At 44.4% G+C, this 123,071-nt stretch overlaps 2 protein-coding genes and 1 long non-coding RNA gene across 16 annotated transcripts; 2 read left to right on the top strand and 1 right to left on the bottom strand.

The window, feature by feature from the left end:
* Positions 1–2,847: 2,847 nt before the first annotated feature.
* Positions 2,848–9,330, top strand: LOC129122619 (uncharacterized). Of its 3 annotated transcripts, none has more exons than XR_013183125.1 (4): positions 2,848–2,922; positions 6,223–6,310; positions 6,685–6,736; positions 8,969–9,330. It is a non-coding gene; the product is annotated as an uncharacterized LOC129122619 (long non-coding RNA). The 3 variants fall into 3 exon arrangements; XR_013183126.1 differs by having other exon boundaries at positions 2,852–2,953; XR_013183127.1 differs by lacking the exon at positions 2,848–2,922 and adding an exon at positions 3,035–3,053.
* On the bottom strand, positions 8,227–75,393 carry PKP4 (plakophilin 4). Of its 7 annotated transcripts, none has more exons than XM_077181838.1 (23): positions 75,286–75,377; positions 49,148–49,300; positions 48,167–48,300; positions 37,522–37,634; positions 32,957–32,991; positions 28,664–28,795; positions 28,318–28,511; positions 26,996–27,551; positions 25,145–25,336; positions 23,475–23,689; positions 20,973–21,101; positions 19,728–19,941; positions 18,620–18,803; positions 18,201–18,318; positions 17,538–17,729; positions 17,223–17,396; positions 16,257–16,407; positions 14,054–14,249; positions 13,195–13,279; positions 12,968–13,085; positions 10,241–10,372; positions 9,772–9,845; positions 8,227–9,291 (listed from the first exon to the last, which is right to left on the bottom strand). In XM_077181838.1, the coding sequence occupies exons 2-23, from the start codon at positions 49,260–49,262 to the stop codon at positions 9,040–9,042; spliced, it is 3,705 nt and encodes a 1,234-aa protein (XP_077037953.1). In that variant the 5' UTR covers positions 49,263–49,300; positions 75,286–75,377; the 3' UTR covers positions 8,227–9,039. The 7 variants fall into 7 exon arrangements, with proteins under 7 accessions (XP_077037953.1, XP_077037954.1, XP_077037956.1 ...); XM_077181839.1 differs by having other exon boundaries at positions 8,227–9,288; XM_077181841.1 differs by having other exon boundaries at positions 28,357–28,511.
* A 107-nt stretch (positions 75,394–75,500) lies between these two features.
* On the top strand, positions 75,501–122,480 carry CCDC148 (coiled-coil domain containing 148). Of its 6 annotated transcripts, none has more exons than XM_077181814.1 (17): positions 75,501–75,665; positions 77,417–77,655; positions 78,703–86,088; positions 86,845–86,926; positions 88,541–88,662; positions 91,589–91,692; positions 92,252–92,334; positions 92,487–92,650; positions 92,909–93,004; positions 93,096–93,277; positions 98,874–99,012; positions 101,022–101,228; positions 114,538–114,678; positions 115,962–116,080; positions 119,207–119,324; positions 120,836–120,976; positions 121,534–122,480. In XM_077181814.1, the coding sequence occupies exons 4-17, from the start codon at positions 86,872–86,874 to the stop codon at positions 121,678–121,680; spliced, it is 1,818 nt and encodes a 605-aa protein (XP_077037929.1). In that variant the 5' UTR covers positions 75,501–75,665; positions 77,417–77,655; positions 78,703–86,088; positions 86,845–86,871; the 3' UTR covers positions 121,681–122,480. The 6 variants fall into 6 exon arrangements, with proteins under 6 accessions (XP_077037929.1, XP_077037928.1, XP_077037930.1 ...); XM_077181813.1 differs by having other exon boundaries at positions 77,417–77,670; XM_077181815.1 differs by lacking the exon at positions 78,703–86,088 and having other exon boundaries at positions 77,417–77,670.
* The last annotated feature ends 591 nt before the right edge of the window (positions 122,481–123,071 follow it).

Raw genomic sequence — 123,071 nt, 5'->3', positions numbered from 1 at the left:
ATAGGGAAAGGATTCTAGAATTACTTAACTAGCAAGCATGAGAAATGCATTTGTATCCATCTGTAACTAATGCCCATTTTCTACCAAATCTGACTCCTAATCTGACTCCTGACCATGTATTTCCTGGTTGCAGGTTTAATTTTAGAAACAAAAATTCTCCCTCAGTCATGTCCAAGGGAGCTTTATAAGATCAGACTTATGCTATAGCTAGACTTGGCTTTTCTTCTCTTCCTAAAATGACATACATACAGTTAATTATACTGCTGTATAAGCAGCAAATTCTTTGCCCAGCCATCTTACAGCTGCAAATACACTGGAGACCTAGACTGAACCTAGTCCTTCTGGCAGCCTAACTGCAAAATTAAAAGTATCTGAAATGGAAGTTTCAACCATTTGTTTCCAAGTATCTACCAGCAAAGAGAACTGAGACTCTAAATACCCTCAGATCACAAGGTGTGAAACTCTTCCTTGTCTTTGAGGCATCTTCAAACTAAAATGACAAAGCATGTTAAAAAAAAACCAAACCAAACAACCACAAACCAAATATCAACAACAAACCAGACCAAACACACAAAAAAAAGCCCTGACATCTTTCAAGATCTCAGAGATATTCTCAACATAATTTCTCTTCATATAAATTCATCCAGAACACAACACAGGTTATCCCAAGTGTTCTCCCACACATTGATAGGCTCTCATCTTTTTAGGAGCCAGTCAAACCACAAACAGGAAAACCACTAAAATTTTGGAATTACATAAAAAAAAAAAAAGGTAACTGAACCTAGACCTGCAGCTTTTGGTTTGGGACCTTCCCTCACATGCAGGATTGGCAATTTCTAGATACATGCATTGTTTTTAGTTTTAATTTAGCAGGGCAAGGAGATCCAGACAGAAGCAGACATTTTAACACTATGAGGCTTCACACAAAGCACAAGGGGAGCTAGACAAGGAGGAGAGAAATACCCAACGTGGGAAGAGATACTGAAACATAGACAGTCTGGAATTGTGTCTGTTACCACTAGGCCCACAAAACAATGTTATCTATAGTGATTAAACATAACCCATGTTCCTTTCCATCTCTGCACTGACTTGAAACTAGCCACTAGGAACAGCCGTCCCACCTGTTCACACACTTCCATGGTGGGGCAAGAGTTAAACACAGATGCATCTGGGATGCTCCACAAAGCTGTTTTGTAATTTGGTTTCCAAAGCAATAGAGAGGTATGGCAAACTTTTAATACAGAGTTCAATTTTGTGATTTTTATAAGTGACCTGTTAGCCATGTAATCCAACAGTTAAGTGACAAAATCCTTACTAATTTCCATTTTTAAAAGACCATGCGTTTTTAAAATAAAACAAGAAAGTAAGGAGGTACACTCCTTTTTATGCTCTCCTCTCAAAAAAAAACCAAAAAAACCCTCCCAAAACAAAACAAAACTAACCAACAACAACAGCAACAAAACAACATAAAAACAAACCCGAGTGAAAACAAAGCTTGGCTGAATACTGGTCAGAATAAACCACTTACTCTGCTACCTCCACCCCTCGGCCAAGCTGGTCCCCACTGCAGTCACACATAAGCTCCACCAGGACTTTCTTGGAGACTTGCAAATCTCCAAGTTGCAGAATACTATCATGCAAGTTCAGAAAGACCAGTACCTGCGCCAGGTCACTGACTGCAGCGGTTTAAAGCCCCTTTCAGGTACAGCTCAACTGTCCCTGCCACACACACAAAAGTCCAGGAATGGACTAGAGACAAGATGAAAAATTTATTTACATCCCCAATTCATGTAGAAGTATGCTAAAAAAACCTCCAAACAAAAATATTTCCAAGCAAACAAAACCGTTCTATGGGGTACAGGGAGACAGACAAGTATGTGCTCCTCAGGCACTAACTGCTCCTAATAAACCGAGGGGAAGTCCCAACTAGTTTAAAGACTTGTAGTGACGGTTCCTCAGGTATCAAAGGCTGAGCCTGCAGTGACTGTGCTAGCAGCGACTATCTCCCAGCTCCAAAGGCTGAGCCTGCAGCATCTCTGCGTGTGCCCCAGAACAGGCACACACACACACACAGCTCACTCACTGGTGTGTTTGAGAGACAGCTCCGCACAGCTCCCGGGATGGCCCAGGAGCTGCTCACACTGTATGCATTTACACGCTCCCCTAACAAACACATGCGCTACTACACTCGCCACTACGTCCTTAAAGTCGCGGTAGTACATCCTCAGAGCCGCCACACAGGCAGAGCGGCGGCTGGAACAGCAGGCTCGAAGGCTTCCTCACAGAGAGATCTATCTCTGTGAGGCGGGGGGGGCGCTTGGTGGAGGGGAAGTAAATTCTTCACCTTACTACAGGAGGTGGGGGATACGGCTGCAACATTAAACACAGACATTAAACATTATATCTCAATAACGCCCGATCACCGCGCGGCGCCAGCCGCACACCCGCCGACCGAGGGCACCCGTGATGGGGCGGTGCGGGACCTGCTGGGAAGAGCGGGCCGCGCACAACAGACCCGCCTCCCCAATTCCCGGTCCTCTCCGCAGAGCAGCTGCATCTGTGTGGGACGGTGCGGCGGCAGAGCCCCCCCACACCGCGCCCGGAGCGGCCCCGGCCCCTACCTGCGGGAGGGCGGCGGCCCGGCGGGACACTCTTCCTCAGCACCATGGCGGAACCGGGAGCGCCGGGAACCAAGCGGGGCAGGCCAGGGCAGGACCACGGAACTGCGCAGGAAACCGCGCACCGACCCGAGCGGCAGCGCCTTCGGCGGTTCGAAGCGCTTGGGGTGGGGCGGGGCGGGGTCCTGTGAGCGGGGAGCGGCGCGAGGGGCGGTACGAAGCCGATAGTGAGGGGCGGCAAGCGCTCCGAAGGGAGGTGTGAGAGGCGGAGCGGTGTGAGGGGTGGAGAGCGGCATGAGGGCAGGTGAGAGGAGCAGGGAGCGGCGTGAGGGCAGGTGAGAGAGGCGGGGAACGGCGTGAGGGACGGCGTGAGGGGTAGGGAGCGGCGTGAGGGGTAGGGAGCGGCGTGAGGGGTGGGGAGCGGCGTGAGGGCAGGTGAGAGGGGCAGGGGACGGCGTGAGGGGCGGTGAGAGAGGCGGGGAGCGGCCTGAGGGCAGGGTGCGGTGTGAGGGGCGGTGTGAGGGGCGGTGTGAGAGGTGGGGAACGGCGTGAGGGCAGGTGAGAGAGGCGGGGAGCGCTGTGAGGGGCGGGACTTTTAAAAACATTGCTAGAGTCAAAGAACTTGATTTAGTGAGGTAAATCTTACCCTCTTCAATCAGTAGTATCTGCTTGAGACAAGCAAAACATTGTCATTCATATGCCGTCTTTTAAAAAATCCATTACCTTAACAAACATTGACGTTTTACACTGCATATTAGAAACACAAAACCAGAAAATAGATACAGCCAATCTGGAATTATTTACTGTATGAACCCCTCAATATTTTCATTTTCGGTATTTAAAATGACAAAAAAAAAAAAAAAAAGAAGGAATTATCTTTTAATGTTTACCATCTATGCTGTAAATTATACTGCGGATGAAGAAATGTTCATCACAAACGTTGTCAGTTTCTTGAAGCTGTCAGTGGCGGTAAGATTTTGTATTTCTATTCCACTATACCGGTACCGCCGGGTCTCCAGAAGGATGAGGCGGGTGCCGGGCAGGTGTGAGGCAGCAGATGCATCCCACGGCGCTCTCACAGCGTTCCGAAGGGATGTGAGTGCCCCGGGGAGGGCGACTGGGGCAGCGGCTCCTGCAGCGGCTCTGCTGTGGCTGCGGCCGCGCTGCTCACCGTGCCCGCCGAGGGAGGGCGGCCCTGCCTCTGCTGCCGCGGGCTGGGCTGGGCTGCAGGCAGCTGCTGCAACCATCGAGCACACTGTCAAAAAGATTTCCCTAGACTGCTGTAAACATGTTCTGCTTTGCTGTGCTAAAGCATTTCGTCACAAAAACTTGCTCTTTTAGGGATTCTGAAAGCAAAACACGAAAAAAGAAAAAAAATTGTTAAGTCTCGTGATTTATTTGGAATTGTCTTATTATTGGATGTCAATGATTAAGAAAAAGGACATAGGGAATGTAAAGATAGGATGTGATTAAGTCAAATCAGAAGAAGGGGGAAATAAAGTAAAAAAAAAAAAGGAAGAGAAAATAGATTAAGAAACCAGTAGGTATTTATAGCACAACAACCACTTTATGAGTGACTACTGTTGGCTTGGATCTTTAAAGCAGAAAAAAATGAAAGGACATCCAGTCTAAACTAGATCTCTCTGATATTTAATTCTGTATGTATGAGGCAGGAAATAGTTTTGAAATGCAGCAATTTCCTCCCTAGAAAAGCAACTTACTTTGCAAATATTAAAGTTGATAGTGCTGCAAATCTCTGCCCATAAGCATTTAGCCTGAAGTGGATGATGGCAATTTTGATTGGGAAAATAAATTCTTTTACGTAAAATGATCTGCAGGAGAGAGAACAAAAGAACCCTACTCTGAAGTACTTGGCCAGGAGTAAGGGGTTTTGATATCCATGTTTCTCTGCCTCAGCAGAGAAATACTGATTTTTTCAGTTTGTTTACCTGTGCCGTTTGTTACTGCACAGATTGGAGAGGTGAAATTTCATTACTTACCACATAAGGCAGTCATGTAGCACAGCTTTGGTGCGCTGCCTAAAGCATTAATAATGATAAGGTTTAGTGCCATTGTACATCTGTTCTAGGAATTCTTGGGACAAGCATGGGAACTTGGTTTAAATAAGAAATTTTAAGTTCATGTTGACTTCTTACCATATTAAATATAATATGCCATTTCTTTTTTTCTTTTTCTTCCACTCTCTTTACTTAATTTCCTTTGTCACTTGGTATATCTTTAAATCAGAGGCTGTTGTGAAGTGAAACCATATTTATATAGTACTTTTTGGTGCACCTTATTCTTGACAGGCAGCCCTTGGCACTACCTCAACAATGCCACTGTGCCAGCTTAGATTTGTAAACCTGATTTTATGTAATGATTTCATTTATTTAGACTTTTTTTCTGTTTTCATTTAGACTTTTTACCTGTAGGAAATTGTTAGACTGGTTTGGCTGGGTAAGAAGAATTAGCAAGAGAATAATCCTTCTGTGGCTGTGGGATAGTGCAGTTGAAATCTCTTGCTTTTCCTGCCATCCTCAGTCCCATTTCCCAATCACACAAATACCAAACTTCAGAGATGTTCATCTGATGCTGGGGATAGGTTTATTTTAATGATAGTAATTTGTGAATGACTGAATTAAAAATGAGTTTATATTGTAATGGTTCTACATATTTTCAGAATGTGTTTTTTTTCATAACACAGGCAGATGTTACAGATACGTGGGGACAGACACAGAATTTTAACTGTGATAAAGAGACAATAGTCATTTAAATTTTCCTGAGTGGTGCTCTCAGCATCTCTCACATTCCTGGAAATTTCTCCTTTATAATCTATGTTCTAGAGGCAGGTTATTAGCCGATTGCAAAGTTTGAAAAGTCACTGGGCAGGAACAAAAATCACTATGCTCCCAAGCAGACCGTCTGTTCTAATCCAACTAACAGCTACTAGCATAATTATACACCAGTGTCTCGGGATGACAACCAGACAGCCCACATCAAAAACAAGCAGTTAGCATACAGACATATGGAATACCTTCCTCATGTGTCATATTTTAAACCGCATCTCTCTGTTGTTAAGATCTACTGCTCGTGACTCTGCAGTATTTCCCCTTCTCTGTCTTATTCCCCGTATTGCTTGTTTTCAAATGTCAGAATTACTAAATTGTGGCTACTGACACAAACTGATACTGGTTTTATATCTGGCAACTGAATGGTGAAATACTACTGCTGCTTTCTTAAAGTCAGTGACAGGTAGGCAATACCTTTTTCAGATGAGTCAATATAGCTTGTTTTAGATGCTCCAGGAGCCCAATGGAGACAACAAATATTCTGAGGCAGGTACATAGTGCTTTTTTGTTTTGTTTTTTGTTTGTCATGCTTTAATTTCTCCCACCCATGGTTTTATGTTCTGTTCAGCACAAAGTTAATAATATTAGAGAGATCATTTGTGTTAAGTGTCTAAAGCAAGGAGAAGTAAAGGCAGACATGTTTTCAGTGGGGTTTGTATTCATATAATTTTTCACTAGTGCATGTAGTATATATTTGATAAAATCTGGAGGATATGTCTGGCTTCACATCTGTAAAGCTTGCCTGATTTTTGTAGGGAACCTGACAAGTTCAGGTCTTGGTTCTGATCTGGATGCTGATCGTTTCTCAGACCACAGGAGAAAAAGAAGTCTCCAGGCTGGAAGGTAAAGGGCAACATCATTAAGCAGAGAAACCTTACTGGCTAATTTTAATCATAGATTTTTTTTTTCTCTTTTCCCCACAGAAGGACTAAAAAGATATACCTTTGTCATCACATGTTTTATCCACCTAAGTGCCCATGTTTAAAAAGTATTACTGGGCAGTGGAATAAGTGAGTGAATTCTAAAGAATTAGGTTGCAACACACAGACAGAGGCCTTTAGAATTTCATCTTAATGGAGATCAGTTTCTTCTCAGAGTGCGATTGCTTTTTGCCAATGAATAGGCAGATAGTTCATTCCACAATCTTTCTGACTTTGAGAGCTAGCTGAAAATTAGCACATTCCATAGCCTGCTACTTGTCTTATTCTTTTACACAGGATTCATATAACCTGGGACAGACCAGGAGGTGATGTTTCATACAACAGAACGGTATGTATGACAGCATTTACTAGAATCTGGGGTGCCCTGAAGCAGTAAGGAGATAGGGTGCCTGATATCATTGGCCTGCTCTAGGACTAGCACTGGTCAGTGAACCAGCTGACCATGACAAGCTGACCCAGCTCTTTGGATGGCTGCAGAAATGCTACTGCTGCAGTCTCCCCAAGGGACCCCTGCTTTGTTTCACACAGCACTATCAATTTCTACTGGCGTGACAATGAGTCTACTATGGCTGCACACTAAATCTTGTGATGTAATTACCAACTCTACTCTGAACTAAAATGCCATTAACCAAGCCAAATAAACATTACATTTTTTTTGATGGGGTAAAAACCTTAATAAGAGCAAAAATTCAGTATTTTTTGAAAATGCATGCATTTTAAATTAGTGAATGTCCTATAAGTTGTATCCATCTCAATACAAAATATTTAGAATCTCTAATAAAGTACCGATGTCTTTGGATAACAGACCTCATGAATATTACATCGATGCTAATTGTGAGCAAATGAAGAACCATTCTGCTGATTTCTGCCTTCCAGGCAGACAGTCACTTACCCCCCCTCCATGGCAGTGTCTGGAGAGGTTTCCAAGTGGGGCAGCCAGCACTGAGTCCCTCCCTCACCTCTACCTGATGGCCACAAATGAATCCCTGCACTCTGTGATGGGAAATGACCAACCTTCCAGCACGTCTCAGTGACAGCTTTCCCCTTGTGCCTGCTGTTGTTGACAGCTACAGGAATCTACTTGTAGCTACAAAGTCATGTTCGCCTTGTTTTTCAAGAAGATTATTCCTGTTTATGTTACCTTTTGTGTTAGTCTTCGATACAGTAACTCAAATGAAGAATGCATGCTTGAGTACTGTCCTCAGCTGAGATGGATTCTCTTCAGTCTGTTAACTGTGATGGAAAAACTCATTAGCCTTTTCCCAGTGCTCTCCCATCCTTCTTCAGAAGACTGGAAACCCTGAAAACCCAAGGAAAATGCAGTGATGTGGAGCAATAATGGTGGTTACAGAGAGGGTAGAGGTAACAGACTGTAGAGCACAGGAGAGTTTGTGGTTTAGTTACTTAAAATAATCAAACATATTTATTGGAAACAAATCCAAGCAGACTGTAGTCAGAATGGAGACCATCATTTCTAGGACAGCAAGGTGACCTCAATTTCCTTCAGAGAGCAAGAGGAGGGGTAGAGGGGTGATGGAAAGAAAGCAGGCTAGAGTTCTGAAGTATCTTGGATTGCCAATACCAAAAGTAAAAACAGAAGTCTGAGGAATCGTGCTCAGGAAGGTGCTGGATTTAGCACTTTGAGCCACCAGCCTGACACATTCAGGACATTTCCACTGGAGAGAGCTGGGAAAATGGCCCAAATGTTTTGATATGTTTAACCTGCTTAAGAACATGCAATTAGACTTAATTTTCATGGTATTTGTTTCTTAATATCACACAGAGAAAATAATAAGAAAAAAATGAACAGGGAACAGCTTTCCATGGATGAGACTTCCATATTTATTGTTATTCCATGTGCATAGAAAATGGCAGTGAAGTTCCTTATGAAATAGGCAGGGAATGGGAGAGATATGGATATACTGGACTAGACTTTGTGCTTCAAAATTACACTATTCATTTTTTAAAATTTGGGCTCTTCTTAGAATTCACAACACTTTCTTGGTTTTGGGGTTTTTTTTTGGTGCATGATGTTTCAAATTCCTTTTCCAATGACACACTGCATTACAAATGGATGGCACTTGAGACCAATGTGGCATTTCCATATTTACACCAACAAAGAAATTTACATGACGCAGTAGCATACAATCCTGACATTCAGTAATAGCAATAAAACAAGGGCAGCCATTGGATTTTTTCTGTACAAACTATCAGAACAAGACTTTTATTCACATTAAAAAAATCGGCTTTAATTTGCTCTGACCTACACACTTTCCAAATTCATCATACTCAATTCTCAAACCTTTCATCACATCGCCCACACCCTCACCAGACTACAGGAGCTACAAGTAATGATACCTAACACCTAAGCAGAGCAAAACCATCCCTGCCAGCTTTTTCTCCTGACAATTCCTCACTCAAAAAAACCCCAAAAAACCAAAACCAACCAAACAAAAAACAACCCCAAAACCAAGCCACCACCCCCTGCCCCCCCCCCAAAAAAAAACCAAAACACCAATCATCCTTTTTCCTTCTTTTCTTTCACTTTCATATTTCTTAGCCAAAACAACACGGGGCCATTCCAGTCCTTCTCAAGCCAGACAAGAAGCACGCTGGGCTCTTCTCTCTGTGCTACACCCAGGAGTCAGGAGAGCCTGGGTACTGTTCTGCTCGGTAAGAAGATCGTCTGGTGGAATAAAAGTCTACATAATTGGTGGTTGATTTCAGTCCATACTGTGTTGTGTAATCTGAAGTAGCAGGAAAGTGAACTCGATCGTCAAAGTAAGGATCCTCGTAGCTGTGTGGGGACTGCAGGTACAACCGATAGGCATCGTAGTTTTTCCTGGTGGTATCTTCTTGGCTGTAGTACAATTGCTGATGCTGCTGGTAAAATGATATCAAAATAAACTTTCAAAAATATAATTAGCTGAGAAAATACTGTACCCAAGTGCAGCTCGACCCATGACAGTAATGTAGGTTCCAAACCTCCATGAAATATACCCAGGGAAATGGAGGAAATGCCCCTGAGTTTGCTTTGTGTCTCCTCCTACATCACTTGAAGGGAGTAATTCCAAAAGTGCACAATTTTAGAGCTCAAGTACAGTAAGTACAGAACCTGGCCACACCCACCAAAACCAGCCCAAACCCAATCATAGTCAGAAAAGAGGTCTCAGATCCCACTGTAAGAAGGTGCTAAAACACGTGACTCATATGGAAGCAGCCAGGCTCCATCAGCCCTGAGGCCCTGCCAGCTCAGGGCACTGAGCCAGGACAGTGGAACGGGGCATGTGGCCAGAGCCCCAGGCTTGGCCCCTCCTGCTGGGCCTGGGCAGCAGCGCTACCTGAACACACCTCTGCGCTCACCTGCAGCCGCCGGTTCTGCTCTCTCGCTGGTGAGGAATAGGAACTGATGTAAATTGGTGAAGCTTTGCTAGAACCTGGGAGAAAAAGGTTAATGCATAACTTCAGTCGGTATTCATTCAGCAGTAAGTCTATTGCACATTAAAATTTATAACATCATCATTATAATATAATGTACATAATAATACAATTTTCTGTTCTAGTATTTTAAATAAAAATAAGAATTCCAACTGCCTCTCACCTCCCAGTATAGAAAGGGATCTGTGTTTACTCTGGTACTGGGCAGTTTTACAGAGGACAGCAGAGCTGGTGACACCCTGCCCTGTGCCACAGCCAGGGAATGCAAAGAATGGAAAGGGAAAGCAGCAGCTGGTAGCAAGCAGCCTGCTAATGCAGTAGTCTGTGTATGACTGTGAACTCTTCCCACAAGGGATAGTTCCCTGTTCCAGAAGATGGTCAGCTGGTCTCTTACCAGTGTAGATGTCTTTATGTGCAATGACATCGCCCTGGCTACTGTAATACTGCATAGAAGGGTGCGTCCTGTCGTACTCGGAGCGAGGCTCTCTGATTCCCAACAAAGCCGGGGACGAGGACGTGCTGCCAACTGACAGGAAAAGAGAGGTTCTCAGCATTGACAACAAAAGCCTTTTGCACAGCCAGCCTTCACCACTGCCTGCTCCAAGTGCTCACTGCCAGGGGATGGGTAAGGACAGAACAGCCGGAGCTATTCCTGGGTGAACACCCTAGAGCTGCCAGCCAGGTACCAGAGACTGCAAGGGGCACTCACTGCTCTGTGGTGCTCGCAGGCAGACGCGGGACTTTTGTGACACTCACAGCCCAGATATGGGACCTTACCATGCTAGGACATCGCCTGTGTGGAGGCAGAAGATGACACTCTGCTAATGGTGATGGTTTATCTAAGTTATACTTAAACACAATACTTAAGGCTACCCTGTCACTTGTCCAACCTACCTGGCCTCACAGGTGAGTCCTGGGCATGGTGTGCTCTGGGAGGCCAATGGCCATGGGGGGATCCCAGCTAGGGACCACTTGTGTTCCTCAATAAGCAGCTGAATCTCAACTGCCGTTGTAAGAAGTTCTGCTAAATCCTCCCTGGTCTACATATCCCTTGGGCTTTGTTGGCTCAGAAAGACTCCAGCAATGGGAGTAAAATAGTTAAAAACAATTTCTATAAATTTTGAATCAAAATATTAGTTCAATGATAATCTTCCTCCACTGATGTGTCCGTTACATCATAGCTCAGAATTCTGTGTTTTTATGGATAATTTAATTACTGGTATTTTCCTGGCACATTCATGGCTAAATATGCCATGTTGTTAAAAATCTGACATGGGTCAACATAATAATGTGTGTTTTAATGATGAAGTGACTGAAACAAGAACAACTGTTTCAGGCCAAGCGTATCTGTTCCAACAGGCATCTGCTGTGCTCAGCAGGATGCTGCACAGCCCCTCTGGGGATGTGGGCCTTTCACCACTTCCACTGACTCCCTTGGGCATGGCTGTGCTCTAGAGCAGAAAAGCAGACACTTCCTATTAGGAGTTTTTACTAAACCCTCTTTGAAATACAACATCCTCTGAATATTAAATTAGAGCTGCTCATCTACTTCCTACTTGTCATTCAAAGAACTGGAGTAACACCGTTGTTCTGCTGCTGTATCCTGGGAGAGAAAACACCGAGATAGAAATTTGACAGTTGGTGTCAGAATATCCTTTTACACTTGGGTAGAATCCAGTCATTCCCTGAGCATAAGCTGTACTGGCTTTCTTGGTGGGTGAGAGGAACTCTGGCATAAACGCCACAACAGGTTTACTTCTTGTAGGAAAACAAATCCCTGGTGGAGTCCTTGTTTTTCAAGTCAACCATGTCATAAAGGAATGTGTGAGGGTTATTACTTTTATGTAAATAAGCAATTAAACAAGAGTGTTGTAGGAACTGGTCACTAATTTTAGTAGTCACAGCAGGTAGGCATTTCTCAGTATTAACAGAGATCTGCTGCAGATAGTTTCTAGAAGAGTAAATTGGGTAAAATAAAATGCCATATGATGACAAAATAGAAGGCTTCAGGTGGTTTTGTATCAGCTGTCTTGAAGATCTAAATCCTAACACTGAACACATTGAAGGAACAAAGGTGACAAATAAACAAGGAAGAGTCAGAAAAGTAAGGGTTTTGGGTTTGGTTGCTCATTCTTATGGAACATGACATAGTTGGGAATGAAAATGAGCTCCTCGCTATGGGTGTGTTGCTGTTTATGCTGCCAGGTCCCCACGTTCCATGAGGCCACTCCACAATCCCCACACAGCACAGGAGAAGTGGCTTTGAACAGGGCAACGGTTGGTAACAGCATCCAGCTCTATGCATTGAGGATTTCACTTTGCAGGAACAATTCAGGGAGTACTCAGAGCATGTGAAGTACTTTGCTTAAACACCAATGTTGCGGTGTGAAGCAATATCCTGTTTCACCTTTCCCAGTCCCTCAGGTGTGCCAAGCTCTCCCTTCCCCTCCCCCTTGCCCCCTTGCTAAGTGCTGTCCATCAATCTTAACATTCCAGCAAGGCCCTCGTCTGGTTGGTGCAGTTCAAAAGATGCTTCTCAGCCCTGGGGTCATTGGCCAGTCTGGGTGTCATTGTCCCCTGAGACTCCCCGCCTCCCACCTGGTTGGTGGCACACCTGCCCCCTCTCCTCCCGAGCTTAAAAAGACACGGGACCATGCGGTTGGCATTCTGTTGGAGCTGGTACAAGATTCAGAGATCTGTGACCAAGGGATAAAACTCTGGATTGAATCCTACGGCAGAATCCGTCTCCTTTTCCTCTTCACCTCACCTAAAGCCTTTCCACCAGAGGTAAACCTGAGTTCCTGCTTGCCTGAACTTGTTCCAAGTGCCAGCTGCTACATCCAGCCAGCCAAAGGTGTCTCTGAGGTGAAACACCACAAACGGCTCAGGTATGGTCTTTGCTGCCTACTTGCCTGTCACCTCTTCCCTTTGTTATGTTGCCTTTGGTCAAGCAGCAAGGGCCGGAGCCCAGGCACGTTCCATCTGGTAATATTGGGATCATATTCCAATACACCAAGGAAACAGCCTGACCTCTGTGTTTTAAATGGGATTAATACCAAACTGAGAGGTGTTTGAATTAAAAACACGGGACAGCAGGTCCCCTTCACCCTCCCTGACTGACCTGACTGCATGACAGGTGACATCTGCTGATTTGCTGTAGATAGAGAAGGATGGGATTTGAACCTCTCTCGTTCCAGTGTTGATACAGGTGTAATAAAGTGACTTTGATTCCATCCATCCTATGGAGTGGCAAAAAGAAAAACACATCAGAATAAGGTGCAAGTTATAAATAAATAGGAGGAGTTTTTGTGGCACCATTTTCCAGTGTAAGCTAATTTTACAATTTACCTTTTTGTAAATGCTCCGGAGGTCTCGGTACTGCCACAGCGTGTTCAGTACCTGGGCTGCCGCCTTGACAACCTTCAGTGAGGACCTGAGGAGGTGAAGAATATGGCAGTGTGAGAAAGCCACAGAATTCCACTTCAAACAAACAGTGTTCCTGAGCTCTGTAACAGCCTGAACCTGCTGCTGTGGGGCAAACCAGACCCTGCATCACCAGCGTGAGCACAGCCAAGCCAGCAGCCTCACCACAGGTGGGGCTCCTGCTGCCCCATCCACCAGCCACAGGGGCCTCCTGCTGCTGACCCACCACACGCTCACAGCTTTCATTTCCACTAGACAACCACAGTGCCAGCAGAGAACTTGTCTCATGGCCTCCCTGGAGCCCTGATAGAGTGGGCAGGACCAGCTCCCCTCAGCCAGCACTTGCTTGGCAATGCTGTTCGAGGGCATTCCCCTGGCTACGTTCTCCTGCCACTGACCAAAGGGCTGCACTAGGTACAATTCATAGTTGCTGGGATACATCCTGACTAAGGTGCCCACAGAGTCTGACTTGGAAAAGCTCCAAATATTTTATTAATCTTGTAGGTGTTGAAGAGGTGACTGGCTAACTCATTGAACCTGAACAGGTCCCGTGACCATGGTAACTGTGAGCAGCTGTACAAGCCTCCAGAAGCCTGGGACAGAGAACACTGCCCAAGACAGTGGTACCAGTGCCTCCTCCCTCCCAGTGAGACTCCAGCTGACAGCTCCTCAGACCCAGACTGCAAAGGCAGATTTTTTTTCACTCAAAAAAAGCATTTCCCTCATTGTTAAGCATTGTAAATGGACACAAAGAGCTCAGGTATGGTCTTTGCTGCCTACTTGCCTGTCACCTCTTCCCTTTGTTATGTTGACCAGCTTCTCTATCCCACCGGTGTCGGCGAGGGCCTTGGCATTCTCCATGTTCTTGCTGGTGACCTCGTGCAGGGCGCAGCAGATGGCGGCCACCGTCTCGTCCGACAGGATGCTGGGCCCGTTGCCTCCTGGCAGCCGATTGACCAGGTCTCGCATCGCGTACTTGCCTGGAAACACACCCACAGAACCAGGTCAAAACCGCAGCTTGGTCCTTCAGGCTGGAAATTGCAGGATTCAGCATAAAACTGCAGCTGAAGGCAGTGAGAAGCAGCACAGCACCAAAATCCGCCAAGAATTCACATTTTACACACAGCCCAGGGAGACCACGTGACAATTTTTGAATTTTTTTTTTTCCTTTTAGCTTAGAAGTGTGGGAAGCTGAATTCTGCACTAAAAGAGGAACAATTTTAAACAAGAATTATTTGGAGAAAGAAGAATTGTTCAAGGAAAAATGTTAGGCTACTTATTATGACTGACAGAGCAATGCATATTGCTGGTCTTCATCTATGGGAGGATTAAAGGAATCCTTACAGTAACTGGAAATTCGTTCTTCTGGATGTTCTGTTCACCTTGTTTGCTACCTGTCAGTGCTCAGCTCTGTCAGGCTCCAGTTGCTGACTGATGCCAGAGATAAGCTGCACACAAGGGACAGTAACTAAGATAAGGTCAAGGTTTCTTCCTGTTTGGGCTGTACTCTTAATTGAATGATTAATTGATTTTATAGTAGACATGTATTTGCACATAACAGTGAATAATGAAGGAGCTTTGCACAAAGTCATTTGCTATCTATTTGCATAATGTGCCTGAAAGGAAAAAAAGAAACAAAGGAATTCTGCAGGCAAAAGGAAACACTGGGAAATTATCCCCACAATGGCATCTGCAGCAATACCCTGCCATTGCAAATGCTTTAGCAAGCTCAGCCACCTGCTGCATGTTCCAACATATACTGTAATTTGCTAGAGTCCTCATCTCTCATTTCCTTCAGTGTGACCCTGTGAGCCCATTGTTCCTTTCCTATACCAGCAGAGAAGCTCCTAAAGATGATTTCTAGCATGGGATAGTGCAGATCTTGCTTCACATCTGGCAATGTTTTATCCAATGGTCTGTTTCAGAGTGTGTCTGAGGCCAGAAATTCTTTCAGAGGTACAGCTTTGACAGGGAGAGGGAGCAGGTGGAGGACCATTCCTGAGCTGAAAAGTTTTGCCAGGAATGGAAGAAACATACTGACAAAAGAATATCACCTGAATCTGACCTGCACAGGGCTGGTGCTATGGAATAGAATTCTCTCTTTACACATTCCTGATTTGCGCTGCCGGAAAACACACTCTAAATATCTCAGATGAGAAGCTTCAGAAACAGATAACAAAGTTCTGTCCACCTGTATTTCTCTTTGTGAGAATAACGATCCTCCTATCTCTATGAACAGTTGTTATAGCCTTGACCCCACATTCTATACACAGAAAATGCTTTTGTAACAAAAATGAGACTTTCTTATATCACACCATTTGTTAACAGGGTTCACTGAACCCACAGCAGCCTGATGCTGAAGCATGCTCAACACTAACAGATTGAGAAAACTCAGGAAAGCTGATTGACATTTTGTTGGGGCTTTTTAATGCTAGATAAAAAAGGCACTGATGAATGCTTAAAGGGTTAAATATTAGAAGTGACAAGATCGTAAGTTTTTTCTAGCAAGCACCTCTGTTGATGACTTAGTTCAGCAAAGACACAGATGATGCTCTATATCTGTGTTTTCCTGGAGAAGATTTCTTCCCTCTCTTCCTGTTCAAGATTGTTAACAAAGCACGGCTGTTGTGGAGCAGAGCTGTTCCAGCCCCCAGGAACACATGGGAGACCTGCACCCCCCAAGCAGGGGAGCACTGAGCTCCAAGGAAGCAGAGCTGTGTTCCCATCCTATTTGGCATTTTTGGCATCGAGGGTTTCCTGTCTGGTTTGGCTGACTCCCATCCATGAAAGATGGCCAGAAGCAAACTAATGTGGCAATATTGCTCTGGAAAGCTGCTGCTGCCAGGAGGACTCACTTATGTGACACAACTGATGTGACACAGAAACATCAAGCTTGCTGTTCCCATTAGTGGAATCTCTCCTTGGCTTTCCCACCCAAGGTCTGACATCCCGGAGCTGCTGCTCCCTTGAGGACGGTCTGTACGTACCAATGAGCTCCTTGTTCCGGACGTCTAAGGCCATGTTCCTTAAGGCAGTGGCCACAGATGACACCACTCTGTCGTTGTCCATCCTCAGCAGCTCCACGAGGATGGGCAGCCCCTTCTCCTTCCTCACGGCAGCGCGGATGTAGGCTGCGAACTGACACAGAAGCTCAGTCACCCACCAACCCTGCACAGCACTGCCACTGGAACTGCCTCGGGCTGGGCTGGGCCTCTCAAGCATGCTTGGTCCTTTCCAATAAAAGATGACACGTTTGATGTGTGCTTTTTCTGTGATTATAAAGAGATGGCTCTTTGCCATTTTTCACTCATTCCTCTTACAAAGAGAGAAAGTATCTGAATAGATGATGATTATTGAAAAGGGAGCAGGGGCGTTGGGTTTTGCTTGTATTTTTTTTTAATACCAATTTTATAATGGTCAAACTGAAAAGGGCTTAGCTGGCTTGCTGCAAGCAAAGGAAGCAATTAATGCTTGCTTTGTTTCTTAATTTCTCCATAACAAATACATGACACAATATAGTGTTCTCATGTGCTGCTTTTGTAGCACATTATATATGCAATGGCCAGAATGTATGGAAATAAATAATGGGTTATGGAAATAAGGTAAATTTACTTGTCCTGGTCTTATTTCAACAGCACCTCCCCACCAGAATTCACAGCTAGAAACCTGAAAATTGTTTTGATCTGATAAGATCAAAACATGAAGCTGGAAGAAGCTTTTTCTGTTTATTTAAAATAAATACCAGCTTCCATATGGCTCTTATTGCCCCTGCTCTTTGCCAAGGCTCTTCACTGTGGAAACATGACTGCAGCACATGAGCACTAATGCACAGACAAGAGAGGAATGCTCAGAGGCACACAAGAAAATGGCACGTCCCCCCCAAACACATTCCAGGGTCTTACAAGAAAAATCAGCTGGACTACAAAGAGGAGGAGGAGCAGGAATTCCCTTACCTTCCAGTTGCCTGCAGAAAGGTTCTGGAGTGATCCTGCAGAGCCCTCCAGAGTGGCTGGGTTGGAGCTCTCTGCCAGCAGCGTCAGGTATGGCTTCACCACCGATGGGTGCCAGAGCATCTCCACTCCTTTAGGAGACTTGGAAAATCCCGGGATAGGGCCAACTCCATCCCACTGAGAAAGGAACGCAGATTTGTAACTGGACAAAAACTCTGTATTTTCATTCCATGTAGGGCTGTTTTTGCCAAGCTATGTTCTTCCCCACCATGAGTCAAACCCCATCTGAGGTATTTGCAGTACGTTGAAAATACAAACCTGATCCTCCTGGGAAGTTTTTTTTTTCTTCTTCTTTTTCTTCCCCCAGCAGCTTGGCTCGGAGTCTTTGCTGGGTGACTCTTTTCCCAACAAGTCATCCAGTTCATTTATTCCCAGCAGCCGTGCCTGAGGTACCTCCAGTTCCAAGCGGTAGGAAAGGTTCCTCAAGGTGCACACACAATTCTCCACTGTCTGAACCAAACCAGAGAGACACCATGTCACCAGTTCTTCCTCACACAGACACCAACCAGACCAAACCAGGTCAGTAGAGGAGAAAAGGCACTGGGAGCACAAGTGCTAAACTCTAATGCTGGGCCTGGGGCTGTTGTTGTGGCTGCTTCTCTGGGAAAATGCAATCTCTCTCAAATCTGACAGTATTTATAAGAGTGGTCTCTGCTATAGTGGCTTATTCTTTAGTATTCTGAAAATGAAAAGCTTGAGAGCTTATTACTGTTTTACTAAGAAACAGATACTGCAACACTGCTGAAAACAAGAAGTGACCCTCTGTTACACAGCTGAGTTTGGCTGTGCCTCAGTAACCTGGGGCTGGGAGTGATGCCAGTTGAGCTGAGGACATCACCGTGCTCAGCTGAGCTAAACAAAGCCCCAAGATCAGACACACAGTTTAGCACTAAAGTATCTGTACATGAGACATGCACACACCTTGCTATCATAATCTGAGGTGTTCACACAGGTGTGGATCACGTAGAGCAGAGAATCAACCAGTCCTTCACAGGACCGCATCTGCTTTCGTGCCTCTTCCCCAGCGGAGCTCAGGTTTCTGAAAGTTGGAATGACAAAGGAACATAGTGTATGCAAGGATATACAGATAATCACTTATTAGGCAGTCTGCAGAAGGTTTTTATGCAGCTGATTAGTAATTGGTTAGCAACTCTTAGTGACTAACTTGGTAATTTTCATATTTTTCTATTAGGAAAAAAAGGACAATTGGAAAAGCTGTCTACATGATAGAACTCTGTAATTTATAGACTAAAACAATTCCTTTGTCTTTACAATACAAGAAAGACCTGCTCGATAACATGATTACTCTTTAAAAGGGAGTATTCTAGAAGAGCAAATACCTCAGGCATCCTGTTGTATTGCGCAGAACAAGGGAAGTCTGAAATTTAATTTTATGATCATCATCAAAGGAGGAGCTGTTCCATCCCGAGTGGGGCACTATCACAGTGTTTGTCAGCGTGGACAGAGCATCTCTAATGATTGTCATCTTCACGGCATCACACGAAGACAAGTTCCAGAGAACCCCTTAGAAGACATTTCCAGAGCAGAAAAGTCAGCAGAGAATTGGCAAACAAACATGAAGCAACACTGACAACTTAAAAGACATTACTTTAAATATGTGATGTGATTCTAGAGCAGGCAGAACATGGACAGCCAGCATCCAGAAAGGAGGAAAGCAAGGTGAACAAAGTGAACAGTGGAGGAGGGCATGGCTTTGGTTTGGTTTTTTGCCAATGATAAGGATGGTCTGCCCTGACATTCCTGCTACCTGGCACCATATACCAGGGATGTCAGGTGCTGAGGAGCAGAACTGAACATACAAGAAGGGATATAAAAATCCTACGGAAACTTTCTTCCTGGAAACAACAGCAACAAGTCTGGAGCATGTCCCATCCATCCATCAGCTGCATGTAACTGCTATCCATCTTTTATCCTCGGGCAGAAATCTCTAGTCCCCTGCCTGGCAAAGTTTCTATACATGACATTCAGACACAGAAGTATGAAACCTGATGTAAATTAACAGCAGAACTGTATATACAAATAACCTACTGAACAGCACTGAATCTTCTTTGTCATCATGAAACACAGCTTAAATAATTTTTCTGAAGGAGTCATCCTTGATTATAATTCAGATTAAATACCATACACATTTACATAGTTTGGATCCATCTTAAGAATTCTGCAAGATCTTATTTAAAACTGTTGTCAAGAAAAGATAAAAAAAAGACAGTAATAAAATGAATGTTCAAAATCAATAAAGAAATACCTGCTGTGTGTGCAGGAGACTCATATGAGGGAAAATCCACCTAAGTGGAGCTTTAGTGCAGCTACCTCAGCATTTACTTCTCCCAATGACTCTACACTCTGTGCTGTTTTAACTGATCAAGATAAGTGTCCAGAAAAATACATTGCCTTACAGCTCTCTGCTAATTTCCCTTCCAAGCTTACCTGTCACCAGCTCTTTGACCTCGGCATCAACTGACTTCCTCAGCAGCCGCAGAAGGGCAGGTATCCCTCCCACGTTCTTCATGGCTATTTTGTTCTCATCAGTGGACTTCCCATAAACGAGGTTCCTCAGCGCACCACAGGCATTCTTCTGAACCTCCAAGACTCTGTGATCCAGGAGATCCACCAGGTGCTTGATACCTCCTAGCCTACAGACCTGGAAAGTGGAATGTCAGGACCATCAGCACCCACTGATCTCACTCACCTCACACTACAGATGTAAAAGGCTTTTGTTTTTATGAGAACAGTACTTCCCATTCTACTTCCAGAAGAAACAGCTGCTGAACCTTATTGACTTGATTGCTACATGGGACTGAATCTCTCCCTCCACCCCACTGCAGTGGCTGAGGGTTGTTTTCAGCCACTTGCTGTGTGCAGAGAATTGTTATTGCATCAGTTTTGTTTCCAGTTTTAAAAGTAATTTCCCATACCCAAAATATGCTTTTAGGGAACACTGGAAATAAGAGCTGATTATCACTGTGATCATCACCAGATCATCAAAACTATCACCTTTTCATCTCCCAGCAACAGTGAATTATGTGGGCTGTCTTCTTACAAAAGTTGAACCAACATTTTATTAACATAAATAAAATTTATACTGAAAATAACATCTAGCACACACACACAGCATGCAAATGAAAAGGCAAAATTCCCTCAAATCAACAGGTCACAGCTGCTTCGCAAAACCAGCAGGTCTTTGAATGCAAAGTTTCAGGAGATTTCAATAATAATCTGAATGTTCACTCAGATGGATTCTGCCCCCACATCACAGTGGCATAAACAGTTTCCTCCATGTTCCTCTAGGGTTGGGCTCCTTTCCTTTGCCTGACAGCTCACTCATTCCCTATGATGCCTTAAAACACCTTGATAAAAACCACTGAAAGCACTCCAGAGCTCCTGCTTGTTCTTGTCTCCAGTCGCCAACAGGTTACACATAGCCAAGCTCTGGCAAACCCACTTTAGAGTTCTGCTGGATGACAACTTTAAGGCAAAAGATTTCCATAGAATTTCCATGCAGCTCTTATGACAGGAAGAATCTGAGTGTGCATAATTACAACCCCCAGGCACTTCAATATTAGCATCCACCTGGTACACACAGGAACACAGGAGGGTCACAAATACTGTGTCATGATGAAAAACAAGGGAAGAGGCAAGAGGCCCTGGAAGAGCAGCGCAAGCAGCACCTACCTCTGTCTTCACCTTGTTATCCCCAAAGCAGAGGTGCTGCAGATAGGCAGCTGCGTTGGCCTGCACCGACGGGAACTGGTGCTGGAGCATGTGAATGACCTCGGGCAGCTCCGGATCTCGCCACGCAAACTCCCTTCAGTGGGCAGCACACAGAGAGGAGGCATTACTCATAAGGGATGGGCATTTACCAGCTACAAGTACTGGAGCATCTCAATGGCTTTCCAGCAATTCGGTTTTGTTCTGGACTAAGAGGGCCAGAAGGAAACCCAGGTATAATGGGAAAGCAGTGGGTCACATCACCCTTTAGTCTTCCAACTGGAAAAGGACACTATATCCAGTGTGCTTCTGTTGGCTTATGGACCACACAAATACAAATAATCACTAAGGTAACACCAACTCAAACATTTCAACCTACAAAAAATCTCACAGAAGTTAAATATATAATGCAGAAGATACCCCCTCAACAGTGCTGCCTAGGGGCATCATTTCTGCACAACATTTTTCTCTCAGTGCTTAATGTTCTCCCTAGGCAGAAGCCAATTATACCTCAACAAAACCTGCACATCCTGAAGTGTTATTGTCAGAATCAGATGCAGGATGTTTGCTTGATTTGAGTTATTCAGGGATTGCAAATTTAAAATCATTAAATAATATCTCCTCCATTAAACCACAATGATTTTGTGCAGACCAATCCTGGAAAAGGCATGAAACATGCCCAGTTTGCAGATTTAGAAACATAGTAATTAATATTTGCCGGGCCATTTGCCTTTTGTAAAAGAGAACTGGAGGGGGATAAAGTAGTATCTTAAGTTTTCTCAGGGTCAAAAATCCAAGTAAACAAAAATCTAAAACAAACCCAAAACCAAACTCCAAAAACAATCAATGAATCAAACAAACAAACAAGCAAACCAACCAACCACCCCACCAAAAAACCAAAAACCAAACCCAAAATAAACAAAAATATAGCAAAGTATGTTCCAAGAACAGTAGCTGGGCAGCTGTTCCAAGACTGATGCTGGCCTGGCCATTCAGGTCTCCCCAGGACTCCCAGTCACACAAAGGGGAAGCTCAGGTCTGTGCCCACTTTGAACTGCTCAACAATTCAGAGCTTTATTTTCCATACTAATGATAGGAAAACCCAAGGGGAAACTGGCTTTCTCATACAACTAGTTGCTTTCCCTCTCATTCCAGAGTGGTGCTTCCTAACAGCCCCCTCTGAGGCTGTGTAACATGCTCCCCTGCCACAGCCAGGTACGCTCATCAGAAACTGGAACAGATTAAATGTGAGGTAAAAGCTATTCCTCTGTAATAACTATTCCTCTGTAACAAGTTAAGAAGGTGTATCAGCAGTGACAACTGAGTCAGAGTTTCTTTAAAGTTCCTTGCTATGAATGGGAAGCATCCCTGCTATAAGTAACTCTTCTTGCCACCATACCAGAGCAGGCAGCCTCCAAGCTTTACTACCTTGAGGTAAGACTATCCTATTAAAATAATTTGGATGAATGCACCATTCAGTTAAATGAAACTAGTTCTGTCTCTTGGTATCTATTAATAAATAAAATATATCAATTTCCACTAATAAATAGAATAACAAAATCCATTAAAGCAGCATTTTCATTGCTGAGCTGACAGGACTGGCCCAGACTAGATAACTGCCCGGTGCTATGAGCCTGCTATAGATGGGAGCAGGGGAATGCAACAGAAAACTTCAGTCTCACCATCTCTGCTTGAGGTTTCCTTGGAGCCCAGCATGTCCCCAGGACAGCCCTGGAGGCACAGCTCAGCCCTGCTCCTCCACGATGAGCTGGTTTCTCAGTGAACCAGCAATCTGGGGAGGGACTGAAACTCCTACTAATTCCAAATCCACACCGAATATGCACATAAGTCCTTCCAAGCTGTGCACAGCCTGGGCTTTGGTACTCCCAGGTTAAATACAAGGTTTTAGTGCACAGTGTCTAGAGTAAATTACAATGACGATACTACACTTGTCAGAGGCTCACACTCTGCACAGACATGTGCAAAATTAAACCAGTAATTATTGCAGAAATATGTGTGTTCACTTTCAAAATGGCACATTTATAAATAGTTTTAACACTTTGTTTTGAAATTTAAGCAAGTTGTTCATAAAAAATTAATTCAAATAAATTAGGTCTGTCCTTTTGAATTTTCAAGCCCCAATTCCCATTCATAGAAAGAGAAAACTCACTGCAGTGTTACAGGTTACTAAAAAATATTTTCAATAATCCAGACAAATCTCATAGAAGTTGTGTTCCCTGTAATAACTTCCCCACAAAAACAAACATGAAAGAAAAATGCAATAATGAAATGTGTAGGGGCTGTTTTTTCTCTCTGCAAGAAGCAGCCCGTGTTCCCTGTTTTGGCAATAAAGTAATTGATTATGACTCAATAAATACTGTGAGCATTTAAATGGGCCGGGGCTGACGGGCCGCGGGCGGGAGGGAGCTGCGCCCCGGCTGGGCCCCGCGCAGCCCTGGCGGGCACTTGCCTGGGGTCCTTGTGGATGCTGTCGATGGAGGGCGAGCGCGTGGTGCCGCCGTCGGGCGCGGGGTGCAGGCGGCCGTAGCCGGGCTCGGGCAGCCGGAACGGCACCGCCCGCAGCGGCTCCGCCAGCACGGCCGCCGAGGGCAGCCCGTAGGTGTTTCTTTGGTATGTGAGGGTGCTACGCTGGCTGGAGGAGCGCTGCAGGTTACCCATGCCTAGGATAAAACAGCGTCAAACCAACCAGGTAACAAAAGGTAACAAGTGCCCGCTGTAGAGAAGGGGCGACACCTACTTAACACTGCAAGCAAAAAAAACATCAGTCTTGAAAATGTGTACTGTGCTCCAGGTTGCAAGTTGATGCCAGATTTCATGGAGCAATTCCTCAGTGTCCCATGCAAATGGAGAGAGAGGTTAGTTACAGAATGAAAGGGTTGGTGGGATCAGACTCGTGCCTCAGCTTCCCTCAACAAGTATTTAAAGCAGGAAATGCATCCCATGCCAACAAGCAGAAATCTAGGTGCAAAGTGTTTTCAAAGTTCATAATATCAATTCACCAACTGTACCAAAAAGGAAAAATAAGTAAGCAAAAATGCGTATTGTTTATATGATAGTCTGCTTTTCCTAACTACACTTTCCCTGTAAAAGGTAACATGTGGATCATTGCAAAGACGAAGATGAGTGCTTTGGGAACAAGAACATGCCTCTTCCAATCTGAACAGAGCTGATGTGGTGGCTCTTGTTCTCCCAAGGAAAGTGGTATTAAGTAGACAAGTAAACAAAGAGTTCCGGTTTCTAGCTATGCTTCTTCATTGGCACATCCTGACAAACTCCATTTATTCCAGGTTGTGGAAGGCAGGAGAATTGGAAAAACTGGTTGCTCCTTCAGCACTATTCTCTGGGTATTGCAGTTATATTAGCAAACATTAAAAAGGCATTTTCAAGTGTGGGAAAATATGGCATATGAATCGGACAGTTCTCTATAAATAATTCTAGAGAGTTACTTAACTAAATCACTCTAATATTTTAAGAGTTTTTGGAAACCACTATACAGATTATTAATCAACCTTAAAGAACAAACTGCATTGCAACATGCATTACATTTCTCTCTACAGAAAATAAATCCTAATACTAATCTAATGCCTATACTCTTCATATTACATGAGTGGCACTTCTATGAGATACTAGAGGAATATTTTGGTTTCAATAGACAATCCTCAGCTGTAGCATTTACCCTTATGCTTTGTTGAGAAGTTGGGTAAAACAGTATTTTTACTGTGAAAGATGCAGTAGGTAATTTTAGTGGCAAGCTCTTGTTTTACTGTATTGATGAATAAAAAAACCCCATGAACCAACTCAATTCTTAAGAGAGAGATGCATAGAGAAGGCAAGAGAGGAAGCAATAAATTCTGTGTGTCGTGAATACACTTATCTAGGATGTAGCTGTGCATGTGCTATCAAACAGAAAACACTCTGACCCCAGGCTGACAGTGATGTACAGCCCCAAGCATTCCCTGCAAATATCACAGGAGCCTTTTAATTCCTGCAGGTTATTTTAAGTCCTTCAAGCCTAGCTTGTGTCTCCATTAATGGACCCCCTCTAGTTCCTCCTCCTGCACTGGCATTCCGTGTCCCCGCTCCCCGTGCCGGCCGGGGCCGGGGCCGTCACCCACCGGAGCCGGCGCGGAACAGGGCGGCCTGGGAGCCGTGGTGCAGCTCGACGGTGCCGTGGTTGGGGCTGCGGTACACGGGGCTGTAGAACGTCCTGCCCTCGTAGATGGGGGTGATGTGCATGTCCGGGGACACCGCCGAGCGCAGCTCCTGCCCCAGCTGGCTGTGCTGGCTCGCGTACGAACTCCTCAGCCCTGCAAGCAAGCACAGGGACATGCCCGTGTGGCCCATCTTCAGCAAAGCAACAGAGCTCTCAGGACTTACTCTTTCTTCCTTTGGCCACGAAAAGGTGTTGTTTAACCTACCAGTTACAAAGACTTATTCATTAAATTTTTTCCATTATTAAATGGCCCATACTGAAAGGCTTGCTGACAAAGCAGCATTTCCTTGACCAAAAGTTTTGTCCATACACTAACAACTTGAAATTTTCCAACTTAATTTTTTGGTATCATTTACAGTCTAAACCACAGAGAATAAAAGCTGAGTCAGCACACACAGTGCACAGATTCAGCAATAACAGGGTAAGTATGGACCTGACAGAAATCCTGTCGTGACAGAGGGCACAGACTAAAGGGGTTGTAATCATGAAACTGAAACAGTCTGCAGCAGTAAGAGAAACATCTGCTTGATAGTGGCAGCAGAAACGTAAGCACATGGAGAAAAATCTTTATAAAGGTTTAAATAGCCCATGATGTGAGTATATATAAACAGCTATGCTGCAGCTGGATTAGTATTTTTCACCTTGCTATATATTTAATATTTCATACAAAATATATTCAACTTTGTTGACTTCAGCATTACCACTGCGGGCACTAAAGCTTTGGCAGTTATCAAAGCAGCAGAATATGTGAAATGAGCTATGCAAGGATGATGAAATGATGGAGATTACAAAACAGCTTCAAAAGTACAATGGAGTAGTGATGTGTAACAAAATGTACCCTTTGTCTGTGTATTCTCCTCCCCTAAAATCCCAGACCTACTCTGCCAGTGTCTGCAAGGAAAGCTTTGGGCCATCACTAAGAAAACACATCTACAGGTGGTGAGAACAGAGGACTTGGGCAGGCAAAGAGGGCAGCAGGGCCTTTCCCATCAACCTCATTCCCAACCCCTTATCAAACTGGCATATTATTAACTCTTGCAAACAGAAGCGAGGGAGAAGACACATTTTATCTTTTACTGAGGAATGAGATCATTTTGGAGTTTCCTGCACTATAATGGTTCAAAAGAAAAAACAGAAATTGACATCTGTTTCAAAGGGCACATGGTCTAATTGGAAAATCACCTTGTCTGTGCTCATTCAGATGAAGGTCAGAACAAAATCAGTAACACACATGTTAACAAGAACTACCTCTCAGGTTAATAGATCCTACCTTTTAGGGCTCTATTTTAAGCTAGTATTAAAATGGTTACCCTATATTTAACTTGAAGTATGAGATAGTCTAGAAATGTCAGTGGAAAAAAACCCTAATATTCAGTGGTAATAAACTATATATTTTAGGAAAGAACTGGAAATAAAATTAGTTCCAGGCTAGTATGCGTTACTTTATGTTTAGCTTGCACACACATTTTAAATGTACTTTATCTCTGAAAATGCTGACATGCCTCTGTAAGACTTAGAATTTCATTTAGCAACTTAAATCATAGGATTTAATTCAATGCATGGCTAGCAATTAATAATCATAAATCCAGTATCTATGAGGAACTTGCGACTGACACAATGTTTGACATCAGTATGTACAAGTGACCTGACGCCAGCACCGCAATTGTGCCCCAGTGCTGCTACCACGTTTCCTCCACAACACCAGGGCCGCATTCTGGGTTTTCTACAGCTGCAGTCTGCGCCCGTTACTCACCTGTGAGGCTATCTGGCCGTGGGGGCACCATCCTCTCATAGATCTCGTACTGCTGTCCATACGGTTCCATGTCATGAATTGTCCTCTGCAGCGTCGTCCCCAAGTGCTGCGGAACTGCTGTCATGCCGGAGCGCTTCGGGGAAGAGGATCCCAGCTGAGTTTGGGATGGAGAGCCCACTCTGGTTTGCACATCAGCAAGGGCGAGAGGAGAGCCGACCCTGCCTGCCGTCGGGTACGGGGCGGTGCCGCCGCCGGGGTTGGCCTGCCGCGAGGTGAGCGAGCCGACGCGGCGCACGGCCGAGGGGGAGGCCGGTCTGTGCGCGCCGTACGGGGAGCCCGCCCGCTGCACGGGCAGGGTGGTGGATGAGTACGCGTGCGAGGGCAGGGGCCTCTGCTCAGCAATGCCGGGAGAGCCGTACCCGCTCCCCAGAGACGTCCGCAGCGACCCCCGCGACGGGGACATGCTCGTGCCAACCATGTAGGACGGAGACTGGGCTCTGGATGGCACCGAACTGACCCGTCTCATCACACGGTTGGCAGCGGTGTTGGCTGAAGGCTGTTGGAAATCAAAAACATTTAGAGTTTCATCATTTAGGTCACAGAGAGGATATTGTTCTCCTGTAAGATGGAGAAGTCAGCAGGAAATGCACACAACGGTATATACAGGCAGCTGGAGTCTAGCTTCTATCCTAAACCTAATTCCTTCAAGTTTCCCCGTAATTTTTTTCTAACCAATGCTTCTTAGTATATAAAACGACAATTTAACATTAAAAACCCACCTGTTTCTCATTCTCGTTTGGCTTGCTATGTTCCTTCCTCACTACTCAACCACTCTGGAAACTCAGGAACAGTAATGCAAAGAGTTCTGGTATAATCCAGAAATATTCTAACAATTACTGTCATACTATCATTCCACTTACTGAAAAAGGAGGGAAAAGCTAGAAACCATAGAATGTACAGGAACACAAGTAGCATCTTCCTTTAAGAACTATGCTTACATATAGGCTAAATTCTAGGAAGGTTTTGCCCCATTTCACAATGAATTTTGAGTGAGTGATACTTTCTTGATATGCTAATAGCAGTGTACTGTGCAGTCAGGAGTGCTACTTCAGCTCCTGTGAATGACCCAGATCACACGTGCTGATCCCAGCCAAGGAGTCTCTGCTGCAAGCCATTTCCGCTTTGTAACCAGTGAAAGCATTAAACAAAAACTGATTTGGTAACATTAACTCCAGCCCATACAAAGGGGCCCAGCTATACAGCTACTGTCTCCAACCCTGCCCGTGCACAGCCAGAGGCGCACAGTGCACCGGTCAGAGTACCTGGACTGACGTCTGCCCCTCGGCGCGCGAGCTCCTCACCGCATCATGGTTGTTGAGGGGTCCACCAAGGGAATGCTGCTGTCTGAGCTCTGCCTTGTTCAAGTTTTGGCTGTTATGGAAACTGCTTATTTCCTGGTAACCACTGTCAGAATAAGAATTCATTTGTGTTGAACTTCTTGAGTTACCTACAGACCCTGTAAATATGAAGCCAGCATAAGAATAAAATCATCTAACAAGTCCACCAAGTATTATACAACTTTATTATTTTTTGCATTCATAACTATATTGTGTTTTTATACTTTCAATACAGAAATATATTCTAATATTTAAAATGCACACAACAGACCCTCACTTTCATGGAGAGATGTCTGCTCTGGCGAGTAGAGAGTCCCTTGCTCTGCTTCTGTCCTAATATCATAGGCATTGGTGTGAACACCCTCTGACACCTGGGGCTTGCTTACACTGGTGGGCGGAGGATCTGAAAGAATAAATTATTTAGATAAATCCAGTGTTTCATATACAAGTTTCCTGCAAACTCAATAATGATCATTTTCTCATACATACTAATGGAGGACTTGCACCACACAGAATCAGTTTACTTGCAGACAGTTATCATCTCCCAAACACAATTAACAGAATGTTAATATAAATACCTGAGAATTTTGTTAGATGTAGCTCTACAACTCTAATTTTTCAAATATATGTTCCAACCTATATTAATGAAAAATTAATTGATTATCTAGTACACTCTGCAGAATAGAAACACTGTGCAACTGTGCTGCAGTGCCCAGTGGATAGCTATCCTTGTTTAAGGGCCTGTAATCAATACCTCCAGATGTAAAAGGCTGAGCTGAATTTCATCCCTGTTTATGTACTATGAACAGTAGTTGCTACAAATTTCTATACATATTTTTTACTTAGTAAACTAATATCTAAATGTATGCCTCTTAAGCTAACTTCAGTTCCAAGAATGCCAGCTGAACTGTACAGACAAATGACAGTGTTGTAAAGAAAGGCAAAGGAGGCACGGCAATGTTCCTATGATGAAAGGAAAAAGTTAAAGAGTCTGAAAAAAAGGACAAAGATGAGGATACTGAATAAACATTATTTTAACAGAAACACGAAGCATTCAGTTACCCTGTTAAGCAGGCAGCAGAGATGCATTACAGAACCACAGAATGGTTTGGGCTGGAAAAGCGCTCTGAGACCATGGAGCCCAGCTGTTCCCCCAGCACAGGGCCACCCCTGCCCCATGGTCCCACAGTGACACATCCACAGAGCTTTTAAATCCCTGCAGGGATGGGGACCTGACCCTGCCCTGGGCAGCTGTGCCAGGGCTGCACAGCCCTTCCATGAGGAATTTCCCCTAATAGCCAAGCTAAACCCCTCTGAGCAAGCAGAGTAGGCAATGGATGTTATGTTTAAAGGTAACACCTGAAATGTAAATTCTTGCTGCAGAAATCCATGAAAGAGCCTGGTGCAAATCCAATGGGAGCGTGTCAAGGAGCACCAGCCCAGCCCCAAGGATTGGTTGGTGGCCTTGGTGGGCTCTGGGCAGCAATGCCTGATGCACAGAAATACTCTGGCTCTTGCCAGTGGCTGCACACAAAATGCTGGTCTCTCACTACCTGCATAATGACCCATAAGGAACATTCATACTAAAAATGTTACTCAGCAATTGCTATTATGAAGAAGGGTTGAATGCTAGTCAGATTTTTAAAAAAATCAATAAATCCTAGAAATCCCAGGCAGTCAGCAGTTATTTACCAGTAGTACATTCTTAGGTCAAAACTAGCTTGTAAAATTTGAGGCTAGTTATTTTACTAGAATAGGAGTATTATGATCAAATTTAATTAAGACTTAATAAGAAGTGTTACTACACTTCCATTACTTTAATCATCAGTATTCCTAGAAATGATCCAGAGAACCAACACTGCCAGAACTGACTTCCCAGCCTGTTACACCAGCTCAACACCAGATGGTAACAGCCACCAGTGGGTGTTCCATGTTCTTCAGAATAAAACATTTGGAGGACTTGGACATTTACATTAGGATTACATCCAACTTCAATACTTTAATCTTTTTGTTTATCTAATACAAGGCCTATTATCTCAGTTACTGGATATTACATGATACTAAATCAATGTCAAACTGACAATCAGTTTGGGGAGAGAGACAGAAAGAATAAGGCCCAATTGTGCTGTTCAGTGCAGATGTTCCCAGGACAGAGGTTTGAGCCCAATCTCGCTCCCGTCACACACTGCCCACCAGGCCAAAGCCTTCATAGGGCTAAAAAATAAAGATTGTTTAGGCTGTTTAACAAAGGCAGAATGCACAATAAAATGAATTGTTGTCTTTCTATCTGACTCCACTACCATAAAACAGGAGGAATGTCCTGAATAAAATAATACCCTTCTTATAAATGGCTGATCTAATATTCTATTTATAAGCATCTGCAAAACAACATCACTTTATATTTCTGTGAAAAATTCTGTATAATTCCACTGATGCAGAAAGCAATTACAGCTACAGTCACATCTTATCATCCACTGATGCTTTTGACATAAACCACTACCTACAGTCACAGAAAAGGTGATTTAAGGCAGTGGTTTAATCCATCTTTATCTTCGGTATTTTCAGATTACAGTTCATAAAGCAAATAGTGACACTTCTACAAAACAAAGATTCATGGTGAATTGGGGAATAAAAACTTATAATCAAACCATAATCACAGCATAAATGTAAACAGGAAACGAAATGTAGATCAGGAACTTCTAAGCAAGAAATAGGGATTTTTTCCAACATGCCCACTTCTGAGCAATTACATCAGGACTGGCTACTTTGAATATAGAGACATGTGAAATACAGATCTAGGTTTGCATTAACACATAGAGCATTGAAACAGAAGTAGAATTCTTGGCCATATCTCAAGTGACTGCTTAGCAGGGAGATGCACATGAGATTTCTAAAAAAAAAATACACAAATGTGAAGGGAGAATTAAAGAACAAAATAAAAACATGAGCTGGATGAAAGGAGGAGAGAAAGAGAGAGAGAAAGAGAGAGAGAAAGAGAGAGAGAAAGAGAGAGAGAAAGAGAGAGAGAAAGAGAGAGAGAAAGAGAGAGAGAAAGAGAGAGACTAATAGAAGGTCAAGGAGAAAAGTGAGTAAGTTACAGGAAAATCAGAAGAGGAAATGAAGCAGTGGAATGGAACTGGCTGAAATAAGTAAGTAAAACAACACCTGAGAGCTCTCAGTAGGAATCTGTACCAGTTGTGAAATATCATTGGGACATTATAGAGCAAGGGGAAACAACATGATTTAAAAAATCGCCAACAAACAAAACCCACAAATCCAACACTCACATTGAAAAAATATGTAAGACTTGTTTCTCAGTTACTTGAAAAAACAAATTTGATTTTTGTTTAAAACCACTGCTGAAAGAATACCTGAAAAGCACCACCATGACTAGCAGAAGTTAAATGGCAGTGCAAGTAGGCTGTTGAGAATATTAGCTTTAAAATAAAGGAAAAAAGCTAACATGAGCCTCACCTCAGCTGCAGCAACAGAAACCATAAAAATTACCATTATGCACAAGTTTAAGGGCTTAATCTCCAAATAGAACAAAAACCAGGAATGGCATATAAAGTAATCCCAATGATGGTAATGATGAATATGCTTGACTGGGCAGCAGCAGCAGGCAGGGTGCCTGTGCAGCAGCCACAGCTCCGAGGACAGGCAGCCCCTGCACGAGTGGGACAGGAGGCTCTGCAGAACGGGGCTCAGGCAACTCTCACCCCACAATGCCAGCTGCCCTGGGATTGCCCTGGGATTGCCCTGGGATTGCCCTGGAACTGCCCTGGGCCATTTTGGCCAGCATGACAAGAGCACACAGTGACCCAGCACAACAAGTGACCGGCAGGAGCCCCTGTCTGTGCCTGTCCTGCAGTGGCTGATGCACACAACCTGTCAGAGCCCTGTGCTCGGGCTGTCAGGGCCAGAAGGGATTATTCCAGCAGACCAGGGAATGCCACCTTGAAGATACAGCCCTACCCTCTCCCCCAGTATAACCAGGAGCAGATGTAGCAGTACAAGAAAAATGCTTATTTTGGAAAGAAAGTTCACACTATCTCAAGATACAAAAGTAGAAAAAGCACCCCCAGAAAAACCTCCACTTATTATGGATTTTCTCAGTTAAGTAAGAACATCTGCAAAAAAAAAAAACCAAACCAAAAAACCAAAACAGTTTTCAAGCTTTAAACATGCAGTATTTTTTCATGCTCCTTACCTGCCAAGGGGAAGACTCACAAGTAAATTTTAGTTAATTGCAAGGAAGACCCAATACATGACAAGCCTTATGTTATTATGTTAGAGTCAGAGCTCACACAGAAATGCAAAGGCACATAAAGATACAAGAAAAGTGGTTGCAACTACCTATAAGCTCAAGCACCTTTTACAGTAACATAGACAACACATGTCCCATATGTGACAAAGAAAACATTAATGTCATACTTTAGAAAAAACACTTGGAAAAGATATGTAGCATTGCTGCTTTATATTCCATTTGTGTCAAGACAAGCTATGAATGCCAAGAAAATAAATCTACTTGGGCATAAAGCAAATTGTACATAAAAGATAATACCTGAGGATCTCCAAGGAAATGACTTCTCAGTAGAGCTGCAGAAAGAAAAAAAATTATCACACAAATGAACCATGTGGTTACTTTTTATTTTAATTAATCATAGAAACCTTTACAAAACCCCCCAGCAGATAAAACTTAAAAAATAGTTCATGTAAATACCATTCTTCAGTGCTTTATACCTGACAACCAAACCATTGGTTATCGAGTTCAATTTTCTATTAGTCTGTGGGAATTATTCACTGTAACTTCCTGTACACCACAGCACCAGGCAGGTGAGAGGACAACCTGTGACCCCAAATCCTGTTTAAGGTGTTTTGCTGTCAGTGGCAGCCCACAGCAGCGTGTGTCACCAGCAGCACTGCGCCACCAGCGCCGCTCTGTTCACACAGCAGCGGGCACTGCTCGTGGCAGGGTCCAGCAAAGGAGCTTTGGGGATCACCACTCCACAGCATCTGGTTTCTACATGGAGAGCAGTTCAAAAATTGTAGGTTTGTTTCTGTTTGTTTTTTCAGTTTCCAGTTTTCCAGAGAGATTTCTGATCCTTTGTACAGAACAAGTCAAAGCACCTGACACACACAGCTACAACTCTGAGAGTGAGGAGGTGACAGATGCACACTGTCCAGGCTAGCAAGATGCCTTCAGAGCCAACTACTGCACAGACCAAGCAGGTGTCTGATATCAGTGTAAAACCAAACCTTCTCCTGCATTTTTCCAGTACTGATTTTTTATCAAACTATCTTCCACTGAGACATGTGCTTTCCTGTGCTCACAGTAGTACTGGTGCAGGCAAATGCAGAATTCATTCACGTGTTACTAACATTAGTCTAAATATTTTTATGAGAAAATGTATTTCCTCACTCTAAATATAAAATATCAAACTTTGAATAATACATCATTTTTGCAGTGATTATAAGCTACTGTTTTCCAAATAAAAAGCTTTTCAAAGGAAAAACAGGCAAGTCCACCAGATTTGATTGTGTCTAAATATCAGCATGAGACTGTGATTTTGGGTAAGATGTAGCAATTTCTAAATTACCTTTTATTTACTTCTTTCTACCACAGCTACCGATTGCAAAAAACTAGCTCAGCCACATGAACAGCATGAGATACTTCTTTTGTAAAATGAAACAACCATTTAGAAGCCTTTTTGGAAACAAAATATTTGTACAAAAGAGTGCTAAAGACACATGCTAGCAACAAACTGAACTAGAGTTACAACGAGACTTCAAGTAAAAGGAGAATTCCAATGCAGACTACAGGCATCTGAAAGTCAACCTCTGGCCCCAGAATTCTCATGCTACCTGAATACCAAGTTTTCCACTCTTGCCCTTTTGCTCTGCTCTTGAGACTTTTTGGAAACTCAATTCCCTACCCTGGGGGAACATGGCTCTGTGTTGCTGGCAATGGTAACACACACTGAAAAAACACATATACTTTATTGTCACACACACAAGTTATAACCCAGAGCACATCCCTGCCCAACATACCTGACTACTTGAATTTCCTCTACAGGCACAGAACGTAGGAATGAAAAAGGCTGCTCTGACTGTGGGTCACAGGAGGAAAGCTGCTTCATTGACACTTCAACTGGTTAAGCATTTAACTTGACTCTTATTAAATGATTTTGGAACAAGTCTAGCATACATCACCTACTGATATCAGCACCTGATTTTGTCACCTAGCAGAAGCAATATTTGGAAAACAGCAAATCTGTCAGCTTTGAGCAGTACCTCCAGTGCATTTCATCCCGGTGTTTAAAAGCCTCTGTGGTGACACACTGCAGGGCCCATGCCGAGCTGTTGCTGAAATTAGTCACAATGCTGTCTCTTCCTGACAGCAGCATGCAATAAATCCAAAGAGAGCCCACATGTGGCAAACTGAACTTTGGAAAATGTTAATTTAGCCCACTACTATCCTTGAAAAAGAATTAGGTCAGTAGAGTAGAAATGCAGAAATTGTCCTCTATCAGAAATATCATAACAGCTTGGTATGATGTTCAGTTTACAATTAGAGAAGATAGAGACAAATATGACAGTAACACAAATATTTGGTAACTGGAGATGGAGAATGCATACAAAATGTGCTGAAATCCATTTATGCCTTTTTTTTTTTACCCTTTTGATGTTTTTCCTCACTTGTATTTTTAAGGATTTGGATTGCTTTGTTTGGGTTTTTTTGTTTGAGGTTTTGACTAATTTGATTTTTTGTTGTTTGTTTGTTTTTTGGTTTTGCCCCTTTCTTAATTTCACACCTTTTCCTCGCCATTTCACTGCTTTAGTTCAAAGCTATCTTAGATACAAAATTGAACCAGCTGCCAATCTGGAAAAAGTAGAAATCTAATAAATGGAAAAGGTTTTACATGAAAACATTTAGAAACAAAACACACTAAGGATCACCAGCACTGCTTTACATTTTCATGTGGCAGCTTGCAAACACTTTCCAGCTTTGAATTTCCAGGTTAGAACAGGGGCCAGCATCTCTCTCAGTGAAGCGGCTCTGCCAGGCTGCTAAGGCAGAAGGGGCTGGTGGAGGTCCCAGATAGGTCTCAGCCCACACCTGCGCACAGCACAACAGGCCTTCAGAAACAACACTGACACTTAGGGAAATTGCAGACTTCTGATTTTGTTAAGCAGAGTGCTATTTTTTAAAAAATTATGTAAACACAATTATGATCTCCAGTTCCTAGATTGGAGAGGTCAGTTCCCAGTGCATCTCTCACAGGTTTTGCATGACATGAAACAGTTTAAGCCTACTATCTCTGCAAGTACTCCGTAAGGTGAAAAGTGTTTCTGATTTAAACAGCACCACTTGGGAGAAAAGCAGTGATTTCCATCGCCTACCCTCCTGCTTGGCTATACTGCTGCTGTCATCAAGAAAAGGCAACAGATGAAAAAATTAAGTACTATTTATTAAATATTTATAAAATGGTGAAAAGCTGTAAAAAGCTAAAAATATAACTGTGTTAAAAATGCATGTACTTCACACATATTTGTGTAGTGTTTCAGCTGCCCGGGTGGCTCCACCCCCATGTTGGAATACATCTGTGCTGTGAGGCGGCAGCAGCACAGGGCGGCTCCTGGCGCGCTGCCCGCGGGGCTGCCAGCCACACTGCTGTACAGACAGCCACACTCCCCTACAGCCAGCCACACTCCCGTACCCTGCAGCCAGCCTGCCACACTCCCGTACCCTGCAGACAGACAGCCACACTCCCGTACCCTGCAGCCAGCCTGCCACACTCCCGTACCCTGCAGCCTGCCACACTCCTGTACCCTGCAGCCAGCCTGCCACACTGCCGTACCCTGCAGACAGACTGCCACACTGCCGTACCCTGCAGCCAGCCTGCCACACTGCCGTACCCTGCAGCCAGCCTGCCACACTGCCGTACCCTGCAGCCAGCCTGCCACACTCCCGTACCCTGCAGACAGACTGCCACACTCCCGTACCCTTCAGCCTGCCACACTCCCATACCCTGCAGCCAGCCTGCCACACTGCCGTACCCTGCAGCCAGCCTGCCACACTGCCGTACCCTGCAGCCTGCCTGCCACACTGCCGTACCCTGCAGCCAGCCTGCCACACTCCCGTACCCTGCAGCCTGCCACACTCCCGTACCCTGCAGCCAGCCTGCCACACTGCCGTACCCTGCAGCCAGCCTGCCACACTGCCGTACCCTGCAGCCAGCCTGCCACACTGCCGTACCCTGCAGCCTGCCACACTCCCGTACCCTGCAGCCAGCCTGCCACACTCCTGTACCCTGCAGCCAGCCTGCCACACTCCCGTACCCTGCACAGACTGCCACACTCCCGTATACCCTGCAGCCTGCCACACTCCCGTACCCTGCAGCCAGCCTGCCACACTCCCGTACCCTGCAGCCTGCCCGCGCTGCTTCGCTCGTCCTTTGGCTTCCACTTTGGGAATCTGCACCAACAACGCATTTACAACCACGTGCACTGTATGGGAAACTCAGTGTAACTTTAAATTCTTAGTATAGGGGATTTCTCTAATAAAATGCCATGTAGCAAACTCCATAAACTTGTATTACCCCTTACAAGCCACTGGAAACCACAAAACCCAGTATTTTGCTTTTCTTCTCGAGACAGGTAAGCAGACATTTTCACAAATATTTTAAGTAAGTGAGGTAGTTTTCAGTCTTCAACTTTTCTAACAGCTATTTTCTTGAATTCACCGATATAACTGATTCTTCTACCCCCTCTGCCAGACCCTGTACCGGGAGCCTAAGCAATCCTATGCTCCCCCCCAAAACAAATTAACCAGCACTGCCACCAAAAACAGGTAGTCCTGGGACTTGCTGGCTGTTTCCAGGTGACCCTGGAAACCACTAATTCTCCAGGTGTGAATTCAGAACATGTCTGGAATACACTAATCATTACAGAGGCCTCTTGAAACTGTCCCATAACTCTTTACAGCAAATCTGCATTTTTTTAATCCTTCAGATATTAATAGAGGTGAATAGCTATCAGTGAAAATATATGTATAGAGGACATAAGCACCACTAAAAAGCCTTTAATTCCTGGGACAAATGAAAGTAAAGTCATCAGGACCTGTACCTTGTGCTGGCGATACTTGGTGACTCTGCTCCAAGCCTACATCTCTCTAGCTGATTAGCCACAATTTGCCTTTCCACTTCCAGTTCTCTGGTAAGTCTTTGAAATTGAAGCTCCTGAAATTTCAAAATAAAAAGAAAAGCATTCTTGATGTTAAAAATGGGTGTGGATTAACTCTGAAACAATCACTGATTCATCACAGCTGTGTGTTTTGACTCTTCCTTAGGTGAATAAACTACAAAAGTGGAAATTAAATGGGTCTTTAAATCAGTGATTCATGCAAATATTGATTTATCACCTGTTACAGAAAGAAAAACATGTTTAAGCATTCTTGGGTTTTATTACTCCTACAATTAAAATTTTTGTGTCTTCTTACATTACCACGGTCTAACAAAATCAGTGCCTATAAAGTCAGTCTTCAATTTAACCTATAAACAAGGAAACCGGAAAATATCCTAACCTTTCCAATCACAAACCTTCAAATCCTAAGTTATCCTACATTCTGACAGTAGTTGGAAACCTTAAGATTTATAACTTCAAACTGGCTGAGTGTAGAGATGTGCTATTTCACCTTTTCTGAGTTCAGCTTTTTTTATATTTCTTGGTCAAGGGTACCAAACTTCTTCAGCCTTTTTAAGAGGCTTTTGGGATGCAACACTGCAAGGGTGATGTGGGAAACACCAGTGCTGCACAGGACAGGTGTAACTCAAATCTGGAACCATTTTCTAAAGCTCTCTGAAACCCAGACTATGTCACATCACAGGATATTGAGAGTGTTTTTCTCCTCAGTTAGCTTTTATTGACCAGAGAAGGGTTCTATTGAGCAATTGCATTATTTTTCAAACTGATACTGTAAACCCTCTGAAGTTTAGGTACAACATCTAAAAATAGACGAACACCAATATTTAGTGATCAGATGAAGCACCAAGCAAGTCTTATAGAGAGGTCAAGTGCAGCACAGAGCACTCGTGTGACGTGAAAGCTCAAATGACTGATGGGGTTTCTCCCGCGTGTGACTCCCGTCATGGTTCTGCCCAGCAGCTGTGTGGAGCCAGGGCTATCAGCTCCTGCAAACTGCTCCTTCACCCCCCCCAAATGGGGTGGAACCATTTCCCCTTCACCAGCCACTCTCCACTCCTGCCCTTCCAGAGGATACATGCGATTGTGGACACGTCCAAGCACTTCTGATAACTCCCTAACCAAACTGAATAAACACCTTAACACCCCCAGTTTTGGCAAGAAAAAGTGGGTTTGCATCCAGGACATGTTTCCTGTTCCTCCAACTATCAAACCAATATTTAAACAGCAATGTCATGGATGCAAACTGCAAATCTGAATCTATTGTTATTTACGGATCTTTTAATTAGATGAATAAAATTAAACATGCTAGCCATTAATTGCTTCCATTCAACCAATCTGGATTAATTTCCCTTTCCATTACAGATAGAGGCATTAATGAACACATTATTCTAGAAAACATCTTGCTGCATAACATTTCAAGTAATAAATTGCCCATTGAAATAAAAATCCCTGGTTTTTGCCCCACACTACAAAAATTCAAAGGCAGTTAAAACAGAAGAACTATACTTCTATTCTTCTTGAGAGTAGAAGAGATGAATGATGTAAGTGGACAACACAGCAATATTTAAACTACATTTAAAAGCAAAACTCGCTTGTATTCTATCAGAAAAACTGAGATAAGGAGAAATAGGAGAAAAAGCCACCAAGCCTCATTTGGCCACTTCAGAGACACTTGCACTGCTGAGCTGGGAACAACACCATCCGCTGTCTATTTACATTGATCCTCACTTTACCTGGGCATTGACCAGAGAGCCACAAACTGCATAGTGCACTGAACAGCAGAGGGGTGAGAGGCCTGCAACTCCTCTGCCAGTTTTAAATCACACTGATGCTTAGGAAGATCCAATCTGCTTTTGCAAGTGCAAGTATAGTAAGAAAAAAACATCCAGCTCTGTTTTCTAGTCTGAGTATATTCTGGCATGCCCAGCCTGGGAGTCCAAAGAAGCAGCAGTTTACAAACTCTGAAACCATGAGTGCTGATTTGTGTATGCACCTTCTTAAATTTGAGATCTGCAGCAGGTGTTATGTCTTAAATACCTGCATAAATATACAAGGCAGATAGTTTTAGACCTACCATCTTTTTACAGCTGGAATACCTCATGCTTTAAAACTTTTTTCTTTTACCTTAAATCATATTATTATTATTATTATTATTATTATTATTATTATTATTATAGAAAACTAATTCCTAACCAGCTCTAAATTAATCACCTTTCTAGTTTATGCCTCCTTATAATGAAATTTTATACCACTCTGAGTGTACTTTGGACATACCCCCACAATGGGTATCTATCAGACAGCACACTAGTTCTGGCAGGAATCTATTGGAATTTGTTTCTCTCCAGGTTCTCTGGGAGCACTGGGAGAGCTCACTTCTTGAACAGGATGCTCCCTGCACAGAGCTCTGCCCTGGGCACAAATCACAACACACTGACTCCTACAGCACTGGCTACTGACAAAATGGCATTGCAGGACTCAAATACAACTCTTAATAAGCTCATTAGCACTTGCAGCAGAACATCTATGTGGCAAGCACATAGTAAAATCAGACACAAAATTACAGAACATACTGCCATACTGCATCCCAGGGAGCAAACAAGCCTTCTTAGACGCACTACATTGGCTCAGCCAGAACTACTTTTATTCAAAACTATTCAACATACATTGAGGGGAAAAAAAAAAGTAACCTGTAATTCTATAAACCTCTTTAGCAGCAACTACTTAATCACCTTATCGAACTGCAGGTTTTATGTTCATAACCTAAAATTCCACTGCAAAGCCACAGGCCATAATTCTTAATACGAAACTACAATAAAAGCCTTAAGCACAATTTCAGCTCCAGATGAGGAAGTGCACACACATGGGGCAAGAAAGCAGCTTGCTTTGGAAAGCAGTTGTACCACCTGCAGGCAGACAGGCGCTGTGAGTGAAAATCAGAGCCCAGGACATCACAGAGCTGTCTCATCTCCTTTTGGAGGCTGCAGCTTTTTCAGAGGGGGGCCAAACCCTGTGCTGGTGTTGTAGTGTTCACACCAGGTGACCAACTGCTCCTCCTTGGGGAGCTCTGCCCAGCAGGAATCTCACTTGGGATGACTTTTCACTGCAAGGCGAGGCCAGCTACACCAATCTCAGCAGCTGAATCTTCCTTCTATGTAAAAGCTCAGTGTCCCTGGTGGCTCCAGGGCAAGGGACAACAGCCACCACTGTGCTGGCCTCTTGCCAGCAGATATTTGAAAACAAGTAAGTGATGGGAATGCTGTTAGCACAACTGACCATGAAGACTGCCATTCTCCTGTTGCAGGCGCTGGATAATAAAAGGGGGTTTGGGGGCAATCCTGTGCCTTCTATCTGCATCCTATCATGATACCATGTTGCAGATTCACTTTTTTCATTTATGTTAACGGGGAACTTTTATCCCTCAGTAACATAAATAAGGAATCTACATTCACCACACTGAAAAATAAAAATTACTTCCTTCCCACCCTGTTGTGATTTGAGGACCTCTGGAAAAACAATTTTAAACAGTGGTCCAGGTGGCCAGTGAAAGGTTTTCTACTGACAGCTCTGCAAGAATCAGTAGCAATTGCACAAGCAATGAAGAGAAGTCACAGATTCCTTTTGAATGGTTCAATGCCTGGCCAGCCAGACCCAGACTGGGCAGCTGGACATCAGAGAGTGACAATGCCTCCAATGAGCAAAGGCATCTCTTGCACTTCTTGACTTGACCAGCTCTCAGTGGCTGCTGTAGTGGAGGCTGGGCTAGGATGGGCTGGCACTCCCATCCCAGTAACACTGGGATATGCTAACTTGCTTCAAATGCCAAATGTCACTGTCCACAAAACATTATGAAGGTAACTGTAAGCTGAACTATGAAGTGTTTTCTAATCTCAAAAGTGTTGTCTGTTGAACAATTGAGCTGAGCCCCTTTCAATAGCTCAAGTTAGTAATCTAAGAAAGCAAAGCCTGCATTTGAGAGGAATATTTTTATCTTGTGTTTACTATTTCCTATTCAACTGTAAACACAGTGCAGAGCCGCACAACTTCCATCACCTGTGAAAGTTCACACAGTGCTACAGAAAAGGTTATTATATTTTGGATATTTTCATGATACAAATGTGCAACAAAGAAGAGGACAAACAAAACAGAAGCTGATTTATACCTTCCTTTATATTAACCTCTTGCACTCATCTATGCAAAGTTCTCTGTTCCTACCTGCCATAATTCAGAGCTAGATCAAGCAACTCACTACTTAAACCCATACTGAATACTGTATTTTCCAAAATGGATGTCATACCGTAGTGACCCAATATTTAAATTCTCAACCAGAATGTATTGCAGAAAAAGCCTATACTTCAAACTAACCATATTAGAGCACTCTTAATATTTTCTGTAAAAATTAAGTTTACTCACGCACACAACTGCATTTGCATGCTTTCAGTATCTCAGTATCTTCCAAAACAGAAGACAAAAGATAAAAAATTGGACAGTGTAGAGAGAATCACAGATTACAGGATGTGAGATGACACAGCTACAATTACTGGCTGATCACACTTACTCTGTATTCAACAGCAGCAGACCATTAAAGCCCTTAATACTTTTATGCATGCATTGTTCACTAGTCTGGTACAACAGTTTAGTGCTGCTCTAGCTGATGAGAGATCAAAATTTTAGCATTTTATAAAAAGCTTACTGTTGCCAGTGGCAGGAGGGAAGAATGGCACTGGAGGCATTCCCGGACTGCCTCTGACACATCCTCTGGAGGCTTTGTGACAACACTCGGGCAGCTCAAGTCAGTGCTGGAGCCGAGGGTACTGCCCTGCCAGCTGGGCACCAGGGTGAGCAGGCAAGCTGACAATCTAAACCAAGGGTGCTACACAAGGTGTCAGTACTCCAGCACATGGCAGAGGCCCCCACAGCTCCACATAGGCTCTTTTTCAAGGGGAATTTCTCCTCTGAAGCCTAACAGTACAAAGGAGAGAGGAAAATTAACTTCTGGGTCATCATATGGATAAAGGAGTACAGAGAATTTTGATTAAGGAAGTGAGCTAGCTATTTCACCTGAGACAGCAGTGGCATTAAATTTACTCTAGAGTAAGACCTTTAGGAAGTTGACATCTCAGACTTGACTCACTGAAACTAAAATGCTGGTAAACAGCAGAAACTCTAAACCTCAAAGTTCTAGGATTAAGTAGGCAAGAGTGACCTATGCAATTGAACACAACACTAAGAAAGTTGGAAGAAAACCCCAGTTCTTCCAGCCATTCACAAAATGTTGATCAAGATTTTTGTTTCACTCCTGCCAAACTTGGGAGTCCATTCAACAAAAGTACTGCCTTCAATTCAGAACTGCCACACATGAATCACCTAACTGATCACTAGATGCATGCAAATCAGAATTCCAAAGTTTGTGCCCAATTACAAATTACTGGAAGTTCATTTAGTAAGTCTCTTTTCAGGTATCTCCATGAAGTGATATGCCTACACAGACTACTGAATGTACAGCACTACATATCTGAACCGTAAAGAAATCTCCAAGACTTAATATCAATAGTTCTCAGTCAAAAAGACATTTTAACAGGCAATAAAAATTGGCAGAATGCATTCTTCCTTCTGTTTCCATCTGAAACACACAGAGGTTTGCTCCCTGCTCCCAGACCCTATAAAAAGCATCTCAAAAATAATGTAAAAATTCGTACTTAAACAATAATGAAGGAAAAAAGCGAGGTGCGCGTTCTCTATTTATACGATACAGTTCAATGCACTTACACAAAAGGAAAGGATTTTGCTGAAGTCCTGAACAAACAACATGTTTTTCTTCTAGAAAAACATGTAGAGAAACCCAAGTATTTTTCATCTGAAAGCATATCCAGTTGTTCTTACTCTGTCATCTATTTACTAAAGAAAAGGTGCAGAGTTGCCCATCTCTAAGTGTCACAAACAGCTAGACCAAAGAACAAACTAAAAAACAGCCACTGCTGCAAGTGCTTCTGTCTTAGCAAAGACATTAAAATCAGCATATTCCAGTTACTTTTGAAAACTACACTGATGAGTGGTGTTTCCTGCAAGACCTTTTCTCAGCCCAGCCACTGAAAAATAACGTGCTAAGCATGAAATTCAAAATTCCAAATGATCCCATTTAATCTTGTCAATTCAGCAGCAGCTCATTCCAAATCCAGCAGCATGCAGCTTGAACACAGAAAATAGCAATGATTTCACAAACCTACAAGGAGCAGTTGGCAATTAGCTGCCCTACATTCCAAACCCCCCAAAATACCATCCTGCCCCTACAATTTCTAATAAATTGTTATTTTAGTATGAAAATACTCAATTTACTTTTAACTTGGATAAGAGATTCCCTACAGAACTCAACTAAACGTCTATGCAGGATTCAGAACTCCCCAGGATTCAGAAGTATAGACATGTTTTACTTTTATTTAAAACTTATTTCAGCAATTCCTAAGATACTTCTACCCATGACAATATGGAAGCCTTGTAACCTTTTAGAAGGGAAATTCGTGTTTTAGGGGAAAAAAAATCTCAACCCTCCTCTAAAACAAACCCATAGAAAACAATCCCCTCCCCAAACAATAAAAAAACGAACCACAAAAAACCCAAAATACTCAAAATCCATCATCAAATTTACTTAAAGACAAAAATATGAAAATGTTACTTACAGCTTTGTTACAATTAGTCTTGGGATTCTCATGCATTCAAAAAGGAATTCCTCTATTAGAATCCCAGGATCAAGGTTGGAAAATCCCTCCAGGATCATGGAGTCCCAGCTGTGGCCATGCCCACCCTGTCCCCAGCCCAGAGCCCTGAGTGCCACCTCCAGAATTCCTGGGACACCCCCAGGGATGGGCACTGCAAACCTCCCTGGGCAGCTGCAATCCCTGAGCCCCCTTTGCATGGGGAAATTCCTGCTGTGCCCACCCTGAGCTGCCCTGGGCCAGCCTGAGGCCGTTCCCTCTGCTCCTGTCCCTGTGCCCTGGGATGATCCCAAATCCCCCCGGCTGTGCCCTCCTGGCAGGAGCTGTGCAGAGCCACAAGGGCCCCCTGATCCCCCTTTGCTCCAGGCTGAGCCCCTTTCAGCTCCCTCAGGAACTCTCCAGGCCTGTTCCCTTCCCTGGACACACTCCAGCCCCTCAATGTCTTTCTTATATTGAGGGACCCAAAACTGCCCCCAGACCTGGAGATGTCCCAGCAGTGCCAGCCAGGGGAGGGCACTGCCCTAGTCCTGATGGCCACACAAGTTTTGACAAGGACCAGGTGCCTTTGGCTTTCTTGCCCACCTGGGCTCATATTCACTTTAAAACAAATCTTGAGCTTTGTCAGAAATGCACAAAGCTATCGTGATCTAAATTTCTTCACAGGTTACACCTCTTCTGCTTGTGTTATTTTATAACGCTATGAGTGAATTGAAATGTTCCTTTCCTAAAACATGACCAAAGGAGATTGACCCAGCTGTCTGACACCTGACTCAATGAGAGACTGATCAGAGTTTAGACTACACACTCCAATTTGGTAAAATAGTTGCTTTAAACTAGAGGTCCTAGGAAAAGGAAACAAATGGAAACAAATGGGAACTTTTTTTAGAAGCAGCTTGTAGGGGTCAAAGGCTAATTGGTGCCACTTTTTATATAATCATAACTATTGTCTCATGCCTATGGCAGAAAGCTTGAAGTAACTGAATACATTTATCTATCTTAGAACTACTGTAGTAATTTTAAAAGTTTTTATTAAGTTAAAATCTTGCCCAATTGACAAAAAACAATAAAGGCTTTTCTCGATTGTGTTTCCATTGCAGCGTTTCTGAAGTACTTGGGTCAGGGTGTGGCAGCTCTATTTTACAAACACTGACCTGCTGCACCTCGCAGTAATTCCTGTACCAAAGGAAACAGCAAACAGTGTAGCAGTTTCTGTTCAAGCTTAATAAAGTGAAGAACTTCACTGGAAAATATTCTGTTCTGGGCTTTCTGCCACACAGGAAGGGTGTTGAACATGTCAGTGTCCTTAATTATTATCAACAGAAAAAATACCAGAAAGCAGCAGTTCAGCTCTTAATTCTTTCATATTATCACTTCCAAGACTGAAGGACAATTTACATCTTCCTCCCCTTACACTCACTTTATGTGTCTGTAGGTTTCACAGTAAGGTTCCAATTCTGAATTTTCTGCAACACAGATGATAAATGACTATTTAATTTTTTTTAGCTTTCATCAGAATTTAGTTATGTAATAGCAACATATTTAATAGCCTTTTTATAAATGGAAAGAGGAAGAGGTTTTAACCTACTTTTGAAAAGAAATATTCCATTATAATTTTTTTTCTCTAGGACTAATAAAAAGATACAAACATGGCTTGGGCAGGCAAAGAAACACTAACAAAAGCCTTAAGTGCACACACATGTCTGGAGCTGTTCCTGAAAGCACTGCCCTGCCTGCTCCCATGGTAGGATCCAGTACAGCTGGAGCACAGAGCAGTCCTGGGCACAGCATCCCTGCCTGGAGAGCCCAGCTCTGCCCCTGCCACTGCAGCTCCTGGGCACAGCATCCCTGCCTGGAGAGCCCAGCTCTGACACTGACACTGCAGCTCCTGGGCACAGCATCCCTGCCTGGAGAGCCCAGCCCTGACACTGCAGCTGCTGGGCACAGCATCCCTGCCTGGAGAGCCCAGCTCTGACACTGCCACTGCAGCTCCTGGGCACAGCACCCCTGCCTGGAGAGCCCAGCTCTGACACTGCAGCTCCTGGGCACAGCATCCCTGCCTGGAGAGCCCAGCTCTGACACTGCAGCTCCTGGGCACAGCATCCCTGCCTGGAGAGCCCAGCTCTGCCCCTGCCACTGCAGCTCCTGGGCACAGCATCCCTGCCTGGAGAGCCCAGCTCTGACACTGCAGCTGCTGGGCACAGCATCCCTGCCTGGAGAGCCCAGCTCTGACACTGCCACTGCAGCTCCTGGGTACAGCATCCCTGCCTGGATAGCCCAGCTCTGACACTGCAGCTGCTGGGCACAGCATCCCTGCCTGGAGAGCCCAGCTCTGACACTGCCACTGCAGCTCCTGGGCACAGCATCCCTGCCTGGAGAGCCCAGCTCTGCCCCTGCCACTGCAGCTCCTGGGCACAGCATCCCTGCCTGGAGAGCCCAGCTCTGACACTGCAGCTGCTGGGCACAGCATCCCTGCCTGGAGAGCCCAGCTCTGACACTGACACTGCAGCTCCTGGGCACAGCATCCCTGCCTGGAGAGCCCAGCCCTGACACTGCCACTGCAGCTTAGCCACACTGTGAGTACACTCCTTGCACACTGCAGCATAAAATGCACCACCTTAAAGCCACCACCAACATACTTCAGGCAAATGAGTCCTAACCCATTTGTGACAGGCTAAGGTGGCACAAGGGTACCTGTTGTTTGGAGAGAGGGGACTGAAGTTATCTGTAACTCTTGGCTGACTTTTCACACTGCAAGGGCCTCTGGCAGTGATATCCTGCACACTGCAAATGTGAATACTAATTGTAACACTGCTAAGAAATTTTAGAGTTGCTATTGTCACCTTAAATTACTTTTGAAACTATTAATTTAGGCACAAAAATTAAGATTCAAATTTCATCATCCTGCAGAAAATTTTTAACAATATGGTATTATGGGTGTGAAAAATGTTGATATCAAGAAGATATAACCTAATTCTCACCTTTAAAAAAATGTTTATATGGGACAACATAAGAGATATTATATTGTTTGCATTCAGAGCTACCATCTTGAATCAAGTTGTGATTCATCTTCAAGGAAGTTCCAAAACAGAGACAGCAAAGCAGATTTATTCTGAGGTTCAGATGTTACAGTTTGTGTTTGTGTATAAAGGCAACAAAGATGATAGTATTTCTCAGTATGATACAATGAAAGCCAAAGTATCCCTTCTCTCTTTGTGTTCCTTAAATTTAAAAAAGAAAAAAACAAAAACTTTAGCTGGAGTGTTTCCTTGTAGAACTGCTATATTTTCCACTTGAATGATTTTTACAAATTAAGGCTGAATTTGATTGCAAATGCAATTTTATTTTTCCTGTAGAAATTATCGCTTTAGATACGCACCCATAAATGTGCTTCAGATTTAAAATGTATTAGTACCTTGGTATTGATAACTGAAAACAAACTCAGAGTTTAAAGACCATTTTAAAATAAAGTACAATTAATCATACCCAATCTGTATGTGCAGGACTTAAGCACTGAACACTTGACTTTGCAGGACTGACAAGGACTGATTCCAATGTCGCATCAAACCTACACTAGCTTTTCTCTTTCTTTGCCACTAAACCTGCATTTCCAGTCTGACTTATAACAGCAGTGCAGACATTCCACGGGATACAGAATACCAGAATGATGCTTCTGTTTAATGCAGTAACTGAACCCCTTATATTCAGATTCTAAAACCGATACACGAAATAGACTATGGCGGCCCTGGGTCACACGCACAGAAACAAACAGCCATGGTTGCTGCAGCAATGCAGTAAGAGACCGCAGTTAGCTCCACGCACACTCTGAACTGATGAATTGCTGAAAAGGAGGCAGATACCTGTTCCTTTACAGAAGCCAGAATGGTCGTGGCAGTGGTCTCTGGTTCCATGCCTGGGCCTGTGGATGCCTCCTGTGCTGTCTGCGGCAGCCCCTCCTCCACCATTGGGCTCTGCTCAGGGGCTGGCATTTTGCCTGCAATAACAAGATTTTAATATAGTTTACATTTTCAGCCAGTGATGTTTAAAATCCAAGTTTTCAGGATTATGAATTATATTCATTTTTTTCTAGAAGTTTTCCAAACTTAACTAAATTAGCAGAGAACTTTGCATTACTCAATCTATATTGTGTGACTGTGTTTCACTTTCACAAATGGAGACCAGAATCACCTACACAACTCAAGGGTTAGGCAGGAGCAAGCACGCTGCATGATGATTCAAGATTATTTTAAAAAATACTGGTTTGTGGTGGTCAATAAAACTAGCACAATTCAAGATGCATGAAAAATACTAGTGTTAACTATTAAGCACACCCAGGATCAGTACGAGTTTACCACATGCAGTTTTTGGCACAGAAGAATGACACATAACAGCAGAATGCTCTGCTGTCAGGAACAAACTATGGAAGAGACTAATTATGGCAATAAAAGCTTAATGGGAGCAATGCTTCTAATGCTCTTTTTGCAAAAGAGGAAATTAAAATGCTGAAGTTAAAGCAATTGCCCCGGGCTATGGATAGTGTGGAAAGGACCGACAGGATTAGCATCCAATAATCCCAAACTGTGTTATTGCAGAGGCAGCACACTAAGAACTCCAATCCATGGAAAAGAGCAATTAATTTGTTCAATTATCAAAGTCACTATTAACCAATATTACAGAAATAGTTACGAAGTGTGTTTAACGCTTTGAAAACAGCAAGTAAGTGGCATTCACAAAGCTGCTACACAGATACCACGCTTTAATTTCCTTCAGAAAATAAAGCTTGTGAGGTTTAATGTTAGAAGTAATCCATATTTCATTTTAGATTTTCAGAACAAACTCACCCAATATTCCTAGGGCAGACAAACAGGAACAGATTCCTTCCCCATTCCATTCATTATCAAAGGGTGAGGAGATGCTTAGGCTGCAAATGGGCTCCAAGGCCAGGAACGGACCCATGAGACCCCTCCGTGTGGAGCTGTATCAGCCATGAGCACCTGAATGAGCACAGGGCAATGCACAGGATCAGTGTACACCTGTGCTGCAGAGCTGCATGTTTCTGACAGGGTTGAAAGGGAACTTGAGCTGACCCTGGTGGGATCTCTCCTGGGATTGCTGGCCTCTTGCAAGGTTTCTCCCTCACCCTGTATGCAGAGCCCAGGCAAAGGCAAAGCCCTGTGCTGTCAAAGGAGCCCTGTGCTGCTAATGGAGAGGTGAGTGATGGTGTAAAAACAAGGGGTTTCATTCTGCTCTATGTACAGCAGCATATGGGCTGTGAGAGGAACGGCTCCTCCTCAGGCCCATGACCTCTTCTGGCACTAGCACAGGCTCTTTATTAACCACTCTGTTCCAGTCTGCTAAAAGAGCTCGTGACATGGCTCATGTGCAGTTTCACATCAGCCACTGAGGGATTCAAAGAGTTTTTGGGGAACTCAGGTGAGATGAGTGATGTGAGGGATTGGAGCAGTCTTGGGGGCAACCTGTGGTGCAGAAGTCTGGTCACCCACCAGTTTCCACCACTGCAAATGGAGAAAGAAAAGCTGTTTCCCAAACACATCAGAGAAGAAGCATAACTCAGCATGGCAGGACTTTTCCCCTCAGCACTTTGCAGGTGAAGCACAGGCAGGCTGCCCTATACATACCCTGAAATGAGCCTGTATGAACAGCCCATTCTTACCATACATCTACACCACACTTATCTTCTGGAACAGGCAAAAGAAATTGCACAAAGGTTTCTGCTGTCAGTACTGCACAAGAACACCCGAACATGCTAGCCCAGCCACACCAAGAGCCACTCTAATGCCTTCTCCCTTTCCCATAGACATGGTGCTCCCCTCGCCTTCTCTCCCCACAGACATGGCGCTCCCCGTGCCTTCTCTCCCCACAGACATGGCACTCCCCTCACCTTCTTCCTCTCCCCACAGACATGGCGCTCCCCTTGCCTTCTCTCCCCTCCCCACAGACATGGTGTTCCCCTCGCCTTCTTCCTCTCCCCACAGACATGGCACTCCCCTCGCCTTCTCTCCCCACAGACATGGCGCTCCCCTCGCCTTCTCTCCCCACAGACATGGCACTCCCCTCGCCTTCTTCCCCTCCCCACAGACATGGCGCTCCCCTCGCCTTCTTCCTCTCCCCACAGACATGGCACTCCCCTCGCCTTCTCTCCCCACAGACATGGCGCTCCCCTCGCCTTCTCTCCCCACAGACATGGCACTCCCCTCGCCTTCTTCCTCTCCCCACAGACATGGTGCTCCCCGCGCCTTCTCTCCCCACAGACATGGCACTCCCCTCGCCTTCTCTCCCCACAGACATGGCGCTCCCCTCGCCTTCTTCCTCTCCCCACAGACATGGCGCTCCCCTCGCCTTCTTCCCCTCCCCACAGACATGGCGCTCCCCTCGCCTTCTCTCCCCACAGACATGGCGCTCCCCTCGCCTTCTTCCTCTCCCCACAGACATGGCGCTCCCCTCGCCTTCTCTCCCCACAGACATGGCGCTCCCCTCGCCTTCTCTCCCCACAGACATGGTGCTCCCCTCACACAGACATGGCACTGTGAGGACCACGCCATGCTGTCCTCCTCATGGCCAAGCCCCGTGACACACAGTGAGCATTCCCTCCTGCCCCACGGTGAGCGTTCCCTCCCTCCTGCCCCACGGTGAGCGTGCATTCCCTCCTGCCCCACGGTGAGCGTGCATTCCCTCCTGCCCCACGGTGAGCGTGCATTCCCTCCTGCCCCACGGTGAGCGTTCCCTCCCTCCTGCCCCAGCGCCGTCGGGGCACCCCGGGCAGGCCCTGCACCATCACCCAGGGCAGCTCCCGCAGGGATTCCTCGTGCTCAGCCGAGCTCCGGGCCCGTGGGTCTGCAGGGACCTCCGTCAACTGCAACTGGAACAGAACTCACTCTCGACAAATAAAGCAGCATTAAACGCTACTTGACTTCCAAGGTGCCACAAATGAATAACTAGACATATCTGGCTATTTTTGAAACACTATTTTCATTGGTTTCAGCTTGTAGATACAAAGGCTGCCACACTGAGCCTATCACAAGCTGCATGTCAGGTGGGCACACAACTAAAACTTCAAGGAGCATTTCTACAGAACCCATTAAACAGCAATTAAGCAAGCAGAATAAAAAACAACCTCTAATAGTTGTATAAAAGAATTTTGAAAAGTCAAATGCACAACTTTACGGTTTTAGAAAATGGAAATTGTTTTTTTCAAAGTTTTATTTCTGAAAACTAACTCTTTAATCAAGCAGTAAGAACCCAAAGAACAGAACACATGTCACAATTCCATGTGTCATATCTGATTTTTTATATCACTTACCATAGTTCTTCTATAACTATAACGCAGTGTTTCAGGTTTCTAAATGACCTGATAAATTTGCAAGCATATCAAGTAATAAAGCTACCCAATCAAGCCTTTCCTTCATTTAGGAACATCTGCTAAGCAATCTAAAGGACTAGTCTCACAAACTCATGTTACACATGCCCTTCTCTCAGAAGGGGGCTGCTTGTTGGTCCGTGTATCCCACTGTCTCCACCTGCATGTAACAGGGCAGTGCTTGCTTGGGCAGGGATCCTGTTTGGGATTTCCAGGAGAGAAGTACAAAATACAGCAGTGAAACAATCTCAATTTAGCTTTTCCATAGTTTTCTCTCTCTTCTCACCCCAACATTGTGAATAATTTCTGCAGCAGATTTCTGTAATAAACCAGTCCAGAAAACATCCCTCTGAGCTGGCTGGAAGGTGTACTAATTCATTGGAACAGAAAATCTACCCAGTATTGAGTATATAATAAAAACATCCAGATAAAAACCAATCAAATTAATTATTAGTGAAGGTGTCAGTGTTAAATGTACATCTATCTCAGTGTTAAGAGATGTAATCACAGACCTACACCCTTTCACATAGGCAGTTGTTTCAACTGATGTTCCTTCAATTAACACATTTCTTGGCAAAGTTACTGATTTTCTAATCTTGATTCCAACATTAAATAACTGTTGGCTCTGGTCCTACAAACACTTAGGTACACACTTGAGCTAATAAACAAGTCTGCCATCCCCTCCCCGCCCTGCTGCCAGGCCGTGGGCTTGGGTGGCAGCGCAGGAGAGTAAGGGAGCAGGAGCAGCTCTGCAGGGCCCCATCCCACCCCACAGCTCTGCCTGGGGATGCTGCTTAAGGACAGAAACTCACAAAGTCAAGGCAGGTTCTCATCTTCACCTTATAGGAACAGGAAATAGCAAGAGGAGGTTTTGTGAGAGCCTTGAAATCTGGTGTGAGTAAGAAGTTTGGAGAAGTTAATACAAAACCCTCTTCCTTCCCTACACAAGACTGGGATTTAACTACTCAAAACACTCCCTGGACTTGTGCTACCACTCATTTGGGGATAGATAACTGATTCATTATTGGAAAACTAGCAGCCAGATTTCATACCTCAAAAAAATTAGGTTCACAGTTATTTTGCCTGTCATGGCTGAATAGTCAGACATCACCCAGAACAGGAGACTGCTCCCACATTCTTCCCAGGCAGTCAAAACCCTCATTGCCCACAGCCCCATGCTGTAGTTTCCTAGGTCCTGCCCTGGGCTGCTCTCTGCAAGCCCTGAGCACTGAGGGATCAGGCAGTACACACAGGTACCATCAAAAATGCACCTTAATGCTTCCCTGCATTCCAGTTCTTTTAATTCTCAAACTGCTCCTGCACACTCAAGATCTAGGATCTCTGTAGCCACAATGAAAACTCAGAAAATATATTTTACTGTTTATAGCTCTGTTCAGTGCATTTCAGCACACCTGACTACATCTTAACATCACTGAACATCAAAGTTTACACACTAAATTCTCTGCTATTGCAAAGAATACACAAGAATTGGAAGTCTTAAATGTTCTGGAATGATCTTTTGTTGGATGTTGCAGAACGGAGACTTGTGCATGGTGTAAATGTCTCTAATAGAGCTCAAGAGTACAATGTGAGAAGCTTGGAAACATGGAGAATTTGTTGTGCATTTCAGTCTCTGGTAAAAAAAATAATGTCTTTCAATCACTTAGATAATTTTTCAGGAAAATACTTAAATAGTTCATCTTGTAGCATAAGTCCAAGAAAATTCTTAACATCTGCTCTGAATTTTCAAATTCTCCATTTAGAAGTAAAGACCAAAAGCAGCGATAACCTTGCTCCAGGCTGGCATATCCAGATCAAGTGTGCAAGAAAGACAAAGCTGCTCAATTTGAAGCCTCCAGTTTGAAATACCCCAAAATAATTTTGAGAACAGTGGTTTTCCCAGCCTCTCTGCTGTAGAGACTCACTCATCAAATGGCTTTATGAAACCACACAGTAAATCAAAGCAGAGCAAACCAAGCCACCATAAAGACAGCTTTCTATCCATGGAGGGTTCGGCAAGGACCCCCACATTGGGCAAACAGCCCCATAACTGCCCCTCCCTTCAGAGGACAGTGCTGCCTCCACTGTGCACCCCCTGCTCTGCTCACGCAAGCCCCAGCTCCTAAAGCCCCCCAGCCCTTGTCCTTCCACAGCCCCCTGCACTGGGCTGGGCAGGGTCACCCGGCGGCTCCAGCAGCAGGCCAGTCCGGGCTCTCACACTGCTCTCAGCACACAGGGAAGGAACCTGGGAAATACCTTCTTTTGGGTCAGATTGACTGGTCAGACACTGCAAAGCCAGCAGTTCAGGGAGCTCATCTGACTCAGCCATGCTTTTGGGGACCAGATAGGGGTGTGTTTTCCTGAGCCAGCTGATCTTGCAGCCAAGTAATCACTGACACAAGGAAGCAGGAACACACTACTGAGAAACAGAGAAGAAATAGGAGAAATCACTAAACCAAGTGTAGTAAACCATACTTTAAGTTTTCATTGTCATTAGTCTCTACTTCCCACTTTTCAGTGCTCCTCCTGTTATTGTCCTAGACATATCCAGACAGCTTTGCCAGTACCGAATAATCCCACTTCTTTTAGTGCAGGCCCAAGAAAAAGCCAGACCTTTTGAGGATTGATGCCAGACAGAAGTGGTGCTTTTTCACAACCTCCTAATCCCTTCCCTTCGTATTCCTCCTGCCTTCCTTACATTGGTTATTCTTCCAAATATGCTTCTTACCTATGTTCCCTGTTTCTGAGCCTCCCCTTGCTGACCTGCAGCCAGTAAGAACAGTCACCAGCACAATTCATGCTGAAGAGGTAATAAAATCCTTACCAACTCCGCCAGCTAGGCCATGATGATGATGATGATAATAATAATAATAATGTTGTATTTATTTCATGAGGGCAACATGCAAAAAACAATGGACACCCTCTCATCACTGAAAATCCTCACATTTATCTAGCTACAGGAGTAATTCAAGGAACAATAGTAAATTACCAATGATATTAGACATATACTCATTAGTACAGAGAGGAAAAGCTCCTATAAGCTAAAATAATCTTGTTGGGACACTAACATTATTTACTACATGACAAAGTTATTCTTGTATATCTACACTGAGAACAACAAGGCAAATCTCAGCTCTTGGTCAAAGACTCTGCTCATCCTTTACAGTGTGCATGAAAAGTCAAAACCTGAACAAGCCGTACTACGTTTCTAGTTTTTACAGGAAGATATGATTAAAATTTATCTGTTTTCAGGTTCCTTCACAGAGCTGTCAGAGCACTTCCAGGAGCAGTTCCCATTGGATCCACCCTGCTGCAAGGCCAGAGCTGCTCACCTAAGAACCAGGCAGGGATTCACATGCTCGAGCTTCCTGAAACCAAGTGACTGAACCACGCTCTGCGCTCTGTCTGCCAGCCTGCAGAATGTCTTTGGGTGGAGAGGCAGCAGATGACAACTTACCCGCTTGCAAGGATGATGCAAGCAACTAAAAATGGATTCTGTGAAAGATGGCTTCAGTGTTTACATAAAAGACAGGGTTTGAAATTTCCAGATGCAGTAGGGGAGGATACTCCAAACATCAACTGCAGGCTAGCCACTGTGTTCAAGACATGTTTTCTTTATGGACATTAGTAGTGCACAAGTTCATGCAGACTTAAGGATGAAATCAAGAAAATAAACATGTTATCTGATGAAAACACAGAAGAAAGTAACTTCAGTAATGGCAGGATAAAAACCACCTGCACAGTTGTGCAGACTGAGTCCCATAGTCAAAAAGGAAACCTACACACACCTGAGCTGCTCCCTGAGAAACGTGGGAGATGTTTAACTGATGTACCACTAAATTTAGCCCCTTCCTAATCCCTTTTTCTTTACAACACATATTTTTTCCTCTTTTTAATTTTTTTGTTTTTTACTTAAATATATGCAGGTTGAAAAACCATTTGGTACTGTATCCTGATTAAAATCTTAAAATGTACATTACCCTAGCATTTGATAAACATATTTTTGTTACAGTTCCTAGGAAAAGACAGTTTTTTGGGTTTTTTTGGCTACATACTTTAACTCCACTCCAGTGAGCAGGCAAGATTCTACATCCACAAATATCTAGTTGTAACATGCTCACAAGACTAATATCTTTTATAGCTTTCAAGTGAGCCATTCACCAGAAGGTATCAGACATGTACAGCAAGACAACCATTTTGAATAAAGACATATTTATAACCATGTCCTTCAAGGCCTGAGGCACTGTCTGTAGCTCACCTGAAAAGAAGCCTCTTTGTCATCTGAAGGATGTCTGGAGAGCATTTACACTTGGCAAACGTATGAAGCACGAGAAGCTAAATGGCAATAAATAGAGTTTTCAGTAGTTTAAGTCAACAAGGCTCCATGACTTATAAGAAAAAAGAGACCCCAAATCTGAGCCATCCCTTTGGGCCATCCCACGTCTGTGTTGCTCTTTTCTGCTGAAGTATCCAAATCCACTGCCATTGAACACAGCCTCATCAGAGCACAGTGCTCAAAGCCAGCTCTGCAGAACAGCAAACTGACAGCAGATTGATCTCGAGGGATGAAGTTCAGCCTCTCTTCTATTGCAGACTGAGGGGGAGGAGGGACACGTAGCACCACAGAAGGATTTTAGGTTTTCCAAGCAGGCTGTCAGGTGGCTAGGGCATTCATCAATTACTCATTCAACCATGCACAGAAGGACAAATTCTCAGTTTGGTATTGGAATAGATGCAATTAATGCAGGTATGAAGTCCTGCAGAATGAATTTCACAGAACAACATGACTTGCAGACTGACAGCTGAGAACCTGCAGCATAGGCATGCTGTGCTGACAGCACTGCTGCCCTGCTCCCCAGCTCCAAACAAACCTGTACCCGCTCCATCTCCCACCCGAAAACTACAAACAAGCAAATGGCAATTAAAATGAGAATGGCTGTAAGTACAGATATGAACACTGCCAATCACAACAATGGCTGCAACTGCTCTTCAATTTCTACCTGTATTTTCTCCTAGCAAAATTATTGCTCAAGTGTGACTATGTTATTGCTAGAGAGAATGCTCACTACCTGCAGGGAGACATGCCTCAGAAGTATTAGCAACCCAAATATATGTTATATGCCTTTATAAAAGTATGCTTCTCAATTTTGTCATATAGTATATTTGAAAAAAAATATTATACAAAAAATTTTCTCAATGATAACAATTATCAGCTACAATTCCCATTACAAAAGACAGCTGGAGAGTTACAGACTTCCACAGCTCCCTGTTTGCACAATGCCAGTTTTGAGCGATGTGGTGTCACATGTGTCCCTGAGATGGTGTGGAGCTGGCTGCCACCAGCGGCAGTCATCTCCTGCCTCTAGACAGCAAGCAGCTGTGAGCAGTGCCTCCCCTGCACAGCTGTGTGCTCACTGGCAGCACAGCCTGCACATCTGCAGGGACAGCCATGCCTCAGGAACGAGCCATGCACCGGCGGCGGCTCAGCCGCCTGCGGCAGGGACAGCAACCCGGCCGTGCCCCTGCAAAACTGACCATGCTGAAACCCTGCTTTTACTCAGGATACATTTATGAGTTCTTCAGTGCTACCAGTGGATGTTCCTGCCCAAATGACTACTACAGAAATGTCAAATTCTTGCATACCATAAACATAAATTGAGGAATACCACTGTTTTCCAAACATGGCTTCCGATTAGCAAAAGGAAGAGTAATCTGCAGTTTAGTAATTCATGAAAGTTCATTTACTAAAATGAAGTTTCATCAATTACTAAACTGCAGATTACTCTTCCTATTGCCCTGAATTAGAACTCCACAGCAAAACTCTGTTTGCTGCCAAGAACATTCTACCTGCAAACTTTTACATTTAAGCAAATGAAGCTCTCTCCTCTTCTGTTCTCCAAGCTAGAAGTTTAAAAAACTCCTTGAATGTAGAAGCAAAATATAAGAATTAGGCAACAAGCATCTGGGTTTTCAGGCCACAATTACCAATACTTCCATCAGTTCTCCAATATCCCGAAGGTGATATTTTCCCATGTGTATTTGATTTTGTTCACCCCTCAAAATTGAAAGTACTGTAGTAGGATTACACATAACTCTATAGATAATTAAGTATTTCTACTAATACTTTTTGAAGAGATGAAGAGTTGTGAACACCAAAATTTACAAATGATATCACAATTAGAGGAGATCAAGGACAACTGACTAATTTGAGGAAAACCACAAGGAAAGATGAATGAGCCAATGTTGATAAACACAAAATCATACAAACTGTTCCCATCCAAGTGACCCATAGGCCTTCCTGTAGCAAGGGTAGGTGACAGAAACACAGCTACAAAATTAGGCAGGCTCAGGTTAAAGTGCCTGGCTAGGCAGGGAAACCTTTTGCGGAAGTGCCACAGGGGGGAAAAGTCAAGTCAATGGTACATTAAATAAAGTCAATAATTGTAACTATACTCCAAAACAGACATCCACAGTGCAAAAGGTAGGCAATCCAGCATACAGCAACAAAAAAAGTCAGAGAGACAGACAACTATATATTGAAGGAATGAAGATTAAGTGTGGAAATCACACTTGTGAATTAAGTGTGGAATTAAGTGTGGAAAGTTGGTCAAGAAGCAAAACAAATACTGAATGAAGGCATATGGTTCTTTGCTGATGCTCAGTTAAAACAAGGAGAAACTTTAAGAACAGCATTCACAGGCTTCCTGCTGTGTGGCAGAACTGCATCTTTATGCAGCACTACAAGATCCTACGATGCAATTTTCTGCTTACAGTGAAAAGGATTTCTTCCTGTAAAATCTGCTAAAGGCATGCAATTTTGTCATGAGATGGCAACATTTTGCCATCAAAGTTTACCAGTTGGAGATGCAATTTAGATAGCTTTCCTGCCTCAGTTCCTGAAAGACTGAAAGTATGACTCAACCGTATTTTAGATGCTAACATCAAAGGAATCTCAAAGAGTAGTCACAACAACACCAATCTTATTTCTACCTTTTAATTCCCTGCCCTATATTCTAGTCACATGCTAATTCCTGAGCAGGGCAATTAAGCACACCAAAACCAGTAACAGGCACTAGAATTTCAAGTGTTGGGAAAAAAGTGTGGGCTTGTTTTATCAAATCTACCTAATTTTATTGAATGACAAGAGCACTAGAGAAACACATTTGGTGTAGTCTTGACACTGCCATGTGGCTTTGTGAGACACAACCAAGAAAGCCAAGGTGAGAGCCCTGGGGAAAAGAGAGGTGACCAGGGCACCTCCTTAGGGAGCTGAACCCAAGGCAGCAGTTGGCTGGCACGGAAAGGCAGCTTGGGATGCACTCCGTCACAGCTGTGCTCCCTGGCACAGCAGCACAGGCTGGCACTCCAGGCATTCCACAGGGCATGGCTGGGGCAGGGACACACAAAGCAGGGAGGGGTGGGCAGCACGCAGAGGTCAGGAACTGCAGGAGAATGCAGCTCACAACAAACAGCAAGCTAAACCCAACTGACCCCAACACACCAAACGCTGAAGTCTGCTCATCGACCCCAGCAATACCCAATTTCACCTCCCACACATTGCCCTGCCTCACTCACGCTCCAGGTAATGCAGGTGACACAGAGAACCAAGTCCTGCATCAAAGCAGACACTGCAAAACAACAGCTCTGAGGAAAACACAAAGCTGGGATGCCTGTAATCAAAGTACCTTCCCCTGGCAAAGAAAACAGAGGGAAAAGAAAAATAAGGTACCTCACTGATCACTCCTGCTTCTTTTCCATTTTGCACTGCATTGAAAATGCACAATCTTCCCAGACTGCTTCACTGAAGTTTTGTGCACCCAGTGTCAAGCTGGATCAATTGAAAAGTCAGAAGAAAGCAACCAAAGCAAAGCAAATTTTATGCAGAAGTTGCCTGTGTTCAGATATAAAGCAGAGACTTTTGGGAAAAGCAGTAATAGCCAAAATAGTGAAGTCACTGCAGGAAAGACAAAATAATAATCAAGGATAATATTTAAAAGAGCTACAGCTACCTTCTTGCCAATAACAGACAACATAAATGACATTAATTATTTAAGTGCTGCTGTCTTCTCTAAATGGAATACAGGGGTTCCTTTTTGCCCTTCCAAATTCAAACGAACATGATTTTTTAGATAATTTCACATCTACACATAATAGAAAAAAATAAATGTTCACACTTAGATATGCCTGACAATTAATACTGATATATTTAAATAAGTATATCTACCAATAGTGAAGATACAAACTCAACCAGTTATTTTCACTGTGCTGTAACACAAATCTCAGAATGAAGGGTTTAAAATCTTTGCTAAAAAGCAAAGCCTCTCAGTAACAAGGAGGGAGTTGGAAAATTACGCAATTTTAAGTCTTAAAAAAAATACAACAATTAATTAGCGTTTTAGGGGATTTCCACTTTCAAACCTGAGAAGGCCTGCTCCTGCTTGCTCTCTGCAAGTCCAGGAGAATGTCAATACAACAACTCAGGAAATACACTCCTGGATGACACCAGCAGAAAAGAATGCACTTCCACCACTTGCGAGATTGCTCTTTATTGCTCTTTTATGTAACGCTTAAGGGGTAATTGTAGTTAGAGGCATATCTTTCCATTTTTAGAATGTCTTACTTCAGCTCCATAAGAATATGTACAGTTTCAGAGAGCTGCTATTGACCTGTCCCTTCCGGGCGCTGCGAAGTGCGGCAGAGGCAGCAGGAGCGCGGGGCAGGAACCGGCCCCCTTGGCAGGATGCAGCGCTGAGCCCTGCGCGGAAGGGAGGAATCACCAACACCCCAACCACTGGATTGCAGCAGCCGAAAATACTTGGCACACAGGCCATTCATGCCACCTAAAATGAACCATCTCAGTAAGGTGCTCTAAGGTAGCTGCTGGTTATCTTCTCGGTATCACAGACAGCAGGATTGATTACAGATAGAAACAGAACGCATATCCACCTAATAGCATTTTCTTGCCTATTTGTGAGAGACCACTTCAAACCCAAAACATTTAAAATTGAGCTTTTCAGCAGTAGCACAGGAATTCCACAGAGGTTCAAACCATTGGTTTTTATTCTTTAACTTAATATAATATAGGACATTCTCTATTACTTCAGTTCTCATACGACCTAAGAGGTAAATCTGCAAATACCAGAGCAAATGTGAACATGCCCAGAAAGGAGGGGCAAAAGTAGGCTCAAAAATCTACCTTTAAAAGAAATGTGTAACTCTGCACTTCTTTTGTCACATTTTTTGACAAAAGCCCAATAAAAACTTGATGAAAAATGTCATATATATATATATAGTCTGCACATAATTATTACTTCAAATAAGGTTTTCAAAGAAGCTGCTTCTTTAAAATGGTAAATACATTTCCTAAGTTGTTTCTCTACAGTAATGCTGCTGGTTAATTCCAAATAAGACTCAGCACGCATCTTCTGATGAATACTGTCAAAATCTTTTTTTATATGCTTTAAAAGTAGCCCTCAGCAAGGTTAGTAATGCAGACTTCAGATCAGCACATTCCCATACAGCAGGGTAAACATGCACACACATTACCTTGTCCCATTTTTATCTGTTCTTAATACTGATGCTGCTGCTGCCTGTCATCATCCTCTTGGTGAGCCACAGAAAGGATATGCCCAGGAATAAGGAAGAAGTCCCTTGTGGTCACTTTAAAAGACAGTATTTACTTACAACTGAACTGACAGAGTACCCTGCCCATGTGTCCTGGGGTGACATCCTGGAGAGCTGCTGTCCTTGGGCACTCGGGGACCCGAGCACAGCTCCCTTGAGGCAGGGCAGCCACCACCCAACACAGCACGAGGCTGAGCAGAACCATGCCAGGCTGATAATCCAGCCCAGAAGAACCCAGGCTTCCTGCCAGGAGTACTGTCCTGGCCACACACTGCTGCCATGGTCCCAGTGCCAGGGACAGCAGGAGCACTGTGGCACTGCTGGCACACCTGTGCCTCTGAGGCCAGAGCAGTGCCAGGGAGCCAGCCCTCATCTTGGTGAAGCCAGTCTGATTCTCTTTCAAAGCCAAGATCACTACCATCACTACCCCTGTCCTGCACAGGAATGAGAAATGAAAGCATTTAAAGAGAGGAAAAGGTGGCAGAGCTGGCACAGGACAAAGCTCTGGCACAAGGCTGGTTACTTGTTCCATACCTTAGGCCAACAAACACCATGCAGGGGTGGGACAAGTCTTTAGAATCCATTATCCTCAAGTAAGTCTTCATGAAAGTAAAACTGTTTACTGGAGTGGCAATATGAACTGCAGGTTTCACACTGAATTCCAAAGAACTGATGACCCAACCTCACTGACAACCTCTTAGCAAAAGATTGAAGAACTTGCACTGGTACAAAGTACAGCATGCTCAAAGCTACCAACTTTCAACAGAAAAAAGGGGCTTCCTTAGTAAGCTATCAATTCACTGTCTTCACAATAGACTTCTGTCGTATTTGTAATTCATTAGTTACAACCTTAATCCATCAGAGAATTGTAAGACCCACTGACCAAAGCAAAATTCAAAGGATAGGAACAGTCATGTCACCAAGAGAAGTCAAAGAAGGTAATTACCTCTCTGAAGGCTGTTCAGTTTTGTAACTGGAGTTCCTTCACATGACAAAAGATAGAGGCTACAGCATAGCCATTAACGCTGTTCAGTCAATCTCCAACAGCAGACAAGAGACAGCTGCTAGTAGTGGCCACTCAAACTTTGGGGTGCAAGCTCTGTTAGAAAGAGATACCAGCAGAATCTTGGTCCTGTGAGACCCAGCTGCTCTAGACATCAATGGAGGCACGAATAATCAGCACAGTCATGGGCACAGCTACTCATTTAATGGATACAGTGACAAAAAAATGCAGATAAATAAAAATGATTACTCAACAAACTCAAGCCTAAAAGACAGAACAGAAAAAAATCAGTTGCCAAAATTGCTATGGAGTGATTCAATTCCTAAATGGAAAGACAATTCAAGTAAAAGAACTGTAACTTAAGTGGTGGATTTAAGAAGAACCAGTCTTACAAAATAGGAAACAATGTGGTGATATGAACCAGCTGAACCCAGCAGAGCTGATCTCCTGCTCCCAAATAAATTCATAGCTATCCAAAGCAGTGGAAGGGATGACACACAGAGGCATATAACTAAGCTAATAGAGGAGTCCTTATCTGGGAAGCATACCTACTTTTAAAAAGAGATACAAATGCAAAAGAAGGTTGATGTTCCCTTCCTAGCCTAAGGGGAGAGGAGAAATCTACCTGCCTGCTGCTGTTTTCCAAGTCAAATAATAATGGAGTTATGAGAAAGCTGGAGACAAGCAAGCTAAAGCAGCAGAGCAACTAAGGATGACAGAAACATCTGTCTGCAGAGAAAACATAGCCAGGTAAGAGCCCAGCAGGTGCCTCAGACAAAGGTAAACACCGTCTCTGTTGTCAAATGACCATCATTGTGTATGCAGCCTGCTTAAGGGAAGGAAGACAAAGAAGTAGAATTAACTTCTCCATCCAGAGAGAAGTTTCTCCACTAGGAATTGCCTTGTGATTGATCACTCTTAACACTGGCAAAACAACGGGGTTTCATATCTTCCAAATTTGGGGGGGTTTGGTAGGCAAGAAGGGCATGGGGCATTAATCTCGCCAATGCTCTTTACCCAAATCACAGACAGTGAACAAAGAAAGTTTCTGTGACGGACAGCAAGGCCATCATCAAGAGGTAAATGGAGAGAAGAACATAGCTGCTCCTGAGAGATGGCCACAGTAACAGCACATGCTGTTGCAGAGGGCATCAAAAACACACTTCCAGCAGAGAATCTGAAGTGTTGCTCCCCTTAGAACGAAATGGAAGTTAACTCAGCACCTGGCACAGGCCTTGATTCTCACATTTGCAGTGGGTTCTGCTGGTCTGCCTGAATTCAAAGGCTGTCATGATGATAAAGAAACCAAATCCTCCTTTTTCATCACCAGAAACCTTTCAAAATAGAAACTGAGCAGATACTGTTTTCTATGAATACTTCGTGTAAAAATAAGGATAAGGAAACATTTGAGAGAAGACCAAACATGTCTTAAATGACCATAAACCAATTTATCACTGTAGCTACAAATCAGGAAATTTCCTAGTGAAATGAACATTTTGGAAAAGTAAAAAAGTACAGTGAATATATCATTTGAGAATAGAATTACTGGTGGCTATTTTCTCCACTGTTGTAATTGCACTGTTAGGATCCATAGAGAGGATTCCTATCATACTGGTACATCTGACTTATTTTTTCTTATTTGTACAAATAAAATCATATCTAACTTAAAGGGAGTCAAACTCCTTCAATCAGAGTTAAACCAGCAGAAAGTAGCTGGCTCCTCTGGGATGTGTTTACAGGCAGTACTGTTTTGATTCACATTCTGCTGGCATCTCTGCAGCTGGAAAATGTTAAGGTCAAATCAAGGTGATTTGCTTGCTTTCCTCCTGTGGCAGGGCCATTTCAGTTAGGACTCTAATAAAACATACACCTGTATCTTCACACAGGAGCTCAACTAACTAACAACCAAAGCTATTACTGCATTTATCATCCACCCATAGCAATGCCAGGAACATCTGCATACCCACAAAATCACACGTTCAAGTTCCACCTCATTTAAAGTACAAGCTGGCATGTGAAAACCATCAGTTCAAGTCACTTTGTCTCCCTCCTCCAGTATTGTGTCAAGACTTCACATCTTGGTTTAAGTTCACCTGGGACAAAGAGGGATCTGATCCTGTCAGTCCAGCGTAGGAGCAAGTCAAGGCCACAGCTGCTGTAACACGCCCAAATGAGCAAAATAAACAATAACTTGGGGGACATGCTGATTGTCCCCTACCCAAGTCACTCTGCACACACAAGTCACAATTCTCTTTGAATCTGCTTTGTAAACCCACAGAGATCCTACACTGCAGGAAGTCTGACAGACATGTTCTTTCATCTAGAAGAAGAAATGATCAATGTTAGCCAGGTGAGAGGCACAGTCACTGCATCTCCTAACACACCCTTCCGGACAAAAAAGGCAAAACAGAAATAAAGTCAGGGATTAGCACCACCTCAGTCAGCTTCACAGGCCCACTGCCAGGATCCTGGACAAGATTAATCATATCAAACTCCAGCTTTTGTTTCAAGGAAAACTGAGTGAAAAACCGATGCACACTTAAATTGAAAGGTTGCCATTAGTGTTCATAAATCTATGAAGTTGTAGGTCTCACAAATTTAACACACCAAAGTGATTCACATTCATATTGAAAAAGTACATTGGCAGGAAGTCTGAACTTTGAAGCATACAAGGCTGTCCATCAGTGAGGGCCTTTGAAAGGCAAACAAAGTCCCCATCACTACAGAGCAGAGAGCTGCTCACTCCATGCACTGAGTGATCAGCCAATGCATTAACAAGCACTGTATTCCAAAAAACAGCATATCCTCAGTGACAAGCATTGTCTTCCCACTGAATTGTGTCATTTCAGAAAGTGAAAAGGTCCAAATATCACAAGCCATGGTAAACTGAGCCATCCACAAACCCTTTAGACCAGCTCCAGTGCAGCAGAGCAGAGATCCCTCTGGCTAATCCCCAGTGACAGGGACCTGAGCAGTGGGTTCTGTACCCTGGGGCTCTCTCCCAGCCTCCACTAGGAAATGAGCTGGCTGCACAAACATCGCATCTTCCAGTCTGGAATCACTAGATTCAGCTAAATTGTGGGGACGTAATTGTAAAGGAGATAAATTCCAACTTACAATAGCTTTTTTAAAGTTGTGTAAAATGGATAAATACTTTGAAGGAAAACCAAGCATTAGCAGTTTCCTAGAAGTTTTTTTCCCATGGTCTGTAAGGAATCTTTTAAAAGCTCCAGGTTCAAGTGATTCTTGCAACAAAAGAAATTGCAGAACAGTGGTTATTCATCTGTTGTCTAGAACCAACCAAAACTTGGTTCTGAAATACAGGTAAAGCAAGCTTAACAGTTTTGAATTTCAACAGACTAAACTCTTCTATAAGGATTTTCACCTCATACCTTGGAGTAAGAATTAATAGAATACATTGACAAGTGTAAATCCAAAAGACAGCGGTACAATGGGAGGATTGATAAAATAAAGGTTGTAAAAATTTAGGAAGTTAAGAAGCCTGTCTAGACATCCCAAGTACATCCCTGCTCTCCTCCTGCCCCAGGCTGTTATAAGTTGCCAGAGCAGAAGCTCTGGGGCTAGTTGTTAATTAGTTCCTGGGCATTAGCAGCATGACATAGCAGAGCTTTCACAGGTAGTATTTATGTTTGTACTAGGGAAAAGGACACACCACCCTTGAATTTCTGGACTTACAAGGCATTTTTGCTTCCAAGATAAAAATCCAAGGTAAAAAAAAATTCCAAGATAAAAATCTCTATTCTGGCTATAATTTTGTGCAAGATGCAAACCATTTCAGTCAGCTAGAGGATAGTTTTAAGTCCAGAGATCAAAGCTAAGGCAGCCTCTGCGAGATCCTGTGCAAGGAGGGAAACAGCCGAACGCAATCCATGCAGCAGCACAGCTTGGCTCGCCTTCCTCCAACATGTTTAAGTTTGCCCACTAAAGACTTGGAAGTGAGACAGACCCGTCAAATATTTGGAAAGAAAACCCTCACAGGCAGGTGGCTATTTGCCATGCAGACAACAGTAACAAGTTCTTCCAAAGGCCTGCCTGTGTCAGGGAACCTGGGGGAAGGAAGAACCAATTACCAGCTCCAAGAGAAGCAAGAGCAACTCTAGAAGTCATCTGCTCAGAGTAAGCAGTTCTTCGTTTTATGAGGACATCCCATACGAGCACAAGGCAGCTGCTGGCCTGTGGAATGAGGCCTTCCTGAGTGCTGCACAGCTGAAGGAAAGGCTGTCTGAACTTTTCACACCAGGGCATTCTTCTAAGGCATGAGCAATCAGCCTCCATGCACAAGGAAAAAGGTCATGTTTATGCTTCAAAGCACAGAAAGTGTCTGTGCAGCAGTCCTTTGTTTTCACCATGCTCAATCACAACACCAAGTTGGAGAGCAATCAGTTTAGAAAGACAGGATTCAGTGACCTCTGTGAAAACAGCTCCAGCACTCAGTGAAGAGCTGAGGATTCCGGCCAGCCTGCTGCAGGGGTTTGTTGTTTGGATTGGTGCAGACTGGGTTTCGTGCAGTCAATTGGTGCTCCAAGCTGCAACCTCCACAGCTGCTCTACCTGAGAGAGGTGCACACAGCCCGACCAACACAGCCTTCACCACACGGTCCCTTTGGAACTGGGAACACCTGACCAGGAGGAAATACCATCCTACAGTGTGCACTGCTGCACATAAAGCATATTCTTCAACTTTCTAAAAAAACAAAAAAAACCCAAAAAAACCCAAAAAAACCCAAAAAAACCCAAAAAAACCCAAAAAAACCCAAAAAAACCCAAAAAAACCTGGAATAGTGCCATAGTAAAACATTTTTGTTCTGTTGCAATATGACTCCTGTGACACATTGAGATGCAGAGAAAAAAAAGGAAAATTCTGGAAAAATTGCAATAACTTGAATTATCTTTGCTATCTGAAAAAATAACTTCCTTTTGTATTTCAAAATTCAGTCTAAAATATATTCATATTATAGGTTAAATCAATATACTAGTAATACAAACCAATTCAATATTACTATATTAATTAATACAATGAACTGTATCACTAAAATAGCATTTGCTGCATTCTAACAAGGCAAGACTTCCTAAATATAATGCACGTCACACCTCCTAAAAGCAGGAAGTTGTGATTCAGGATATCTTCTTTTGTATCTATATTTACAACAGTAAATAAGTTATTTAAAATCTACCCATTATGAACAGCAATAAATGCATTAAGTTTAATACAGAATGTTATCCTCCTCCGCTGTGTGACTACATTTCCAGACTGGATCAATGCAGCAGCAGCTCCCGATGGACAGTGGGTGGTTCCTTTCAGAGCACTCAAGTTAGCCAAAATAAAACTCAGTAGCTCATCAGACAAATCCAGTTCCTGGATTCAGTGTGCTTTGCTAATTCAACACTTTTAACCGCATATCTTCAGGATTTTTTTTTTTTTTTGGGATTTGGGTCTTTTGTTGTTGCAGTTTTTTGATTTTGTCTCAGCGTCAGTACATGACCTGGTGAATTTTCTTCCTGCTTAAAAATAACCTGGGTTCCACAACTAAATTAAAACACTCTGAGTGTTGAAAGACTGACTACGTCAGCGTGAACAAAAAGCATCCCACAACAGGCAGTGCTCTCTACCAGAACTTCAGAACTTCCTTAAGAAGTGTCAAGTTCTTGAACCACAGGAAGTTTTTCTGCCAGTATCTATTCTGTGAAAAACACTAAACTAGGATTTTTTTATTAAGTATCTTCTGGAAAAGAATGTATTTAATGACAGTGAAGTTTCCTAAATCTCAGTTTCCTAAATCTCATATGCTGTTGCTATGATTTATGCTAAGGAACAATAGCAAAACTAAAAAACCTCAGAATTTTCTTTCTTTATGTGATAGTCCCAATAACACAGAGCAAATGGGCACATCTCGCAAGTCTACAAGCCAGTCTGAGATTTCTGGGTTCAATGGTTTTTCATTTCCCATCCAAAATATAAACATGCTCCCAAAAACAAGTGATGTGTTGTACCAGTCATCTCACTGCCAATATTTTAAATTTAAAGAATTATCATTTGTCTGAAACCATTTCAGAGAGAGGTGAGTTTCTGTAGTTTTAGTTTTCACCAATCAGATTTACCTGTATGATAACAAATGTGCCAATACTTAATTCCCAGACTACACAACAGGAAGTTCTGCCAAGGCAAGACAGTGAAGAACACAGGTTTGGAACTGAAGAGGTTTCCTTTCAGAGCACCTAGGATGCATTGCCTGCTGCTGCCTTCCTGGGGAAGAGGATAGACATCCACCACAAAATGGACATCTCCCATTCACATCTGATTTCTAGCACAGATGGCATTAAGTTACATCATATAGAGCAAACTAAGGGATAGATTAGGTGCTTTCTATTTGGACACGTGTAATGCAAATGCTTTTGAGTCCATTTATAAAAACCTGTTAAAAGCATAGCCCAGATGATAGTCTTTGGCTAGACACACCACAGACAGAAGATGAAGAGCTTTTGATAAGAAGATAAAGACAGGAAAAGTTTTTGGTACCCACAGAAACGAACAGAAATCTAGAATTTGTTTAATGCTTCTTCCTTGTTCCTTACAGCTGGACCTCATAGGACAAAAGGTGATATTTGGCATCACACCACAGCTCCTTCTTTTCCTCGCTTGCTCCCAGACCTGTGCTACTCCTTTCCCTACCTGCACTAGGAAAGCTGCTGGAGGTGGCCCCAGTCAGTCTGAGGGCATTTCTTGGACCAATGTAGCACAGCTACCCCTACCACCAGCCAGCACCGGTGCCCCAAGACAAGCAAATCCCATCAGGGCTCGCCCATGCAATGCTCTGAGATGCATCTCACTCATCAGGGAATGGCAGCCTGGTGCCCTAAACTCCTCTGCACAAACTCAGCGAACCCTGAAGGCCAGTTCGTCCCACAGCCTGCAAAGGGGCTGTGAACCACCTGCCTCACACATCCCATAGCCACAGGGGGATTTCATGCACTGCCCACAGCCACCAACCCATCCACAAACAGTAAATACATTAAAAATCCCCCCACTGAGCTGTGATGCAGAATGCAAGTTTCAACTTGTGCACCTTCAAAGAATTTACAATAGATTCCTTTCTGCTCTTTAATAATGAATTCATCACAACATCAATCAAAACATCAGATCAACTATAATGTTAATTGAAGGTTCACAAAAACACTACATTTCAGTTGGAACACTACATGGGGGGTTAATTTTACTTATTTCTTGAATAATGGTTTAATGACTCTCAAATTAAGTAACAACTCCTGGTTTCATTTTCTCCACTAAAATAAAGATATATTTTAATTATCTTTAAAAGCAATTAAACAGGAAGTTGACTGGTCTTCAATTCCTTGTAAGGAAATTTCTTACCTAGCTAGGTAAAATCTCTAAAATGCTGCGCAAAGTTAAAAAAAAGGGGGGGAGATCTACAAGAGACAGTCATGGAGACATTTTGGAGAAAAATAGCAATTTCTTTTTCTTAATATAGTAAAATTGCTTAAAATTAAAGTAGGAAAACACATGTATAACAAAAGCATGCCAAAAACTCTGTTAAAACGGCACCTTGTTTAAAGACACCATACTCAAAGAACAGATTTTTCCCAGCTTTCCAAAGTCATCTTTGTTTTCCTGTAAGAGCGGGATGCAATGAAGAGGACCAGAAAGTTGAAGACAGCCCCAGACACTCTCCACGGATCCCGGCAGCCACAGGCTCTGCCAGGCAGGGAGGAAAGGCAGGAGAGGCAGCAGGGAACTGGCCGGGCCGGTTCCCAGCAGACACCACTGGCTCTTCAGGAAGGAGGGCTGACTCACACAGCCCATCCTGAAAGGAGGGCAAGCCTGTGCTGGAGTCACCTCCCTGGGCCTGGACACACACACACACGGCCATTCCACGGCCTCCCTGGGCCTGGACACACACACACACGGCCATTCCACGGCCTCCCTGGGCCTGGACACACACACAGCCATTCCACGGCCTCCCTGGGCCTGGACACACACACACGGCCATTCCACGGCCTCCCTGGGCCTGGACACACACACACGGCCATTCCACGGCCTCCCTGGGCCTGGACACACACACACACACGGCCATTCCACGGCCTCCCTGGGCCTGGACACACACACGGCCATTCCACGGCCTCCCTGGGCCTGGACACACACACACACACGGCCATTCCATGGCCTCCCTGGGCCTGGACACACACACACACACACGGCCATTCCACGGCCTCCCTGGGCCTGGACACACACACACGGCCATTCCACGGCCTCCCTGGGCCTGGACACACACACACACACGGCCATTCCACGGCCTCCCTGGGCCTGGACACACACACACACACGGCCATTCCACAGCCTCCCTGGCCCTGGACACACACACAGCCATTCCATGGCCTCCCTGGGCCTGGACACACGGCCATTCCATGGCCTCCCTGGGCCTGGACACACACACACACACGGCCATTCCACGGCCTCCCTGGGCCTGGACACACACACACACACGGCCATTCCACAGCCTCCCTGGGCCTGGACACACACACACACGGCCATTCCACGGCCTCCCTGGGCCTGGACACACACACACACACGGCCATTCCATGGCCTCCCTGGGCCTGGACACACACACACACGGCCATTCCACGGCCTCCCTGGGCCTGGACACACACACGGCCATTCCACGGCCTCCCTGGGCCTGGACACACACACACACGGCCATTCCACGGCCTCCCTGGGCCTGGACACATGGCCATTCCATGGCCTCCCTGGCCCTGGACACACACATGGCCGCCCCATGTCCTCCCAGGGCCTGGACAGATGTCTGGCCCTGGACACATGGCTGCCCCACAGCCTCCCTGGCCCTGGACACATGGCCGCTCTAGAGCCTCCCTGGCCCAGGACACATGGCCTCCCTGCCCCATGACACATGGCTGCTCCCTGGCCCTGGACACACGGCTGCTCTGGCCCTGGACACACGGCCAGTCCACAGCCTCCCTGGCTCTGGACACACACACAACTGCCCCATGTCCTCCCTGGCTCTGGACACACAACTGCCCCATGTCCTCCCTGGGCCTGGACACACACACGGCTTGCCCCATGGCCGAGTACCATGGCCTCCAGCCTCCCATGGCCCAGCTGAGCCACCATGACACACCACTCCCAGACCCTTCTCCTTCAGCCTTCCCTTTCAATGACAGAGTCTTTTTGATTCCACTATCAAAAAAGAAAATAATTAGTCTTCTGTGAAAGTGATGGACTCCTTCCTTCCTCCTGAAATCCAGACCTCTCTCATCTGCCTCAAAGTAAAGGAGAGAGGTACTAAGGGCAGCAAGGGGGAGAGGAGCAAAGGTCTGAACGCTGCTGCCAGCTGCAGAGATTTCACTGACAAGACGCTGGGATTTTCTTCCATGCAAGCAAAAGCTTTGGGAAGGTCACCAGAGGCAGTTTTTGGCTGTCTTTATCCACCTCCTCCCCTCCCTCTGCAAACCTCCCCCGAGCAGAATAAATGAGTATTCTGTTTGGATAAAAGAACATGAGAAGTTATCCAATGAACTAGGACATCTCGCAGGCCTTAGGAAAAGCAGCTGAGAATCAGCAAAGCTCCCAAACATGCCCAGAGATCACTCGGTGCCATCATCGCCTCCAGCTCCATTCCCAAGTTCTGCTGCCAGGGCCAGCACAGCCTGCTCCTTGGGAAGGGCCATTTCCACAGGCCCTGGCTCTGGGCTTGGCTGCGGTTGTGTGTTTACTCCCCATCTTCACTAGCATTTGAACTGCCTTGCTGTCAGCAATATTGCAATCAAGGCGGAGGCAGGTAGCAAGCGATAGCTACTGGCCATGCCCAACAGCCCGGTTTCACATCTGGTTTCTGGTCACTCACACACAAAGCTATGCCAGGCCTTTCTCCTTTCCCACCTCATTACTAAAGCTGGAACCAGTTTAACTTTAGACTGGCAGTACATGCCATATTCATAAGGATTTAATATCTTATTTTTGCTTGAGGAAAAAAAAAAAAAAGCACCAAACCTAACCAAAAATGCAAAAATGCTGAAAATTCCAGAATTCTGACCCACACCAACACAGGCTCCCGGGGAGATGTCCACATGCTTGTTGTGCAAGGTAGCAGAAGGCGTTGTTGCTGCAGCAGCTCCGGGCAGCCCTGGCACTCGGAGCTGCTGCTCCTGCAGGGCAGGGAACTCCTGGAGCGGGGTCCCAGCCCATGGCAGCCTGCCAGGAACACGCTCTGCTCCGGGCACTGCTCTGCTGCACCGCACCACGAGCGCCGCTGCTCACCCGCAGCACCTCCACGGAACCCACCAGACTCACTGAACGTGACAGAAAAGCAACTGAGAGCGATACAGACTGTGGCCAACAGCAGGCTCACAACCATGCTTTTCCAGACAAGTATCACAAGCTCTGCTTGCTTTTTAGGGGACTTTTCTGTTGCACATTACACTAAGTACTAAACCTGGTACTAAAGCAAACTAGTCTACTGTTAAGCTCACTGAACTCCCTAAACTAGCCACTGCTTTTATGCACCAAACAAATAACCAAATGTTACACGACTTGATTATTCCCAGCATCAAAATGAAGAAAAAAAAAATCCCCATAACAAAATGTAGACCTTACTCACACAGTCCCATAGTTCAGAACTGCTTTAGCTCTTCATCTGTACTAAATGTATTGAAATAATCTACATAAAGTGAAGCAGAAGTACATGAAGTTCTTCATGTTTTCTATTCATTTAAAATGCAGCTTTTCTCCAGAGAGTCTTCTCTCAGTGCATGCAGATTTCTACACTAAACAGCAACGCACATTACTAATTAAGATTACTATTATTTGTACATAGCATATGCTATCACTGAATATGAAAAATACTTCAAAATGCACTACAGACACTGTTTTGCTATTGCAAGAAGCTTCTATAAAAAGGTACTGCATCCTATAACTTGTTTACATTGTGTGACTGAATTCAACTGTTCATTGTTAAAAGGATCCTGCATTACTATATAAAAATGCAAACTCCAAAAGGTGTTATCTTGTTGACATTCTAAGAAATGAACAAATTCTCCCCTCTCATAGAGGATGACTCTCACAAAACTTTCTCCAACTGTGTTTCAAAGCAGAACTTCTGGTATCAGTACTGCTATTTGTTCTGAACATCTAACAAGATGAAAAGGAAAAAGACTTAGTTTTTACTGGAAAGGGCCTATCAGCTTTTCTACCTTAATTAAAAATATTAATAGCATCTTATTTCAGCAGCAGCAGAGCAGTTCACAGAAGGAGAAAGTTACTGCAACCTACCTTTCACAGTCATGTTACATTTACTTGCATATAACATTGTAACGTTTAACAGAAACGTTACAGTATATAAATGCCAACAAAAAGCTTTTGCTCCCAACACGCGCTCCCGCCACTTTAAATATGATGAACACGACTGAATTACTGTCTCCTCATAAACTAAACAAGCACATTTAGTAGGTTCCCATATCTTTATCGCAATGAACAAATTATTTGATGTTGACCTCAAAAATATAGTTATTAGTTAAGGGGGAAACATTATCATCCTTGTAATCTACTAATCTCTAAACTCCAATTTATCAAAAATTGACAATGCTGAAAAAACTGAAAAGCCAGCTCATGCAACACTAGTGCTCTCAGTCCAACCACACCTTTTCCTTCAAACAGTCGAATCTGGAAGCAATGACTAATGTAAAATTAACAGGGAGCAGGAGGCTATTTAGAAAAAAAAAAAAAAAGTACAAAGGTCTATGGGGCAAACAGAGGCACTTCAGAAACACTCAGTTCTCTGCCCGCGAACTGGTGATGTCTCCTGAGCGTCAGCCGGGAGGAGAAATGGACCAGAGGGGGCTTGAGTCATCAGCTCTGGCTTTTCTGTGCTGAAACAGCCTGGGCTCAGCATCAGCATTTATTTTATTGCGGCGAGACTTCATTTCCCAGCTCTCCCAGCCCAAGCCACGGCAGTCGCACTCGGTAACCGGCACCTGCAGAGCACTTTCTGTTCTCGCACACACTGCAGCGTGCCCGAGGCACGGCCAGCCGGGCACGGCCACCTGTCCCCGCGGGCCACCGCTGTCCCCGCCGCGCCCACGCCCCGCACGTGCTGCCCCGCTGCCAGCGCCGCGTGTGCGATCGGAGCCGGGGGAGAAAACGCCGCCACAAGTTACTACAACCCCACGAGCCGTGCTCCCGGTGCGCGGGCCGAGGATGCTCCGCGGCTCCCGGTACTCGGCGACGGGAGCGCGGCTCGTTCCGCGGTCACACGAAGGGTGAAAAATCCATATTTAAACCCCGCGCAGGGAACACCGCGACGGCAGCGGGGCCCGGCACGCCCGGCACCGGGGCGGCAGCCGAAGCCTGGCACTCCGGGGAACACCGGGGCGGACGCTGGGCCCCGCGGCCGCCGGGTCGGGCACACGGGGCACGCAGGGCCCGGCGCTGCCGGCTCCCCCTGCCCGCTCCGCCGACCCCGCCATCCCCCGCCGTGTCCCCGCCCGGCCCCGCGCCCGGAGCTGCGCGGCGCTGCGGGCACGGCGAGGCCCGGTGGCCCTGCCCGCAGCGGCTCCGCCGGGCTCGCAGCTCCCGGCGCGGCGCCGCGCACACCCCGCGCACACGGCGCGGCCGCGGACACCGGCGGGCCCGGGCTCCGCACTCCCGCCCGGTGCCGCGCGGCGCCCGGGGCAGGGGCCGGGCGGCGGCACCTCCGCCCGCAGGGCCCCTCCGGGCGGCTCCACCGGGCTCCGGGCGGCCCCGCGGGCACGGAGAGTGCGCGGCGCTCCGCCCGCGGGGCCGCCCGAGACGACGGCTCTACAGCCCCGATACCCCGGCGGGGTCCGCCGCCTCGCCTCCCTTGCCGCCCGCCTCACCGCACCCCGCCGCCCCCTCGCCCCTCCCGCGCGGCAGCCCCAGCCCGCGGCTCCCCCGTGCCCCGCACTCACCGCGCGGAGCGGCCCCGCGGCCCCGCCGGGCGCGCCCGCCCTACCCCGGGGTCTCCATGGTGGCGGCCCCGCCGCCCGCTCCGCCAGCCCCGCCCCGCCCGCGCGCCGCGTCACGCGCCGCCCGGCCCGGCGCCCACCACCATTGGCCAGGCGCGGCCTGGGGCGGCGCCCCATTGGCTGCTGCTCCGCGTTAAACCCGCCAATGGCGGCGCGACTTGAGGTTACCGTGGTTACCGATGCCGTGCGGGGGAGACGGCGCGGATGGGACGGGACGGACCGGACGGGACCGGACCCAACCCGACCCCTGCCGGGGGCGGCTCCGCCGGGACAGCCCGTGGTGACGGGAGGCTGCTCCTGCGCCACCCGCCGGACCCGTCGCGGTGAGTGTCCGAGCGCGGCGGGGGCGAGCGGTGTGTGAGCGGATGGATGGAGCAACCGGTTGCACAATGGCCGGTGCGGGGTGCCCGCGGTCACCGGGCGTGCCCGCCCCGCGGTGCCGGCCGCCTCCTGTCCCGCCGAAGGAGCCGCCGCGGGAGCGGGGCGGGGAGCAGCCCGGAGCTCGGGGGCTTCGCCGAGCCGCAGAGCCTGGCCCGTGTGCCCGTCACCGTGTGCCACGGGCTGCGGGACGGCCCTGCTTGGGCAGGGAGCTGGGAGCGGCTGGCTGCCCCTGGTCCTGCCCTACCTGCCGCTCCTGTGACCTGCCGTGTCCCGGTACCGCCAGAGCGCACAGCCCGCGGCGCTGCTCAGACCCGACGGGCTAAGTCCAGGTGTTTAGGAAAGATGGAAAACGCTTTCCCATAGGGTTTTAACATCCTACCATTTTAAGCTTCCAATAGCAGCTGATCTCTCTTGATGGCGTGTGAGGAATCATAGACGTAGAAAAGAAAAGCCAGTATCCCTAAAATCGCCGTAAAACATTTCAATAAGAGGCTTTGGGCGTTTTAAATGCTTGATCAACTTTTTGCATCCCATGCCTGTCCTGGACTCACCCTCTCGGTGTGTCTCGGGGATCTGGCTGGGGCCATTCCTCTCCTTCCCGAACAGACTGTCCCGCTGTAGCCCAGGTGTGACTGGTTTTCCATTTACTTATTCTCTCCTCCCGCCCCGCAGGTACGATAGCGATCGACACTCTCCACTTCATTGAATGACGCTGTAAATGGCTCAGAGGAGCCAAAACCAAATGGCCACTTAAATCAGCAGCTCTCGCTGTCTCAAGAGGTTGTTTTACTCACTCTCTTCCCCTATTGCATAGATGCGGATGGTGTAGAAAGCCTGCTGTAAAGGAACGTGAAAAAAGTGTCCACATTGTAACTTGTGTCTGTTTTCCATCCAGCTCCGTTTTTCGGTTTAGTGTTTGATGGGGTGAACCGTAGTTTTATTTTAGGCATAAGGACACATGAACTCGTGATGTGGTTTAATTGGTGCTGATGCTGCAGGTAGAATTATGTGCTTCGTTAGCCTCTGCTTAAGAGGGAGCTGCAGGTAACGAGGAGGAGGCAGGTGGACATGGAGAGTGAACTCTAAACTCTTATAGTCCCTTCTCTGAATTTCCCACTTGGAATGTACTCTGCTACATGGAAACCACGTAGGCTATTGGCAAGATATTTAATCGCTGAGGTTTTTGTTGCTATTTGTATAATTGTTTGTATTTTGAATAATGCAGTAGGAGCTCCTACATTATGATGATATCCACATGGAAAATGCTTGGCAGCTGTAAACAGGAGTCTTGAGTCCTCACTGCTCTGAAAAATCTCGTAATTTATTCCATGTGAATTACATATAAAATATTAAACCAAAATGGTGGTCTCTGTCTAGGAAATGGGAAACAGAAACTGAGGGGAATAACAGTAGAAACTTAAGAAAATAAAGAGTAGTAGATGTGAAATAAAATAAGGGGTGAAAGGGTCAAATGAGAGTGGAGAGCTGGAGTGAAGGAAAGATAAAATGTGAACTAACTAGATCTAGAATAAATAGAAGAGAAAGTGCAGGATGTATGAGAACTGTGACCTTCCTTAGTTACAAAGGTTGCTTCTACCAAAGGTGTACTGGATTAATTAAATTAGCTTCAAATCAGTCTCAGCTGGTTTTCACCTGTAATTTGGGTGTTATTATGCTGGCTTGGCTTTCACAGGTAACGGCTTTTGGGAAAGGATTGCACTCACTTGTCCCTCAGTAAAAGGGACAATTCCTGGATGTTGCTGTGGGAGGCACAGCCTGCCACAGGATGTGGCACAGTGCCATCCCCAGGATCCCCAGGCCTTCCCGGTTCTGGCTGTCCCAGGTGATCAGGAACAGGCTGCTCCAGGTGCCCTGCATCCCTGCAGAGCCACACGCTGCAGAGTCTGACTGTGCTTTGGAGCTCCTCTTGGGGTGAGATGGGAAAGGGTAAGAAATGCTGTTGGGAAGGAGAAAGGGATCTTGAGTCTGTTTGTTTTGGCATAAAAGAAGTAGAAAGAATTGAAAGTAACATTTTGAGGTTCTGTCAGATTTGGAAATCTGTTGAATGACTGTCAGTGAGGAAAGCTGTTTCATTCTGTCTGGTATTAGTCATACCCTCATAGCTGGTGTATTTGTTTTGGCACCCTGAGCAGCCAATACATTATCTAATTGCCTGCTGTGTGTCCCAGGGCAGCAGCCCTGTCCAGCAGGGATGACATCGGCTATGGAAAGGCACCCCATGTCAACTTTACAATGCAAAGGGCTGCACGGAGGCTGATTCTCTGAATTCTTATCCCCTTCGCTGAAAGTGGCCTTTGTCAAATATATGCTTAAATTCTTACATAATTTTTAAAATTGGCAGCAAACAAGTCCATTTTCATTTTATTCACCTTCTTCTGGATGCGACTTGCAAGTGAGATGGTCTGTATCATTCTCATTAGGAAAGCCATAATTCCGCTATGTTTGCAATTCCTAACAACCCAGTCTCATGTTTTCCTTTGGGACTGTACTGGTTTCTCTTGAGCCTTAAATCTGGCCCCTTAAACTGACTGTGCTCGCCTTCCAGTGCTTTAGATGGCAAGGTTGTTAACAGGTATTTGCTAGTTGTTTTGCTGCTGTTGTGCTTCTTCAGCATTTCCAGTCATTAATATGTTTTTCTGCTTTGTTTAATCTATCCTGAAATTAATCCTTAATCGAGTCTCACTTTATATATGTTCCACAGATGATTACAGCCCTTGCAGAATATTAATATGCCTATCTTTTAATTTTAGTGATAAATATCTGTCACAAAAACAGTGTTGCTTTATTTCTTGGTTGGTTTCTTGCTTTTGTTTTGTTTTTATCTTTTTTTCTGTCTTTTGTTCTTGTGAATTAGGTTGGTTTGGTTTTGGGTGGTTATTTGGGGGAGGCTGGGGGGTGTGGTTTGGTTTCTGCTGGAAGCTTTTTAATGCTACCCACTTTAACTGTAATCTCTTCCAGATACTGAAATTATGAAGGTTTGGGAAAAAAGGTACCTGGAGAAGAGAGTGATGACATGGCAGGCTAACACAAGCCATGAACAGCTGTTTAGTGTTCACAGGGGGAGTTATTTAGATTTGTGGGGTATTTTCCTCTCATTAAAAGCTACAATTTGATTTCAAAAGTTACTGCAAGCTATTGTGTTGATGTCACAGCAACTCAGTCAATCACAATACAATTGATTTTGGGTAATTTTGAAACTGTAATTTCATTTGGTATAGAAAGCACTAAATGTTCTCCTGCTTTTTATTGTTTCACTGGGGAGGTAAGGCACCTAACAGGTATATTTCTGAGGAAAGTGGTGGGCTGACATTTTGCTTTTTCAGTGAGGGCTTTATAGAAACATTCTGTTTCAGACAGTGCCATTCAAAATTACTGCTCTGCTGTGGATAGATATTACACTTTCCCAGCGGTAAAACAAAATATTGAGGAAAAACTATTGGATACTGACAGGTTGTTTGCGCTTTCCTTCTTTCTTGCATGGCTTTGAAGCATCAAGTAGGAGTATTTGATTGTAGATGGTGCACAGTGCTCAGCATGACCACCAGCCCTCCTTGCAGGGCCCCGTGCCCTGGCTGAAGCCCAGCTGCCACGGGGAGGACAATAATGCCCTGTAATGACACTTCTCTGCAGCTTTCCCAGTGCCAGCAACAGGATCCTGCAGCCGTGCAGGGAGTGCATTATGGAACTGGTCCGGCTTCCCCAGGAGGATAGAATGTAAGAAAATAAAGATAGTGCAGAAGGTAGTCTCAGCCCTGAGGAGTTGCAGCTGTACTAATCACCAAAGATCAGGAACAAGCCTGCCCTTAGTAGGCCACAGCTGTGTCCAATAAGGAGATGAGTGCTACAAAAGAGTGGATTAGCTGGTGGGGAGGAGAGCTGGAGTTTGTTGGCTGTGCTGTGAGGAGCTGCCCATGAGAAATCACCAAGAAGGTATGGAACTTTTGCAATAAGATGACAACACACATGCCCTTATTTTCTCAGTTGGATCAGTTTTCCAAAGGGCACCGTTGCTGCCCGTGATGCCTGCACCAAGGAATGTGCAAGCAGCCGTGCCCAGCGGGTCTGGGGGCTCCTCTTTTGCCCTGGGTCCCTGTTCCAGCAGAATGGAGGAGGTTCCAGGCGCAGCAGCTTGCTGGCCTGAGTTAGCTCAGTCACCTGTCCTTGGCAGGCCCCGTGCATCCTGTCCCAGTGTATTGTTCCAGCTGGAGCGTGGTCCCAGGAGCACAGGGAGGGTGCTGTGTGTGGGGCAGCAGGGGAGGGGTGTCCTGAACTGAGCTGTGCTGCTGCAGCCAGCTGATGGTGACATCAGGCTTCATCAGGTGTGCACCTGTAAGTCAGGGTTCCTCTAGGATACTGCAGCACTGGAAATAAGCAGGCAGCTTGACAACAGCCAAGAGAATGATTTGGAGAAAAGATGGCAGGAAATGCCGAGTGAGGTGTCCAGTAAAGACAAGGTCATCAGCAGCTGGTGTCTGTTCTGTGGGTTTTCGGGTCCTAAGCTTGTAATTGTCATGTTAAAAATCCCCAAAACAAACCAAAAAACAACCAAAGCCCACAACAACTCTCCCCAAAGCCCACTAACAAAGAAATAAAAAATCCCTCAGCCCCCCAGCTCTGGGCAATGCAGGTACTTCTATGTGCTCAAGGACAGGGGAAGGTCTGCTAAAATCCTTTGCCATTTCCACCAACTACAGTTGCTGAACAAAATATTACCAATCTTCTTACTAGTTTGTATATGAGGCTGGAAAAAATGTTGAGAAATTAACCAAATTGTAATCTTTCTTACCAGACCAGGGATACAGAATGTCAGGCTGAAATCCAGAGATACTTCTGAATAAGGAGGCAACAAAGAGAATGTATATGCAGAAAAATTGTTTAATTCATGTTTATGGACTGTACATTTCTGATGGCTGTGACTGAGAGGCCCCAGACAAGAATGAGTTGCTTTTTGTAGTAAGATATCAGACAACATTATGCAATAATTTAAAGCGAAGTTGTGCCAAATGCTTCCCTGCACATAACTCTGGGAATTTGGCCTAGCAGAGCTGGCAAAAGCTGTACAAAATGATACTGATGCTCCTGACAAAATAAGCTGCAGTGGCTCCTAAATCACATGAATTATCTGTCCCTCTGGCTTGTCTCTCACAGGCTGCAGACAAACGTTGTGCTCTGACTCCCACTACCCTGCTCAGACAAAAATCATCTGTGCTGGCTGAAGGACAGTGCCACAGAGTCGCTGGTGCCAGTGCTGCCTCGCAGGGCCCTCGGGGCCCTCTCTGCCCCGGGGTTTGCCCTCTGTGTGTCCCACCTGCAGCCCAGGCAGGGGAGATGCAGGATTGCTCTGGAGTGTCGGTGTGCAAAGGGCTGCAGATCCAGACAGCCACTGCTCCTCTGGCTTAAACAGGGAAAAGTGTCTTGGCTTAAGGAGAAACTGGGCTTATTCAGACAGAGTCTCATGTTCTTGAAGCACTGTTAAAGTGTGCTGCCAGCAACATAAACTCAGCCAGCTGACTTCTGCCTGCAGTTCATTAGGAAATGCGTGCAGAAATTGGTCTGTCAGCAGGGCTGTGAGGAAGAGGCCTCCAGCAGTGGGGCAGGGAACCCTTCCATACAGATTGGGGTTTAAGTAAAAAACATCAGTAACAAAGCTAGCATGAAAATGGGGTAGGAGGAAATACTTTCATTAAAAATACTACACAGAAGGCAAAGGTAAAGGCAGAGGCAAGCACAGAAGGTGAGGACAACTTAAAATTACCTTTTTAATTCCTTAAATAAGGAACCTGACTCCTGTTTCCCTTCTTGCTTTGACAAAATCTGAGACCTAGCTAGATATAGAAAATAAAGGTATCATGACTCTCAAACTGTGTATTTCCAATTCTGCATTTTGCAGCAATGGAAACAAAATCACATTGGCTGGTTTATCTGAAGAGCAATGGGGCTGTCATTTAACAGCTGGAATCCAGTTATTAAATATGTTGCACAGATTTTTTTTAAGTCCAGTCTTCAGTATGTTTTTGTTCTTTTTTCCTTTTAAAGTGACTCAGTGGCTTCAACCTGCTCTGAGCTTCTTAAACTGTCTTCCATTGAACTTCTGCTACTACTTAGTATTGACTATTTCAGTATCTGATGGTTTAGTACGTGTGATGCTTCTTGCAGAGCACACTGATCTGCTGCAGCTCCTTTTGAGGTCTGGCTCCTTAATTAACCCTGCCTGTAAAATTGCATCCTCATTCCACTGGCCCAGTGGTGTTACATGTGGAATCTGTTTCTGCAGTTCCTGTGGTGCAAACCCTGCCTCTTGATAAGAAGTGCAAAGCCCAGGTACTTTGTTGTATTGCAGGAAATGTTGATTCTCTGCAGTTTTGTGTAACAGCATCTTTGCTTCTGTTGTGCTAAGCGAATTCTATAGATTTAAGTGTTTTTTCTGATGCATGCAGAGCAGCAGAGGGGTGAGTTGCTTGCTGCACCATTCCAAACAAGCCTTTGCACACAGACTAGCCAATAGCAGGTATGCTTTAGGGGCCAGGCAGTCACAGGTCAATTTAACTAAACATTTATCATGTCTTAAGTAATGGAGAAAATTTTAGGGTCCTGTAATGGATAACTCAGCCTCATGTCTTCCAATCATTCTTTCATATATTCATGCATATTGTTTCATTTCCTAGCTTTTGTTGTACATGGAGGTAATAAATAGAAATCAAAATAGAACATTAATAAAAGCAACATGTGACAAAATTCTGCAAATCTCTTGTGTTACAGAAGTCTGTAAATGATGCCTCAGAATTTGTGCCTTTAGCTCAGCAAAGCTGGACTTGGTCCAGGCACATGCCAGGAATTGCCCAGAGCAGCTGGGGCTGCCCCTGGATCCCTGGCAGTGCCCCAGGCCAGGCTGGACACTGGGGCTGGGAGCACCTGGGATAGGGGAAGGTGTCCCTGCCATGGCAGGGGTGAAGCTGCAGGAGCTTTAAGAGCCAACCCCAAATGTTCTATGATTAACTACTCAGAGCATGCTCTCATTTCATGCTCTTTCATTTAAACCTTGCAATTGCCAGGTGTGCTCACTGCAGCAGGCCAGCTGCGTCTGGTCACTGAAAATGGATTGTGCACGTTTTCTTTGAAACAAAACAACATGAAATGCCAGCTGACTCACTTGATCCAAGGTGACATGGTGACTTCATTTCCTACCCTTCTTGTGTCAACTTACCAACTTCTAAAACATTTACTTCCTTTTTTTTATCTGCTTGTTTTTTCTAAGTGTTCCTAAAGTTTATTTTCTCTTGGATTTTCTAAGAATATTCCAAGAATGGAGGGGAAATAGAATTCCCTTGTGATGTGCAGATCCTCAGAAAGCAGATGAGCTATTCCCTACCCCTGCAGTGTGACAGAGCAGTCCATGAAGCTGATTGTTTTAAGTGTTACTCAAATTGATCTTCCTAATTTGGATTAAGTTTTACTTAATGAGGAAGTAATGAGATTATCATAGACAAAAAGGACTGTGTCTCTTTTGGGAACATATAATTTCTGAGACTTGACTTTATTTCAAAGAGAGCTATAATTCTTTCTTTAGGGGAATGTAAATTTAAATTACAATCAATGGGATTTTTCTAGAAACTGTTTTGGCACCGAATGATAGAAGTATTATACTGTGTATTTTCTTCCTGTGGAAAGGATTGCCTGCTGCAAGATTAACACATTCTGGATGGGTGCCATTTTCAGATAGTTAGTTCAACTAGAAGAGAAAGGATCTGATTAAGGGATCAAGCTCATTATTTGTTTGTTATTTGTACTCCACACCCTACAATGGGAGTGAATCTTTGCCTCTTTTCCTTAACAGTAATTAGGATCAGAGGGTTCAACAACTGCATATTAATATGCTTTTTCTTTAAATGAAAACATGCAGTAACTAAGCGATTAACATTTCCATTAAACTTTAAAATCTTTTAAAAAGCCTTCCACAAAATGTTCAAGACATAGCCAGATATTCAGAAGAGAGCACTGAGAATAAGGGACTTCTGAGTTTGGGGATTTTTCCCGAGTTTGTATTTGCTAGGAACCTCTGCCGTAATGTATAATCCCAGCTCCTGCTGATGCTGCTCCCAGCAGGTCTGGATCAGCTCTGGCTCTTGGTGGTGTAGCCCCAGCAGGACATCAGGTGAGCCATGGACAGGAGTGTGGCACCTGCTGTCACAGGGCTCTGCAGCTTCCTTCACACGAACCCCGGGAGCACCCGCTGCGCTGCCGCTGCTGCTGCTGCTGCTAAATCGTCTTTTGGGAAGACTTGATTCATATTACTGATTTTGGTATTTAGTAACGTGAGTGAGCGTTTAAAACATGCACAAGAAATTGTTTCAAAAGGCATGTCTGGCTCGGTAAGCACTGTGCCTCCCTGCCAGAATTCCATCTGTCCCTCACTTGAGGAGCAGCACTTTAGCTGGGAGGGAAAATGGCACTGGTGACCCAGATCTGCAAAGGTTTATGTATGCAAACAACTTGTTGAATGGAGACTGGAGTCAGACTTTTAAAATCACTGGTTGAACTCACCGGGAGCACTCACCTGTGGAACTGGGGCCTGGGCTGGACCTGACTCATCCCCAGGAGCAGTGTGTGGCAGGCACCAGGCTTGGCTTCTTCTGGGAATGCTGACTGACACTGGGGAGTTTAATTTCTATTTAAATGAAAGGAAGGAGAGGCTTGCCTCAATATTGGCTATTTGCATATGTAAGAATAAACATAGGTCACATACCTCAGATACCAGCAAGGGCTCACATTAAGAATGTACTGAAGAGTTAGGTTGAATTGGAGATGAAATCTTTTAAGAGACTACGTTTTTATTGCCTAAAAGAGTTCAGTGAATAGTGAAATACTAAATTGTCTAAGGAGCAGAAAAAGAGATTTGATAAACCTTGTGCTTTTTACTGCTGCTAAAAGATTTAGCTGTGGTTGGCTGTAGGCAGAGCTGACTTGGCATTCTTGGGGGACAGATTTCTATGTACAGGGACTTCTGCCTGGTGGCTGGTTGATCTTATGCACTTTTTCTTTTTAAGATGCATCAAGACTCCCAGCCTAGAGCCTGCAATGAAGTTTGAGCAAAGCTTTGAGGCAGGGTATTGGAATTTGGGCTTAAATGGACTTCTGTAGTATCTGAGCGGTTTCTGACTATATCTGCATTAAAGCAGAAATAAATATAACTAGCAGTGCTTTCATCATTTTGATTAGTATGTTTATTAGTTACTGGAGATATAATGCAGATTTATATGGATCTTGTCCTTTTCCAGAACCATCTTAGCATCCACTTTCAGTGTTTTAGTTAGTTCATAATGTTGAATAACAGAAGATAATGCCTGTGAAAGGCTGAGATCAAATACAAACGTATGACATCATTGTGGAAGAGAGAAATGGGTTGGCTAGAAGGGATTAAGGATTTGGTTCATCAAATACTGTAGCCCTAAATTTACAGAAAATGGCCAGTAAATTTTTTGCATCAGTTCTGTTCTCGAGATGTATTCCTGGTTTCTTGTGAAAGGAGGTGAAGCTAAGGTTAATATGTGTGAAGTTTTGCTCAAATACTGACATTAAATCAGAAACATGTCGGTAGAAAGAAGATATTAACAATTTGCCAAATGAACAAATAAATAACCCAGAGGGGTAGCTCTGCTGCTGCTAATCTTTCTAGTATCCATAGTTATTTTTCAAAAAGGACAGCATGTCTTGTGCTAGGAGCTTGTCATTTAAAGCTGGCCAGATGGACCCAGATTAGGATGATGGTTCCCCAAATGCGTAGCACAGGAGAGTGACGCTGCTGCGGCAGCTGCACAGGGAACAGTAATAAAAGGGTTTAATAGAGGGAAGTGCCTGTGATGCATCCAATCTTCTTAGAGCTCTTGAGTACTCCCAATTTTCCATCAGTGTTATTTTTGCCTTCATTATATGGTGTAGATGAGGGTCACTGTAGTACTCCCTTCCCAAGTTTATTGGTAGAAGCAGTGCTCAGATGATCAGAAGCCACAAAAGCAGGCAGAGGAAGGCTGACTGTCTGTAGCAGAGGGCTGGATGCAGAGTGTCAAACAGCTCACAGCAAAGTACACTGTAAACTGTCTCCAGTTGCAGTTTCACCTTTTTATTTGACTGACATTAATAGTTCTCTGTCAGAGTAGTCCCCTTTACAGTTCTTCTGCTGGTCTTCCTTCCCACCTTCCTGTTGCATTGTGCCATCCTTGGAATTTGTAGGAATAAACCAGTTCATCTCACTAGAACAGTGAGGAAATAGCTCCACAAATGAACAAATTTTGCTGCTCTACTACTTGCTGTATTGCTGCTTGCTCTGGGACCAGGCAAATGTCAAAGGTACGACAAAGAGATGGAATTTTGTGTGTATGAAACTTTGGCACAGTATGGCTGGGTTTGAGGGAGGGGGTTCATGGGCCTTTCCTTTCTGGTGGGACTCAGCTTTTGGTTCAGTTCAGCTGAAACACCTCAGGTGGATCTATTGCCTTTATTTCAATGCCAGACCTGGGGTGACACCAATGCAGGCTTAATTGAAAGTAAGGGGTCTGACACATACAAGACATTTTTTACTGTGTTGTGTAACTTACTGCATCTGACACATCCCATTTGACCCATGACAATGTGGATGCTTGATAGATGCTGCTCACCAAGAGCTGAGGCCCTGCTGCCCAAACAGCTGCCCTGGTTTCACAGGTGTAACTACAGAGGGGTTAAAGGGACCTGGGCAGTCTCCAAAATAAGGAAAGACTGATCTTTTCAGGCTTAATTTCTATAAAGCAAAGAACACCTCAAAACCTGATCTGACATTTGGATTGAGGGACTCATATTTTGAAAAGCATAAAGCAAAGAATAGATGAGCTATGTCACAGCATTACAAATTCATCAAGGAAATAGTATTTTCCTTTCCTGGCTACTTAATGGTATGAGGCACATGAAATACCTCCCAAAATGAAAGGTAAACTGGAGGAATTTCTGTCTAATTACATTTTTAGTGAGATGTACCTCTTCTCAAAAAACAATAGATATTTTTGAAAGTGTTTTTAGATTGCATCCACAATGTTGGTATTCTCAAAACCTATGTTTGTTTCTCAACAGGTATAAAAAATACATAAAAAAATAAAAATGGATGAACTGGACCATGGAGCACTGTTTTTAGCTCATAGGAATAGTGGTGGAGGTATGTATGTTATCCTGTTTAAGTTTAATTGTTTTCTTGACTCTTTATGAAACCCTCTGCAATTAATAGCCTCATTAGGAGCTGTTATAGCACCCTGGGTATGGTTTGAGTTTGAAGGGACCTTAAAGCCCATCCCACCCCACCCCTGCCATGGCAGGGACACCTTCCCCTGTCCCAGGTGCTCCCAGCCCCAGGGTCCAGCCTGGCCTTGGGCACTGCCAGGGATCCAGGGGCAGCCCCAGCTGCTCTGGGCACCTGTGCCAGGGCCTGCCCACCCTCACAGGGACAATTCCTGCTTTAGTCCCTGTCTGTGCCCACCCTCATTCAGGCTGCACCTGTTGTCCCTCAGGCTGTCCCCTACAGATCCTGGTGAGGAGCCTTTCTGTTTCCCATAGAAGCCCCCTTTACATACCAAGAGGCTGCAATAAAATTTCCCTGGAGCCTTCTCTAGGCAAACATCCCCACCTCTCTGAGCCTGTCTTCACAGGAGAAATGTTCCAGCCCATTTCCTCGGTCTCTGGGCCAGGTTCTGTCCCCTGTGCCTGGGTCCTGGAGCTGAGTGTTGGTCTCTGCAGGTCCAGGTGCAGAGCAGAGGGGCAGAACACCTCCCCTGGCACCATTCATAGAATGAATTAATAACTAAATTCCACACTGCCTCTCCTGCAGGCCAGGCCCAGGCTGGCTTGCTGGGCTCCTTACCAGTTCAGGCCCAGTTTTTTTGCCCACAGGATCCCCAAGTTGCTGTCCCCAGGGCTACTCCATCCATTCAGTGCCCAGTCTCTGTCTGTCCCAGGGCAGGGGAACTTGGAAAAACCCTTCCCCATGAGGCATCATCTGGAGAGGTGCTGTCAGCTTCGTGTAGGCATGCAGCAAATGAGAATCCTGGGGGAGGCCTGAAGGAGGACCGTGGGATGGCTCTGCAGGATTTATTTTACCTTTTACCTCTCTGTAGAACCACATGCCAGGCACAGCACTTGCAGCCACAGAGCTTAGCAGGGAATGTGAAACACAACGGCCAATTTCACTACTAAGGAAAACTAAAGCAGAGGTTGTGAGGAAATGCCCATCCCTGATCCCTGTAAGCCTCCTGGCTTATGTAGAATGACTGAGTGTCTGTGCACGAGGGCTTCACAGTGCCGGGGCAAAAGTTCAGGTAGTTCATTTACAATTGTAATTGGGCCTCAATTTTATACCTTCCAGAAAAAAACCACTCCTGTTGCTCAACCCATAGGTTGCAAAAAACATTGGGGCAGTTTTCCAATCAGTGCAAGAAGGATGCATTTATTGAAACTTAAGTATATCTGTATTAGAAGTTATTACAATGCCTGTAAATGCAGTTTAAAATGAATTGATAACTAAATTCACATGTAAACTAAAAACTTGTCAAAATAACTTTTTGTAAACAGACAACTGTTTCTTATATAATTTTGATGTTAGTATATTAGTTTGTTTGTTTCAAATTGTCATTCACCAACTAACAATATTGGTACTAAAACTTCTAGTGTTGAAAACATTGGTTCTGATTTCTACCTATAGAGCTTTCATTTTATGCCTTGCACTTAAATTATTTCTCGAGAAATTGAAATGTCCTTGTGTGTTTTATATGATAACTAGACAATTTGATGGTTCCTGCCAGAAATGCTCTTTGCAGCCAGAAGTACAAACCTGTTGACTACAAACATCTGTATGAACTTGCTGCAGAGGCAAAAATGGCCTCTGCACAAATTCAGTTAAAGGTATGACTTTTGTTTTATTTGTAATGTGAATGCTTTTGAAATTCAGTGACCATGTTTCTTTCAGCCAGAGGGGGTCAAATATGAAAGTTTATCATAGCTATACTGGGATTTGGATGTGTTTATGTCAATGTGGGGACTTTGTTCAGACCAGGGATGCAAAGTACGTGTGGATTCTACTTCCTCAAAAGACAGGAAAAATTTGTGTTTTCCTGCCTTGAGGAAATTCACCCAAACTTATTACATAACCCTGGGGGCAATGAAGAATTTGTGTGATTAAATGAGAAGGGAAGGCTGAACCAGAAAAAAACGCCAAACAAAAAGATATGAAGTGAGGATTTCCAAAACTCAAGTGGAGGTAGATCTTAAAAAGAAGATTAAAAATGTTTAATCACCATAAAATGTAAATGTGGAGCAGACAGAAAGGTATAAATTAGTGCAAAACATCTCAAGGGGTAAAGACAGGAGGAGCCTTATTTAATGCTAGAGAAGGGTGAATGAGAGAGAGGGAAAAAGTATAAAATTATTATTATTATTATTATTATTATTATTATTATTATTATTATTATTATTATTATTATTATTATTATTATTATTATTATTTTGCTTCTTTAGTGCACATAGATATCATATATCAACAATTCTGGCAGATATTGGTCATGGATTGGCAATACCAAATTCTACTGAATTCATTCAAGCTTTGTTTTCATCTTTCTTTTGTTTTATCACCTTCTCAAGTGTTTTCCAACTGAGTAGGTAGTAAAATATGTATGGTGGAAACTCCAGAGAGACGAGTATGTGTTCCACCTACTACTTTTTGTTGCTGATTCAAGCCATTCAGATTTTCAAGAGCTGGGTTCTTCTTCCTTTGAGGTAGAACCAAAGAAACAAATGGTAAATCAGCTGCTGACTGCTTAAGAAATAGAGAGACAGCCCAACAGGGAAAAACGGTAATATTGCAGCAGTTATACATAAATGGCAATGCTGTTGCTATAAAATAATTTCAAGAGCATGTTGAACTTTACGTATAAAGGTACTTCAACTTTTGTTTCACTTAGTTTTGGAATTGGTTTGCAGATGTAACTATTTTCCAATTGCTTTAAATACAGTATTCTGTTTGCTTAACACTTGATGATTTTATATGAGTTTTCATATTGTAACAAGAGAAAGAAGTAACAGTAATGTGTTTCATGAAATAGAGGAAACTATAAGTAACTTTTAGAGTGTGAAAATATGTAAGCAATAAAAGCAAGACCTTATCTTTGATGCAGAAGTATTGTAACACAGTGATCGAAAGCATGGAAGCTGCAGCACAGCCCAGTGCACTCCTGTGACACCTCGTGTCCCAGGCACGGGCACACAGCGTCCCCTCTGCAGCTGCTCACCAGGAGCAGCCCCAGGGCAGGGTTGGTGCCAGGCAGGAGCATCAGCCCCTTCCAGCGGGGCTCTTCCCATGTGCCTGGAGCAGGATTTCAGGTGAACTCACCCACAGGCTCTGGACTCAGCTTATCGGAGCTGGGTTTGTGTCTGGAGCAGGATTTCAGGTGAACTCACCCACAGGCTCTGGACTCAGCTTATCGGAGCTGGGTTTGTGTCTGGAGCAGGATTTCAGCTTTGTTGGTGGCTGGCTGAGGAACTGTGATTGCAGAGTTTTCAAGCCCTTCCTTGTCCATGTGAGTCCTGCAAAGAGCAACTCCAGACCTTTTCCTGGGGCAGGACAGGGGACACGCAGGGGGACACGTCTGTGGGTGTGGGACACGTCTGTGTCTCTGGTGTGGGATGGCAGGAGTGGGGAGATGCTGGGGCACATATCTGTGTCTCTGGGTGTGGGATGGCAGGAGTGGGGACATGCAGGGGGACACGTCTGTGGGCGTGAGACACATCCCATCTGTGTCTCTGGGTGTGTTTGCTCAGTGCTCTGGTGCGTGTGGACACAGAGGGGTCCTGGTGGCTTTGTGCAGCTTTGCCCTGGCCAGGAAAGCTGCAGGTTGTTTCCAGCTGATCCAAGTGGAGTCCCAGCAGTTCTGACCTGAATCATTCCTTTGCTGAGCTGGATGTGGAGTGAGATCTTTGTTCATTTCTCCCCGTTGTGAATGAACGCAAGTCTTGCCCGTGTATTTTTCTTGCCTTGTTGTCGTTTTGCCACAGGACAATGAATCTGTGTGAGGGGGCAGCAGGGCAGGGGAAAAGGGTCAGTGCAGGAGCTGTGGGAGCTGCTGGGGTGCAGCTCTGGGGGAGAGGGATGGCAAGGGAGCAGCAAGGAAAGTGGGAAGGAGCTTTGCCCTCAGCATGCACCGAGAGCCAGAGACACTCATGGCAGCCAGGGTCAGAGGAAACCACTTCTCTCAGGCTTCTGAGCCTTTCTCCATCATTGCTGGCTGGCCAGAGTCAGCTGGTTCCACTTGAGCAGCCTTCCCCTGGCAGGCTTTCCTCTGGTTTAAGCAGGAACTCCATCTGTTTCAAAAGCAGGTATTCCTATTTTATCCAAAGTGTGAAGCGAGGTTTTTGTGGAGTCCTCAGTTTGAGAGCCTCTCTAATTGGATAGATTTTGTAAAAAACTTCTTTTTTAGTAATAGATTTTTGAAATTCTTTTTCTTGACATATTTTCATCTTCCCACCTGTAAGAAAGTATGTTTTTTGTTCTTGTGCTTATCCTTCCTCATCTTTATTTCCAGAGACATAGGGATGGGATAGGAAAGAAGAAAATGGACTGATTTTTTTTTCACTTTCTCTTCTCATTAATTGTGATTTGAAATGCAACACACTTATTTAATGAAAATTGGTTACATTTGACCCCATTGTTCTTTAGAAAAACACAGTTTATAAAAAGCTATTAGGTTCATCATTCTGTATTTAAAAGCTTCCATGTGAAGGCATTTGATAAAGCTGTTGAATATGTTCAAAACACAACCTTTAATTCTCCCTGCAGATTAAAAAAGCAGAGCAAGTTTCGAAAATCAGCAAAGAGCAAATGCTGCTGAAACAGCATCGTCAGGTGTGGTGGCAAGAGTACAAAAGACTGAGTGAGAGCAGGTAAGGGCTGAGGAATCTGAATGAGTGATTACTAAAAAGATGAGCAGAGTTTTTGGGCTGGCATAATTGATTCAAGGGACTCTGAGAAAAAAAGCCTTTAATACCTGATCTGAGGGTGTTTTTGTGTGGGGAATGGAGGTTTGTGATCCACGTGGAGAGGGGTCTGTGACATGAAGAGCTCACCTGAGGGCAGGGAGAACAGGTGATGTCGCTCTCAGAGCTGTTCCGTTGATCTGCAGCATCTGAAGCCCGTGTCTTTGTACGAGTATCAAAAGTTTCCAGATGCTTTTTAGCTCCTTTAGAGGCTGTCTCTAGGCTGTGCATTGAGGTCCCACAACAGGGGACATGAACAGTGCTCTTGTCCACTACCCTGTGTACTCAACAAGAGCTTTTGTGGCTTCTTTACCATCTTTGTTTCCAAGGCCTTCATTTCATACCTTCCCAGGCAAAGGATCTCCTTTTTAATGTAATTATTGGGGTATTTGAGGCTCATCATTCTTGCAAATGTAATGAATAAGAAATTAGGTCTTTCTGCAAAATGCATGTTCATTTCCTTCAGGCAAAAAGCAGAAGAAGAAATGAAGACTTTTCTTGATGAAGAAAGCCATAAGAGCAACTTTTTTTTTGATTTGAGGGAATTGGGTAAGAATTTTTTATTAATTTCTTTTTTATAGTCAACATTATCTTGATCGTTTGTTTGGGTTTTTTAATCCCTTCTTTGAAAGGTTTAGATTTACATAGCACATGCTGTGTAACATGTTCTGTGTGTTTGAGAAAGCTTTATGTTCATACAGAGCAGAAATTGTCCAAGGAGTGGGACACTTATCAAACAAACGCTTTAGTTCCTGTCTGGCAGCTAAAGGAGGATTTGAAACTCAAGCTGTCTCAAGTGCAGCGTCACCTCTCAAAAGAATCTTGTCAGAAACCCAAGATCAATTCAGCTGAGGTGTTACAGCAGGTTGGAGCTTTAACTTTATTTTTACAATTTGCTATCACCATATTTTTAGCATTTTCATTTATTTTTTTGTAAAACTTTGAGACTATAACTCACATGCAGAGTGGGCCATTAACCCCCCTTCTTATCATGTTGTAAATCTGCTCGCCAAAGTCTGTAAAGCCGTAGCTGTGTAGGGCTGGAAATCTGACTCTGTTTCTAAATAGGAGTTTTCATATTGTAGCAAGAGAAAGAGTAACAGTAACATGTTTCATGAAATAGATCAAATTTTTGAAGAATCAACAGAAGGCAGTTTTGGAAGGTCTCATCCTTGAAAGTCTGGCTTTGGAAAGAGAGCTCGAAGAGTACAAAGAAAATGTAAGCTTTTCCTTTTAAGTTCAAGTAGAAGTTGATTGAGGGGGTAAATACGATGCAGAGCAGTGCCCTGAGCAGCATTTCTTCATTGCAGGCGTTGGAGCACTCTTCTGAAGAGAAAAATGGGCTATTCCTTGAAGTTCCTCCCGAGCTGGTGTCTCTGGAGTGCCCCTTCCCTGACCTGCAGGCCTTGGTGATGGAGCAGTACCAGGAGCTCGCCAGGGGCTACGGGGCCAAGCTCCAGGAGGTGGATCAGCAGCTGGAGGCTCTGTCCAGGTACTGCCACACCTGTGTGGGTGTGTGCGGGGCTGAGCTGTGTGCCTGGGGTGTGCTCTGGGTGCTCTGGTGAGGCTCTGTGCAGGGATGGGATGAGCTGTGTGCCTGGGGTGTGCTCTGGGTGCTCTGTGCAGGGATGAGCTGTGTGCCTGGGGTGTGCTCTGGGTGCTGTGGAGGGGCTCTGTGCTGGGATGAGCTGTGTGCTGTGGGTGGCTGTGTGAGCCACACTCGGTGTGGCTCTGCTCTGTGCAAGCAGGGGAGGCACTGCCCAGCCCTGGCTCGGGCAGTCGGTGCTCTCACAGCTGCAGTGAAGGCAGCCCTTGCAAGAGTTATCAGCTGAAATAACAAGCAATGTGTTTGGTGGATTAAGGAACCAACAATCTGGTGTGCATCAAATGTCCTTTGCATATGCTCTTGCAGGAATGGAAATTGCTCCTTCTCTATGGTAATTACACTAGCAAGATTATGACAGGGAAGTACAGTCTTTTTCCAAGACACACCTCCAGTGCTTTTATCTATCAAGCAGGTAAAAAGGTCCAATCTTATCACAAATTTTGGATCACTATAATAATTGTCATCACAAAGAAATATAAAAGATGTATATTGCTCTGATTCAGACAACCAAAAGGAGGAGAGATTTTTCTGTAAATGAAAATGTTTATTGAAAGAGCAGTATTCATAATGATCTAGAAATGTAATAAACCTGTGTATTAATAATATAAAACCTAGCCTTTCTGCTGAGGCTGTCTAGAGGCCAGGAGGCCCTGAGTTGCAGACATTGCATGGCCTTTGTTTTTGCCATCCCTGATATTCCTTTGGATGGCTTCAGGTTGTCAAAAGACTAAGCGGGGGTTGGCCAATGGAATGGTGTGAAGCCTGGGCAGGAGAAACTGGGGAGAACAGGAAGCTCCCTGAATTTCTTTGGTAAAACAATCACATGTTGCTTCCAAATCGGATTTCTGTGTACACATACAGTGCAGTGTTTGTTCTGTCCCTGCTGCTGAATGAGTCTGATGTGCTGAAACAGGCTGAAGATGCTGGCTGCCATAGAAAGGGATGTTATGATCTACTTATCCTTTGTACAGATTGTACAAATATTCTGTGTGTTCTTCTTGTGGTACCTGAAACATAGATTTTATTACTGGAGCATTCTAGCAGTTAGAACATGATACTTATTGAAAATTGTTTTGATTTATGGAGCCACAAATTGCAAATTTAAGCAGTTATTTTGCTGCTCTGATATTTTGTTATAGTTTCTCTTACAGAAGTTTTAACAACCTCAATGAGAAAATCTGTGGCAAATGCTAAATCAGTAAATATATATTAAGTCTTCCTAGCAGTTTTAATCAAAGCTGCATCAAAGTTTATGATCAACACAATTTTGGTGAAAATTCATAAATTAAAATCCTTGACTCACACCACATGTGTGCTACTGAACAATAGACAGACGTGGATATAGACAACAAAATTTCTGAAAATGGTTAAAAAATCTGCGGTAGTATTTTCAGTGATCATAGGCCAGGTGTGAGTTCAGGTCTGGAGCTAGCTAATTTTGCACCAATAATTAAATAATATTGGGACTTAAAGATAAAATGCCACATTTGCAATGGAAAGAAAATCAGTGGTAGCCTGAACCCATGTGCAGTGGCACTTGGAAGGAAGGAGGGTGTGATCTCTAGATGAGGAAAATGCAGTGGGTGGAGCTGGGGGACATGCTGGTGAGAGGCTGCAGGGACACAGACCCAGTTTGGGCCAGTCCTGAGAACTGCAAATGGAGAGAATCATAAATGCATCACCAGCAATTGTCTCAGGCTTTCGATTTAAAACGAGACCTTGGGGACTTTTGTTTGCCTTCTGGTCTCCACATTTTTAATGTATTGCTCATTTATGTTCAAGTGATTTCATCCACAAAAGGATTAAAAATGAGTTTTCAATTTTAAAAAAAGAAAGACTTTGTTCTTATAGCATTACTTGCTTCCACGGTATGGGTTTGTAAAACTCAAGTCACTTCTTACATTTATATTGGCTAATTTGCATGGAGATATCCTATGAGTTTGCAAAGATGCAGCCTTGTGATTGAAGCATTCCATAATTCATCATGCTAACTGTGACCCAACTGGCACAGATAATGCTGTCAGAAATGGAGTGACAGGCCCTCGACCTTGGTGTGCATCCCCTGTGCTCTCCCGGTTAATGCAGCCTTAACAAAGCCTTTGCAGTTCCTGTAACTGCTCTGTACCCAGAGACCACACATCCTCCTGCAATACATTCTTTTCTTATTTTTGTGATTTGAGAAGTTGCTCAGTAGCACATGATTCTCTGATAACACAATAGCTTGGTCACTTCAGCTGGGTCACTTGGCCACTCCACTTCCTCTGTCCTCATATGTTGATTGTACAGTAAAGAAACCTTCAGTTAATACTACTCTGGCATTACACATCCCATTTTTTTGACACTTCAGACTATTTGGAAAATGTACCTAAAGTGTTCAAAACAGCAATTTTAGAATAAGATAATGTTCTGGTCTGGTCTATTCTGTGTGATTTTCATTCACACTAGAATGCACATCGCAGTAGTCATTGCTTTTAGAAATGGAAGAAGAGCTGGGGTTTGTTTTCAAGCCTTATACAGGATTACAATATTTTATAATCTAATTTATTTTTTTTTATGTTGCTGAAACACAAATTTTTGTGCTTGGGAAATACCCCGGTCGTGAGCTATCCCACAAATTGTGGGCTTGGACTGATGCATGTTAGAATGATTCTCTAAGCACTGTTATATTTTTTCCACAATTTCCGAGGGTGTCTGAATTATTTAAATGACTGAAGGATGAATGGAGCATTGCAGACTCAGCGCTGGATCCTGTGCAGCATCCTTTCAAAGGAATGGGAGGGCAGGACAGCGTGGAGCAGATTCAGGGTGGATTCCTCTTCCAGGCCCCTGCCGGGCTGGTTGTGCTGCAATGGGCAGTGCCTCTGGTGACAGCAGGGGCTGGGCTTCTCACCTGGTGGCACTGTGTGTGTGTGGTGGCATTGTGGCACTCTGTCACGGTGGCACTGTGTGGTGGCTTTATGGCACTCTGTCACGGTGGCACTGTGTGGTGGCTTTGTGGCACTCTGTCACGGTGGCACTGTGGCACTCTGTCACGGTGGCACTGCGTGGTGGCTTTATGGCACTCTGTCACGGTGGCACTGTGTGGTGGCTTTGTGGCACTCTGTCACGGTGGCACTGTGGCACTCTGTCACGGTGGCCCTGTGTGTGTGTGTCACGGTGGCACTGTCAAGGTGGCACTGTGTGGTGGCTTTGTGGCACTCTGTCACAGTGGCACTGTGTGGTGGCTTTATGGCACTCTGTCACGGTGGCATAGTGGCCCTGTGTGTGTGTCACAGTGGCACTGTGTGGTGTCATGGTGGCCCTGTGTGTGTGTCACGGTGGCACAGTGGCACTCTGTGGTGTCACGGTGGCCCTGTGTGTGTGTGTCACGGTGGCACACTGGCACTGTGTGGTGTCACGGTGGCCCTGTGTGTGTGTCACGGTGGCACAGTGGCACTGTGTGGTGTCACGGTGGCCCTGTGTGTGCCCGCTGATGGCCCCGGTGCCGCAGCGAGGGATCTGCGGGATTGCAGCGGGGAGAGGGAGCTTCCCCTGGAGCTGTTTGTATCCCTTGGAGTGTGTAAAGCCAGGGATTAGTGCTGGGTAAATCTGTTCCAAAGGAAGCAGCTGCCTCGGGGCTGTGCGGGTGAGACAATTGCTGTGTTTCAGCTCTGAAACAAAATAGAGATTGTGCTGTGCACTGGTACAATGCTGCATACAAGAAAACCAAGCTCTACATTTAAAATGTGGGTCAGGCATTCAGCCTGGCAAATGTTTGTCAATATCTTGACAGTGCAGAAACTTGATAATACCTTAAATATTCATGTCAAATGTGTTGGCACTTTTCAGAGTTGTTTGAGATGAGATATTCCTTTCTGGAATTTTACAGAAGTGTAACTGAGGTGACATCTCAGATTCACTCAGCAGGATATGTTGAAATTCTCCATGTGTTTGGTGGCTATGAATATGCTGGGCTGGGTCATGCTGTTTTGGGTTTTTTGGTTGGCTGGGGTTTTTTTCACTATTTTTCTATGAGCAGCTGACAGAATCTCAGCACAGCTGACAAATTTTGGCACAGCTGACAAACCGAGGCATTGGCAATCAGTTTGTCCCTACTTACAATAAACTACTTGTAGCTCTCTCTCCAGCTGATTGCTCCCCAAAGGATCTCCCACAAAAACTTCTCCTTGTTCTGAGCAGTGCAGAGGTTCGTGGTTAGCTGGCCATTGGAATCCATTATATAGAATATAAATGAGCAGGATATAAATGAGGAGGAGCTGCCCGGGGGCTGGGGCTGCTCCCTGCTCTTGAGTGATCCCTGACCAGGGGTATCTCACCCTGCCCCACTCCTCCTCTCTGCAGGCAGATCTCTGTTTGTTCACCAACCCACATGGTCAGAAATACCCAAAGTAAAACGTTACAAAGCAGAATCTCAGCCCTTAGAACTGTCTGCCTGCTGTCACTGAAGTGGTGTGTTCAGGTGTCACCTCATACTGAGGTGTGTCAGGACTCACAGAGGAGGATTGCTGATTTATTTAATGGTAGATCATGGACTCTAGCTTAATGTTAATTATGTGTGAGGTTTCTCACAAAAATCCCCTTTTTGAAGCACCTGTTCTTTCTGCCTGCATAAGGATAAGGCTGTTCCAACCCCTCTCTGGATGCAGTGCTATGGAATACTGAGACAGGGCTGCTGGCCTGGGGAGTCCAGGAGCTGCAGCAGCTGGAGGCAGCAGGAATTTGGGGGGTGGGTAGAGTCTCATGATTGCCTTCTTTTAATTATCCCTGGGCTCTTAGTCACTTCTGAAACCAGGTCACTGGGCTAGAGAGACCTTTTGGTCTGACTCAGTGTTGCTGCTTGGATGTTAATGCTGACAATGACAGCCTGACATTAATCCCTTCAGGACCAAGAGTTCAGATTGAGGCTAAAAATCTGCATCCCAGCCTGTGGTATTCTTTCAGATGGATGTTACTTCTTCCTGCTCTCATTTTCTGAGACAGAGGCATGCAAGCTGATTACTATAGATCCTACTCTAAAAATGGTGACTCCTATGCCTTGCTGATGAATTTATGGCTGTTAGGAGATTGGTGAACTAGATCCTCACTTAGCTGTGTGCAAGGATTGTCACTTCATTCATTCCCTTTTGATCATTTATTTAGTGCTCAGTGGTGGAGTCTGATCATCTTGTTCTTTTTACACTGTATTTTCCCTGTGGGGTCACTGATTATCCAATTATGTGACACATTTGAGAAACACAGTGACATTCCCCAGTAAAAAGCCAGATTAGAAACAGAACAATTCACTGAAATGATGACACTGTGTCATATCAGCAAAGCAATGTGTGTTTGCTTTATTTCATTAATCTGATGTTGTCACCTCTAACCCAGCTCCAGTTTACAGCACCAGGACTGTGAGTCCACTCGAGGCTGGGCTGTCCAGAACCCAACTCCTCCTTTTCAGTGGTTAATTTAGACTGGGATGAACTGTTTTGTATTCCTATAGGAACAGTGACTGGAAGGAAGAAGATCAGTGGGTTTTCCAGACTGTTATCAATCAGTACCCAAGCGATCTTCAGAGGAGGAGGACTTTGTACCTGGATATGCTGCAGAGGTATCTTCCCCACAAATCCAGGCAGGAGCTGGTCAGTGCTGGTTTACATATTCATTCAAATATACAAATTCTTAAATTATGTTGTGAACGGTTGTATTAAAGAATGTATGTTTATTACATTTTTTTCATTTTAAAATTTCTTAATGATAAATCTTATTGTGCACAGTAAAGAAGAAACATCCCTGGTTTTAAAATGCAGGAATTTTTAAACCTATAATCTCTTCAAAACAGCTCCTGGGCAGATTTTTAGTTCCACATAGTCTTACAGCCAAACTCACAAAAATAATTTGTTAGCATTGTTTCTGCTGTACAGTTTTATAGCTGTGCTATGCCACTCTGCTTCTCTTGGTGTTTATATTTTTTGTGAGGATGTACAGCCTTGTTGCACTGTCTTGGAATAGTTATTTTAATTGTTCTGTGGCACATATATATCAGGAAGAGTAGAAAGTTATCTCCCACTCTAAGGGAGAGGCTATTTTTGTATACATAATGCTTTCAAATTGATTGCTGATTCCTCTTGCACTCCACAGTGAATAAGCACATAGCAGCTAATTGAGAAACCCATTTCGAGGCCAGAACACTTCAGGATGTCATAAGGAAAGTAGGAGGCTTTTCTTATCTCTGTCTGTATTTTTAGACCATCTACCTCCCTGTGTTTGAGGAATGTCTAGTGCAAAGGAATGACAGTGAAGTGATACTGCTAATTAGCCAGAGTTTGACTAAAAATGAAGTTCTTGTGGATTTCAGAAATTTTGCCCTGGACTGAACAGGGCTGAATAGTCATGGTCTTTGGACAATGCAGGTGTGTTGTAAGCACAGACACCATTAAAGGGTCTCCCTACACCTTGGAAGGTTCATCTAAAATTTAAAAACATAATTCTTCGTTGAGCTGATGTGTCTTGGTGTGTGTATTAGCAGGATGACTACGGAAATGTTAAACCACTGCTCTGGGAACATGTTTGTGTCACACTGGAGCAGCAGCCTAGAGCCTTCCTCACCTCCTTCCCCCGTGCAGAGCGGTCGGGGTCAGGCACTCAGAGGCTGATCCCAGAGCAGATCCTGGCACAGCTCTGTGTTTGGAGGAGCAGACTCCAGCCCCTGCCTTGCTCAGGAGTGTCTTGGCTTCAGGAGCCTGCGAGTCTGGGGCAGCAGCCCTGGCATGGGAGCTGCTAGGGCAGAGTGCTGTGGTTTGGCCGTGGGGAAGCTCGAGGTGCAGCTTCAGCCAGCCAGGAGCTGATAGGAATATCTGTGAGTGAGTCAGCATCCCCTGCTCCCTGCCAGAGGCCTGGAATTAGCATCTGGAATGGTCCCCTAGACACCTGAGAGCAGCCAGCCATCTCTAGAATCTCATTCATCCCTATATATTTTGGGGATATAAGACAGGTTCAAGACTCTGATGCCTCATTCTATGCAGCCTTACTTGATACTGCTTCCATCAAGACCTTGAATATCCTCATGAACCTCGCTGAATTAGGCCAAAGCAAGTGGATTTTGGATTAAACACTCCCTGTTTTTGCTAGATGATGACACTGGTGGTGGCACTGTGCTGCTTGGCCAACTAAGATTTTATTTCCAAATTTCCTGCTAGGAAAGAAATGAAGCTGATTCCCCCCTGGACTGCTTTTGTACAATTGCTGTTATTGGTGTCCTGTTTCTCTGCAGATCAGAATTTGCTAGGAAAAGCCTCATCTTGCTGGAAGTGCTCAATATCTCTGGAGATATATGGAAGGACCTGCTTATATATGATGTCCTTGAGGGCAGGGAGGGACTGTTGCATTTCATTTACTGCCATGCAAGAGAGCAGCTGAACAGAGAGCAGTGGGGCAGGAGGATGCTGTGGTGCTGGAGGGTGTCACTGCCCAGGGCACCAGGACACGGTGACATCCCTGGCACAGTGCCTGGGCCTGCGCTGCGGATCCCGTGGGAATACTGGGGATACAAGACCTAAATCAGTTACAGCCAGGTTTGCAAAAACGTCTAGAATTATAATTTTATTAGCAAATAGTTTTCAAGCCTTTCTGAAATGCCCTCCTCTTTCAGGTTGCTCACGAGAAGGCTCGGGATCATTACCAGTGCGTCAGGAGCCAGCGCAGAGCCTTGCTGTCAGCCTGGGCCCAGCTTAGGAGAGCCTTTGTCCTTAGGGCAGGGGCTGCTGCTGCTGAAGCTGCTGCTGCTCATGAGGCAGAGGTGGTGCTGGCTGGTTCCAGGCAAAAGCAACTGGAGATCTGTGCTGATCTGAAAGCAAAGGTACGTTTGGTAATAAATCCATCACCAAATCCGCACCTAACAGATGCATGCAAAATGAAGATTTTTACATTAGCACAACTCTCTTTTCAGGTAAATAATGGATATCTGTCCTTCTGGGGTTTTTTTAAGAATGCTTTTTAAGACATGAAACAATGGATCCCATAACTTGTTTGGCCTTGTTATAGAAGGTTCACAATATTCTGATTTACTGTGGTAAGAGGTGAAAAAAGATAAAAATACCGTGTAGTTTTGGTAGGTGAATAGAGTAAAGTGGGAGGAGGCTGGACACAAGAGGAAGATGTTGTGATATTTATGCCTAAGGTGTTTGTAGGAGGAATCCCATTTCTGGGCATGAGGCATGTTAAGATTTGTTTAAACTGCTCTCTGTGATTTTTGACTTGCACAGAAATGAACATCTGAGAGCATGCATGATGTGTTATTCTCACTTTACCAATATTCTCTCTGCTGTGCCCTCACTTTTCAGTGAAATACTAAACACTTGATTCAGGTTTCCTACGAGAAGGAAAGCATGGTAAAACCTGTTCTGTGAGGTGGGATTTTGCTGTTGACGTTAGTTTTTAGTTAGCAACAACACAAAAGCCCTTCTGTCTTGTGTTCTGGAGCTGTCTGGCGTAGGAAGGTTTGAATCTAAACACTTTAGGGTTAGAAACTGTCTGGGCATGACTAAGTGGGGAGTACCCTGCTCTGACTCCTGTGTCAGCCTTGCCTTGAGCCAGGGGCAGGAAGGAGTGGTTCTCTGGAGCTGAGGGGATGTTTGGTGATTTCTTACCTAGGCCTTCCTTTCTGGAATGCCTGTGTGTCTCTTACCTGCACAACCAGAGATGGAAGGGCCAATTATTCCAGAACTGTGAATCTGAGCCACTTTTTTTCCTTTGTTTCTTTTACTTTTCTTCTGCACAAGAAGTAACAAGCTGGTTTTGGAGTACTTTGTTGTCTCCATGTAAGATTCTCACAGGTGCACTGACATTGTCTGAAAGATTTTTGGATTCTGACCTCCTGTTTCCAGGAACTGTTTGAAACTTAAACCTATTAGACCTACACTTTTCAAGGGTGATTTCAAAGGAATCTTCGTTAAAATGTTGAACATTTGAACAAAACCAACTCACCTGTTTCCCAGAAAAGAGGAATGAAAAAGGAACATTTCTTTCATTAAAGGAGGATATTATTGTGACCTTGTTTTGATCAGCTCCACAACTGAAAGGGCTGCAGGGCGGAAGCTGAGCTTGGGCACAGAGCTCACTCATTTTCAGAGAAATGATTCTCCATGTATCCATGGGGTCAGTTTTGGTTTGATGGGGATATGCATTTGAAAACTCATAGTTTGCCCAGTTATAGTTCATTTTACAGACTTGTTTTTCTGCACTTCTGAACTTTACAACTACAGAGTGCTGGACATGGAAAGCAGCTGCTGGCAGGTAAATGGGAACTCAGTCCAGTACCAATTCACACAGGTAAAACCCATCCTGAAAGAGATCCATAAGGTGGGTAAAAAGTGAGTCTATCTCTGAGGGAAAGAGTGTGGAACTGGAAATCAGGGATTAGGGCTGTTCTTCCACCTTTTCTTTTTGACTATTGATTGACTTTACACTTTGCACTTTGGGAAGTTCCACGTCAGGAAGCCTTGCTTGCCTCCCCTCGCTGGGGGCAGTGCAGCTGCTGTAATGATTTACCTGTGTGCAAACCCTGGTGTGCTCGGGAGGAGGCTGTATGTGACAGGGACAGGGACCTCCTCCAGTGCAGCAGCAGCTTGCAGAGAGCCACAGCTTTTCTGCTGAGCCCATCTGTGCAAGGAAGTGATGGCACACACACGGAAAGGGATGTAATATCTGACAGGCTGTGCACTGGTTTAGTTACTGCAATAACCACGCAATACCACCCAGCTTTTGTACAGTTCTCTTCCTCTGGCAACAGCAAACCAAAGGGGCACCAGACTGACTAAAGAGTACATGATTTAAAGCTGCTTTAAATGCACTAGAAGCACCTATGCCACTGGTGAGACTCTAGACAGGGAGGGATAATTAAAAAATAAAGCAGCAGAGAAGTTAAATTAATATTTATAGCAGTTTTTACTTGGGGAAAGGACTTTCAAATTTTTCTTCCATGTTCCATCTCATGGAAGATCAATGTGTGTCCTTAACAGAAATCATAGTCCCTAAGGAGGAAGTTTGGAACAACTGAAGAAGCTCAGGTGAAATAAATCACAAGGGCCATATGGTAGCCCTCTGAAAGAAATAAAATGTGAAATGGACAATTCTGGGGAGGTTACACTGTACATTGTTAAAGAGTAAATGTGCCTAGTACATTTCTTTGTTTTTCATGGGAAAACAAACCCTGAGGGGCCACACTTTGAGTGATCAAGAGTCACTCTGATCTGTTGTGCTTTGAGCTGCAGGAATCTGATCCTCCAGGGTTCTGGAGCAGACACTGTGTACAACAAATTTGATCTCTGTAAAATTACTTTTCCTGAACAACACAGAGAAGCAAATTTTTCCACGTTGCAAGGCAGGTAAGGCACGAAGTGAGGAGTGATCTTTCCAGAGGATTAGGAGGTGCTGCCTCAGCTGGGGTTTGAAGTACTTGCTGTATTACACCACAAATTCAGTTGAGGTGTCTGCATGCATTCCAACCATTATTTTTCTATTGAATCTATGTTAAAATATTTGTAATCTGGTAGTTTCCATCTTCATAGGAAATGATTTTAAAAGAAGACTAGAGGGAAGACCTACAGCAGCAGACCTTAGGGCAGTTGGATCCCCTGTGTGTGCTGCTTAGGGGGGGCTTTTTCTTCCTCAGCACAGAGCTGTGTGCCTGCTTGCCTTTAAATCTTTTCATTGTTTTGTGCTCCAGGATTAATCCCCATTCCAATGCTAAAATCTCTTGCAACACATTGTGAAGTTTGGGAGAGCAGCTCTTGTATTTCTTATCCTGGAAGAAACTAAGATAAATTAATTTCAAAAAGAAAAGCATTAGGTGGAATTAACAGGGGTATTGCAAATTGTATAAAATCTTGCAGATTGCTTTCCTTCTCCTTTCCTGTATTGTAAGAAAGGATGTGACAGTAAACTTAGGAAAAAAAAATCATCCCTATTCAGCATGTAGTCAAGTCACTGGTTTAAATGCTGTGACTATCAGAGGAGATCAACATTGAAGTATTACAACTGAATGTTAAAAAAAATCCAGAGGTATCAGATCCAGTGCTTTGACTATAATCTGATCATTTTGAAGGAATTTTTTGTAAAGAATAAATATTTGAATAGTAAGGCACTTAAAAGAATGGTTTTCTTTTTCAGAAGTGTTGTCTATTCACCCCTGAGTTGACCCATTCATTTGTTGGACATAAAAATTACAAGGAAGTTATAATAACCTAAATTTTAAATATAGCTACTCATGTTTGTGGTGAACTGAAGAGCTGTAGGATGCTACAGTATTTCTCCAAAATGTATGTGAGCAAGTGTCTAAGACTCTAACACTCAAAGATGAGCCAGCTCTGACTCAGTAATAAGTTTTCAATCCAGACCTAATAAACCTGGATTTAATAGTCTGAGGTCAGCACAGCACTGACCCAATTGTGTCTTTTGGGTCAGACCAAGCTCGTGCACAGTACATGTGAAGCGCTTGCAGAGGCTGTCTCTGCACATTTGCCTTGCTTGCCCTTCCACCAGTCTTTCCCCCCTGTTTTCCTGTCCCTGTGTTCCATCACATGATGTTGTTATTCCTGATCTGTCTCCTGTTACTCTCCTCCCACTGTGTTTCTGATGTTTGCCTGTGGCTGCCCTGGGCAGGACTGGGTGCCCACAGAGCCCTGTGCTCCTGGGAAGCTGCTGAGGGCAGTTTGCAATGCTCCAAGTGTGTTCCTTTGGATTCCTCCAAGGACGCGGTCACAGCTTCGTGCCTGATCCGCTGGGCTTGAATTGAGGCTTTTGGGAGCAGGGCCTGCAGGGTCCTGCATGGGAGGAGACCATGGACTGATGTGAGAGCTCTGAGATCCATTGAAACAACCCAAGCTACAGCAGCCCAGAACCTCAGCTGCTCAGAGGAGCACGCAGGGCCTCAGCCTGGACATAACCTGCTCAGCTCCCTGTGTGCTGGTGAGAGCTGGGCTATGTTTGAGACAAGCACTTCTTCTCAAATCTAGCTGGAATTGGCCAGTGACACCTACACTTGCTTGGGGATGGATAACTAGACAAGCAGACAGCTCTTGCCCACAGTGTTTTCTTAGAATGATCTTCATCAGTGAGCAAAGTGGCACCTCAGGCAAGCAAAGCTGCACCAAAATTTTGCAGTTGTAAAGGATCAAAGGAGCTCTCATCCATATGAGAACTCAATGGGTCTGGAACTATATCTAAAGGAAGCAATTTAAATAAGTAGTTGTAAATACAAATGAAGCCTACTTAAGGTTATGCATGTGTGAATATTTAAGCCTGTATAATATTTAGACAGGTTAATAAAATGTTGACATTCCCATTGTCAAGAACAGGAAGATGTTCCCAATAATGCTGGATGAGGAAAGAGAGGAACTACAAGGACAAGCTGTGAGAAATAAACTGCTCACACACTGCCTTGAGCAAAGCTGATGTGCTGTCAGCCCCAGGGAATTGGCACTGCTCCTGTTCTGGATCCCAAGTTTTACCAGTCCTGATCCCAGCCCTTGTGACCAGTTTCCTCAGTGAAACTGGTACCTGGTGTTCCTCCTCAGGTTGTGAGTGAGGGCTGTGCTCAAGTGCTTTTCTTTCATATCCCTTTTTCAGATTTAAACACTTACATAACTAAAGACAATATTCTATTAATGATCAAAACAGTTACTTTTAACCCTTTTCTGGTATTTATTTTTTTAGCCTCTTAGAGGTAGCCTGTGGAGCACAAGGATCGTCAAAAATCTATTAGGGATGTGAACCTCCATTGTTTTTCTAACCACAGCCAGAATGACATTATCTTCTGAGATTAGCAAACTTGTAAATGTATTATTTCTTAATTATCCTACTGCCAAATGCTCTAATGCTGCTCTAATTCTTCTCATAGGTCTTGTGTAGGCCAGGCAGATGCAGAAATTGTTAGCTTTTACAATTTATTTTTTGTCATTCAAGACCCTGTGGAGTCGGGATGCGGTTCCAGGTGCTGTTCAGAGGTTTTCAGGGTTGAAGAATCCCCAGTTTAGGGAGAAAGGGGCAGATTTTTAGAGCTGAAAGTTACTGGAGCCTTCAGAGCCCAGCTGTTAATACCACACGAGTTTGTTGTTGACGATGTGGATGTCTGTACCTGCTGATGCCAGAGCTTCCCCTCTACTGGGTGGTGTCAGGGCTCTGTCCAGTAACACAAAGCACGAGATCTCTGCCAGGACAGGAGAGCTGGGCTGTGCTCCCAGGGACAGGGAGCACCCCTCTCTCTGCTGAGCAGGGTGGAGACAGCCCCTCCATGGGCAGCAGGGCTCTGCATTTACTGCTCGGGGTTTGCAGTGCTGGGAGGGTAATGGAGCCCAGAGCTGTAGGCCTTGAACCACAGAGCACAGACAGCAGCACATCCCTGGGCCTCTGCCTTCTGCATCTCAATGCAACGTGAACAGCAGTGGCTCTTGCTAGGTTGGGGATATCTCATGTGGAGCCCCTGTGCAAATCTGAACTTGTCCCACCTCCTTCTGCAGCCCCTGACATACTGGCTTTTTAAAAGCTTTGTGGCAGTTCAGGAGGTTACTGGCACCTGAGGAAAGAAAAATGATATGTACCATGCTTTTAAAAAAACACTCTCTGAATTTAAAAAAAGATGGCTTTTTCATATTGTTTGGATGAACTCCCCCTGCCCTGTCATATTTCAGACTCCAGGGAACTGTTCTTAATATACACTTTAATTTTTTCCCTTTTATAAGCTCTAGTATTCACACCCTGAGGCACCCATCTCATTAGCTTTCCATTTAGGAATACACGCATACATTTCCTATTCTTATTGTATTTCCAGAAATAACACTGTTAATATTTTATATTTCAGCGTGTGGTGGCTTTGAATAGCGCAAGTCTCTTTTTATTATTATCAGATAATACAATTACACATCAGTAGCAGGTCTCCCATACATCCCAGTTTCCTTGGCAATGTCAGCTTTGTTGGGACACAATTTGCTTGTGGCTTCTAAAGCCTTGGCAAGCAAGTCCTGCCTGGAGGTGTGAAACCTGTGGGGTGCACAGAGCCCCACCCAGGGCTGGGGGGCTGCGTGTGCCCAGCTGCTGGGGCTCCTGCTCCTTGGCATCAGCTGCAAGTACCCCCCTTGTTCCCTGTTTGCCATGTCTGCCCAAACCCTGTGTGTGTGCACCGAGCTGCTGGGGCTCCTGCTCCTTGGCATCAGCTGCAAGTACCCCCCTTGTTCCCTGTCTGCTGTGCCTGCCCACACCCTGTGTGCGTGTGCCCGGCTGCTGGGGCTCCTGCTCCTTGGCATGTGCTGCCAGCAGGCCCAGTGGCCCCCAGTGCCCTGTTTGCTGTGCCTGCCCACACCCTGTGTGCCTGTGCCCGGCTGCTGGGGCTCCTGCTCCCTGGTATGTGCTGCCAGCAGGCCCAGTGCCCCTCAGATCCCTGTTTGCTGTGCCTGCCCACACCCTGCGTGTGAGTCCAGTGCTGGGCAGGTCCTGGCAGAGTCATGCTCTGCCCAGAACCAGCTGCAGCAGCTCTGTCCTGCAGATGGGAATGGCTACAACATCCATCCCTTACCCTCTTCCTAGTCCTGGCACACAGGGAAGAGTTTGAGCAGGTGAACTAGAGTTTGTATTGAGAAATTGTGGGTGAATGCAAGTATATTTGAGAAAAAACACTTTTTTTCAATAAAAAGTGCACTACTTTTTAGTAGTTGTTGGATAGACATTCCATACAGTCAGTGTCTTGAAAAACCCGGTTAGTTTTGTAACACAGACTTCTATGTTCCTGTTGAGTTTGTAAAATATTTAAATCCAAGGGATTTATTATCCTATTAACCCAAATGGGATTTTTGTGTTTAACTTCTATTACTTTTGAGAAAAATTGATTGAATCCTTTCCTGTGGGAGATTGGGTCTTTAACTTTTTTTTTCTTCTACATCTCCCTCCCATTTTCTTTAAAGTATTTTCTTTTTTGTGCGTGTCAGAATGGCAGGGAGTTGCTCAGGCAGGAGACACAGATCAGCATGTGCTGCTTCCATCTGAAGTATGAATGGCTGAATTACTAAAGAGGCTGCCCTGCTGGTAGTTTTCTATGTTAATCTTGTAGTGATCTCAGTTTGACCAGTTCTAGGGGAGATAAAAAGCAATAATCTTGTGTGGGGAAATAAAAAGCTTGCCAGATCTAAACAAAATCCTCTTCCTTGTTTGATGATGTGTCTATTAGGAACTGGACTGAGACCAATATCCCTACTGAAGGGCTGGTGTTGCAATCCTGCTGTTTGTTCAGCATGTGACTTCTTATGACTTAATCACCTTTTACATCTGCTTTGCTTTTTCTCTTTTTCAGAACACACTAGAAGGGCATAGCTGTAAAGTAGCCATTTCTCTAGAAACAGAATTACTTTGGACACCAACTTATTCTCTGGCTGCAGCCCTTATTTTAAAAATGTGAAGGAAAAATGTCATAGTTGACGTGGTTTAAATCCAAATTTGCGATTGAGAGGCATTTTTCCCTCTCTGTGCCTTGTGGCTTCCATCTGGAAGAACCAAGAGGTATCTCTGACTTGCCATAAATGGGATAACTCTCAATTCTATATTCAGCAAGACCCTGAGCAGAGGAGATGGTGATGACGCAGGGAGGGGAAGGAGAGGAGAGGCTAGAGCGGTTTGGGCAGTGGATCAGCGTGGTTATGTGAACATGCCCGTTTCTCAGTGTGCTCTGGGGCTGCCTTGGCTCCCAGCTGTCTCCCTCTCCTGAGCACATGTGAGCAGCTGAGGTGACTGAGCAGTGCTGTGGGCAGGCAGCCCGTGCTGGTCCCGCTCAGCGCCGTGCTCATCCTTGCCAGAGCTTGTTTCCTGCTTCCCACTGCCTGCTGGGGCTCTGCCTGGCTGACCCAACAGCTGCTGGGCTTGTCCTGTGGTCCACGGGCACCTTCAATCAATAGCTTGACATGGAGCTTTGCTAGCCAATGGCAATGTGCTTGGCACTTGTAGGGTTTTTGGTGCACATCATGTGCACAGCCTAACAGGGAGCTCAGCAGCCTGTGCTGGCCCCACTGGGAAACATGGAATGGTGCTTTGTGCCTCTGGCTCACTGGGACCTCCCACCTGCTTTGGACAACAGCCTGTGGGAACCGTGGCACAAATGTGGGGAGACTCATTGTGTGTTTTCTTCTTTTATGCGTGAGATTTTGTAAATACTGAATTCCTTTCAATAGTATTTGAATCTCTAGTTGTCTCATAATCCCGTTTTGCTGTTTGTGATGATGCAGCCCTGACCTGCAGCTGTTCCTGTGATCCCACCATGAACAGGCTGGCTCTGTTCTGCTGTGGGCTTCCATGGCTAGCCAAATTTTGTGGTTCTTCTTTTTTGTGGTTCCTTCTACCGTGTAGAATCTTCACTTGTGAAGTTATTTTTCTTGAAGAGACCCCCTAATTTTTTTTCCCAGGGATTCTTAGAATCAATTGTGAACAATTTGAAGAAGAAAACAAAAACTGCAAACCATAGAATAAATAAGGAAAGATGAGCAGAAGTGACTCAGAGATTAATTAAACTCTGTGAGATACCAGAAGAGTATTTAGATTGTGTCATTTTATATGGTTGAAAAAGTGAGCTAGAAAACATCAGAGTGGGATCTCAGAGGATTTTCCTTTTATGCCTTCACTTATGACAAACAGTACTGGCTTTATCACACAGTTATTGGGAACTTTAGCTTAGAACTTGGATTCTACAAGCTTAGTATGTCTGTGTGGCACAGAGTGATCTGAGCTCTGGGTAGTCATTTCTGACACTGTTCCTCCCAGGATTTTGTGTCCTTTTGGTTCCTTGTGCACGTTTTCCTCTGTTTCCAAAGCTGAGCCTGCCCTGCTCGACCTTTGCCAGCACAGCCAGCTGCCCTGTGCTCCTGGTACCCAGCTGAGGAGCTTGATGCCACCTCTTGTGTCTGTTTATAAAAAGTCATTGCTGCTTCAAGAGGAAAGCTCACATGGTGCTGTGGTATTCTGCATTATTCTGTCTTTAAAAGAGTTGTATCTGTAACATTAGGTGAATGGTAAATACATTATTGCTATTCAGATGTTACAGTGAAAGAACTAATTTATTACTTTAATTAGTTTCTAGTGCACTTTACATTATTGTAATATTCAATATTGAAAAAATGAACTGAAAAAAGGTGTGTATGCATTCTGTTCAGCACAGCAATTTAATAATTCACTTGGCAAAACCTCCTCTAATAATGCATGAACTGTGAAATGTACTTGAAATGCCATTTGTAATTAAAAACTTTCAGAGCCTCATGTTGGCAGTACTTGTACTGCTAAAATGAAAACAGTTTTGTGGAACAGGCAATGGGAGAGCCAGGTTTCAGTGTATTTTCAATATTAGTTTGACTACTAGGATTTTTTAATATTTAAATAAAATATTTACTGTTGACACAGTAAAATATGCCCTTCTGATTTTGAACTGATAGGAATGGAAGAATGCAATCAAGAACACATTAAATTTTTTTGGTGGAGTTTGTGGTCCCAGATGGCTGCTGTAGTGAAGCAGAATTATTGTTTGGGAGGTTTTTTGCTCTCCAGACCCGCATGATCCCTCCTCTGGAGATAAAATCACGATGAATGCAGCAGGCTTTCTTGGCACTCTTCAATTGTGGGAACGCTGGCAGTTCATCATCAGGTGGTCCCTCCTGGCCAGCAGAGCCCCAAAACCAGGAGCTGCTCCCTGTAGAGCTTGCCCAGCCCTGGCGCTGTCCCAGGGCAGGAAATGCAGGTCAGGCTCTGCCCTGTCCTGTCTGACCTCGAGCCAGAGTCCAGACCCTCATTTCTAACCTGCCACCACCTGGACAGGACTGGTTTGGGAACCTCCTGCCACCTCCTGAGGGTGTGGATTCCCCTGCCTGGTGCACAAAGTGATCTGGAGCTGTCAGACTAGAACTGCTCTCTAGCACAGAGGATTTTAATGTTCAAATTGGTTTAAAAAGTGAAATATGCTGGTATTTCAATCACCTGGTTAATGCCTAATTTTTGTTACTTCTTACACTTCACTCTACCTCTGCTCTGTTAAGAACATTTAATCCTATATGATTCAACTCTTGTTCCTGGAAAAGCCATGGCATAAGGCCAGCCTACAGAATCACAGTCACATATTATACATATTTTGCGTGTATTGCTTTTCTGGTTTTTACCAATGTTCCTTGTTTTGCTTTGTTTTGTTGGGTTTTTTTGGTTTTTTTTGGGGGGGGGGGGTTCTTGGAATTATGTCCTTTTTTGTCACAATTATAAATTTTTTTTAAAGGAAATTATTCTTATTTTGCCCTAATGAAAAGGCATGGAGGGAGCAGGGACAAATCTAAACTAATTTCATGTGCTGAATACAGAAAATAATAAGTGAGTATTGTGAACAAGTATGATACAGTGAAACTCTCCTCTGGTATCCTTGTTACCCATTTTTCTGATTGGCCTTGGGCTCATACATTTGAAAATGAAAAAGTAGATTCAGAATTGAAATTTGAAAAATGGAAAGCATGTTCTACCCCCTGAGTAAATATATGTGTTAGTAGTGATTTAGGGCAGAGTAGGGAGCATTGTAGGAGTGGAGATACCCACTGAGTTACTGGCCCATCTCTTCTGCCTGGGGAACACTAGTGTGTGATTAATGCTTTGTCAGCTTAGTGAAGTTCTGAATTTGGTGCTTGGTTGTGCTCATTTGTTTGTACATAAGCTGTCAGGAACCTAGATTGTGCCCCAGTATTGATTTCTGACTTGGATCAAAATGCTGTGAGGAAAGATCTGCATGGAAGCAGCGCCAGAAGGTGACCATGGCACACCACGAGGGCAGGGTGTCACACGCACCACGCAGACTGCTGTCAATGAAATGGGTTAACAGGGAGGCTTGAGATCATCCCAGGACAGATTAGTGTCTGTGTCTGCTACTGCTTCAGCGTGCTTTGCTTCCTTCAGTCATTTGCCATCGTCCCACACTCCCTGCAGGCTTTGCTCTGTTCTCCATGGGCATTTCCAGGCACTGGTTCCCCTGAAGCAGCAGGGAAGTGCAGCTTTTGTTGAGACCAGTTTGTGGCCTTGCCATAATAATGGCTGCAATCAAACCAATCAAACAACCGAACAAGTCCCTGGTTAACAGATAAATGAATGTCCAGGGAAGACCTCTGGAGGATTGGGAGAGTTCTCAGGCATGGGGAGAGCTGAGGCTGCATCATGAACTGCACCCAGTGGCATTGACCTCAGCATTGGAGAGCATTTGAAAGGAGTGGGAAGCAGGATGTAGGGAAATCCAGGCTTACAAAAAGCAATTTTTTTGTTACATAATCTGACTGTTACCTCATATCAGTTGAGAAAATCTGTGCTGTTATTACAGAAGTTTAAAGCTCCTTCAAATGCTCCTGCAGCTTATCCCAGCTCCAATCTGAGTATGCTTTTTGCAGATTTCACTTACTGTTTGCTTGTTGTCAGATTTTAAATCTTTTCTCTATATATGGTTTTGCTTCAGCCTGTTTCAAAAGCAAGGTAGAAAAGGATTGCATGTTCTTCTGACTCATTTTCAAAGCATTTCTTTTTGAGTTCATTAGCGTGGCAAGTGAAGGGTAACTGAAACAATTTAGCATTTTATTTTAGATTTTTAAACCGCTAAACTGCACGAGCAAGCTGCTGGCAAAATTGCTACATGAAGATTTCAATTTCGACAGCCCTGGTGTCACAAGTTTCAGGTGTGTGGGAAGTTTGATCCGGGTGTTGCAGCAGAGGCTGAAGGGACCTCTCCAGACCCCGAGGTCACCCCTGGCCTGGCAGGGTCAGGTACAGCTGGTGACTGTGTGGAATCCAGTTTAAACAACCTCCTTGGCCAGCATGTTCACCCAGCCTCTCAGCAGGGAAGTGATGAATGCATTGCAATTAAAGGTGTTTCAGTCTGTGCCCGTCACTGGGCACCTCTGGAAGAGCCTGGCTCTGTCCTCTTTGCACCCTCTGCATTTTCAGGTTATTTTCATGTTATCACTTTGCCTGCACCTCCATGAGAAGCCACAGCATTGTTCAATGTATTGCAAAGAAAAATGTATAATTGTTATTTTAGCAAGAAGCAGGGCAAGCATGGCATGGTTCAGAGATGCAGCTCTCTGAGAACCTTGGACCATGGGGATTTCTAAACAGAACATCTTTTATAAGCACAAACCAGAAGAATTAGTAATCTGCACACACAGCCAGTGAAATGCAGTAAAGGTGGAAAAATTATAAGCATTTTCATATCTTTGTATAAAGTGCTGTAGTGTAGAAAACCAGCTGAAAAATGGCTGCAATGCTTGCTCCTTAGAGGAAGGCAGAGTTCTGTTAGTGCTTGACAAATCCATTACAAAAGGAGCTGGCAAGCCAACAAAAAGGAGCCATCATTGATCCTGTAGAAAGCATCGTGAAAAGGATGAGCACACAACTGCTTGTGACAGCCCCGAGGTGGATGGGGCCACCCTGGCTGGACACTGCAGATGAGTCCCTGCCCGTGGCCAGGAATGGGGACAAGCTGTCTCCTTTAACCAGCACAGTGTGGACGGTGTCAGGAGTGGATTTTTGGCACGCTGAGCTGGGTGGTGTGTGCCACCCCAGCAGGTTTGTTAGGAAGCGTGGCAGGCCCTGCACAGGGAGTGTGGGGAGCATGGCCCTGTCCTGCTGTGCTGGGCAGCACTGCCTCTCTTCCCATAAAGGAGGGGAGTGTGCAGGACCCCACGGGCTCTGAGCAGGGCTCCCAGACTGGGCTGCACCACCTGTGCTGACAGAGGCGATGGCCCTGTCCCTGCAGTGAGCCCTGCGTGTGAGCAGGGAGCTGTTGCAGGAGTGCCTGTGCTAAGGGCTGCAAATGCACTCTGCCCTGTGACTGTCTCCATCCCTTCACAGGTTCTAAGTGCTGAACAGAGATGTGAGTTACTGAGATGGCTTTAGCAATTTTACCTAAAACCTTTTCATATGTGATTTCATTGCATATTGTGCTATCAATTGGGAGGTGCACATGAACATGCAGAAAGATGGTGCTTGCTAAATGGTTGTGTTGCTGATAAGATTATAAAACTTACTTTGTAAGGGGATTACATGAGTTTCTTCCCAGTCTCAGCTTGGCAGGATCAGTGTTACACAGTCTGCTGCAGGACTGTCTCTTCAACTGTTTCTTCCAGGTTCTACAGTGGAAAGCACAGCAGGAAGAAGCTGCTAAACTAGAAGCTGCTGTAGCTGCCAGAAGAAAAGAAAAGGAAGATGAGAGAGAAAGGCTGCAGAGAGAACAGGAAACCATCCGTAGAGCTCAGGATAAAGAGAAAGTATGAGAAACTTTTATACATTTTTGCATATATTAATGTGTACCATTGCTTCTAAAATCTATAGCTGATCTCATAGCACATGTATTCTTGTAAAGTATTATGTATTGATGTAGAGATGGGCAAATGATTAGTCAGGTCTTTCCCCTGTCCATTTCAGCTCTAAAGCTGCCTGATCTGACACACCAGTTATGTTACTCTATTGCATTTCTTACAAAAAAGCCTCAGCAAGTCAGAGTGTGTGTGTCACAGAAGAAGCACGGAGGCACGGCAGTCTGGCTGCACGGGTGTGTGCTTGGAGCAGCCCCAGGAAGTACCAGTGCTGCAGCTGTGTGCTGCAATGCAGCAGGGAGCCCGGCAGCACTGTGCGTGCAGCGCAGCACAGCTGCAGGGCACCCCGGGGGGACAGTGCTCCCGGGGCTTGTGCGCTGGCTCCTTGGGAGATGGCTGGGATGCACCTTAACAGAAACAGAAATGCGCTGTAGTGAATGGAATGCTTTAGAAAACCAAGCTGTGTCACAAGTGTTTGGCTTGGCCTTTTTACCTAAGCGAGATGGCAGAAATCCGTGTGGTTGTTGCACTGAGCTTTTACCTCTGAGTCCAGTGGCACAGCGAGGGACATTTAGTGAGGGTTGCTGCTTAGGTCACCAGTGGCTTTGCTGCCGCTTCTCTTTTTGTTCCAGCTCCTCCTGTGTATTTGCCTTTGTACACATGGTGTTGTAGTGGCAGGTGGCTCTGACACCACAGGGAAGAAAGAGCTTTAGGGAGCCAGTGCTGACCCAACCACCACCAATATTCATTTTATCTGTAAATATTCTGGTTGTGCAAACTTTTCTCTTGCTGTGTGTAATGTCTAGATAGAGCAGCCCTCTGCCTATGCACAGATGGAATAGCAGCTGTTTGGGGTCAGCAGTCATTTGTTTCATTGGAGTATTTTACTACTTTTAAGTATCCTAGATACTTAAAAAGGCTGATAACCTTATACTGCAGCTGCTTTTCTGGGGAATGCAAGCAGAATGGAAGTGGTGGTCTTCAAATTGTGGTGGAAAAATATATTCAAATTAGTGTTCGGAGTCTGATTTTACTACTTTTGTTGTGGGAGCTCCACACCCTATTGCTCTCCTAGTAAATATTCTGTTAGCTTGTAGTGCTCTAAAATAGAAATTTTATTCTAAAAGGATCAAAATTGGAATCTCTAACTTAACGCTTCTCTTGCTTGCTTTGTTCTCACTGTCTGGGCTTTGGAATGAGTGTTATTTTGTTTGCTGTATTTTGTCAAACTCTAGCTGAAAAAATACTGGGCTGAGAAAGAGCTCAAGTGGCAAGAACAGGAGGAGAGAGATCTACAACAACTGGAAGAATTGAGAAAATTAATGGCTGAACAAGCTGCCAAAGACAGAGAAAGGTAAAAGAAATTAAATGTGAATACCTTTAGTATCAATAGGATCTTCTTATAATCTAATTTGCTTTGATCTCCTGACTTTCATTTTTAGAATAAATTGAGGATAATATATTTTTTTCCTTCCTGTTTGGCAAATGCTTCAAACTATCTAGTAAGGTTGCATCCTAGGTGACTGTATCCTAGATGCAATTTATTTCAGTTTGAATTAATTAATTAACATCCATCAAAATTTCAGACCATTGTAAGCACTAAACTGTCATAAAATGTTGCTGAGTAATAAGACCTTCTATATTTCACTTTGCATAATGATTTATGATCAGGTTTGGTTTGTTTGAGGGGCAAGTGCAAGGAACACATTAACAAACTCAAAGATATTTATTGTTATCTTAGGGAGTCCTAAATTGCTCATCTAGTTGTAGATGCTCTTGACCTGTTTGATGGGATTTAGGACTTGAGCCTGCTCAGGCTTGAATTGCCAAGTCTTTGTTGCACAATATGACCTTTCACAGCCTGTTGAAGAAATACTGAATTTCATAGAGGAATCCCTCTGGCAGAGGAACATAAAAACCCCTTCATGTAGTCTGGTTATAACTGCTCTTATAAAAGCATAGGCTGGCTCTTTTTACATAGAGGAAGCCACCAAGCTGTGTGGACCAAAAGTGCAATTAAAATAGGATTAATGTGCCATTGGCATTAGAATATTAAATTTGGTCGTAAGAATTCTGTGGGAAACACTACTTGAGTATTACTTTGTTAGGACACCTTTCTGACAACTTTATTTAAATGTCTGTGTCCTTATGCTACAAATAAGTCTCTACCTTTCCTTAGACATGCCTGCAGTGGTTTTAGCTTGTAGGAGAAGGAACACATGTATTTGAATTACTGGGAGGAAATAATCACCCCTTCAGGTTATTGTGAATGAGAAGTCAGTAAATGTTGTGCATTCTGTCACTCAGAACTGACCTACTGTACAAAATGAAACATTTCACTGTCCAGGCTCAGGTGCACATGTGGCATTGTCATGTCCAGTGCAGCACTGCAAATCTGACAGTGTCCTGGCATGTGCCACCTGCCAGAGCACAGAAACTGGGTCTGAGTCTTTGCAGAACACCCATGAAACACGGCACAGGCTGGTACCACAGTTCTGATCCAACACATTTTCAGGGTCCTTTGGAACAGGAAAAAATGGGCTGACTGACTACTCCAAGTACAGGAGATGGCCTGGATAGTGCATAGAGTTTCTAATACAATAGAATATTTTTTTTAAACTCTGCTATTATCCTGAATTGCTTTTAATCAAACTAAGTTAATTTAAAATTAACTAATTTGGTATGTTTATGAAAAAGAAAGCTATTGTCACAGAGTCACTATGGTGTCCTGTTTATTCAGGTCTTAGTTTGCAATTCCAATAGTCAGGGCTCTGACCAGGTCAAAGTAAGGGATTAAAGGCACCTAAAACCAAGTATAAGAAAGTATTGGAAGGGCGTTCCAACTTAGGAACATGATGTGCAGTTGAGGATGTATTTCCAAGGTGTCTGCCTTCCCTGGGTGTGGATTTCATTGCTGAAATGAAAGTCCATCTTTGGTAAGGCTGGCTGTGCTCTCTGCAGCCTGGGGAGGATCACAGCACAGCCTCAGAACAGGAGCCTTGTGGTGCCTGGCTCTGCCCCTGCTCCCTGGCTGCTCCCTGGCTGCAGTCAGTCAGGGTCACCTGGACTGGTTCAAACTGGGCACAGAAAGGCCTCAGGATGCTTCAGTTCAGCACTGCTTTGTATTCCCCTGGGCAGGAAAACTGCCAGAGGCACACAAAGTGTTTGACCTTAGGCCTGGCCAAGTGCTCCCCAGTCTTCCTTCTTGGCTTGGCACAAAAGCTTCCAGAGTATTTAATTTTATGTTTGATAACTCTGGAGTATTTTAAAACATGTATCACAATAGTCAGCTCAAGCAGAGTGAAAGGATTTCAGTATATATAGTTTGTCATTGAAAAAAAGAAATGAAGATCTGCTTTTTATTAAATGTTCTCCATATAAAAAGAAGATTAGGCTTTTTCCCTGACACAGAATGACCACTGAGCACTGCTGCTGTGGCATTTCTCTGCCTAAACTACACTGGATGCGCTGAGAAACTGGAATCCTCTCTGGGGGTACCCTCAGGCAGCCTTGTACCACATTCTTGGGATAAATCTGTTTGTCCTGCTAATTGTGATTGGGTTAATGACACAGAGGTCTTCACTAGCCACCAGCAGAACTATAGATTTAGTTCTGATTGTTGCAGTTTATAGCACAAGTTTTATACTCCTTTGAGCTTACTAAAATTTGGAGACTAAAAAAATAACAATACATGTTTTATTGTAGTTGAAGCAGCTGTCTTGTCTCAATTTCTCTAAAGGCAAGTTCAGATCTGAAGGGCAAAAGCAGGGTAATTCTCCAAATTCAAAGCATGGCATTGGCAACTCCTGTAGAAGGACTAAAAGTGACATCCCAACAAATATCTATAGCTCACATAAGGAACAGGCTCTGCACAATAGTCTAAAAATGCCTGCAGTGAAAGTTGGAGCAGCACGGTAGTGCTGTGGGTAAAGTTCTGGAGTTACTGGTGTCAACCTCCAGCTTTTTCCTTTGAAAGAAGGATGGAAGTCTCAAGTTTTTTTTTCCTTTTTCCAGTGACAAGACTGGGAGTGAGGGGTTTCTTTTAATGGAAAGGGTTATAGGAAAGATTTCTTCTGCCATACACAGATGTGAGAGAACATTTCTTCTTGGCAAAGAAAATGGGGGAGAAAAAAAGAGTACCAGGGCTATATAAAGCATGCTAGAGAAAATCTGCGGTCTAGACATGGAATCTGAAAGGTTAGCCAAGTTGTTTGAAAGAACAACTGACCAGCCAAAACCCACCCAGAAACAAATCAAAAAGCACAACTCCCCAAACTCCTCTTGCCCAAAGAACCCAAACCCAAGAACTCCAACAAAAAGAACACACTGGAATGAAAAAGCACCCTTGTGTTTCTGAGGTGTCTGGATGAACCAGCACGGCCTCACAAGGTGTGTCCAGAGAAGCTGAGGCAGGTTTCGAGCTGAAGGGCAGCACGGAGAGCGGCACCGTGACTGGCCAGCGTTTCCCTGTGCTCGGCAGGGTGCAGTTCCGACGAGCCCTGCTGCAGAAGCGGCTGCTGCAGAAGAAGGAGCTGGCGCTGCTCCAGGCCCGGCAGCAGCAGGAGAAGGAGAAGCGCCTGGAAGCGCTCCGGCAGCAGGTGGGCTGGCCCTGGCTGCGCTGCAGTCAGCGCAGGCAGAGATAAAAGAACAGTCTCTAAAAGCAAGTAAGGGAACAGGGTAAAAGGCACTTTAGGGCTGACCAACAGTAAGCCTCTCCTCTTATAAATCCTGTGTCCCTTCTAGCTCTGACAACAGGAACATTATGACATTAAATTGAACTGTAGGAGCTGCTGATATCTGAGAGGAGATAGAGATTGTGTTTTTTCCAGGTTGGATGTGATTTTTCTTCTGTGATTTTTTTTGGGTTTTGTTTGTTTTAATAACCTTAAGTCTACCTTGAGTCTAAGGCAAGATTTATGAGTAATTTATATTCTTTTTAAATTCTGGAAACTTGCACACCTTGGATGACTTTTCTTTAGAGATATTTGAGTCTCTGAAACTTTTGCACATTACTTTTAAAAAGACACACTTATTTTAGTAAGTAAAATGCTTACTAATGATTCTAATGTCATAGTAAAAGTAGTGCTAGGGTTATTTTTTTATACTGCTGACTTTTGAAAGAGTAATTTTGTCTTAATTTACATTTTTGTATGTAATCTCCTTGTTTTTTCCTCCAAAGAGGCTGGTTGGTAGTCATGATCTGTTGATCTCTTCCCACTGAGTCAATTCTCTTGCCAGAGTAGAAAATGCTTCTAGAGGGGCCTTTGCCTGGATGTTGATGTTCCCACTTCATTATACTTCTCTGATCAACATCTGTTCTTTGTTTCACACTAATGAAATGCTGCTTCATAAAGTATGTACAATGTTTGTATGGGGAGAGGGGGAAAGATCTTTACTAAAGTCATTTGGCCTCTAGATTTGGGCAGTAAATAAAATACAGAGGTGGTATTTTATTAAAGAGATGGACAAAAAAAATATTGTACGCAATTTAAAGTATTTTTTTCTGGTTTTAGCCATTCTTCATATGGGCTTCTGACTTTAGCTATTTTGCTCATGCATCTTTCTGTATTTCCAAAGTAGTATTAGCCTGTATCTGAATATTTTAACACAAAGTAAGTAAGCAATGAAAAATATTAACTCTGGCACAATACAGTGTCTGGGAGTCTTTGATATTGATCTAGCCACAGGAAATTGCACAGTTAAAAGAGATGCACTTCAGAAAAAAACAGAGTTGTATTATTTGGGGCATATAACTCAATGCTGTTGCCTGTGACTCTGTAAAATTGTGAATTATCACCCTGAACACCTTTGTTTCCATTGAAAGAAAAAGAAGAAAGTCTGGAATTGTGGGTATTGCAGAATTTTGAGGCTGCTGGATCCTTGTGGAGACCAGGTTGGACACTGGAGCTCATGCCAGTGCCTGTTGGAGAGCTCAGGGTGCTGTTGCTTCTCCCTCACACACCCTTCTTGTGCCCAGGCTGTCTCTGTGCCGCTGTTACAGGGTCACTGCAGAGACTGTGAATGATGGTGTTCTCAAAGGGTGTGCTCCTGACAGTGACCTTAGCTCTGCACAGACAGAGTAATTGTGACTTTCATACGGTGTCCTCAGGTTGCCATTGTTGCAAAATTAGATCCTGCCAGAGCAGTGGCTGACACGGTGGCGTCAAAAGCTCGGATGGGCATTGGAGCCAAGGAGGAGTTTGAGCTGCAGCAGCCCCTGTTCAGGTTGCACACCTACAGTGAGGAGCAGGTAAGGGTCTGTAACCGTGCTGTGTAAATGAATGAGGAACTGAACTGGCTGTACTCGTGTTTCAGGGCACCCAGGTTGCTGAGCAGGCTGCTCCCTCAATTTCAAATGAACTCAAGGAACATCTTGATATCTTTAAATTCCCTCACTGTTCCCTATCTGCTCAGTCAATGTGTTTGCAATTATTCCCACTCTCGAATTTCAAAATTATTTATGAAAAGAGAAGAGCTATGGTACAATTCTGCACACCATGCAACAGGGATTGGAAAGAGGCTTACAAATTTTGTCAGATAAACTTCTGACAAATTCCAGAAGTAAATTTCCCTCAGATTAATTGCTGTTCTGACAAATGGAAGTGGCACTGCCATGTAAGCAAAAGGCAACACTGTGAGAAAAATCTTAAAGGCATTTGAAGCACTTGGGTTCTGTAGGAACAGCCAGGAGGAGATTGGAGTCTGTGCTGCACTTGGGGCTGTGTGCGTGGAGAACATGGGGAAAGGCAACAGCTCCTCAGGGAGCTTTTTGGCTTCTATTGATCATTGCTGTGGTTTTTTTAACAGGTCATTTCTGACCCCAGGCTCCGTGTTGAGCTCGCTCTCCGAGAAGCTGGACTGCATAAAACACTTTATGCGAGAGAGGTTTTGTCAAAACTTCCACCACCGAAGCATCCAAGAAGAGACATGGAATCTACAGCTTTTAAAATGTAGAGCACGTCTCATCTGAGGGGCAGAGCAGCAGCAGGACTCTGGTCTGGCCCATGATATGCAAACCCTAAATTCCCTTTGGCTGTCCTAGAACTGCTCAGTCCCTGTGTGTGCAGCCATTCTAAGGCACTCCCAGCCTTTCTGAGCTGGGAGCACCAGGTTACACCTGCCAGGTGTGGGTCTGGAGAGGCTGGGCTGTGTGCTGCTCATGGGATTGCCCATGTCCCTTTGACTGCGAGCTGGGACACCTTGCTCAAGGACTCCTGCACATAGCCCAGACCAACCTGATGTGCAGCACCTCGAGTAGGAATTATTGGGATTTAATTGGCAGCAGAAGTCCGAAATAGCTTAGCACAGCAATTACTTTAGATTTTATTATGTTACATGAATAAATCCCACAATTTTCTTTCCAGGTTTCTTGAGAATTTGATTTTTTTAGTTATAAAATCTTCATTGCCGTGAATGCTTCTAATATTCCTTGATTATGATAAGATGAAACTTTAACCATTGTCTATATTTAGAAGGCAACTTGCTGCATCATATTTACTGCAAACTATTCATTCAATTTCATATTGCAGATTAGTTTTTCAGTATAAATTATAAATAGAGCTGGGATCTTTCTTTATTTTCTGGTGTGACAGACTCCTGAGAGTGAGCACAGGGTCAGCCCAGGAGCAGCATTATCCCAGTGCTGCAGCTGAGTTTAGTGGGGAAATGCTGCAGAGCCTGCCCTGAGCTGGGGCAGTGATGTCTTCTGGACTCAGCCTTGGTGTGCTTGTGCTAAAATTACAATTCTGTGTATATTTGTGCTTTTTATTTTGGTATCTCCTTTGGGGTAACTCGTTATTTTTAAAGCACACTTGGCCACCTCACAGCTGGCTATTACTGTGGGGATATTCCCTGGATATTCCTGTGGGGAGAACAGCAGTGTTCTGCAGTGGGGAACAGACTGGCTGTGAGACAATTCACAGAAAGGCATCATCCCAAACCTAGGCAGTGGATTTTTTTTTCCCCCTTGCCTTTAAAAGCATATCTACAAGATAAAAAAAAAATTTGCACCACTGAAATTGAGATTATAGTTGTCATATTTTATAAATACCAAGATGTTAATGAAAAAGAAAGTTTAAAGGGAACAGACATTGGTTTTGAAATAGTGGGCACAGATTTTTTTGGCTGAGACTTGTGGTTGTTTTCATGTCTGTAATGTCTCAGGGTAGAGACTGAGTAGAAGTCTATAGAAGTCTGGGCTACCTCAGTGCAACGGTAAGTCGGGGTCTTTAGTGATACAGTGAGGCCAGAATGAGGATTTTTTGCGGGAGGTTTCACAAAATAGTGGAGCATGGAGAACATGCAGGTCAGTAAAAGGGTGTTTCACACAGCTGCTCATGCCAGGA

The sequence above is a fragment of the Agelaius phoeniceus genome, chromosome 7, assembly GCF_051311805.1.
Source record: "Agelaius phoeniceus isolate bAgePho1 chromosome 7, bAgePho1.hap1, whole genome shotgun sequence".
Lineage (NCBI taxonomy): Eukaryota > Metazoa > Chordata > Aves > Passeriformes > Icteridae > Agelaius > Agelaius phoeniceus.
The sequence above is the reverse complement of the archived record's forward strand: the minus strand, read 5'-3'. Positions and strand labels throughout refer to the sequence as shown.

Coding starts and splice junctions, on each gene's coding strand:
- PKP4 (XM_077181838.1), bottom strand. CDS start 49,262: ATGGGTCCGTTCCTGGCCTTGGAGCCCATTTGCAGCCTAAGCATCTCC. Junction 25,337..26,995: donor ACGGCCAGATAGCCTCACAG/GTGAGTAACGGG, acceptor GCTTGCTTGCAG/GGCTGAGGAGTTCGTACGCG. Junction 19,942..20,972: donor ATAACAAGGTGAAGACAGAG/GTAGGTGCTGCT, acceptor TCCACTTTCCAG/GTCTGTAGGCTAGGAGGTAT.
- CCDC148 (XM_054636688.2), top strand. CDS start 86,872: ATGGATGAACTGGACCATGGAGCACTGTTTTTAGCTCATAGGAATAGT. Junction 86,927..88,540: donor TCATAGGAATAGTGGTGGAG/GTATGTATGTTA, acceptor TATGATAACTAG/ACAATTTGATGGTTCCTGCC. Junction 116,081..119,206: donor GCTGCCAAAGACAGAGAAAG/GTAAAAGAAATT, acceptor TGTGCTCGGCAG/GGTGCAGTTCCGACGAGCCC.